The 138,329-nt window shown below is 54.2% G+C and overlaps 3 protein-coding genes and 1 non-coding gene across 14 annotated transcripts; 3 read left to right on the forward strand and 1 right to left on the reverse strand.

Moving 5' to 3' along the window:
* The first annotated feature begins 2,675 nt into the window (after positions 1–2,675).
* On the forward strand, positions 2,676–22,043 carry MKRN1 (makorin ring finger protein 1). Its single transcript, XM_051835104.2, has 8 exons — positions 2,676–3,010; positions 10,572–10,700; positions 17,725–17,951; positions 18,192–18,418; positions 19,730–19,944; positions 20,561–20,671; positions 21,168–21,306; positions 21,642–22,043. The coding sequence occupies exons 1-8, from the start codon at positions 2,841–2,843 to the stop codon at positions 21,849–21,851; spliced, it is 1,428 nt and encodes a 475-aa protein (XP_051691064.2). The 5' UTR covers positions 2,676–2,840; the 3' UTR covers positions 21,852–22,043.
* A 12,246-nt stretch (positions 22,044–34,289) lies between these two features.
* RAB19 (RAB19, member RAS oncogene family) lies at positions 34,290–48,106 on the reverse strand. 4 transcript variants are annotated; one of them, XM_017338804.3, is made up of 4 exons: positions 47,801–48,106; positions 47,098–47,320; positions 44,841–45,018; positions 34,290–36,173 (listed from the first exon to the last, which is right to left on the reverse strand). In XM_017338804.3, the coding sequence occupies exons 2-4, from the start codon at positions 47,296–47,298 to the stop codon at positions 35,905–35,907; spliced, it is 648 nt and encodes a 215-aa protein (XP_017194293.2). In that variant the 5' UTR covers positions 47,299–47,320; positions 47,801–48,106; the 3' UTR covers positions 34,290–35,904. The 4 variants fall into 4 exon arrangements, with proteins under 4 accessions (XP_017194293.2, XP_017194291.2, XP_069927514.1 ...); XM_017338802.3 differs by having other exon boundaries at positions 44,841–45,024; positions 47,801–48,061; XM_070071413.1 differs by having other exon boundaries at positions 47,829–47,954.
* Positions 48,107–50,888: 2,782 nt separating this feature from the next.
* SLC37A3 (solute carrier family 37 member 3) lies at positions 50,889–108,162 on the forward strand. 8 transcript variants are annotated; one of them, XM_051835096.2, is made up of 15 exons: positions 50,889–51,040; positions 61,275–61,431; positions 62,144–62,252; positions 70,374–70,466; positions 76,156–76,239; positions 78,181–78,326; positions 85,348–85,444; positions 89,602–89,686; positions 91,031–91,209; positions 93,640–93,781; positions 95,666–95,767; positions 96,333–96,380; positions 97,973–98,124; positions 104,422–104,487; positions 107,018–108,162. In XM_051835096.2, the coding sequence occupies exons 2-15, from the start codon at positions 61,343–61,345 to the stop codon at positions 107,108–107,110; spliced, it is 1,485 nt and encodes a 494-aa protein (XP_051691056.1). In that variant the 5' UTR covers positions 50,889–51,040; positions 61,275–61,342; the 3' UTR covers positions 107,111–108,162. The 8 variants fall into 8 exon arrangements, with proteins under 8 accessions (XP_051691056.1, XP_051691061.1, XP_069927512.1 ...); XM_051835097.2 differs by having other exon boundaries at positions 50,926–51,119; XM_051835099.2 differs by having other exon boundaries at positions 50,928–50,951.
* Positions 58,178–58,316, forward strand: LOC127487961 (small nucleolar RNA SNORA2/SNORA34 family). The gene has a single exon (XR_007915290.2). It is a non-coding gene; the product is annotated as a small nucleolar RNA SNORA2/SNORA34 family (small nucleolar RNA).
* Positions 108,163–138,329: the final 30,167 nt, after the last annotated feature.

Raw genomic sequence — 138,329 nt, forward strand, 5'->3', positions numbered from 1 at the left:
ATGGGAGGAGGCTTGGAGTAACTTTGCAGTTCAGGCCAGGGCCGCTCTCTGGCCTTTTTCAAGGACTCCTTGACCAGACACCTAACGGGCTGTTGGGCTGAAAACTCCTGTGATTCCGTGGAGTCGGCGAGACGGGGCCCAGCGTGGAGCGAGGCTCTGGGCTCCGAGCTCCACACCCTGGTGAGTTCTTCCTTTCACCCCCGACCCTGACAAGACCACCATCTCTCTAAATGCTTTACGAACCTCGGCGGGTCTTCCTCACCCACCCCCGCTTCCTGGCCGCTCCAGCAGGAGCTCTCCAGCTTGAATAAATCCTGCTTCCTCTCTGCCTCGTCCACACGATAATTCTTTTGTGTGAGACAGAGCCAATGTCGTCTCTTCACCCATAACGCTGGTACCGCAGGGTCCCTAAGAAATATTTACCAAGTGAAAAAAATGCATGAATTGTCCTTTTGCGGAATTTTTACCCCAGCAAACCAAAAAATGGAGATGTCTTTTTGTTTAGTTTATTTTTTCCTTATACTGCAAACACTGACTGCGGTTTGGCATGGATGGGAAGCCAAAGCTCGGTAACTGTAACAGCAGGGAACTCTCATTCATGACTCACTATTGAGCACCTGCTATATGGCAGGCGGAAACAGAAAGCAGGTGTACCAAGAGGTAAGATAACTCGCTGAAAAATAGATTGCCAGAAGTGGCAGATAACCAAGGCAAACAGGATGAGCTAACTAACGCTTACAGGCCTTGGTTAGGTGAGTGCTACTCTCTTGGGTTTAGAGGTTAAATACTGGGGCAGAGTCACCTCCCTGGTAGGAGGAAGAGAAGAGAACGTTTGTTAAGTGTTTACAGTGTACCAGGCACCTCACTCAGTCCTCACAGCAACCTGGTAACTTAAAACAGACAGACTCTCCATTTATTTGGGAATGGGATGGACCACGTGTTACGGGTGAAACAGTGGCAGAGAAAGACTACCTCAGTTCTTTGTCTCACATGAAAATTTCCATGTGGACAAGGCAGAGAGAAAAGCAAGATTTAAGTAAGAATCCCGCCGAAGCACCCGGGGGAGAGGAGGACTCCAAGAGAGGCTGGTGAAGTGGAGTTTTTAAGCACAATTTTGAGAAAAAGAACAGCAACAATCAGTAGGAAGTCGGGGATGAAATGCTTCAAGAGTCAGGGACTTGTAATCTTATCTGCCCATCTTGGTTGCTCAAGATAAGACAAAAAGCTGGAGACTCCGCGCTCTTGCTATTCTCATGGTAAAATTGGAAGCCCCCGAGTGCACTTTTGTCTTGCTAAGGGCAGCTTTTGAGGGAGAAACTTGCATTTTGCATCATCTCTGAGACTTCCCCCTTCCTCTCTATAACACCGGGACCAACACCGGGACCCACCCGTCGGGTTCCTCACCGGGAACGTTCACCGTTCTCCATGCTAGGTGCACATTCAAGGGGGTTGAGGCAAGGTGGTTTTAGAAACAAAGATGAGGATTACGCGGGCTCTTTTGAAGTCATCCTTAGCTACCCTGACCTGGTGCCGGTCAAGGCTGCGGGATTGCTGGCCCGGGCTCCTCCCAGAAGTGCTTTCAGCGTGGTGGCTCTGTGACAGGGCATCCGGTGCTACTGTTACGGGTGTGGAGATGGTGCCTCTGTGAGCAAATGGGTAATAGGCAGTCAGGGTGTCCCTGGGAGAAAGCTGGAATAGCGAGGTGCCTGCTCTCCCCGGAAGGTTATCTTCAGTAGATCAGAGTGTCCCGCTTCCTTAGGAATCTCCAAATTCACAAATTGACCATGAGAATAGCAGCGGAGTGGGGATTTCTCTCCTGCCCTTTGGATGATTTTTTTTTTATCCTTTTTTAATTTTCTTTTTTAAGCCAGGCAGGATGGAGAGTTAGTTGTACACCAGGTCTTTGAGTTTATCTCCACCTCGTTGATTGACAGTTTGGTCTCCAAGATTGTACTTGAAAACCGGAATGCTATGGGGCCTTTTGGGTTTTTGAATCTCTTGGAGTCCCCCCCCCCCCCCCCCCGTGCCGCTCTGGCTGTGGGTCTTCGACTCTGGTCTATGTAAACCTCTGCTGTCCACTTGGAAATTCCGTTTGAGACAACCGAGGTGACAATTTCTCCACTTGGTCACGTGGAAGAATTTCCAAGCAGACAGGGCAGAGAGAAGACCAAGATTTAAGACAAGCCTCCGCCAGGGTGGCCTGGAGGGGCCTCTGAGAGGCACAAGCCGAAGGGGCTGGTGGTCGTGAATTTCCCGTGCAGACTTCGGAACACAGTGCACTGCCCGCCCACGCTGCTCTCCCTTGCTGGAAGCTCCCGAGGAGCAGGGCAGGCATTTCTGACCCTGCTAAAGGTAACTGGGGGAGGCGAGCGCTTTGCGCCCTCAGTTTCCACGGGGGCCAGCGTGACAGCCTCTTAACCCATCTGAGTCCTCACACAGGCATTCATGACATCCGCCTCTCCACGCAGTAGCGGCTCCCTTTCGGCTGTCACCGGCCCGAGGTGCGTGGCGGCCGCTCCCGTCATCACTTGGGGGGGGACGAGCCCGCAAGCCCTGGCCGGTGTCCACCCGCGCCCCGCGCCCCCGCCCCGCCGCGCCCCGGCGCACCTGGCCGGCCCCGCCCCTCCGCCCGCCCGCCAATCAGCGGCGCGGGGGCGGGCCGCGCGCGCGCGCTCCGGCCCGCGGCGAGAGCGCTCGGAGACGCGACGCGGGGCCGGCGGCGGCGCCTCAGCCTCCGTCCCCTCCCGGCGCCGCGCCTCGCCGCCTCGGCCTCCCGCAGCCGGACCGGAACTATGTGATCCCGGAAGTTCCGGGGCCACTGCTGTGTGGGATAAACAGTAATGGCGGAGGCTGCGGCTCCCGGAACAACAGCCACACCAGCGGGAGCAGGAGCGGCAGCGGCCTCCCCCGCCCCTCTCCTCACGGGCGCCGCCCCGGGCCCGGGGGCGGGAGGAGGGGGCGGCGGCAGCGACGGCGGCGGCGGCGGCTGGACCAAGCAGGTCACCTGCAGGTGAGGGGGACGTTGCGGGGCCGGGCGACCCCCGGCGGCCCGCTCGCGGCTGCGTCAACCCCCGGCGGGCCGGGCCGCGCGCCCTGGCCGGAGCCGGCGGCCAGCGCCATTCGGGGAGGCGGGGGACTCGGGCCGGGCGCGGCCCTCCGCTCGTGGAACGTCTCCCGGCCGCCGCCGCCGCCCCTCCCGGCTTTTGTGTCCCTGCTTTGGTGCGTGCGTGCGGAGGTTGGCGGTTCCGAGCTTTGTCTTGGGGCGGGGGGCTGGGCGCCGGGGTCGTCCCCTCCGCCCTGGGGCCCTGGGGGTTGGTGGGCTGCCATTGTGACCCTGATCCCGGCGCGGGGTGGGGGTGGGGTCCTGAAATTCACGCGCCCCGCCCCCGCCGGGGACCCCGGGGGACTGGTCGGGTTTGGGGTTCGGACGGAGATAATAGCGAGGTTGGGGGCGAGTGGCTGGCGGTTACGCATGTGCGCTGGGGAGGGCTGCGGGTCGGGTGTTTCGGGGTGCTCGGCAGGGCCTGCCAGCCTTTCTCTGCCTGTGGGAAGGCCGGATTCCACCTGGACGCTGTGCAGAAGTCGCTGCCGTGGTAGGGACGGCGAGGTGGTGATAACGTTTGGACCCTCTGTCTCAGCGTGGTGACGTGAGAGGCGGGCAGACGGGCTCGCTTCTTCCTATAAGGGGATGCTGAGCCATCCCAGGTGTCGCCCTGTACATCCTCCTGGGAGCAGGAGCTGTCGCCCGGGGAGGGAGGGAGGGAGGGAGGGAGGTTCCTGCTCCGTCTTTGTGTGTGTGCTCTGCAGTGCCGCGTCCCGGGGTGGCCGGTCCGGTCGGCCCGTGACGACGGGAGCTCTCCGCTTTTCTGCCCACCGTACGTTGGCAGCCCCGCACACAGTGCATTGTTACTTTGCTCTCTGCCTGCAGGTGCTGCTCCTTGTTGGTCCCCTTCCCTAGCTCGCACCACTGTCATGAGAAACCTTAGCCCCGTGTACAGACCCAGCGCTCCTCTTCGCTTCCTTTGGGAACTTGGGGTGGGCCAGTGGGGGTTCTTTGGCCAAGACCCAGTGCGATTGCCTGTGATTTTACCTAGGGGCACGATGGGTTCAGCAGCAGCCCGTATGCAGCCTTCCCGCTGTAAAATACTGAATTGATAAGGTCTTACCTAAAATGACTTCAGAATGAACTTGCAAGGTTCCTCTGATCTCCTTCAAAAAGTGGGGTCATGGGGTGGGCATGGTGTGGTGATGGGATGTCTGGAATCAACTCTGCCTCCAGCACCCTGGGAGGCCTCAGGTTCGGAGTCCTAGTCACTCTCCTTGGAGACCTGAGTGGAGTTCTTAGCCCTCGCTTTGGCCTGGCCCTGCCCTGGCTGTTGTGGGCATCTGGGGACTAAAGCAGCAAATGAAAGATAATGTGTCCCTCTTTAGCTGTGCCTTTTCAGGTAAACAAAAATGAATAAAGCATTTAAAAAAACAGTAGCAAAAGCAAGACTGGTCCCCCAAAAAATCCCCCAAACTTACAGATTTGCAGACAAAGGACTGAATTGTGTACCTTTGAGTAAATCACCCTTGAGCACCAGTTATGGGGGAGACAGTCCTACATGTGAGTACATATGAGTACATATTTCCAGCATGTTTGGTAGCCAGAGAGAATTCAAGGTCGCATGTTTGTGTTAAATTGTTGGGAAGCATCTACTTCCTGTTGGTTTCTGTTTTCTCAATGTTACTCTGGCAATGTGTTTTAGTTTGCAGCCCCGGAGAAACCTGACTGCCTTTCCTAGCAACTGTATCATGCTGCCACCAGCAGGCTGCTTGCTTTCATATTTTTTATTAGGAGGATGCTGTGGCAAACTTGTTTGCTTGAGTATGTAGGATTGGAAACAGTTAATAATTTAGGTACAGTTATAATCTGCAAATTGTAAATTTCAGTTTAGGCAATGCTTTATTAGAGCTTTTGTAGTGACAGAAGAGTTCTGGCACTTGAAGTAATACACAGTCAAGCATTTTTTTAAAAAATTTGAAGTGTTTAACATAGCTTAAAAATAAAGAATCTTTCTAGGAATTTTTTTTTTTTTTTGACAGAGTGGACAGTGAGAGAGAGACAGAGAAAGGTCTTCCTTTTCCATTGGTTCACCCCCTCAATGGTTGCTGCGGCCAGCATATGGCGCTGATCAGAAGCCAGGAGCCAGGTGCTTCCTCCTGGTCTCCCATGTGGGTGCAGGGCCCAAGGACCTGGGCCATCTTCCACTGCACTCCTGGGCCACAGCAGAGAGCTGGACTAGAAGAGGTGCAGCCGGGACAGAATCTGGTGCCCTGACTGGGACTGGAACCTGGTGTGCCGGCGCCGCAGGTGGAGGATTAGCCTGTTGAGCTGCGGCGCTGGCCAGGAATTCTTTATTTAAGATTTATTTTATTTATTTGAAAGACAGTTACAGAGAGAGGTAGAGACAGAGAGAGAGGTCTTCCATCCGCTGGTTCACTCCCCGGATAGCTGCAACAGCCGGAGCTGCGTCGATCTGAAGCCAGGAGCCAGGAGCTTCTTCCTGGTCTCCCATGCGGGTGCAGGGCCCAAGCTGGGCCATCTTCTGCTGCTTTCCCAGGCCACAGCAGAGAGCTGGATTGGAAGAGGAGCAGCTGGGACTAGAACCGGTGCCCATATGGGATGCCAGCGTTAACCCGCTGCACCACAGCGCCGGCCCCTCTGGGGGTTCTTTACAAGTGCTGTGGTGTCTAGTGAAATGTATTTGCATGGGAAATGGAGCCATGTACATTGAGGGGGCCTGAGAAGCGTACAGTTGAGAGAGTTGACTCTGCAGGTGCTGTGTTACGATTCACCGTCACCTGGCTGTTTCCTCTCATTTGTGTTACAAGTACCCCAGTACCGCGGGAGCTCAGCACCACAGGAGGAAGGCGTTCTGGTGCAGTGGGCTGGGCACTGTTGATGCTGCATCCCACATCCGAAAGCTGGGTTACCCCAGTCGCTTCCCACTTGTGGTCCAGCTTCCTGCTCTAATAAGCCTGGGAGGCAGCAGATGGTGGCTCAAGTGCTTGGCTCTGCCACCCACAGGAGACCCAGATAGATCTCCTGACGCCTAGTTGGGCCTGGCCTGACACCAGCCGCTGAGCACATCTGGGGAATGAACCAGCAGGTGGAAGAGTCTGTCTCCCCTCTGTCACTCTGCTTCCAAATAAAATAAATCCTTCTCAAAGGTAAACCGTGTTTTTTTAATCCACCAGGAATATATAATCTTTGAGAAACAGGATATACACACTTATCAAATTAAACAGCAAAGAAATGTCACAGCAGAGGAAGACATTGAGTCCCACAACAGAGGTAGAGTTTGGCCTGGGGTGAAGGTGCCTGCCTCCCCTATCCGACAGAGCACCTGAGTTCAGTACCTGCTGCGTTCCTGACTGGTTTCCTGCTAATGTGGTGACAGCTCGGGGAGGTGAGCCTGAGCTCCTGGCCCCTGTGGGCGTTTGGGTAGTGAACCAGCGGGTGGAAGCTCACCTTTGTTCACTCTGCCACTCAAATACGATTAAAAACATCGTTTTAATGCCACATTAGTCGATAAGCTATAATTCTTAGCAATCCCCAGAGAGTGTTATGCTGCCTTGAGGTACTGTGGGGTGGCGTGTGCTTCTCCTGCCCTCACAGCCCACTCCCTGGGGGTTCTTATTCTGACTGCATGGCCATGTTCAGGTTTCTGGAGGTCCGGCAGCTGAGGGGTCTGGGGCCGTATTTGTCTTTACTGCTGGACGGTGTCTGCATGGGGTCAGAACCTCACACTGGAAGGAACTCTACGGTTCAGCCTTTCATCCAAGGCAAGCTCCTCGGGCCGGGACCCTGAGCTGAGTTGGGGTGGATTTTTTGGTAGTAGCACTTAAAAGACAAAAGTACTTGCTTCTGTTGGTATTGTTTTGGGAAGGAATTCTTAGAAATTGGTCGCCATTTTTCCTCTTATCTGTTGCACAGTCCTCCTAATCTCTGAGACCTGTACTGATGGTTCAGAAGGAGGCCTTTGGGAAGATCTGCTAACTCTGGGCATCCTCAGTGTGTCACTGAAGGCACAAGGCAGAGACCAGACGACCCCGTGAAACAGCTCGGGCGCGTGCAGGGCGCCACGTGGGGCTGGTCATCTACTGCAGCGGTGTTGCTGGTTCCGTACCTCAGGAGGGTATAGGATGGCGTGGAAGCTGACTGATTGCTCAGTGCTTGCTACTGAGCCGGATCTTCATGCCGCATCCCACACATTCATTCCCTTCGCAAAGGTTATTCCTTTGTTTTCTGGCTGCTTAGCGTCTTGACATGATATCTAGGCTCCTGCCCACTTGGTTGCCTGAGTTTTTCCCTTTAAAGATGTACTTACTGATTTGAAAGGCAGAGTTACAGACAGGCAGAGAGAGAGGTCTTCCATCTGCTGGTTCACTCCTGAAATGTCCATAACAGCTGGAGCCGGGACTAACAGGAGCCAGGAGCTTCCTTAGGTGCATTGTCAAAAACATGTTCAAGAAATGGTCTGAGAGGACAGAGAGCTGTGCAAGGAAGGTGGGGACAGTGAAGACATGCAAGTTGGGTCACACACGCACGGCTAGTGAGTGACAAAGCTGTCCGAAGCAGCAGCTTCTGATTTGAACTGTGCTTCTCGCCGCCGCTCAGCCGTGAGTGCTCTCTGCTGATTCAGCCTGCTGCAGTGCTGTGGTAGGCTTGCGTGGAAGCGGTCCAGACAGGTCTCCAGGAAGGTGGCTGAATGTGATGGTGTTGGGAAAGTTAAACCCGGCTCCAGTGCACCCTGCTGTGGATCCTTCAGTGGTGTTTACTGTGCGCAGTGTCACCCCACACACCCCATGTTCATTCTTAACTCTTCCTGTCATCACTCCAGGACCTTTGCACATGCTGACCCTCTGCCTGGAATGTTCTTTCCCTTGTTGTAGGTTAGCAGGGGTTTATTTCACCACCCAGTCTCCAGGCAAACTTCAGTTTGTGGGGCTGGCACTGTGGCGCAGTAGGTTAAAGCCCTGGCCTGAAGTGCCAGCATCCCATGTGGGCGCTGGTTCTGGTCCCAGCTGCTCCTCTCTCCCCATCCAGCTCTCTGCTGTGGCCTGGGAAAGCAGTAGAAGATGGCTCAGGTCCTTGGGCCCTGCACTCACGTGGGAGACCCAGAAGAAGCACCTGGCTCCTGGCTTCAGACTGGCGCAGCTCCGGCCTTTGCGGCCATCTGGGGAGTGGACCAAAGTTTCCTTTGTAGCCCCTGTTACAGTTGCAGTTGCACACTTGTTGGTAGGATGATTTTGGCTGCTGTCCTGCCTCCTACTAGACACTCCGGCTCTTTGCAATCAGGAACCATGTCTGGTTCACTCCCTGTCATGTCCTTATTGCCTGCTGCACAGTGTTGGATGGATAGTGAGGGCTCATTTTGCTGAATGATGGATTAGGATGACTTGGGTTGTAAAATTGATTGACATCTCTTGAGGTTCGGCCTCCACTTTCCTTTTTTGTAAGATGGGAGTGTAGGCTTTGTTTAGCGTTGTTTTGTATGGGATTAACTCAATCCATAATTTCTCACAGATATTTTTATATGAAAATATGCGAAAAGTAGAGCACTGGTCTGTGGTTTGAGCCAGCAAGAACAAACCTGTCCTAGACCAGCTGGTCTGTGTTGGCTCCTTGTCACTTACCATTTTGATGATAAAGAACAGTTTTCCTCCATGCTGGATGTCAGAAGTAGTGTAGGTGCTGCAAACATGAAGGAAGGGTCACGCTCTGGCTGTTCTGCCGTAAAGGGGGTTGAGTATTTGAAGAAAACAAGGATAGAGATCAGCAACTGTGGGATGGTGATTAGTGGGAGACTTTGACATAATTGAGCACCCTAGAACCTTAAGTGCAGTGAATGAATGAATGGAGAGCCTGGCATGGCAAACCAGGGTTTGAGTACAAATCTGAAGTTTCTGCTCTCTGGGTAGATACTTCATCGAGTCTTAAAACTGTGTCTCTCCGTATCCCTGATCCCTGATCCCTGATCTCACACTGACAGCCCAAACCACCCTGACCATTAAGTGGGTGGGCATCTTTGTGGAATGTGAGAGGTGTGGCTTCGGCTGAGTAACCTGTCTGCAGCTGTAGATACATTCGCGGATACTTTGAAGCGGGATTACAATGTGACCATCCATCACAATGTAGTTATTTTTTTTTTAAGAATGATTTATTTGAAAGTCAGAGTTACACAGAGAGAGAAGGAGAGGCAGAGAGAGTCTTCCATCAGCTGGTTCTCTCCCCAGTTGGCCACAACTGGCCAGAGCTGTGCTGATCCGAAGCCAGGAGCCAGGAACTTCCGGGTCTTCCCATGCGGGTGCAGGGGCCCAAGGACTTGGGCCATCTTCTCCTGCTTTCCCAGGTCATAGCAGAGAGCTGGATTGGAAGTAGAGCAGCCAGGTGTTGAACTAGTGCCCATATGGGATGCCGGCACTGTAGGCGGTGGCTTTACTCACTACGCCACAGCGTTAGCCCCCACAATGTAGTTATTGACTTGTTTAGTTTTTTTTTTTTTTTTAAGCCTTTTAATCCCTTCATTTATGCAGTTAAGAATTATCTGGTACAAGTTTAACACAAATTTTATTCTTTCCCAAGCCAAACTATCTAACTTTATTAAACGCTTTTCTTAATATAGAGCTCAGACCCTTCGAAAGGGTGCAGGAAGTAGCACTGAGTTAGTTCAGATCTGGTGAGGTTAAGTTCAGCTGAGGGAAGGTGAGTAGGCTCACCATCTGAGGGTGTGACTGTACTGTGTTTCTTGTTAGACTGCCACCCTAGGGAACTTATGTCCTTGACCATTATAAATGCTCCCATCAAATTGTTCACATTTTTCACGTCATCTGCTGTTGCACAGAGCATCTCCAAATAGAACCTTTCACATTCAGATGCTTCAAGAGCCCTTAGCTAGCTGCGCCTCAGTTTTCTGGAGTGTTCTGTTCGTGGGCAAGTGGAACATGTGATCCACTGCTCTTTGTACATCCCCAGACAGCTGCCACATTTCCACCTCGTTGCTTTGCCTTACTCCGTGCCACCAAGACCTCATCATTCCCTGAGTCCACATGGTTACGCGGAGACATGCAGGTGGTTGGGCCCCAGGTTGGGTCTCAGGATTGGCCTTTCTGTCAGATTCCCCCAGTGGTGCTGATGGTGGGAGCCCACTGACTGTATTCTCATGCTTGGTTTCTGGAAACTGCCAATTGTGCATACACAATCCTTTAAGGCAGCTGGCAAGAGTGATTCCCTTTTTCTTTTACTTTGGCAGCTGGTTTTCCTTATATTTTCCTTGTGGGTTTTCAGGAATTACAATGATTTCTAAGAAACAGGAAGGCACCTTCCTCCTAGGACTGTTAAATGAGGGCCGAGCTCAGTGTTGAGCTGAAGGGGCGTGCCAGTCCATGGGCTGCTCACTTGCAGTCCTGGTGCGTCGTTTGCTGGAGAAGCAGTCTAGTTCTACCTAATCTTGTGTTCATTTCATGTTTGAATCCTGGGGATTGTTTTTGCTCTAAGTCCAGTTTTGTGGTCCTTTGTCTCGCAGGTATTTTCTGCATGGGGTTTGTAAGGAAGGAGATAACTGTCGCTACTCGCATGACCTCTCTGACAGTCCGTATGGTGTAGTGTGCAAGTATTTTCAGCGAGGGTACTGTATTTACGGAGACCGCTGCAGGTAAGAATTTACTTATTTTTTTCAGGGGTGGAGGTTGGGGGGAAAAAATCCTTGGAAGAAAATATGCATTGGAAATGTTGATACACTGGTAGAAACCTCTTGGAGGGAGCATATTACATTGTTGAAAAAATGAGTTTGTAGGGCCAGCACCTGCGCAGCAGGTAAAGCCACTGCCTGCTGTGTCTGTGTCCCATATGGGCCTGGGTTCAAGTCCCAGTTGCTCCACTTCTGATCCAGCTCCCTGCCTGGGAAGGCAGCCGAGGATAACCCAATTTCTTGGATCCCTGCACCCTCGTGAGAAACCCAGAAGGAAGCTCTTAGCTCCTGCTTCAGATAGGCCTAGCTCTGGCCATTGAGGCCGTTTGGGGAGTGAGCCAGCAGATGAAGGACCTCTGTTTCTTTTTATACTGCCTTTCAAATAAAAAAATTAAGAAACCCCAGATCTTTAAAAGAAAGAGCTTGTAATATAGTCTTGAATTTAATTCATGCCCAAAGAGCAACTTTTTTTTTTTTTTTTTTTTTTGACAGGCAGAGTGGACAGTGTGAGAGAGAGAGACAGAGAGAAAGGTCTTCCTTTGCCGTTGGTTCACCCTCCAATGGCCGCTGTGGCCGGCGCACCGCGCTGATCCGATGGCAGGAGCCAGGAGCCAGGTGCTTTTCCTGGTCTCCCATGGGGTGCAGGGCCCAAGCACCTGGGCCATCCTCCACTGCACTCCCTGGCCACAGCAGAGAGCTGGCCTGGAAGAGGGGCAACCGGGACAGAATCCGGCGCCCTGACCGGGCGGAGGATTAGCCTAGTGAGCCATGACGCCGGCCCCAAAGAGCAACTTTTTTAAACTGAGGCCTAGAACAAGGTTAAACTATGTTTGATTAGAGCGTTGACTTTTCGAGGCCAAGGATTAGGTGCATCTTTGACCAAACTGGACAACTGTGAATTAGAGCGAGCTGGATCGTAGACGTTTGGATTGCTAGTTAAGAGGGTTGTCAGGCTGTCTACACTGGGCTCAGGGAACCAGTTGTGAGGTTCAGGGCAGCTTCAGGCATCCCCCTGTGAACCTCAGAGGTAGAGCCAAGAGGGGTTAGTTACTAGGTAATCTCTGCCGTGATTGATTGAATTTGTGCCAGGTAGTGCATTCTGTCTAGAAACTGAATAGAACCGTTCTGTCTTACCAGTTCAGAAAATGTCCAGGTGTGTTGGTTATCTGTTGGTGTTAATAAATGGCTCCCAGATTTAGGAGGCTAAACCAGGGAGCACTGATTACCTCACATGGTTTCTGGGAGTCTTGGGTCTGAGTGGCTTGACCAGGTGGCCGAGGGCTCACGGGGGCTGGAGGGTCACTTTAGGGTGATTCACTCTGGCTGTTGACTGGAGACCTTAGTTACTTGCCACAGGCAAACATCCTGTGAGGGTTCTTTAGCTTTACCCGGAGCCAGCAACTCCAGCAAGGAGCAAGGAGAAGCCATAATGCCTTCTATGACCTAGTCACGGAAGGCACTGTCACTTCTGCTGAATTCCAGACTAAGTCACGAAGTCCAGCCTACATTCGAGAGAGATTAATGGGCTCCACCTTTTAAAGGGAGACGTGTCAAAGAATACACTCCGCACTGGTAAGACTTCGGCAGTGTCAACCAATTTTAGTGAAATTGTCGTAACTCTTGACTTCAAAAGAATATGAAACTATTGATTGGTGCGATGTTAATGATAAGTCATTCTAAGTATGTTTGAAACTTTAGTAAGGATGGAGAGGAAAACCTTTCATGTAAGCTCGGAAATGGGCCCCGATACCTGAGTTTAGTAGTGTTTTGTTCTCTGCTAATTCTTTGTTCAATATTACTGTAAAGGGAAGAAAATGACACTCCAAAAAAAAGACCAGCTGTGGGGGCCGGTATTGGCCCCGCTCAGTACGTTAAGCCACCGCCTGAGGTTCCACATGAGCACCCACTTCGGTGCCAGCTGCTCTGCTTCCTGTCTGGGGCCAGCTCCCTGCTGATGCGCCTGGGAAAGCCGCAGCAGATGGCCCACGTGCTTGGGCCCTGCCACCCAGTGAGGGAGACCCAGGTGGAGTTCTGTGCTCCATGCTTCAGCCTGACTCTTGATTGGTGGGCCATTTGGGGAGTGAGTCATAGTATATAAAGTTTTTTAAAATACTAGACATGTCTTCTGTAGTCAATAGTAAAGGGAGAAAAAGCTGTCAGAACTCCATCCCACATTAAATACCCTGGGTTCCAGAGGGTGATCCTACTTTGAGCTGATAGGCTAAAGTGAAAGGGATTAGGGAGAACTGTCTGACTACCTGAAAGCCTGAGAATTGTTTAGGACTGGGAGATAATAGGCGATTATTAAAAAGCTTGATTTAGACTAGCTAAATTAAGTATTCTATTTCTTTTGAAAGGCAGAGTTACAAAGGTAGACAGACAAATGAATAGAGAGATCCATCCTCTGGTTCACTCCCCAAATTGTTTCAATGGCTGGAGCTGGGACAGGCTGAAGCCAGGAGCCAGGAGCTTCTTCCAGGTCTCCCATGTGGGTGCAGGGGCCCAAGCGCTTGAGCCACCCTCCACTGCTTTCCCAGGCACATTAACAGGGAGTTGGATGGGAACCTGAGCACCCAAGGGATTCCAGCACTGCAGGTGACGGTTACAGTGCCAGCCCCAGGAGGAATCTTTCAGAGGGGCTTGCTCCAGGACTGCTTGTTTGGCCTAGCAAGTAACAGGCATCCTCTGTCAGGGCTGAGTCCTGGCTCTGCTCCCCGTTCCAGCTTCCTGCTGATGTGCACCCTAGGAGTAGTTGGGTCCCTGCCACCCACATGGGAGACCTGGAGTAAGCTCCCAGCCCAGGAATTGGAGAGTAAACCAGCTGATGAGAGCCCTCTTTGTATATCTCTCTCAAAAAAAAAATACAACCATAGACTTTGGGCTTAAGCCTACTTCTCTTACTTTGTAAGGATCCTTTTATGCAACTTGTCCAATGTCCAGGGAATAATTTAACAGCTCATAGAGGGAGGAGATAGTTAATAATGAAAGGTGACATCATAGTTGCACTGTTCAGAAGTGCTACTGCATCAGTATTTGGTCATGGTGGTGCTGTTATCTTGTGAGACCAGCCCTTTGCCCCACCTCTAGGAGTTCTGGCCAGTGGAACTCCCAGTCTTTGTTTCTGGACACCTCAGGGTAAAGGGGTGATACTGCCATGGTTGACTTGTTTGCTTTGGAGATTTGACCGAGATCTACAGAAGGACTCCAGAAATAAAAATGATTGAAGGCAAGTATTGGCCCATTGACGCAATGGCGCTAGTGCATTGTGAGCAAGCCAGAGGGAAATCTTTTTTCTTCTTTTTTTTTTTTTAAGATTTTATTTATTTGAAAGGCAGAGTTACAGAGAGGCAGAGGCAGAGATTTTCCATCTACTGGTTCACTACCCCAATGGCCGTGATTGGTGGAGCTGGGCTGATCTGAAGCCAGGAGCTTATTCCAGGTCTCCCATGCAGGTCATCTTCTGCCTTCCCAGGCCACAGCAGAGAGCTGAATAGGAAGTGGAGCAGCTGGGTCTCGAACCGGCACCATGTGGTTTTACCTGCTATGCCGCATCATTGGCCTCATCTCCTGTTTCTTAGATAGCAGTTTATACTATCAAGTTATTTTTTTTGAAGCTTTATTTATTTATTTGAAAGGTAGTGTGAAAGAGACAGATCTTCCATTTGCCAATTCACCTCTCAAATTTCTGCATCAGCTGGATCTGGGCCAGGCTGAAGCCAGGTTCCCAGGAGCCAGGAACTCGGTCCAGATCTCCCTCGTGGTGGGGTCCTAGCACCTCACCTTCTGCCTCCATCCAGGGTGCCCATTAGCAGGCAGCTGCAGCTGGGAGCAGAGGCAGGGATTCCAATCAAGGCAGTCCCGGGGGGACCCAGGCATTACAAGCAGCCACTGCTGTACCAAATGCCTGCCCTTATTATTTTATTTGAAAGGCAGTTAGAGATCCTCAATCCGCTGGCTCACTCCCCAGATGGCCTCAACAGCCAGGGCTGGGCCAGGCTGAAGCCAGAGCCAGGAGGTTCTCCGGGTCTCCCACATGGGTGCAGGGGCCCGAGAGTGGGGACGTTCTCCGCTGCTTTCCCGAATCAGCAGCAGGGTGCGGAGTCAGAAGTGAGGCAGCTGGGGCTCAGGTTAGCGCCCTTGTAGGGTGCTGGCGCTGCAGGTGGGCTTAGCAGCTTGTACCACAGCACTGACTCGTGTGTACAGAAATATATTGCATGTTTATTCATTTATTTGAAAGGTAGAATTAGAGAGACGTTTCCCTCTGCTGGTTTACTCCTCACATGGCTGCAGTAGCTGGAGCCTGGAACTCCATCCAGGCCTCCCACATGGGTGTAGAGGCCCAGGCACTTGGTCCATCTTGTGCTGCCTTCCCAGGTGCATTAGCAGGGTGCTGGATTGGAAGTGAGCAGCCGGGACTCTCAAAAGGCATTAATAGGGGTTGCTGGTGTCAGCAGCTGTGGCTTACCCTGTTTTGCCACAATGCCAGCCCCTGGTAGGTGTTGATTCCTTGATTTTACTGTAGAGCCAAAATGGACTCCTTCAAAACTTTGCAGTATTTTCAGTTTAATAATTAGAGAACCTGGAACATTCGAGTCCTGTCTGGTAAGTAATGTTTTGAATCATTAACCCTGCAGTTGGTTAAGTGGATAAGCAAAGGAAAAGAGAAAGGGCACTAAAATGGGTGTTATCTATGGGTTAGACACCTTATGAATCCTATCATTTAAGCTGTGTTAAGGTGGCGCTGGCATTTTTAGATCAATTCTGTCTTCATTCTAAAGCCCAGGTTTTCCTAATTTAAAGGCTGTGAAAATAACATTTTCTGGAATTCTTGTTCAAACCAGGGGCTGGGTTATCTGAAAAGTGAGGCTCTTGGGGTCCTTGCAGCTCTAACTTCTAGGGTGGTGCCATACAGCAGAACTTTATGAAATAATGGAAATACTCTTTTGTCTTAAGGTCAAGGTTAAGTACACGTCGTAGGCATCTGGTATAGAGATGTGGCTTCCTGCTGGTGCAGACCCTGGAAGGCAGAGATGACCCAAGTGATTGGGTGCCTGGGAGGGACCTGGGTGGTGGTCCTGGCCCTGGGCTTTGGTCCAGCCAGATTTGGGGGAGTGAACAAGGAAGATGGGAGCTCTCTGGCTGGCTGTCCTTTTTTTATTTTTATTTTTAAAGATTTATTTATTTGGAAGTCAGAGTTACACAGAGAGAGGAGAGGCAGAGAAAGAGAGGTCTTCCATCCGCTGGTGCACTCCCAAATTGGCCACAACGGCCAAAGCTGTGCCGGTACGGAGTCGGGAGCTTCTTACTGGTCTGTCATGTGGGTGCAGGGGCCCAGGACTTGGGCCATCTTCTGCTTTCCTAGGCCATAGCAGAGAGCTGGATTGGCAGTGGAGCAGCTGGGACTCAAACCTGCACCCATATAGGATGCCAGCACTTCAGGCCAGGGCATTAACCTGGTGCGCCACAGTGCCAGGTCACTGGCTGTCTGTCTTTATATAATTACACACCCATGGCTAAGAGAACAGAATTTTAAATTTTAAGTAAGTATAAAATAGCCAGGTGTGGCCAGTTGTTGCAGCATCGGGCAGAGTAGCTTTAGTCACACTATGGGAACTTCAGTCCACATCTCTCTCGCGCACTCAACATTTATTTAATCAAGAGGCAGAGAGTCTTCCATCTGCTGATTCACTCCCCTAATGGCCACAACAGCTGGAACTGGACCAGATCTGGAGCTGGGAGCCTTGGAGCCTCTTCCAGGTCTCTCATGCAGGCACAGTTGCTTTCCTAGGCCCTAATGGTGAGCTGGATCGGAAGTGGAGCAGCTGGGACTCAAACTAGCGCCCATATGGGATGCAGACACTGAAGGGAGCGGCTTTACCGGCTGCATCACAGCGCCTGCTGGCCCCCACATCTTCTCTGGAAAGGTTACGCTCTTCGGTTCTGTGATGACAGGAACAGTAGGTTCCTGGTAGTTTCTTCCCCTTCAGCTCTTCTGATTTCACTGTGCAAAGCAGAATTGCCTTGGTTTTGCGGCTGATAGCATGACCCTTGGGATCTTACTGTGGGGCCAGGTAGGTTATTTGTGTAAGAGAAGCAAAAAGGATGTTTAAGATTTATAGTCATACTAAAGGTCAGCTCTGCAGCAGGCTGAAGGACCGACGTCGTTGCCTTTACTACTTTTCCCTATAAAACACAGGCACCTGGGACAGAGGACCCGTGAGTTGCTTGCTTCCTTGTAAGATCAGCTAGGTGCGTACTAGTACTCCCAGTTAACGCACAGTTGACGGTTACTGTGTGCGTGAGTGACTGTGCCTGAGCGAAGCAGCATGACCTGCTGAGAGAGTTGTGAGGTTTTCTCAGGCAGCAAGTTTCTTCTGGAGGAAGCAGAAGGCTTTTTTCTGTATTTGGAGATGCAGTTAATGATTTACAGAGGAGAAGGAGGGGAGTTAATGTAAGTTCTCATGGAAGGAGCCAGAGAGGGAGACAGCAGACAGACATCCCATCCACTGGGTCACTACCCCAGCTTCCCAAGTGGGGCCGCGGGATGCGGCTTCCGAGTGGTGGCCTAGGCAGTGCCGAGCCCCTCCCGTTTGTTGAATCAGTTTGGCTGCACAGCCTTTCTAGCGGTGTTACTTCAGGAATTCCCGGGTGCCCGGGGCTCTTGGTAGGTAGAGTAGAATTTGAAGAGTAGTACGTTCACAGCAGGGGTGCTGGCCACGGGCTGTTTTGTCAGGGAGCATTTATTGTAACCTGCGGGTGTACATGCCTTTAAGCCAGTGGTAGAGTTGTCGCTGTGACATTTCTGTATTTAACTCTGATTCCTAGTTCAAGGCTGTGCTACTCAGGTGTAGTCTCTGGACCCAGTAGTATCAGCATCACATGGGGTCCTGCAGATAGGCAGGGCTGTAGGCTGCACTCTGCGTTTGCAGGTTTAGATTTCTGCCAGGGACTGTCCCCATGGTGACTGCCTCCTTCTCCTGTTTCCGAGGTATGAGCACAGCAAGCCATTGGAACCGGAAGACACTACCGCTGCAGAGCTAACCGCCAAAGCTTCCCTTGCGGCTTCGTCCAGTCTCCCTTCAGCAGCTGCACCACGTGCTGCAATGAACGCAGGCGAAGCGGAGTCAAGTGGACACTTGGCAGCGCTGGGAGCAGGTTCAGAGGACTGGGCCAATGCCATCGAGTTTGTTCCTGGGCAGCCCTACTGTGGCCGTAGTAAGTATTCTGAGAATAAATAAACTTCAGTTACACAGGAAATACATAAAGAAGCTGATTTTGGAAAAATCAGCCTTAGAGGATTCGTTTCTTTCAAGAATGAAGAGATCAGTTCGCTGGGCTGTTTGGAGTTGGGTTGAAGCTCTGTGTGTTTCTCTGCAGTTAGGTTCCCGGTTCCCTTGTAGTTGGTATCTGGTGTCCTTATCCACCTGGGCCTCCTCGCCTCTTGCACATTTGCAGCTTCCTCCTCCTGCACTGAAGCACCCCCGCAGGGCTCAGGGACCCCGGCCGAACCCGAGAAGGAGCAGACCGCCGCGGAAACCAAGAAGCAGCTCTGCCCCTACGCTGCGGTGGGCGAGTGCCGCTACGGGGAGAACTGTGTGTATCTCCACGGGGATTCCTGCGACATGTGTGGGCTGCAGGTCCTGCACCCGGTGGACACCGCACAGCGCTCTCAGCACATAAAAGTAAGTGCCTGTGTCATTCCAGAAGTGAGCGCTTCCTGGGTTTGCAGAGTCCCAGACTCTTAGTGCCGCTCTAGTTTCAGGTTCAGGAAAGAAGCCCCATGCCCGTTAGCAGCCGCCGCCCCCCCCACCCCCCAAGCTCCAGGCAGCAACTGGTCTGTGTGGACCGGGAGCAGCAGGCTTTTGGGACTGTTGATTTTGCACACTGTTTCCAGTCCAAGCTTCTCCATGGGCATGCCTGTTGTTCCACGTACCTTCCGGCTGTTGCGGATGAGAGTGCTGTGAACGTTCGTGTGTGAGTTCGTTTCTGTTGAGCCTGCAGCTGGGAGTTGAATTGCAGGCGTATGTGGCTGCCGTGCTCCCGACAGGAGCTGCCTTTCAGGTTCCTAACTGCACTGCACCAGGCTTCACTGAGCACATGCAGGGGGTTGTTGAGTTTAATCATCTCCGTCTCCGCTTACTGAGTGAGGCATCGAGAAGGCACGGGGTGAGCACCCCTCACCACAGCTAGTTGTGGGTGGAGGCAGACGGGTGAGGCCCTGCAACCCAGCTGTGTTGGCAGCAGTGGTGCCTGCCTCTGCGGCCCTAGTAGCAGGTGGTGATGTGGGTTCTGGGTGGCTTCTGCTGCTTTTCTATACTACTGTTTCTTGCAGAGTAAAGAAGTGTGATAGCCACAGGAACACTTGTACGTGAGTGTCCTTGTGGGTGTTACTTAGACACGTCCCAAGTGTCAGCAGCTCTGACGCAGGCCATCTGATGAGTGGGTACAGAGACTGGCGTTCACATGACGGAGTCCTAGCAGTAAAGAAACAGTACTGATACTGCATCCCCACAGCACGCTGTAAACAGAGCTGTGTCTTTCTGGCAAGTTGGGTTGCCCAAGTCTGGGTTTCTGAGGTGACCAGAATATCGATAGGGACGTTAGTGATGCACGACTGCACGCTCTGAAAACTGACCGTATGTTTTAAATGGGTGAGTTGTGTCGTGTGCGGATTGTCTCAGTAAAGCTGTCATTGGACACAGCCGTGTAATTGTCACTGATGACGTGGGAGTCTGCACCTGGACTTGCTGACAGGCCGTAACCCCAAGTACGTTCTCTGGCGTGAAAAGCCGTCTGCCGCGGGTGTGGCAGGGGTGTGGGCTTGGGGAAGAGAAGGCTCTGAGGCCGCGTCCTCGTGGCTTGATTTTCTGCTCTTGTAAAGCCCCGTGACGTCCTGCACCCGGCCTCGGCTGTGAGCAAGGCTCACCTTGCGTGTGACCGTGCAGCGGCAGTGCCAGTGCCTGACGCCGCTCTGGTCTCTCTGCTCCCTGCAGTCCTGCATCGAGGCCCATGAGAAGGACATGGAGCTGTCATTCGCGGTGCAGCGCAGCAAGGACATGGTGTGTGGCATCTGCATGGAGGTGGTCTACGAGAAAGCCAACCCCAGCGAGCGCCGCTTTGGGATCCTCTCCAACTGCAGCCACACCTACTGTCTCAAGTGCATTCGCAAGTGGAGGAGTGCTAAGCAGTTTGAGAGCAAGATCATAAAGTGAGACTCCTCCCCAGTCTTTCTGTTGTGGGGAAGAATTTAGTATCTTGTGCCAACTCCAACCAGACGGACCGCATTTAAGTGCATGCATTTTATCTTGAGACTGGGGCAGTCAAGTAATTGGGATTTCTTCTTTGTATTTCAGCTGGCTTCTAGCTTAGTTGGTCTTCGTTAATTTGAATGAGGAAACCCTGTGTGTCAGTCAGTAGAATCTTCGTGCTTTTCCTGAGGAGATTGTGTCTAGTGGATTAGCCAGCGTAGGCTCAGTGAAAACACCTGGCTCTGAATGTATGCTTCTTGACGTTTTACATCTCCACTTTGCTATTCCATCCATTAAGCTAGCCGACACTCCTCCATCCTTTAAAGATTGTTCTCATAACTGAACAAAAACGACATAATCCAAACAGAGCAAAGTTACAAGAAATAAATCTATTCAAACGAAAGAAAAAGGAGTCTGTGTGAAATGTCTTTCTGTCTTCACTGGCTAGCCGTGGAGGTGCATTTATGAAAGAGTTGTGCCAGTGGGGACCCCCTGCAGGGAGCCCAGTGCCTCTCAGGCCACACCAGGGTGTGGGCCCTGAGGGGTTTGCACTGCAGCCTGTTCATTGTTCCCCAGGTCCTGCCCAGAATGCCGCATCACATCTAACTTTGTCATTCCAAGTGAGTACTGGGTGGAGGAGAAAGAAGAGAAGCAGAAACTCATTCAGAAATACAAGGAGGCCATGAGGTATGAGCGCCGCAGCCGAGAGCTGGGCGGCGCCCGGCTACGCTGGAAGGAACGGTGCTGCGTTCCTACTCCTACCTCCTTCTTGCCCTTGCTTTCCCTTCCCAGTACGGTTTGTTTTGTTACCCTGATAACACCCAGTGTGCACCTTGGTGTGGCGCGTGCCGAGGAACCGTGTGTGCCGATAGCTGAAGCCCCGAGAGTGGGGTGCTGCCTCACCCTCAGTCCATGCCATCGTTGTTCTGTTAATTCTCCTGTGTTGGCTTTCTAGAAGAGTTTGTCTCTGCTGGATCTGCGGTACTAGAGCTGGTAACAGCCTAGACTGGGAACCGAGCGCCTGTCTCTAGTTAGCGCTTCGTGCATTAGCGCACACGGCTGTGGGGAGGGCTGTGAGCAGGCCTACGGTTCTATCCCTAGCTGTTTAAAGAAGCCCCGGATGATAGTCACATGCAGACCTGAAGTCCACCGTGAATAAGGGTTGCGATATTTTCCTTTCCAGCAACAAGGCGTGCAGGTATTTTGATGAAGGACGTGGGAGCTGCCCATTTGGAGGGAACTGTTTTTACAAGCATGCGTACCCTGATGGCCGTAGAGAGGAGCCACAGAGGCAGAAAGTGGGAACATCAAGCAGATACCGGGTAACTGTCACTGTTTTTCTAGAGGGGAAATACCACGATGTCCGTTGAGTCCCGCACGTGTTGGGGTCGGGGCAGGAGAAGATGGACGCTCAGGTCTGGGAGTGAGACCAGAGCACTAAAGGAGGAGACGGACCCCAGAGAACCGGGAGGGTTAGGAGCGGAGGCAAGCGGTGCGGAAGCTCTAGCCTAAACCCGAGGGGAGGAGTTGGTAAAGTGGAAACCCCAAGTCAGAAGTCTGATGCGCCGTGCCCTCTGGTGTGCTGGACGTGTTTGCCTTTAACAGCACAATAGAAGACTGGACAGTGCCATCCCTATCACGGCCTTGTTTCTTACAGGCCCAACGAAGGAACCACTTCTGGGAGCTCATTGAGGAAAGAGAGAACAGCAGCCCCTTTGACAACGACGAGGAGGTTGTCACCTTTGAGCTGGGCGAGATGTTGCTTATGCTTTTGGCCGCAGGCGGGGACGACGAGCTGACAGACTCTGAAGATGAGTGGGACTTGTTTCATGATGAGCTGGAAGATTTTTACGACTTGGATCTATAGCGGCTCTGTGTGGCGTGGGAACTGTGCCCCAGCTGGTGTGGCAGTGTGTGTTGCTCTCCTAGGCAGGCCTTTCAACTCCAGGTGCTGTCGTGATCATTCTTCCCAGGGCCTGTCTTCCTCCACCCCTTACCTTTCCCCAAGGAGTGTGTTGTTTTCTGTTTCAAAAAGTTACAAAAATAAATCTTAAAGTTAGTTTTTTTTTTTTTTTTTTTTGGTAACATGAATTTATCAAACAGGTAGCATAGGTTTGTTGCGTCATCTGTTCTCAACCAGATTGTGTTTATGGTCTTTCTGCACTCTTTGAGGACTCCCAGGTTCAAACAAAAGCACTGGCTCTTCTTTGGGGGTGACGGGTGAAGGGACCTGAGCTGGCGGGGCGCAGGAGGCGGACCCGGGTCCTGGTGAAATCTGCACATGTTTTTATCTGTTCTTTTCCCTGCCGTCTCCACCACGTGCACTTGGTCTGTGGTTTGTCTCCTGTTGAATTGCACACAAGTAATACTACTGAGTAACCCGGACCAGGCGCGAGTGTGCTGGAGGCGTTTGTGATTCCACTGTTCAGCGTGATAGGAAGGTTGTTGAAGAACCGCGTCTGAGAGTGGGAGTGACTCCAGGGGCTGATAGACTTGGGGAGGGAGTGAGTGTGTATGTGTGTGAGTGTGAGTGTGTGTGTGTGTGTGTGTGAGAGAGAGAAGCTTGTCGTCCCTGCATAGGTGCAGTATTCTTAGCCTTGGTTTAGTGGTTTCAGGTAGACCCTGCAGGACGCAGCGGTTCTGTGGGTAGTGGTTAATTAGTGTAGCAGTGCTAGCTCCCTCTGTCTGCGTAACTAGAAATGGGGTTAGCCATAGAGGTGAGAACCACCTGGGGATCCTGTATGTTAACACAAACTGGGTCTTGGAAACACAGTTGTATTTAATGTTTAATGACCTAGCCTTTTCAGTCCAGGCACTTTTTGGAAAAATCTTTGTCCTCATTTGAGGAGTTTTATTGTTGGGTTTCGTGTTTGTTTTTGTGGGTATTTGCCTCATTCCACCCCTGAGCTTTGCAAGTAGACAGATGTGATTCAAATCTATGTCCTGAGGTGTTTCTTGTAGTGGAGTAACTGGTTTGCAGTCAGAAGTCCTACTTTTCCACTGGGGCGGGGTGGGTGGTCATCCACGAGACAAACTCAAGTTCATTTGCTAGAATTCCCCATGGGCCATTTTACCTTTGCATTTTGTTGCTCTGTTTCCTGAATCCTGAAAATACTTGGAGATGTTCCTGCCTTGTCCATCCACTGCTTTGATTCCTTGGATCCCACCCATTCTTTCACTTTAAGAAAAAAACAGTAATTGTTGCAGAGGTCTCTGTATTTTGCAGCTGCCCTTTTGTAAGAAGCACTTTTCCCAAATAAAACAATAAAAAAATGAGCTGGCTTTCTGTTTTGTGTACTGGATAAGGTTCATTTTGTGGACTCTGATCCGGCAGCCCAAGTGGTCCAGCTTGGGGCGGAGGGTATAGTTTCACTGAGGAGGCAGCCAACCTGCTGAGGAAAGTTGAAAAGGGGACTCTAACTGGTGGGATCCTCAAAGCCATCACAGAATTTGCAGGAGGCTCAGGCTGCCACCACCCTTTTCACACCTTCCTGACAATCAGGTGGGTAACATACTTGGGTTTTGATGGTATTTTTCTTGATAATTGTTTTGTAAATGAAACAGGAACCCTCTGCCACTCCCATGGTGACCTTTTTGTGGCACTTTGCTTCCCGTATTTATTTCCTGAAGTTCCCACGTCCAGAAATGGTATGTTGATATGCTTATTATGGTCACTGAGTAGTCCGTGAGCTTCTAGAAGGGTCTGCTGGAGGCAGTGCTGGGGAGCTCCACAGGGATGCTGAGCACCTGGGGAGACAGGTGGGAGAGGGGCAGGGAGGTTGGAGTAGAAGCAGATGAGTGAGGGGAGAGGGGAGTGGGCGAGTCCAGGCGCTGGAGCGGAGGTTCTGTTGGGAGCAGCAGAAGCTTCCGTGGTGCCTGCCTGTCCTTGCAGGAAAGGTTGCGGGCAGACTTTGATAGGCAAGACTTCCCACTTGTGCAATACAGCAGTTGCAGCCTCTTTCCTGCCACTGTGCACAGTAAGTGGTGTTCACATCGCTGAGTGTGGACACGTTCTTACAAAGCAGCTTAGATGAACGTGCGTGCTGCCGGCATCGGGCAGTGTTCACGGCAGTATTTGGCTGTCATTGGTGCTGTTGTGCTGTCTTTGCTGTTAGACTGGGTTGAGAAAGGGGGCTGTCCCATCAGATGCTGCACTGGGAGAACACAGCTGACCATGATGGGCGTGGAGCTGCAGGGAGGAACAGGATGGGGGCAAAAAGCCTCAGACGGCAGACCCTTCTGTTGCCACGATATAAAGGCCTGGTCTGCCTGAACTGAACTGTCAGGTTAAGAGAAAAATTGAAATGACTTGCAATATTCAAAAAACCAGTTAATTAAATCATTTTGGGTGCCCAGATTAAAGAGATCAACTGAATAACGATGAACACCCATAACTAACCTTCAAGCACTTGGAGACGACGCCCCAGGGCATGTGTTTAAAAAGCCCCCACTGCTCACCAGCACTAAACTGGTTTACTCCACCGGGTCTAGCCACAGAGGACCTGGACAAGTGCAAGTGGTTCTGGTTCAAGCCCAGCGCTTTTAAATGAAAGCCTGTTGCCCTCTGCAGTGGCTCCCGGGTTTGCACCTGCTCCACCCTTCGCCCGACAGTGAGCAGGATCTGAAGTGTCAGCTTTCCCTAAAGAGGGCTTCTTGGCTTCTGCTTAGGCAGACGCAGATGCACCGCTCTTGCTTGTGTTGAAGCTGAGACGGTGGATAAGGTGTTCAATGAAATGCCCACAGATGTGGAGTCCCTGCTGCGTGTAGGCGCCGTACAGGCCTGGGGGTGCTGCAGGTGTGCTGGGCGGCAGAAACTGGCCACTGCCAAGACCTCTCTGGTGTAGCTGGCTGTGATTGCTTGCCACATGCCTTCTCTACCCCTCTTCTCAGGTTCCCAGAGCTGGTGGGAGCCAAGGGTCAAATCGGCAGAGCAACAGCATTGGGGGGACCCCCAGCCCCAAATCAGATCTTAGCTGCACAAGAAGTAAATCAAGAAGTTTTCTGTTTTGCTTTCAGTGTAGGCCCAGCATGGACTATCCTCAGCTAACTTTTTCATGAAATTAAAGATATTTGTGATTAATTGTAATCAGTATAATCTGATTCAGGGGAGGTCTGGCCTAGTTTCTGTGGTCAAAGAAAGCTAATTTAAAAAAAGGTTTTGGTTTTTTTTTTTTTTTTTTGGACAGGCAGAGTGGACAGTGAGAGAGAGAGACAGAGAGAGAAAGGTCTTCCTTTTGCCGTTGGATCACCCTCCAATGGCCGCCGCTGCAGCCGGCGCACCGCGCTGATCCGATGGCAGGAGCCAGGATCCAGGTGCTTTTTTTCCTGGTCTCCCATGGGGTGCAGGGCCCAAGCACCTGGGCCATCCTCCACTGCACTCCCTGGCCACAGCAGAGAGCTGGCCTGGAAGAGGGGCAACCGGGACAGAATCCGGCGCCCCAACCGGGACTAGAACCCGGTGTGCCGGCGCCGCAAGGTGGAGGATTAGCCTATTGAGCCACGGCGCCGGCTGGTTTTGGTTTTTTAAAATTTTGTTAAAAAGATTAGTGACTGAGGGAGACAGGTCTCTCCTGGTTCACTCCCCATATGGCTGCAATGGCTGGAGGGTGGGGGGCCAGGCGGAAGCTAGGAGCCTGGAACTTGATCCAGAGTGATAAGGGCCCGAGCACTGGGGTCGCCCTCTGCTGCTCCCACACGTGCTTTAGCAGGGAGCTGGATCAGAGGCGGGGCAGCCGGGACTTGAACCAGACCTCCAGTATCCCACGTGGTGCTTTAACCCACTGTACCACAACGCTGGCTCTCAGCTCATGTGGGCTGAGATCCGATGGGCCCAAAGGCTCTCTCTGAGGCCAGCAAGGCAGATAGCACAGCTGCCCTGGGCACCACCATCCGTGATGCCTGCTGGAGCCGTCTTCCCAAGTCTGGTGTAACTTTATTCCTATTAGAAAAGCACACTCAGGCCGGCGCCGCGGCTCACTAGGCCGGGTTCTAGTCCCAGTCGGGGCGCCGGATTCTGTCCCGGTTCCCCTCTTCCAGGCCAGCTCTCTGCTGTGGCCCGGGAGTGCAGTGGAGGATGGCCCAGGTGCTTGGGCCCTGCACCGCATGGGAGACCAGGAGAAGCACCTGGCTCCTGGCTTTGGATCAGCGCGGTGTACCGGCCTCAGCGCGCCGGCCGCAGCGGGGGCCATTGGGGGGTGAACCAACGGCAAAAGGAAGACCTTTCTCTCTGTCTCTCTCTCACTGTCCACTCTGCCTGTCAAAAGAAAAAGAAAATAAAAGCACATTCGTGCAAGCCAGGAACATTCTAGCGGTGTCCTGGATTGCCCAAATGTGTCGGACATTCTCAGACTGTCCCTAAGTAAACTGGGACACACCCAGCTGCCAGGACCTGTGGCCTCTGGCTTGAGGCTTCTCAGAATGTCGTGCAGGTGAGCAGCTGGCTGCCAGGCCCGAGCCACGGGGACTGGGGTGGAGGCTCGTGCGGCCAAGGTTGCCGCCGGTGTCCCTGCACCACGGGGAAAGCACCCACAGGGCGTGTGTGCATTATGGCTCTTTGGTTGCTTGGTTGGTGGTTTTGTAAATTTCCTTTTAAAACTTGGTTTCCTAAGCCAAAATCTGTAAGAGCAAATCCCACAGGGCAAACACATGTAAGTTGAGGTTTGATTCAAGTTTTGAAATTTCCAACTAAAATGAGTATATGGAAGTACAAACTTTTTTTTTTTCCTCTAAAGATTTATTTATATATTTGAAAGAGTTGGAGAGTGAGCTTTGATCTGCTGGTTCACTCTCCAGGTGGCCACAACATCTGGAGCTGGGCTGATCCGAAGCCAGGGGCCAGGAGCTTCCTTGGGGCCCCACACAGCTGCAGGGGCCCAAGCACTTCGGCCATTTTCACTGCGTTCCCAGGCGTATCAGCAGGGAGTTAGATCAAAGTGGAGCAGTTGGGACTCGAACTGGTTGCCAGATGGGATGCTGGTGCTGCAGGTGGCAGCTTCACCCGCTACACCACAGCGCCGGCTCCTGAAGTGCGGACTGTTCAGGAGTAAGGGGGTACATCAAGGATAACAGAAGCACAGTAGTTTTAGTTTGATAGTGCCCACTAATCAGTAGTCAGGCAAGTTAGTGGCAGTTATCCATCAGGCATGCAACTTGAAAGTCCAGACCTTCTGTAAATTAGATTCTTGAAAAATTGTAGTATTAAAAACTATTCCAACACCCATACTTGTTAGCATGGGCGTGGTTTAATACCAGCATCAAACAGCTCGTCCTAAGGTGTACGTATACACACTCAGCCTATTGTTCCCCTTCTATTTTTTTTTTTTTTTTTAAGATTTATTTACTTGAAAGGCTGCATGGCTGGAGCTGTGCCAATCTGAAGCCAGGAACCAGCCAGGAGTTTCTTCTGGGTCTCCCATGTGGGTGCAGGGGCCCAAGGACTTGAGCCATCTTCTGCCATAGCAGAGAGCTCTGCATAAAGTCCCAGATAGTCAGGAAGTGGAGCAGACAGGACTGGAACTGGAGTCCCATAAGGGACTTCAGTCGGCAGCTTTACCCGCTATGCCACAGCACCAGCCCCTCCCCTTCTTTTTTTACTTTTATTTTTTTAACAGATTGGACAGTGAGAGAGAGAGACAGAAAGGTCTTCCTTTTCCGTTGGTTCACCCCTCAGTGGCCACTGCAGCCAGTGTGCTGCAGCCGGTGCACCGCACTGATCCCGAAGCCAGGAGCCAGGTGCTTCTCCTGGTCTCCCATGCAGGTGCAGGGCCCAAGGACTTGGGCCATCCTCCACTGCACTCTCAGGCCAGAGGGCTGGACTGGAAGAGGAGCAACCAGGACAGAACCGGCGCCCTGAGGGGGACTAGAACCCCAGGGTGCCGGCGCCACAGGTGGAGGATTAGCCTATTGAGCCACGGTGCTGGCCCCTCCCTTCTATTTTAAAAAGTTTCTGACTTACAGAAAGTTTGCAAGAATAATATATTAGGGGGCCAGCACTGTGGCACAGCCCATTAAAGCCCCTGCCTGCCGCGCCTGCATCCCCTATGGGGCACTGATTCGAGTCCTGGCTGCTCCACTTCCCATCCAGCTCCCTGCTAATGTGCCTGGGAAAGCAGCGGAAGATGGTCCAAATCTTTGGGCCCCAGCACCCACATGGGGTACCAGGAAGAAGCCTCTGGCTTCAGATCGGCTCAGCTCCAGCTGTTGTGGCCATGTGGGGAGTGAACCAACAGATGGAAGACCTTTCTCTGTATCTCTCGCTCTTTCTGTAACTCTTTAAAATAAATAAAAATAAATATAAAATAATACACTTCTGGAAGCATCATTTGTTTCATTTTACAACATTTTGCTCTTTGATTTGTACCTTTGTCTCCTCATCATCTATTTGAGAGTAGTGGTGGACATGACAGTTTATGCCCACATATTTCAGGTGAAACATTTTCTCCTATGTAGCCACGATGCAGCTATCGGAATTTAACATTGACAAGTTGGTATTTATCTAGAGATCTAAAGTACAGCAACATGAGGTAGCAGAATTGTGCATGTTTGAGTTTTGTGCTAAAAGAGTAGATTTTAGCTGCTTTTGCCGTAAAAACAATGAGTAGTCTGGGGTGGGCATTGTGGTGTAGTGGATTAAGCTACACAAGGACCTGGGCCTCTGCTACCCACATGTGAGTCTCGGGATGCCAGCGTGCCAAGTGGTGGCTAATCCCGCCATGCCACAGTGATGGCCCATCCCGGAGGCAGTTTGTCCATTTTAACCATTTCTAAGAGGATACTGCAGTTGTTAATGGAGGCGGGTGGGATAGAGGTTCTTGTCTTCACACAAGAAAGAATTCAGGCATGGACAGAGTAGTGGTCAGCAAGGCTTACTGGGGTAGGGCCTCCGTCAGCCACTCCGACTGGGGTAAGCAAGGCCACAGTTTCCTGGAGACAAGGCAGGCAGTCGCCTCGGGAGAGACTCGCAGTCTGTGTTCACGCTGTGGCCTATGGGGGAATGGGGTCCAGGTCTTCCTGCCGCTTCCCCTTCCTGTCCTCCTCCTGGACAAAGGGTTTGCTGGGTGTGAAATAGGGGAGGGCTCCTCCCGAGGTTTTATTGCCCAATGTTAATCAGACTGGGTACCCCCCTGGCGCAGCAGAGAGGGTTTGTGTAAAGTTCTGGGCAGCTTCCTAGGTGTGCTTCCGAAGTGTTTCAAGCAAGGACCCTGTCACAGGGCACAGGCTGGTTTCTAACCTTCCTAACGCGGTGCTGGACCACTGTCACCATGGTACGGTTCTTAACTGTAGAATTCCAGAGAGATCTTCCACTGCTGTGCACTTCCCAGATGGCCACAGTAGCCAGGGCTGGGCTGGCATCCTGGGACTCCTTCCAGGTCTCCCACTTGGGCAGCCCAAGTGTTTGGGCATCTTCCACTGCTTTCTCAGGTGCATTAGCAGGGAACTGGATTGGAAGTGGAGCAGCCAGGACTCGAACTGGTGCCCATATGGAATGCTGGAGTCACAGGCAGCAGCCTTACCTGCTATGCCAGAACGTGGGCCCCATATTTAATTTATGTTAAAATCGTGCTTTAATTTAAAAATAACCCATATTTGGAATTAGAAAGAATCCTGTCTCAGCAGGCAATTATTACACAAAACTTGGCTGGAAACTGTGGATGTCTAGTTTCTGTGCTTCAGAAAACATCGGGTTTGGGATTTCTTCAAATATTATACATTTTATTTATTTTTTACAAGACTTATTTATTTGATAGAGTTAGAGGGAGAGACAGAAAGAGAGCTCCCACCCACCCGTTCACTCCCCACGTGGCTACAAAGGCCAGGGCTGGGCCAGGCTGGAGCCAGGAGCCGGGAGCTCCATCGGGTCTCGCATGGGTGGCAGGGGCTGAAGCGCTTGCCCATCCCCTGCTGCCTCCCTTGGTGCACGTTAGAGGGAGCTTTACTGAGAGTGGAACAGAGCTGAAACGCCGGCACTCCGGCGTGGGACGCGGGTCTCAGGTGGTGTCCTGACCCATGCCCATGCCTGTAAGGAGTTCTGTTTCTACACTGGGTGACGGGGCCAGCGTTGCAGCACAGTAGCTCGAGCCTCCGCCTGCAGTGGCGGCATCGCAGGTGGGTGCCGGTGTGAGACCCTGCTGCTTGACTGCCAACGTGCCTGGGAATGCGGTGGAAGATGGCCCATCCATGTGGGAGACCCGGATGGAGTTCCTGGCTCCCGGCTTTGGCATGGCCCAGTCCTGGGCCATTGTGGCCATCTGGGGAATGACCCAGTGGATGGAAGACCTCTCTTTCTCTCTAACTCTGCCTTTCAAATAAATAAATAAATAAACCTTTGAAATGAGTAAATAGACAAATTATAAATAACACCTACCTCAAAAGAAACTTGCCAGGATTCACGGAGTGAGTATGAAGTGCGTGTTTGCCAGCACTGTCACCCTCGCAATGCTGTCGCAATTGCCACTAGGGAACCTTATCAGTGGCAGAGTGGGGACAAGACCCAGGAACAATGCGACAGTAACTAAGAGTTTTCTCCCACACAAGAGTGCATCTGACACCCGAAGACCAATTAAAGTGAGTTGTTTTATAGTTGTTTTAGCCTCCCAAATTTTGGAACTTAGTTCATGCAGCTCACTTGGGACAAATGCTCCAATGTCAGTGGTGTGAGAAAAGTGCCAGAATTTACTGAACACAGCTCACCCGGTCAGAGTCTGTCAGTGGTGGTTTGGCCCCCGGCCAGGAGACATGGAGGCCAGTTCCAGAAACGCCTGCCATCTCCGCGCGGTGGGCCGGCCGTCAGCACGCTCCAGCCCACGGCAGCCGCTGCCATCGGGCGGGGGCTTCGTGGCTCTTCCAGGGACGTGGGAGGCTTTCTGCTGTGGCACCAGAATTCCAGCAGAAGCCCAGGCTGTGTTCAGGTGACCTGGTTCTCACACGTTGGCAGGACAATTTCAATTGCAGATAATCCCCCTCCTCCCAGTACATAATCCTCGAAACTGTTGAGGTCTTCAGGATCATGGTTGAGACTGAGAGGCAGAGAAATAAAGATTGGTGTGAGTCTTCAGTATTTTTTTTTAAAGATTTATTTATTTGAAAGAGTTACAGAGAGAGGTCTTCCATCCGATGGTTCACTCCCCAGATGGATGCAACGGCTGGAGCTGCGCCGATCCAAAGCCAGGAGCCAGGACCTTCTTCCAGGTCTCCCACATGGGTGCAGGGGCCCAAGGACTTGGGCCATCTTCCACTGCTATCCCAGGCCACAGCAGAGAGCTGGATTGGAAGTGGAGCAGCCGGGTCTCCAACTGGCGCCTGTATGGGATGCCGGCGCTTCAAGCCAGGGAGTTAACCCGCTGCACCACAGCGCCAGCCTCTTCTGTATTCTTTTCTCAAGTTTTTGTGTTCCTTATTTTAAGTTGTGTATTTTATTTTTAAAAAATTAAAAATGTATTTGAGAAAGAGAGAGGTCTTCCGTTCACCGGTTCATTCTGAAGTTGGCAGCAAGGAGTTCCAGCTGGGTCCCCACGGGGGTTGGCAGCAGCCCAAACACTTGAGCTGCTGCCTCCCAGGGTGTAGCAGCAAGGAGCCGGAGTGAGCAGAGGAGCCGGGACTTGAACCAAGCACGCGGTGGAGATGTGGCGTCTCCAACGGCACCTTCACTGCCACCAGGTGCCCCCCTTGAGTATTCTACTTTTTAAAGATTTATTTATTGAGGCGAGTATTGTGTTTATTTGAAAGGTAGAGGTACAGAGATCTTCCATCTGCTGGTTCACCCCCTAAATGGCTGCCACATGGGAATTGCATCCAGGTCTCCCAAGCACTCAGGCCATTCATTCGCAGGCGGCTGATCGGAAGTGGAGCGGCCAGGGCTTGAAGCATTGCTCGTATGGATCTGCTTAACCTGCCGCACCACAGCGCAGGCCGCCTGCCTGTGATTCTTTAAACAGGCGAGTCGCTGGGGCTGGGGTGGGAGAGGGGCCTGTGGGTTTCAACTGTCCGCTCTCAGAGGCCAAGGGCCTTGCTCTCCTGTCCCCTTGGGGGCGACAGGCTTTCCTGCAGGAGCAAATAACCTGGATGCTCCCAGCCCCAAGACAGCCAGCGCAGCACCTAACCTTCGGAGTTTTAGTCACGGTTTCATTTGTAGCCCCTACAGATTGCTTTTTGCTTTCTTCTCTATGGAATCACAACCATTTACAGATATCTCGTCCTGTGTTTTCAGATATTTAAAGTAAGAGGATTTCAGGTTACCCGATCTGCAGAATTACCCCTGAAGTCTTGTCACTTGGGGGGCACGCTAACTTGGGCCATCTGTTTAACTTCACTCCTTCCTCTGTGGCTTTCTCCTGTGATGGCCTCGAAGAAGAAGAGGAGGTGCTTAGCTCAGTAGGTGCTCCGAGACGAAACATCGGCACCTCTGGAGTTGGCTGCCAGGATTCGCCGAGGCGCGTCGGCTAATAAATGCGGAAGAGCCTGGGACCAGGGCAGCGGCAGCTCATTGGCCCTGAAGAGACGGATGCGGACAGATGCCAGCAGTGGCTGCGGAGCCGGGGGGTGGGGGGTGGGTGGGGTGGGCGGAAGCACCTTCAGCCCGAGACTGCGTCTCATTGCCAAGCACGGATGTCCTTTGTCCTTGTTCTTTTTTTGAAGTATTAATTGTGTCTTCTACCTGCGTGCGTTGCCCGAGGGATGCTCAGTGGTCAGCAGTGCTGCCGTCACCACGTACCCCAGGGCTGGAGCTGCCAGGACCTGTGCTGCTCACTGGGTACGGGGTGGGCCCATGCAGGCACACCTCAGGCCTCTGGGCTGGTGACACGCTAGGGCGGTTGCTGTCCCAGGTGGAGAGAGTTTGGTGGAGAGAGGCCCCGTGGGCGAGGCTGAAGGAACGCACAGCACTGCAGTGCGGATCTAACTTGTCTCAGAAGCCAGCTCTGGAGCTGGCCTCGAAGAGCTTTCTCTGCCTGTGTGAGTGAGCAGGAGGCGAGGTCCCTGCCCACCGGGGCGGAACCTGCAGGAAATGAGGTCAGCAGCAGGTGTCCGGGTGTTCGGCCTGGTGCTTAAGGTGCCTGTGACGAGGGGCCGGCGCTGGGGCTCGGTGCGCTAAGCTCTGCCTGGGGTGCTGGCATCCCGTGAGTGCTGGCTTGAGTCCCGGTGGCTCCACTTCCCACCTAGCTCCCTGCTGATGTGTCCAGGGATGCAGCAGAGGATGGCCCGAGTGCTTGGGCCTCTACCACCCACATGGGAGACCCATTTGGAGTTCGAGGCTTCTGGCTTGGACCTGGCCATTGAGGCCATCTGGGGAGTGAATGGAGGTGCTCTGTCTCCCTCTGTTTCCCTCTCTCTAACTCTGCCTTTCGGATAAATAAACCTTTTTAAAAAGATGCCTGTGCCCCACACTGGGGTTCCTAGGTCTGATGCCTGGCCCTGGCTCCCGATTCCGGCTTCTCGCCGTGGTGGTCCCTGGGAGGCAGCCCTGATGGCACTAGTGATTGGGTTCCTGGTTTCACGGGAGACCTAGATTGCATTCCTGCTCCTGGCTCCCCCTCCAGCTCTCAAGGGCATTTTGGGAGTGAACCAGTGGATTGGAGCTGTCTCTCTCTCTCGCTCTCATTTCGTCAAATGGAACTGCTGCTTGCCTAGAGGACCTGCTGAGGTGGTTAGTGTCAGGTGCGGGGCTCTGCCATCCCAAAGCCAGTCCTAGAACTGTCTGTTCTACCCTGTGCCATTCGACACCCGTCCCCTATTACCCGTCTCCAGGACCCAGTGTGAGGGACACCGGGGCAATGTCCTGCCCGCAGCGGACAGCTGTCCGAGTGGGCGACCTCAGAGGCCCGTCCGACGCCTTTCTCTCCAGTGCGCCGAGTCCTGTGGAATCCCAGCGTCAGTGCTACAAGTCTGCAGGTGCTGGTGTTGGTTCCCACCAGATACAAATGCCACAGGATCAGATCTGGGGAGGGAACCAGCGGATGCGAGACCTCTCTCTCCCTCTGCTTCTGCCTCTTTGTCTTTAAAATAAAAATAAATAAATAAATGTTAAAGAGGTTTGTCCACTGAAAACTATAAACTGTGACTGAAAAACACCTAAAGAAGACATAAATCAATGGAAAGACATCCCATAGCCGTGGACTGGAAGATGTAATACTGTTAAGATGTCAAGAATACCCAGTGAGCTACAGATTTAATGCAGTCATAATCAAGATTTTTTTTTTTTCAGAAATAGAAAAACCCTAAAAATCATTGTTGCTGGAAGATCAAAGAAACCTGACCAGCAGGAGCAGTCACAGAGGGAGAGCATGAAGCTGATGGACTCACACATACTTACTTCCTTTTTTTAAACATTTATTTATTTACTTGAAGAGTTACAGAGAAGCAGAGAGAGAGAGAGAGAGAGGGGGGAGAGAGAGAGGATCTTCCATCTGCTGGCTTGCTCCCCAAATGGCCACAATGGCTGGGGCTGGGCCAGGCCAAAGCCAGGAGTCAGGAGCCACTTCTGGGTCTCCCGTGTGGGTGCAGGGCCCAAACACTAAGGCCATCTTCTGCTGCTTCCCCAGGTGCATAGCAGGGAGCCGGATCGGAAGTGGAGCAGCCGGGTCTCGGGTCTCGATCAGTGCCCATATGGGACGCCGGTGTTGCAGGAAGTGGGGAATGGGGGTGTGTGGGGGTGGGGGGACTATTATTGGCTGTGCCACGATGCAGGCTCCTGGCCTGGGATCTCCCATTGCTGGGGGTGGAGAGGCAGGAAAGCAGCTCACTGATCCCAGAGGCTGGGGTCCCAGCTGCTTCCCCTAACCACAGAGGGGAACCTGGCAGGCCATTCACTAGGCTGGGGCCTGGTCCTGACCATGTGTCCTGGGATTGGCTGCTCTGGTTTTTGGGAACAGAGCTAGCTGACAAGCACCGGAGACTCAGCTGCACGGCAAGGAGTCCCTAAAAGGGACCTTGAATCAGAAAGTGAAAGCGCTCCCCTGCAGGTGTTGTAGCTCGGGATGGACCCTCGGGGCCCGGGGGCTCCCGAGGCACCAGGACTTGTGTACGGAGCACAGAGGGGAGACTGGAGAGTGGATTCCTCTCTGACCCGCAGGAGGGCTGGGGTGGTGGCGCCTGGTGCCCCCTCACTGTCGTGGTCTGGGCCTTGAGACGCCCGCCCAAGCAGCAGGGCGGCAGCAGGGGAGAGTAGGGACTGAGCGCCCCCTGTTGCGGGACAGGACCCCTGGGAGGGCTCGCCCACCCCCAGGAGGCCTGGCGTGACCGCTGACGGACAGAGAGCTCAGTGGCTGACTGGTGCCACGCTCCCAGGAGTCCCCGCTGCCAGTGAGCATCGTCCACCCCCGCGAGCCGCCCGGGGCAGTAGTCTGGGGTCACCCCGGCCCCAGGGCCACATCGGGGAAGCCCAGTAAGGGCCTCATAATCGTTCATGAGGCAGCCATGTACTTCAAGTGAGTAATGTTCCAGAAGGCGTCTGCAGGGCCCCCACATCCCAGCCCAGCCAGGACCGGGGGCATCCAAGTCCACCCCTCAGAGGTCCCTGGTGTTCGCGTCAGCAGGCTTTGCTCCCGCCGCTGAAGCCCTGAGGTGGGGACATCGGGCCCGCGGTGACGGCATTGGGGTTCCCACTGCCAGCGTCCCCAGCCCTCCTGCCCAGGCTTCGTCAAACTGCTCCAGACACCCCCCAGCGCGGCTGCTCTGCAAGTGAGAAGCAGAATCCAGCTGAGAGCAGTGGAGGAGCCAGGAGACAGAGCAGGGAGAGGGGAGGGCCAGCCCCACCCTCCCGCCCCTGCCCGGCGCCCGGGTTCCAGCAGTGTCCCCTTTGGTTAGACTTGGCGCCTGTGGCCTGGGCTGGCAGTTCAGGCAAAAGTGCTGCTCGTCCAGGAAGGAGCGATCAGGAGACAAGAAGGAGGCTCTGGGCTCCTGGGCTCCAGAGACGGCCTGGCATGGGTTCAGCAGGTGCAGTGGGTCTTTTCACTGGGCCTCTGTGCCACGAGAACCGGGCTGGAGTCCAGGGGCAGGCTGTTCAGGGCGCTCTCCCCATACAGGTGCAGGCTGTTGCGGGCAATCAGCTCCTTGGCCATCAGCACGAAGACCTCGTCTATGTTCCTGGACTCCTTGGCAGACGTCTCCAGCACGGCGAGGAGGCCGTGTTTCTCGGCCAGCGTGCAGGCCTCCTCAAACAGCACGTGCCGCTCTTCCCACCTGTCCGACTTGTTTCCTGCAGGGGACAGACAAGCATGCGCCACTGAGCACCTGCACTCGTTCTCCTGGAAATCGACTTTGAAGAGAACCTTCCTCGTTCATCGGTTAGCCCGCACGCAGGCACTCAAGTGGTAACCGAGGGTGGAAATGCCAACACGGATGCTCGGAATGGGTCTCTGCGGCCTGTCCTGCAGGGACTTAAAGAACAGCTAGGACTAGGCCAGAGGACGGTGTGTACCGGGGGACATGTGGAGCCCTGTCTCTCCCGCCGTGCCTCTCGAAGTCTTCCCTCATCCTTGCAGCCTAGCTCTTTCCACACCACAAAGTGCTGGGTGCTGTGAGCCGAGCCTGGGCTCCCCGAGCGGGAGATCAGGATTTGCTGGACTGACGGTACGCAATGAAAGTGTTTCCTTTTAGTTTTTTGTTTATTAAAGATTTATTTATTTATTTGGGACTAGAGTTACAGAGGCAGAGGAAGAGAGAGATCTCCTATCCACTGGTTCACTCCCCAAGTGGCCACAAGGGTCGGAGCTTGGCACATCCGGAGCCAGGAGCCAAGAGCTTCTTCCCGGTCTCCCATGCTGGTACAAGGGCCCAAGGACTTGGGCCATCTTCTACTGCTTTCCCAGGCCATAGCAGAGAGCTGGATCAGAAGTGGAGCAGCCAGGTCTCGAACCGGTGCCCATATGGGATGCCAGCACTGCAGGCAGCAGCTTTTACCACTATGCCACAGCACTGGTCCCTTCTTTTAGATTTTAAAAAGTATTGACTTTCATTTTCTTTGAAGGAGAGAGAGATCGACCCTCCATCTGATGATTCACTCCCCAGATGGCCACAATAGCCAGGGCAGGGCCAGGCTGAAGCCAGGAGCCTGGAACTCAATCTGGGTGTCCCAAATTCTTGAGCCGTCACTGCTGCCTCACAGGGTTCTCATTAGCACCAAGCTGGAGCCAGCGGCAGAGCCAGGACACTGACCCAGGCAGCGTGCCCATCAGCGTCTTCACCCAGGAGCTGCCTCAGCTCATGCGCGTCCTGATGTAGCAGGTGCTGGCTGAAGCAGCTGGGTTCCTGCCACCCCTGTGAGGGACCCACATGGAGCTCCGGCTCCTGGCTTCTCTCTCGCCCAACCCTGGCTGCTGCAGGCCACTGGGGGAGGAACCAGCAGGTGGAAGTTTGGAAGAGCTCTCTTCACATGTCTCTATCTCTGTTTCTTTGCCTTTCAAATAATAAATAAACAAAGAAATGCTAACTGGAGCCTAAAATTGTGGTGCAGCAGCATAAGCTGCACTCGGGAGCCCTGCGCTGGAGTGCCTGGGATTGAGTCCTGCCTCTGCTTCTGAAGCAGCTTCCTGCTAACGCACCTGGGAGACAGCAGATAATGGCCCAGGCACTTGGGTTCCTGCCACCCACGTGGGAGACCCAGATGGAGTTCCTGGCTCCTGCTTGGTTCCCGCACTAGCTCTTGTGGGTGTCCGGGGGAGTGAATCAGTGGATGAAAAATCTCTCTCTGTTTCTTTAAATAAAACTTTAAAATAAAAAACTTTAAAAAGCCCATCACTAACACAAGGGAGGCATACCTTGTAGTGTGTTCTTGCAAAGGAACATTGCACAAATCATGTAAAAGAATAAGGGGTGGGGCCGGCGCCGCGGCTCACTAGGCTAATCCTCCGCCTAGCGGCGCCGGCACACCAGGTTCTAGTCCCGGTCGGGGCGCCGGATTCTGTCCCGGTTGCCCCTCTTCCAGGCCAGCCCTCTGCTGTGGCCAGGGAGTGCAGTGGAGGATGGCCCAGGTGCTTGGGCCCTGCACCCCATGGGAGACCAGGATAAGCACCTGGCTCCTGGCTCCTGCCATCGGATCAGCGCGGTGCGCCGGCCGCAGCGCGCCGGCCGCGGCGGCCATTGGAGGGTGAACCAACGGCAAAGGAAGACCTTTCTCTCTGTCTCTCTCTCTCACTGTCCACTCTGCCTATAAAAAAAAAAAAAAAAAAAAAAAAAAAAAAAAAAAAAAAAAGAATAAGGGGTGGTAGGCCGGCGCCGTGGCTCAACAGGCTAATCCTCCGCCTAGCGGCGCTGGCACACCAGGTTCTAGTCCCGGTCGGGGCACCGGATTCTGTCCCGGTTGCCCCTCTTCCAGGCCAGCTCTCTGCTGTGGCCCGGGAGTGCAGTGGAGGATGGCCCAAGTGCTTGGGCCCTGCACCCCATGAGAGACCAGGAGAAGTACCTGGCTCCTGCCTTCAGATCAGCGCAACGGCAAAGGAAGACCTTTCTCTTTCTCTCTGTCTCTCTCTCACTGTCCACTCTGCCTGTCAAAAAAAAAAAAAAAAAAAAAAAGAATAAGGGTGGCACTGCTTGGGACAGCTGCGTCCTACAACAGAGTGCCTGGGTTGAGTCCTGCCTCTGCTTCTAGTCCAGCTTCCTGATACTGTGCCTGGAAGGCAGCAGATGTTGGCTTTAGTACTTGGGAGACCTGGATGGAGTTCCTGGATCTGGGATTTGGCCCAGCCCAGCACTGGCTACTGCAGGCATTTGGGAGAATGACCCACCAGGTGGAAGCTGGCTCGCTCACTCTCTCTGTCTCTCTCTCACTGTGCACATCACTCTACCTTGCAAATGGATTTTTAAAAAGGTAAGAATTATAGCTACCTGCAACAATATGGAAAAAACTCCGAAACTTAACACTGAGGGAAAGCAGCTTAGACAGAAGACATTTTCTGATTCCATTTATAGAAAGTTCAGCAGCAACAGCAAAACAGAACTTCACCGTCTGGGGACGGGGGTTAGGAGGTGAAAGGGTCAAGAAAAGTAGGGCTGTGGTAACCACGAAGGTCATGCTGTGCTGGCCTGCAGGGGAGGGAGGCTGGGGAGCGGGGCTGGCGCCAACACTGTTCTCATTCCTGACCCAGATGCTGTTGGCTTAGGTGTTTCTCCTTAGGATACATCACCATGCACGTTTCTGTGTGTTCATCTGTCCCAGTGAAAGTAGAAGATTGAAAAGTACTTCCCCAGTCACCGTCAGCAGCCTGCCCAGAGACAAAGCTGGGCTTGGGTCATAATCATTCTCTAAGAAGTGTAAGTCCAAGAGTGTTTTCAGCGGGCATTACCACGCTGAACCCCTGGAAACTGTAATCGCTAAGGGGTCTTTGCAGATGTGACGGAGCTAAGGATCCCGACGTGCGGAGATTGCCCTGGATTAGCTGGGTGGGTGCCACAGTCTCACGCCTCCTTCCAAGAGGGAGGAGGAGGGAGTGTCACTCCCCACCCCCAGGAGGCAGAGGCTGCATGGTGCAGCCACAGCAGTGAGAAGGGCAAGGGACAGAGTCTCTCCAAGAGCCTGCCGGTGCTGCTGCGTCCGGGGCCCCACAGGAGTCCGGGCACAGCCTGCTGGTGCTGCGTCCGGGGCCCCACAGGAGTCCGGGCGCAGCCTGCCAGTGCTGTGTCCGTCCGGGGCCCCACAGGAGTCCGGGCGCAGCCTTCCGATGGTGAGAGCACACTCCTGGTATCCTAAGTCCCCTGGCTTGCGACAGCAGCCTCAGGACATGCGCCCCTTCAACAGGACTCTGCAAGTCCACAGGCAGTGAGGCCCAAGCTCAGGGCCAAGCTCAGCTTCTAGAAGGGAGGTAGGAGGACTGCTTGGTGGAGGAGATGTGTGCGGGGAGCAGGCACCTGCGGAGCCAGGAGTCGGACCTGTTGTCTGCATCCCTCGCTGACTGCACATTCCCATTTTTATGCCGTGCTCCTGGTGCCTGTCCCGTCTGCCACACCCGGATCGGACCGGCAGTGCTGACCGTCCATTGCTCCACCCCTCACCAGCCGGTGCCTGCACCCTGCAGCATGAGCCCGGCACTTGGAGGGAGGGAAAGAAACAGAAGGTCTGCTCAGTGCCCTTTGCTGGCTCCCACATCCAGATACGCAGAAGGCTGTTACCAGTTCTCATTACAACACTGAGGATCGGGTGAGTGGCACACGCAGAGCTGTATGATACCTCCTGGCAATCCCAACTCCATAAAACTCCGAAATCCCTAAGTTCTTTGGTCATTCATTTGACAGGAACATCTGTCCTAAACTGACCGTTTAAAGTTTTTAATTCAGGGGCCAGTGCTGTGGTGTAGCAGGCTAAGCTTCTGCCTGTGGCACTGGCATCCTATACAGGTGCTGGTTCAAGTCCCTGCTGCTCCACTTTCAATCCGGCTCTTTGCTATGGTCTGGAAAAGCAGTAGAAGATGGCCCAAGTCCTTGGGCTCCTGCACCCATGTGGGAGACCTGGAAGAAGCACCTGGCCCCTGGCTTTGGATCAGTGCAGCTCTGGCTGTTGGGTCATTTGGGGAGTGAGTGAATCAGTCGATGGAAGATCTCTTTCTCTCTCTCTCTAACTCTGCCTTTCAAACAAATAAATCTTTTATTTTTTTAAAGATTTATCTTATTTATTTGAAAGACAGAGAGGTAGAGACAGAGCAAGAGAGAGGGAGAGAGGTCTTCATCTGCTGGTTCACTCCCCAAATGGCTGAAGCTGATCTGGTCCAAAGCCCGGAGTTAGGAGCTTCTTCCAGGTCTCCCAGGTGGATACAGGAGCCCAAGGACTTGAGCCATCTTCCACTGCTTTCCCAGGCCATTAGCAGGGAGCTGGATCAGAAGTGCAGCATCCGGGACTCGAACCGGTGCCTTATGGGATGCTGGTGTTGCAGGCCAGGGCTTTAACCCCCTGCTCCACAGCACTGCCCACAAATAAGTCTTTTTTTTTTTTTTTTTTTAAAGCTATTTGGGGGCCAATGCTGTGGCATAGTGGTGAAGCTGCTGCCTATAGTGCTGGCATTCCATGTGGGCGCTGGTTCGAGTCCCGGCTGCTCCACTTTTAGTCCAGCTCTCTGCTTTGGCCTGGGTGGTGGTGGGGGGAAGCAGTGGAAGATGGCCCAAGTCCTTGGGCCCCTGCACCCACATGGGAGACCTGGAAGAAGCTCCTGGCTTTAGATTGCCACAGCTCCAGCCATTGCAGCCAATTGGGGAGTGAACCAGCAGATGGAAGACCTTTCTGTGTCTTTCTGCCTCTGCCTCTCTGTAGCTCTGCCTTTCAAATAAATGGGTAGATCTTTAGAAGAAAAACAAAAGCTATTTGGCTATAGAGTGTTGGCTCAAACCCTGCTGTACCTTCATAGAATGCATCTTTCTGAAATCTGACAAATCCTGAACACTGAATATTTGGCCCTGGGGGTGCTGTTGCGAGATCACAGACCTGTAATATAAAGGGAATTGAAGTGGAAGGTTCAGTTGAAATCCTAAGGGGATAAACATTGGATGCCAAAGAGAGTTAGGAGACAGAACTCCCAGCACAAGCTACAAAAGGGAGTTGGCTCCTAAACCCCTCACTCTGATGCAGGGTGTGAGTTAGGAGGTCAGAACAGAACGGGTGAGGGAAGGATAAGCCGGCCCTCCTGGGAAGACCCTGCCAGCAGTGACCGGGAGTCTGTGCATTCTCCCGGGGGGGGGGGGTGGCACGGGGGCCCCAGGGGACCACCAAGGACTCTGCACAGGAGCTGGGCTTCCTGCCGATGGCTGGACAACAGCAGCACCAGGCAAGGCTCTCTGAGCTCTGTGCCGACTGGAGTCAGCCGTGTGGTGAGGGCGTGGTGCTGCAGGTGCACGCCTGAGACAGAAAGAGCCACGAGTGTGAAGAGCTGTGGAGACAGCACCAGGAAACGGGACTGCAGGAACAGGACTTTAACCTTCCTGGGTTCCGGGCAGCAGGCCCCCACGCAGAGAGAACTGCCGTGACGGCCCCCAGGACCCACGCGGGGAACGGCTCCAGATCGCCTCCGAGCCGAAAGCTGCAGCCCAAGGAGAGCCCTGGTGATCCCGCCCCATCTGTTTCCCCACAGTAGGTGTCCCGCGGAGCTGGCTGGGGAGAGGCTCTGGGGAGGAGCCACCTCCTGTGTCCCCTGGGGACACATGTGACCTGGATGGGAGGGGAGAGCCATGCTTCATTCCTGTCTGCAAGCCTCCTCTGCCCGTCTCCTTCTGACCCCAGAGGCCCCGGATGCCCCTGCCTGTCCACCTGGGCCCCGCTGTGTACCCTGCAGAGTGCACTCAGCTTCAGAGGAAGCATCATGTTCACTTTATTGAGTTTTTTTTAATCTACATATTTATTTGAAAGGCAGAGTGACAGAGAGAGAGAGAGATCCTCCAGGCACTGGTTTACTCCCCAAATCACAATGGCCAGGCCTCGGCCGGGAGCCTGGAACTCCACCCAGGTCTCCCACCTGGGTGCGGGACCCTCTCCTGCCAGCAGGGAGGTGGTTTGGAAGTGGAGCAGCCGGGATGCCGGCTTCACAGCGGTGGTTTCCTCCACTGCATCAGTCCCTCCCCAAGGACCTAACCGGGGTCGGTAGTCATTCACGGGTGTAACCAGGCACCGCCCTCTGAATGGCTCCCTGGGGACTTGGGGCCACCACAGACTCCAGCCATGCTCTCTGCGGTCTACACACGTGGTCGGCTGGGGTGTTCTTCACCCAGCCGTGTGAGTGTATCCTCTCTCCCCCACTGAGAATTTCTACTTGAAATCCATACTGCTGACACGTTGATGTCACCCCATTCTCACCCTCGGGGGGGGCCCAGTGTGAATTTCTGGGCAAGGTGCTTTCTGGGGTCTCATCTAGCATCCACTGCCTTGGAAATGCAAGCCACGCTGGGCACCAGCAGAGGTGACCTGTGACCGGCCCTCTACATTTCCCACATTTCCCTCTGATGCTCCAAACTCTTGTCTGTTTCCCCATCTTTTCCTGCAAGTCCCCCACCTTATGCCTTAACAATGGAGCTACTTGGAGCTCAGCCCTGATGCAGTGTTTTGAAGGCAGTGTATCAGGTCCTAGTCTCCCAGCCTCCCTGCCCTTAGCTTATGTTTCCTTGCCCTGTGGCTAATCCTCTGCCTGCGGTGCCGGCACCCCTGGTTCTAGTCCTGGTCGGGGCACCGGATTCTGTCCCGGTCACTCCTCTTCCTATCCAGCTCTCTGCTGTGGCCCGGAAGTGCAGTGGAGGATGGCCCAGGTCCTTGGGCCCTGCACCCGCATGGGAGACCAGGAAGAGGCACCTGGCTCCTGGCTTCGGATCAGTGTGTTGCGATGGCCGCAGTGCGCCAGCCGCAGCAGCCATTGAGGGGTAAACCAATGGAAAAGGAAGACCTTTCTCTCTGTCTCTCTCTCTCACTGTCCACTCTGCCTGTCCAAAAAAAAAAAAAAAAAAAAAAATCCTTTCTAAAATCAACTCACCGAATGAATGAAGGGAGTAGTGCGGCTGGCACTACAAGGTCATTTATCCCTATAGATAATCTCTTGATGTTTAGCCTTTTTTTTTTTTTTTTTTTTTTGACAGGCAGAGTGGACAGTGAGAGAGAGAGACAGAGAGAAAGGTCTTCCTTTGCCGTTGGTTCACCCTCCAATGGCCGCTGCGGCCGGCGTGCTGCGGCCGGCGCACCGCGCTGATCCGATGGCAGGAGCCAGGAGCCAGGTGCTTTTCCTGGTCTCTCAGGGGGTGCAGGGCCCAAGCACCTGGGCCATCCTCCACTGCACTCCCTGGCCACAGCAGAGAGCTGGCCTGGAAGAGGGGCAACCGGGACAGAATCCGGCGCCCCGACCGGGACTAGAACCCGGTGTGCCGGCGCCGCAAGGCAGAGGATTAGCCTAGTGAGCCGCGGCGCCAGCCCTTTTTTTTTTTTTTTTTTTAATTTAAGATTAATTCACCAGGTAGGGAGATAGAGAGGAGAGAGAGTGGAGGTGGGGCGAGACCTCTCAGCCACAGATGCACTCCCCAAATGGGCGCAGTGACCAGGGCGGGGCCAGGCTGAAGCCAGGAGCCTGGAGCTCCAGCTGGGGCTCCCTCGTGGGCTGTCCTCTGCTGCCTTCCCAGGCACAGCAGCCCGCATGCAGACTGGTGCTCTGATCTGGGACGCTGGATGCAGGAGGCAGCGTGGCTCACCGCCACAGCACTGGCGCCTAGTGCTGTCTTGAGGAGTTTCTTTTCTCGGAACCCCAGTCCCTGCGCGAGAAGTACCTATCACCTGAGGAATTGCAATCAACTCCGCCATCGTAAACATCTCCAAATGAACCCGATTGCTGACCAATCAGAGTAGGGCCATGGGCACAGCAGACCAACCAGGGACCTGCACAGGAGCTGAACACACACCTCTCAGCCCCAACTTCTGTCTGCAGGAACCATCACCCCAACCCCCAGAGGAGCCCGAGAATCAAGCAGTAGCCGCCCAGCTCCTGTCTCTGCGCTTTGCAGCAAACCTCATCTCTTGCATCACCCTACGTCAGCGACTGGCTTCTCGTGCCTCAGGCAGGTGGACTCAGGTTTTGGGAGCGCTACAACATAATTCTATATATTTTTAGGTTCCTGCTTCCTTAAGACAGCCACTTAACTGTGGTAGCCCCATGCTGGCCTGACTCCCACTGCCTTCCATGGGAATTGGCTGTGCCGGCATTTCTGCAGACCAGCCAACTGCTCCTACGCCATACAGCTTTCTGGAGGGCCTGGGGGGCAGGCAGATGGGAATCACATTCCCGCGGCCTCCTTGCTGGACGGCAGGAAAGCCCTTCTCTTCCCGGGAGACTGGCAGCTCAGAGCGTGATGAGGAGCCGCCACAGTGCACCTGCTTCCTGGCCAAGGGAAATGAAATGCTTCGGAAACGCCCTACCGATCAGCATGATGACCAGGTTAGCCGCTCCGTACTTTTCTATCTCGTGGATCCAGTGAGGGACCGACTCGAAGGTGGCCCGCCGCGTGAGGTCGTAGGCGATGATGGCCGCGTGCGCGCTGCGGTAGTAGCTCTGTGTGATGGTGCGGAAGCGCTCCTGGCCGGCCGTGTCCCACACCTGCATCTGAGAGGGACAGGGGGTACCGCGTCAGGAGTTCCCATGCCGGTGGAGTCTTAAAGCTATAGTTCTCTGGGACTCCCTTCCACGCGGCCAGATTCAGGAGGTCTGGGGCGGGGGGCTCCCTGGATGTGCTTTTAGGTTTGTGACCTGCCACCTAAGGGACACTTCCCTCAGAGACAGGGACCCATTTTTTCCCTGGAGTCTTGTGTTCTTTTGACCTGTGAGCTCAATGAAAGGCCCGTGGGGCTGCTCACGCCTGAGGGCGTCCTCACAGTAGCATCTGCCAAATGAGTGCCCCAGCAGGGCGCCAGTTTACATGTCCGCTAACGCTGCCGAGGCACCAATACCCTCCTCCTCTCACGCTGTCTATTCCTTTTCATTGTGCATTTATTTTATTTGCTCAGAGGCAGAGAGAGAGAGAGATCTGTCGTTTGGTTCACTTCCCAGGTACCTGCGGGAGGCAGACACCAGGCACCCTGAAACACCCGTGAGTCTGTGGGTGTTAGGAACCCAGGCTCTTCAGTCGGCAGGGCGCCTCCCAGGACCAGAGCTGCGGCTCCAACCCGGGCTGTCTGACGTGGGACCAACAGCTTGCCCTGAGATGTATTTTTAGGGGAAAGATTGCAAACGTACACAAAACGAGAGAGGTCAGAGAAATGAATCCTCATATACCTGGATTCAATACTCGGCAAGACTTCCCAACTTCTGGCTCGACCAGCCCATTCGGTTGATTTCTTTGAGGTATTATTTTAAAGCAAATTCCAACCTTCAGGCCATTTCATTTGACTTACATCAACACACATCCCTATGAAAATGGACGTTTTCTTATGTAACCATAATGCCACTGTCACTGCTGATGAACTTTTCAGAGCTCCTTGGCATCGTCTAGTAACCAGACCATATTTGAAATCTCCCATCTATCCCCAAAGTGCCGTTGTACATTTGTATTGCATCTGAATTGCAAACTAGACCCACTTGTTACATTTTCTTTCTTTTTTTTTTTTGACAGGCAGAGTGGACAGTGAGAGAGAGAGACAGAGAGAAAGGTCTTCCTTTGCCGTTGGTTCACCCTCCAATGGCCGCCGCGGCCGGCGCGCTGCGGCCGGCGCACCGCGCTGATCCGATGGCAGGAGCCAGGAGCCAGGTGCTTTTCCTGGTCTCTCAGGGGGTGCAGGGCCCAAGCACCTGGGCCATCCTCCACTGCACTCCCTGGCCACAGCAGAGAGCTGGCCTGGAAGAGGGGCAACCGGGACAGAATCCGGCGCCCCGACCGGGACTAGAACCCGGTGTGCCGGCGCCGCTAGGTGGAGGATTAGCCTAGTGAGCCGCGGCGCCGGCTTAATTTAAACTTTTAAAATTGAGAGCAAGAATGGGTATTTACAGAAACCTGTGGGCTGGTTCTTAGAAACTCTGTGACATCACAGCTTTTCCAGTATATAACTGGCCTGCTTTTTGTATTTGGTTGTTGATCGCCTGCTGGGTTGTCACCAGGGATCTTGTCACATTAGGTCAGTGCCATATTTGCAAATACAGGCGCCCTCCCGTGTCTGTGGGAGCTTGGCTCCAAGACCTCCGTGGAAACCAGTCTGAGGCGTTTGCTTACATAAATGCTCAAGGCCCTCATGGAAAATGGTGCAGTAGTTGCATGGAATCTACACATCCTCCCACATTCTTCACATCATCTCTAGCTTACGTATAATACCTAACAGCATAAATACTACCCGACACATCGACTCTGCTGCTTCAGGAAAAATGGCAGGAAAACAAAACCTGCCCATACTCAGTACAGGTGCAATTTTTCCCTGAATATCTTCTATTTTTGATAGAAAATAGAGCGGGGAACCCACAGATAGGGCCGGCCAACCGGGTCTATGTGCGGTTTGCCATTCTTCTCTGGCTTTATTGTTAGTAGTTATTTTTTGAGACATTTTGACCTTTAGATGGATTTAGTAATGTTTCCCTTTGGGGGTGTGTGTCTCACTGAAAACACTGACTCCCCGGCTCCCCAGTGGTGAGCGTGGGTTCGGTGCTGGGCACTCTGGCCAGCCGAGGGGTGCCCGGCCCGCGCCTGCTGACCTTCACTCTCTTGCCGTCCACCTCAAGGGAGCGCACGGTGAAGTCCACCCCGATGGTGTTCTGCCGCGACTCCGTGTAGACCCCGGATTTGAAGTGCTGCACCACGCACGTCTTCCCCACGTTCGAGTCCCCGATGAGAATGATCTTGAACAAGTAGTCGAAGTCCTCCTCAGCTGTCCTGGCTGAGCCGGAGAGCTGCATGGCGCTCGCACCTGGAATAGACCTGGAGCCGAAGAAGGGCGTCAGCACCCACCAGGCGCGGGAGACGCGGGAGGGTCAGGGCTAACACAGGGGGTGGTCTCCAGGGGTGGGGAAGCACTGGAGGGGTTCCCTCAGAACAGGTGGCACTGCCAGTCTCGGGTGGGTCCAGGAGGCAGCCAGCAGTGGGCGGCCAGGCCCGTGTGGATGCCCCACCCCTTCATCGGCCCCTGTTTCATTTGCTTTTCTAAAGTCGCAGAGCAGGGCATCGAACACAGGGAAATCCACACCGAGACGCAATCTGCAGGTGGGAAAGGGGCGAGGTGGGACCCCGGGCCTCTGCGGCAGACCAGGGTCACGGTCAGACCACATGCAGACTTTTGCAGGGGCTGGAGCTGAAACCCGAGGTCCGTGGCCCTCTCCCTCCCCTAAGTCCCCAGGGTGTCCACTCAGCCTGCAGGCGGCCCGTCGGGACCGAGCCCCCGCATCCTGCCTCCGGGGTCACCTGCTGCGGGCCGGTCCGGCTCCCTCACCTCCGCGGGCGAGCAGGCGGCGACCCTTTCTCTCCCGGTTTTCCTCCTCAGCCCTCGGCGCCCCTTCTTCCTCTTGCCTCGCGGCGCGGTGGGAACTGTAGTTCGGGCCCGGCGGCAGGAGAAAGTGAAAGGAAAGGCAGCTCGATCCCTCCCACCTGCCCGGAGCGGAGGCGCGGGGGACGCCGCCCCAGGCGAGGCGCACCAGGCGGGCGCAGCGGAGGCCCGCGGGGAGACGGGCAGCCCCCGGAGCCGCCTCTGCGCGCTCGGCTGCCCGCGTGGCCCTCGTGTGCCTGAGCTGTCCCGACATCACCTTAGAGGAGGTTGCACACCCGGATCTTCAGCAATGGCTTGGGGCTGTGGGTTCCTCTTTTTGAGGAGTGGCCAGGAGACAGGTGATCCCAGGAGCGGGCACCACAATCCTAAAGGAACTTTGAAGTCTTCGGGGGAGAAAAGGTCGAAAAAAACTCTCTCCCTCCCGCTTAGGGTTTCGCTGAAGACTAACCTCACTCGAGGAACACCCAGGGTTCCGCGGTCCCTGGTGCCGGCCGTGGGCGCATGGCCGCGGTGACTTCTGCCCGGGGCGCCCCGAGCGTGGACCACCTCTCCGTGTGCATCAGGGGGACTGGGACTGGATTTTCTCCACGAGGGGACCTGCAGCGTGGAAGCAGCGAGGCAGCGAGGCGGCACTGCCGGCGGCTTGCCTGATAAAGTATTTCAGTGTATAGTGCTTTCCCACTGCGGGCTGGGACCTAGGCACCAGTCACAGAACCGGTGTCAGTGGGTGGCAACCAGTGTTCTGTTTTTTATAGAAGAGGTCAGGGAAAAGTTCAGAATGTGCCTGTGTAGTCGGAGTGAGTATTGTTTTGGAAAAGGTTCGAGTGGTTTGTAAGAGGCGTGTGTGCGGGGGTGACGTAAAATGGGTTTACCACTTGGGTTGGGGTCCAAAAGTGTGAAACGCAGGACAACTGTCCACGAAGATTGTTCCTGTGACTCCTTCAGGTTGCATTTAAAATGTGGCTTATTGTGCCCCAAGTTCCATTTACATATCAGTGTTCTAACTCAGCGCTGGCGGATGGAACTAGAAAACAAGGCATTGACAACAGCTGCTGCTACAGTCGGTGCCTTGGAATAGAATGTAGGTCACGTGCCGCCGCAAACGGCAGGGTATCAGCCTGTTAGGTGTGATTGTCAGTGAAGCTGCTTGTCCAAATGTTTTCTTTCTTGCAATGGATACTGTAACAACAACAACAAAAAAATCAGCTGACTCGGGTCTAGCTCTTGGAGAGCAAACAGAGGTAGAAATAGATGCTAAAATGTACAGATGGCTTCGAGAACCAAGGAGACAGGGTCTGCCTCTCTCCACTCCACCCTTTCCGCCCAGGTGCAAAGAGCACCCTTGGGCTGTGGGAAGAAGACATTCTTTAGCTGGGTGGTAGTGACACAGGTTATATACTTGCTATAAATACACACACACACACACACACAGAATCACAGATATACACACACATCCATGCGTGCACACACACATATTTCACTATATATTCTTGCCATTTTAAGGTATAAAATTCAGTGGCATGAAATACGTTGTTCTGCAACTAATGTTATCAACTATCTCCAGAACTGTTTCGTCTTCCCAAGTAAAATATTTGCCCGTTAAACAATAATTCTGCATCTTCCCTCCCCTCAGCCCCTGGAAATTCCATCCTACTTTCCGTTTCTATGAATTCGGCTATTGCAAGTATCTCCTATAAACGGAATCATGCAGTATTTGTCCCCTTGTGTCTGGCTCACTTCTCAGCATAATGTTCTCCAAGTCCATCCATGTTGTAGCATGTATCTGACTTGCAGTCCCTTTCAAGGCTGGGTAATGTCCCACACCGTACTGCAAAACCTAACAGTGACGTGTCCGGCTGCTTTATTTTTGCCCACCCTGACATCACGTTTCTCCAGCCGCACCCTTGGAGGGCTGCAGACAGAACCGTGCTGTGCTGTGTAGGAGCAGGCGCTCAGCTCATGAAAAACCAAACCTGAATTCTCCCGCTGAGAGTAAGGGAAGACTGGTTTCCTGCCCATCCCCCTTTCTTTCAAAATTTCCTTTTCAAATGTGTGCGGCCACTTACAAGGGCTGACCAAGCTTCTCCGTGGAGCCACCACCCAGAAACGTGCAAGGACCTGGGGGGCAAGTCTTCCTGAAGCGCCCCCACCTCTCACTTCCTGCGGGAGCCTGACAGTCTTGCTTGGTGGACACCTTGCCCCCCCTGAAAGAAAGGACCTCTCGCGGCAAAGACAGGAGAAGCTTTTTCTCCTCTGGACAAAGTCAATTCAGGCGGTGGCCCCAGTGATCGCGGTAAGTTAGGAGGAACTACGTGGCAAGAAGTGTCGTCCAGCCTCCTTCAAGGACACCCAGGTGAGGTGGCTTCCGCGCGGCTCTGTGATCAGGAGAGGTTCCTTTCCATCTCGCGATCTCCAGGGTGCTTGTCGTGTGTGTCCCATGCCAGTCTAACCTTATTCAGTAGTTAACCTGTTTCCTTCCTCTACTACCTGTGTAGAGAGCTTTTCTGCATTAGGAGATTTTTCTAAAACTTGTATTTCCTCAGCGGCTGAGAGCGAGCCCAGAGGGCAGAGCAACCTTGTTCAGACACACGTTTAAGGTCTTTAATTATGGCTTGGGCTGCCAGGATCTTGCCTTTCATTGACTCATCTGGGTGGGCAGGTAGGGCGGGGTGCAGAACCGTGGATACCAGCAGACCACTAGCCCTGCCGGCACGGGCAGCTGTGTTTAATTAATTTAAACAAAAACCAAGCACAGCCAGGTCAGTCGCGCTCTGCAGGTAGCACTTGTAACATTCCATAAAAACAAAGAACGGAACAAAAAAACAACGATGTATATGCACCAGGTCTCTCCAAAGCACATCGCTTCCCTCCCTCGCTGCGTGTCTCAGCTAACATTCCCGGCTGGTGTCTCCCGTGGCATCGCGGTCACTGGGGCCTGGGCCGCGGGAAGCGCCCCGCCTCCACGGCGCAGCCCGCAGGTGTAGCCGCACCGGCGGACTACAACTCCCAGCATGCGCCGCGCCGGCCGGGTCACGTGGGCGCCCGGAAACCCTGGCCGCCTCGGCGCGGGTGAGGTGGCGGCCTGGGCGGCGGGGCAGCGGAGCGGAGGGAGTGCAGCCGAGCGGCCGGGCGGAGCGCGGCGAGTACTGCGGCTCGCGGTGCGCTGGGGGCCGGGGCCTGGCGGGGGCGAGGAGGGCCCGAGGGGCTGCGATGCGCGGCTGGAGGCGGAGGCAGCCGGTGGGTGTGGCGCCGCGAGCGGGGCCGGGCAGCCGCTCGCCCCCTGCCGCCCCCCGGCCCGGGCCTGGCCTCGTCCCCGCAGCCGCCCCTGCGGCGGGGGCCCGGGGGCCCGGCGGGGGCCGCGGCGGGGCGCGGGAGGAGCGGGGAGGGCTCCGGCCGAGCCCGCCGACGGCGGCCTTTGTGCCCCTCTCCCGCCCAGCCCCGGGCCCGGGACGTTGGCCGGGCAGGCGGGAGCCCTTGGGAGGGGTGGCCGGGTCTCCGCGCGGGAGCGGGTTTAGGCGATGCGGGGCCGGGAGTTTTATCGAATGCCTCCTCCGTCATCCCCGCCCTGGCGCTCGCCGAGCGTGCCGGTGCGTGCGCTTTTGGCCCGGCGTCTGACCGTGTGTCCGCGGGGCGTCTGTGTCCCCTGGAGTGCAGCCCTGGCGCTTCCACTGCGGGGTCTCCCGGGAGAGCGGCTCCCGCGCTGGGCGCCCCGCTCGGCTGCTGGCGTCTTTGTTCGCCGCCGCGCTTCGCCCTGGCGCAGGTGGCTGCCAGCCGGCTGTTGAAGGCGGGTCTGCGGCGTGGTGCTCCGGCGGCTCCTCTCCCGCTGGTCGGATGGCTGCTCTGGGCCAGGCTGCGTGGAGGACGAGTCACCTCGGGGCGTCCCAGCAGGGAGCTGAGGCTTCCCACCTGAGCTCTGATGCCTCTTAGGCGTCTACACCTGGCTTTGTCTTGAACGACACCATTCTTTGTTAATGTTTGACTTCCAGCCTCTACCCGAGAAAAAGACCCCGAAACAGTGCTTTGCTGGACGTCCAGTCGGTGCCTTGGCCCGTGCCGGGGTCAAGGGCGTTTGTGTCGCCGCGGTGACCGTCAGCTTCATCGCAGAGCCTTTGTCTAGAGGAAGGAGAGATTTTTTTTTAAAAATCTGGATAGCTAGTTGTCTTTGGAACATGCACAAAAATGCTAGGAGGAATGGGGCTTGGGGCACTGAGGAGTAAGCTCTTTGCAGATAAGTGATAGGGATTCCACGTCTGTGGTAAGGAGACAATTTAAGGGAGAGGAATTTCAGGCAGATCTGAGTTGTGTATGGAAGGGTGCAGGCGAACGGCTTCAGATTGCATAATACGGGGCAGAAAGATACTGTGTGAGTGCTCAGCACTGGGATGCTCACCTCAGAACTGTAAACGAGGGCACGCAGCCGTCCACTTAGTACTTTCCCACCAGTCTCGCCATGCTTTGAGCATATGTAGTCTTTTAACTTCGCCAGTGTGAAACCTGTATTTGAGGAGTGAGGCAGTTTACCGTCTAAAGCCCTCTTGCTGGAGTGTGTGGGAGAAACACCATTACTAATAGTGGATACACACCTGTGAGTTTCGGGAGTCCTAGTTCTAGTCCCTGTGTAACCCACTTGCGATATTTTCTGGTTCAGCCTTATCTTGCACAGCAGAACACGGGATCTAGAGTCAGGTGTGGGTTTGAATGCACACCCGTATCTTTGAGAGATTACTTCCTAATCTGTGTTCCTTACCTGTAAAACATTGGGAGAACTAAATGTGATAAGCCTTCGGTGCTCCTTAAGTCTTTACTGATAGCTCCTAACGCTGGACTAAGTCCTGAGGATAGAGCTGCAGACGTAGGACTGAGAAAGCGATTGCTTTCCTGGAGGTTATAGCTGCTCAGTGAACATGTGAACAGCTGAACCACGAGTTTGTATTGGGAGAAATGCTATGAAGGAAAGGCAGACAGAATGAGAAAAGTAGTGACCTACGGAGACCCATTCAGAGAGAGTGACTGGGTCAGGCGGCGACATTGAGTGATGAGCCAAGAAAAGGACGGAGCAAGCCATTTGCAAAGAACCAGGAGGCGAGCATTTCTGGCAGTGCGACAGCCAACACGAAGACCCAGAGTGTGAGAGAGTGCTTTAGTGTGGGGAGGCGGTAGGAGGGTGCAGGAGCCTTGGTGGTGAGGTTGGAGAGGCAGGTGGGCAGAGTAAAGAGGAGGTGTGCTAGTTCCCTGCTGTGTGCTCTGGCAGGGGAAGGGGACCCGTCTGCCTGCGAGGGGCAGGTGGAAGAGGCGCAGATGGGCTCATGTGGAGGAATGCACACTCAGGAACAGGGCGCCTCCAGGGGCTGGTGGGGTGGACCCCAACATCTGCTGCTTGAGGAGAAGATGCAGAGCAGGGTGTGCTGTGTGCGCACATGGAAGTGTGTGTGTAGATGCGGGCTCTGCCTGGCGTGTGTGCAGAGGTCCCGAGTCTGAGCAGGGGAAAGACGCTGATAGAACAGGGGAGTGACAGTCCCCCGTCCACTTCCTTGTGGGTTTTGAATTTTCTGCCTTATGCAAAAACGAGGGGCTTCCGGCAGTTTGTAGAGGAGTGGAATGAAAGGATACTGTGAATTTTCCGTGAATCTTTGAAGCCCTCTTGTATTACCACTGGAAATTAATAGAAGAATTAAGATAGAACCCAGACTCTCCAACGTGGTCGTCTGCTCAGGCAGCGCCTCCATCTTCTGGAGCCTTCTCCCAGCCTGGCTGTCATGCTTGTCCCTAACCCTCCACCGCCATCCTCCCTGCAGGGTTCCAGGTGAGACCAGCTTTGGAGGCCATGGTAAAGGGTTCTTTTTATCTGTGTCTGGGAAGCCCTCAAGAGTCCTGAGCAGAGGCTGGGGTGTGCTCTGAGCTGTATTCCGGCTGGTGTGGGGAAGGACTTGGGCTGGGTGGAGATTGCCTGCTGCGGGAGGCAGGAGGGAGATTCGGGGGTTACCTGTGAGGTTCAAGTGGACGGATGCAGTAACGGCTTGGGCGTGGAGGCAGCCAGGCAGCAGAAACAAGGCTGGGTCCCAGTTACCTTGGTGGGCTGGGAGGGATGCTGAGGTGGGGCGCACCAGGGAGAGGGCTAGTCTGAGAGGGAGGCATGAAGAAATCTGTTTCCGATTCAGAGAGTGTCTGAGCGGGCAGCGGGGCCCCTGGACCATCTGGCGTAGAGCCCAGGCTGGAGTCGCAGGCCCCCAGGGCTTGTCCGAGGGGCGGAGGAGAGGAAGCTGTGGAAGTTGAACTCGGAAGTGTGAAATTGCTGGGTGGCTTGAGAAAGCCCGGTGATTAGGGAAGTGTGGTAGGCTTGCAGGGCAGTGTTGTATATCCTTTGAGGTCTGTGGTTTTGAATCTGAAAAGTGAAATCATCCTGCTTGTGGGATTTTTTTTCCCCCTCTGGCAAAACTGAGTGCTGGGCAGGGAGGAGGACAGAGGCAAGGAAGCCGAAAAGGCTCTTTGGGGAGGTGGATGAGGCCGAGGGGCGCGCCCACGAGGTGAAGTGACTGTTGGCCCGTGGAGTTCAAAGTGAGCGACCGGAAGGAAGGGAAGTAGGTTGTTTGAAGCCCAGCTGTGGGCCTGGTGTCGACTCTGGAATGGGTTTTGTGGGTGATCGAGGAGGAACAGGTGGGTGGTGAAGAGAAGCAGGATTGAAAGGGACAGACTGGGAGTCCGGTTCCTGGACTGAGCCCGAGGCGGGGTGGAGAGGGAGGTGAATGAGGCCACGCGTGGTGGAAGCTGGTGCCGAGGAGGTCTTGGCATTTGTGAGGGAGCAGCAGGCAGTAGAGCCCCGTGGCATGAGTTTCAAAGAAGCTGGAGTCTTCCGGGGGGAAGATGGTTGGACGTAGCGGTGGGGGACAAGGAGACGCTGCCTCCTGCATACTTGAGGCGTACCGGTTGTGAGAAGAAGGGTTGCTTCTGCTTGAGAGGCCCAGCAGAAGGCGAGTGTTAGGGTACAGCCAGGTATGTGGTTAGGGTATGGATTCATGAACCATTTCTCTAGTTTTCCACAGGGTGGGGTTGGTGGGAAGACTTGGGCAGCTTGGATGTACCGTACAGAAAGGGCATCCAATTTTCCCATGGGCAGCATTTCCCCCCCAAATTTTATTTATCTATTTTCACAGAGTCAGAGAAAGATCTTTCATTGCTGGCTTACTCCTCAGATGCACATAACAACCAGAGCTGGGCCAGGCTGAGGTCCGGAGCCTGGAACCCAATCTGGGTCTCTGATGTGAGTGGCCAAGGACTTGAACTGTCCTCTGCCTGCTGCCTCCCAGGGTGCTCATTTGCAGGAAGCAGGAATTGGAAGCAGACCTGGGACATCAGTGTAGGTGGTCCCGTGTGGGTGTGAGCATCCAGGTGGCGTTTTGTCCCAGATGCCCTGTGCTCGAGGCTTTACGTGTGACACTCTGCTCCCGGTCACCTCTTGCCTTCCCACTGCAGCGGGCTCTCAAAGCGTTCCCAGTGCAATACAGGGTTAAAATCTCCCTGTGTTTGGGTTGAGATGGACTCCAGATTTCTCGGTAGAAAATGCTATTTTAGGATTCACAGGTTAGAGAAATGTTATGTTCCAAATGTATCGTCTAGGGCAGGATGGTTTTCCACTTGGACATATTGCAACGTGCAGTCATCTTTATGTCAGTTGCATGGTATTGTGTTCTGGGAAAAACCATTTTTAACTATTCGTCTTCAAAAACTGAAAACAGCTTCAGTACAAGATCGCACCAAGTTGATGATTGTGAACTTGCTTTGAAAAGTAGAACTGTTGGCCGGCGCCGCGGCTCACTTGGCTAATCCTCTGCCTGCGGCACCGGCACCCCAGGTTCTAGTCCTGGTTGGGGTGCCAGATTCTGTCCTGGTTGCTCCTCTTCCAGTCCAGCTCTCTGCTGTGGCCCGGGAAGGCAGTGGAGGATGGCCCAGGTCCTTGGGCCCTGCACCCACATGGGAGACCAGGAGAAGCACCTGGCTCCTGGCTTCAGATCGGCACAGCTTGCTGGCTGTAGCGGCCATTTGTGGGGTGAACCAATGGAAAGGAAAACTTCTCTTTCTGTCTCTCTCTCTCACTGTCTATAACTCTACCTGTCAAAATAAATAAATAAATAAATAAAGTAGAACTGTGGTACAGCGGGTTAAAGCCCTAGCCTCAAGTGCCAGTATCCCATATGGGCGCCAGTTCTAGTCCCGGCTGCTCCTTTTCTGATCCAGCTCCCTGCTATGGCCTGGGAAAGCAGTAGAAGGTGGCCCAAGTCCTTGGGCCCCTGCACCTGCATGGGAGACTTAGAAGAAGCTCCTGGCTCCTGGCTTTGGACCTACTCCGCTCCAGCCGTTGTGGCCATTTGGGAAGTGAACCAGTGGATGGAAGATATCTCCGTGTGTCTCTACCTCTCTCTGTAATTCTTTGAAATAAATAAAAAATAAATTAATAAAAATAATAAAAAGGATAGTAGAATATGGTTCAGTGGTCCTGATCTTATTTGATGACAATGGGATGCCGGCGTCATAGGCAGCAGCTTCACCTACTACACCACAAAGCCGGCTCCTGGACTAGCTGTTTTCTAAACTGGCATTTCTAAGCACGTAAAGCAGTTTTAGCTTTTCTTGAAATTTCCTCTTACTTGATGTTTTCCCTGGACTCTTGCTGTCTCCTGCCTCCAAGGGGTGGGCAGTTGGCATAACAGTTAAGAGGTCATTTGGAGTGTCCACATTCCACATTTATTTATTTATTTGGAAGAGTCACAGAGAGAGAAGGAGAGAAAGATCTTCCGTTCCCTGCTTCACCTCCCAAATGGCCGGGGCTGGGCCAGGCGGAAGCCAGGAGCCAGGCGCTTCATCCCGGTCTCCCATGTGGGTGGCTGCTGCTGTCCTCAGCTGCTTTCCCAGGCACATTAGCAGGGAGCTGGATCGGAAGTGGAGCAGCTGGGACTTGAACTGGTGCCCATATGGGATGCTGGCACTGCAGGTGGCAGCTTAACCTGCTGCGCCATAGCATCATCCTTTTTAACAAGGATTTTTCTTTTCTTTTCAAGTAGTTCTTGTGGGAGATTGGAGAGGTATCGGTTAAAGGATACAGAATTTCTCTTGGATAATCAGAATAAGTTCAGTGTGGTGACTAGTTAATAACAATGTGTTACATTTAAAATCATTTAAAAATGTTTGACAGGCAGACACACGCACACAGACACACTTGCACACATGGGAAGCTCTCCCATCCATGAGTTCATTGCCCAAATGGCTGCAACGGCGAGGACTGAGCCAGGCTGAAGCCAGGAACCAGGAACTCAATTTAGGTGTCCCACGTGGGTAGCAGGAACCCACTTATCCGCGCCGTCACTGCTGCCTCTCAGGGTGTGCAATAACTGAAAGCTGGAATTGGGAGTGAAGCTGGATTTTATTTGTAAAGACACAGTTATGGGGTTGGCGCTGTGGTATAGTCGGTAAAGCTGCTGCCTGTAATACCGGCATCCCATATTGCGCCGGTTCAAGTCCCAGTGGCTCCATTTCCAAACTAGCTCTCTGCTATGACCTGGGAAAGCAGTAGAAAATGGCTCAAGTCCTTGGGCCCCTGCACCCGTGTGGGATACCCAGAGGAAGCGCCTGGCTTCAGATTGGTACAGTTTTAGCTGTTGCAGCCAACTGGGGAGTGAACCAGCAGATGGAAGAATCTCCTCTCTCTTTCTCTGCCTCTCCTTCTCTGTGTAACTCTGACTTTCAAATAAATTAATAAATATTAAAAAAAAAAGTTGTGGGGGTGGGGAGTGGGAAGAGGGGAGAGAGAGAAAGAAAGATATCAATGTTCCATCCCCTGGTTCACTCCCCAGATGACTACAACTACTGTGATTGGGCCAAGCCAGGAGCCAGGAACTGCGTCCTGGTCTCCCATATGGGTGGCAGGGGCCCAAGCATTTGGGCCATCTTTCACTGCCTTCCCAGGCTCATTAGCAAGGGAGTTGGATTGGAAGCAGAACAGCCGAGTCTCGAACCTGTGCTCCAGTGTGGGATGTGAGTGTCTCAGGTGGCAACCTATCCCACTGCACCTCAGTGCCAGCCCTGTGGAATTGGATATGGAATCTAGGCACTCTGATGTGAGACATGGGCGTCCCAACCCGCAGCTTAACTACTGTGCTAAATGCACACCACTGTCTTGCATTTGAAAATGCTGAGTAGATTTTCAGTGCTTTCGCCACGGAAAATAGTATGTGAGATAATGTGTATGTTAGTTAGCTGTTGGGGCATTTTACAGTGTGTTTGTGTTTCAAAATATGTACATGTTGGCCCCGAGTCAAGAGCAGCAGTTGGCTGAAGCTGTTGGTTTCAAGCAGGAGCCTGAAGAAATGTTTTTTTCTGTGGTCTGTTGACCATTTCAGAACTTTGGAAATGTAATGGGCAATTCATTAGGAAGAAACATCAACATAAAAAAACACCAAACTGTACATTTTTTTGTGAAAAAAATCTCATAATTAAAAAAGCTAGTTGTGGCTATTAACTATTAATGACTGTGTATTCAGTAGTCATTGATTGTGAAGATGCTAAATGACAAGCTACTGTGAATTCAGAAACACTGACATTTGATTGGATTATAACAACATTTACATACACTTGAGAAATGTTAGGCATTTGTTCAGTATTTATTCCTTTTAAGATTTATTTTATTTGCAAGGCAGGGATAGACCTTCCATCCACTGGTTCACTTCCCAAATTGCAGTGGCCAGGGCTGAAACCAGGAACCTGGAAAGAGAATGAGAAAGTACTGTTAAGAGTAGAAGGAGGGGCCGGCACTGTGGTGTAGTGGGTAAAACTGCAGTGCCGGCATCTCATATGGGCACCGGTTCGAGTCCCGGCTGCTGCACTTCTGATCCAGCTCTCTGCTGTGGCCCGGGAAGGCAGTGGAGGATGGCCCAGGTCCTTGGACCCCTGCACCCCATGGGAGACCTAGAAGAAGCTCCTGGCTCCTGGCTTCGGATCGGCACAGCTCCGGCCATTGCAGCCATCTGGGGAGTGAACCAGCGGATGAAGACCTCTCTCTGCCTCTCCTTCTCTCTGTGTAACTGTGACTTTCAAATAAATAAATAAATCTTTTTTTTTTTTTTTTTTTTTTTTTAAAGTAGAAGGAAAAAGTCTGACTCAAGGACAAGAAGCAAACAAGATAAGGAGCTGAGTGTGTACAACCCTGGGTGAACACGGAGGCTGTTCGGGGAGTAGTGGGCGGCCTCTCTTCCAGTGCTGTAATCAGATTGAGTGGGAACGTGGCCCTGGCCAGGCCAGGTCACAGACAGCTGTAAGAACATCTGCCCCTGGCCGACTGGCAAGCACTGCTAAGGTTGAGGTCAGGTAAGGGATCCCATAAGGAAAGGATATGCAAGTAAGAAGGAAAACAAATGGAGGGAACTGACTGCTTCCCGGATGCTACATGTGTGCCCAGGGTGCTTTATTCCGGGGCTGCTGTTGTGAGTCTTTACCATATGGAGTCTTTGTAAATAAATCTTATCTTTCTACTTTCATGGATACGTAGATGTTTATTCATGAATCGAGCCTCTAATATTGAAGTCTGTGCACAGCTCTTGGCCATACCACCATCTGGTCAAAACAGAGCCTCATGCGCATCTCCCATGTCGGACTGTCCTCTGCTTCTGTCGCAGGCGTGTTAGCAGAGAGTTGGATTGGAGAGGGGCAGCCAGGACTCGAATCAGTGTTCATTTGGGATATGGGCATCGCAGGTCGCAGCTTAACCCAGTGTGCTTAGCGCTGACCCCATGTTCAGTGTGTTTGCAGAGGAGAGGAAGTGGGCTGCAGAAAGTAGGATGTGTCTGATAACTCAGAGGTGGCAGAGACTCCTGGGCCCTCAGGGTCCTGGAGCTCACAGCACTGGAAATCACTTCCGTGATGTTTAGGATATAGGTGCAAGGTATTACTATTCGTTTAATTCTGTAGGACCAAGTGTCACTGCAGTACTAATTTTGAATGGCTTTCTGACATCGTCGGTGAATGTTTGAAACTGGCTTCCTGGTGTACTTACTACTGAGCCTTTTCTCCCTATTCTGGTAGTTCAGGGAAACATGGTTGGTTTAGAAATGACCTAGGTGGTCTCAGACGTCTGCCAGCTACTTAGAACTGTCAGCCCTGAATCACACACCTGTTATTGCCAACCACGTCATCTCATCTCCCACGTCTGCCGGAGCATATAATTTTGGAATTATTATTTCGGCTGATAAATTACTGCATTTTATGCCCATTCCCTTTCCTGAAATACGTAGTCCAGTGTTTTGAGCTATGAATGCATTCATTTAGAAAATGTATAACTTATAAATAATAGTTGTTCTGTTCGGGTTTCATGTTTAATTTTGGGGAGAGAAATTTAGTAGTGATGCTAATAGCTCTTGCTTTCGTACCTTCCTGGGACTGCAGACAGAAAGGTGTATTGTGAGTGGAATCCTGCAGTCTTACTCTGCTCATAATTTTGTGAGTGCTTTCGGGATGATCTCTAAGTGAACATTCCGCTAATTCGGGATTAATCCTGGGAGCTAAGGGCAGTTCTCTTAATGCTCACATGCAGCCTCTCTTTCAGCCCCCAGCTCTCAGAGGAGGCAGGCCGGGCCGTTTTACGGTTCCCGGCTGGTAATGCAGCAGCTGCGGGGTCTCTATCATGTTACCCACGTGACTGTTCCTGTTACCCGGGAGTTGCAAGGACGGCCTTTCTGCTGGGTCCCCCAGCCTTTACGACTGGGGAGCTAAGCTGTGACGGTGAAAACAAGTCGTGTGCAGTCACTTGGGAGCAGGGCCCCGTGATCTCTGTAGTATTAGGAGCACCTGAGTGTGTTTCTACCCTGATTGCTGTAGTGTATTTGTCCTGCAAGACATGCAGATAAATTTGAGGACTTTTCTAATGATGTTGGTACTTCCTCATTGATGATAAAAATAATGTACATGTTGGGGCCGGCGCTGTGGCATAGTGGGTAAAAACTGAGTGCCGGGGCCCAAAGACTTGGGCCCTCCTCAGCTGCTTTCCCAGGCACATTAGCAGGGAGCAGGATAGGAAGAGGAGCAGCCAGGACTCGAACTGGCACCTTTGCCCACTACGCCACAGCACCGGCCCCTAGCAACTTTGTCTGAGTTGTCTGTTCATCTCTTTGCACCTTTTCTATGAGACTTAGTCATGTTCTTACCAGTTTGTATGAGAATTCGTTTTATTAACGTTAGTTTCCTGTTGAGGATTCTTGTTTAGGATTAGCTAATAGCTGTAAAACCTAATTACCAATCCAGTGTTCTGCTGTCAGCTAGCCTGGTTATATACTGACTGGTCATCTAATTACTTTGGTTTTGGAATAATCTGTCTGTTTTGAATAATGTTAACAATTTGTGTCTTTTCAGAAAGAGGAAACTATGTAAATCCTTCACACTCAGGCGCGAGGCTGGGGTGAGGGCTGGTCGGGAGGACCATGGCCTGGCCGGACGTGCTTCGGAGGGGAGCTGTGTTCTCACGGTTCAGCCACCACCATGTTGCTGTGTTCCTGCTCACCTTCTTCAGGCACGCTGGTTACTGACGCTCCGCCCTTGTCTGTTTGCTTTTTCTCCTGGGACGCTGTAGGACAGGTGTCTGGTGCCCTGAGTGGCGCAGGCGTGCTAGCCTCCAATGCAGGGCTGTCCCACTCTCCGCGGGCTGGGGTGGGCTGGGGCTGGCACTGTGGCGCAGCGGCCCTGGCTTCTCAAGCCGCAGTGCTGGTCTGAGTGCTGGCTGCTCTGCTTCCAGTCAGCGTCCTGCTGGTACCCCTGGGCAAGCGGCAGATGACAGCCGAAGCACTTGGGCCCCTGCTGCCCACGCAGGAGACTTGGATAGCATTCCTGCCCCGACTTGAGCCTGGCCCAACCCTGGCTGTTGTGGGGTTTGCGGGGTGAACCAGGGATGGATGATCTCTCTCCCTCTGTTTCTGTCACTCTGTGTGGCAAATAAGTGAACCTTAAAAAAATGTAAAGTGGGCTGGGGGCAGCCACGTACCATTTTCTTGTTCCAGGTAAGTTTTGAGTGAATATGGACTCAAAATGGAGGTGACTGATTATTTTTTCCTTTGCTTAGCAGAGATGTCTCAATTGATGATTCTGATGATGCGGTACCTTTCCCCCTCCTTTTTTTTCTGAAGAGAATTCTAAAATTGAGTCAAACGAATGGGCATCTGTGTGCTTCTTCTGAACGCTGTTTTCTTTGCTATTCACCCTGCTGCATTCTCTCTCCTTATTTGCAGTTATTCGTTGCTCCACGCTTCAAGAAAGACGTTCAGCAATGTCAAAGTCAGCATCTCTAAGCAGTGGACTCCAAGTGCTTTCAACACGTCGGCTGCACTGCCCGTGGAGGTGAGCAGAGCGGGGTCACGCCTGCTCGGCACTCTGCCGTGCCATTGCCAGTCATGTGACTGTGTCGGGGCCGCCCTGACTCAGCGCTCACCTGTCCAGCAGTGGAGGTGAGCAGAGCGGGGTCACGCCTGCTCGGCACTCTGCCGTGTCATTGCCAGTCATGTGACTGTGTCGGGGCCGCCCTGACTCAGCGCTCACCTGTCCAGCAGTGGAGGTGAGCAGAGCGGGGTCACACCTGCTCGGCACTCTGCCGTGTCATTCCCAGTCATGTGAGCGTGTCGGGGCCGCCCTGTCCAGCAGTGGAGGTGAGCAGAGCGGGGTCACACCTGCTCGGCACCAGCACACCGGCTGTTCACCACTTTGAAGTCACGTGGTCCGAGCGAGGCCGTTGCTTGCTGTCATTAATATGCTCTCTCACCTTTCTCTGTCGAGACTTCCCCTTCCCTTTGTGTCAGGGTAAACGCCACATTTTCAACCAAGTTTTTTCCGGCTTGTACTCATTTTTCCTTTCCCTGAGCTTGCACGTGGTGCATTATAGCAGTTAGAGTCTTGATGTTTAAATATTTCCACATGTCCCATTTATTTGCATATTGCCTAAGTGCTTTGAAGTCAGGGGTGTACGCTGAGTTCCTCTGTTCATCGCGGACCGAGCAGGTGCTCTGGCGGCTGTGTGGGGCAGAGATGCTGACTTTGCACAGCCTGTACTCAGTGCACACCTCCACCACACGCAGTCTCCATCGCTTTTCTTGGTTTCTGCTCATGAAGACTTTCAGATATCCTGTTAATATTCTTCGCTTGTTGTGTTTCTTTCTTTTTTCTTTTCTCTTTCTTTCTTTTTCTTTTTTTTTTTTGACAGGCAGAGTGGACAGTGAGAGAGAGAGACAGAGCGAAAGGTCTTCCTTTGCCGTTGGTTTACCCTCCAACGGCCGGCGCGGCCGGTGCACCGCGCTGATCCGAAGCCAGGAGCCAGGTACTTATCCTGGTCTCCCATGGGGTGCAGGGCCCAAGCACTTGGGCCATCCTCCACTGCACTCCCGGGCCACAGCAGAGAGCTGGCCTGGAAGAGGGGCAACCGGGACAGAATCCGGCGCCCCGACCGGGACTAGAACCCGGTGTGCTGGCGCCGCAAGGCAGAGGATTAGCCTAGTGAGCCGCAGTGCCGGCCTGTTGGGTTTCTTAAAAATTGGGGTGGACATTGTGGAAAAGCAGGTTAAGCCACCACTTGGGATACCCACATCCCATGCCGGAGTGCTGGTTCAAATCCTGCCATACTCCTTCCAGTCCAGCTTCTTGTCAGTGCATACCCTGGAAAGACAGCAGGCCATAGGTCAAATACTTGAGTGCCTGCCACCTTGTGGGAGATCCAGATGGAGTTCCCGGCTCCAGGCTTTGGATCTGGCCCAGCCGAGGCCGTTGTGGACATTTAGGGAGTGAGCAGCAGATGGAAGATCTCTTTCTCTTTCCCTCTGTCTCTTTCATCCTGCTTTTCAAATAAATAAATCTTAAAAATTATTTCTCCTATTTGAACCAATTCAAAGTTGACAAAGGTTTGAAGGTTAAATGAATATCTCCCCAGAATGTAAATATTATTCTGGCAATTACTTACTAAAAATTCTTTATATGAAAGATGTGGGATGGTTAGGGAGAGAGGTCTCCCATCTGCCAGTTCACTCCCTAAATTTTGTGCTCACAGGAGCTGAGCCTGGGCCAAGCTGAAGCCAGGAGCTGGGAATTCTGTCTGAGTCTCCCACCCACTTGAGCCATCACCCTCTGGCCCGCAGGGTGCGCTTCAGCAGAAGGCTGGGTCTTGAATGCAGGTGCACTCTGACTGACACAGGATGCAGGCGCCCCAGTTAGCATCTTAACTGCTGCGCTGAATGCCTGTCCCTTGGTTACTTAAAGACTTATTTTATTTATTTAAAAGGTAGAATGATAGAGGGAGAGACGGGAGAAAGAGATCTTCCGTCCCCTGGTTCACTCCTCCAGTGATTGCCGCAGCCGGGGCTGAGCCACCCTGGAGCCAGGTTGAAGCCAGGAATCGAGAACTCCATCTGGCTTTCCCTCGTGGGTGGCAGGGGCCCACGTACACGGACCATCTTCTGTTGCTTTCCTAGGCTCAGGAGCAGGGGCTGGATTGAACTGGAGCTCTGATACGGGATGCTGGTGTCACAAGAGGGCTTCATCTGCCACACCACAGCCCAGCCCCCTCCGTCACTTCTCCGTGTCTGTCTTACTAAACATTGTTAGGAACTGGGGGTGAACGAAAGCCTAGAACTGAAGAAGGAACCTTTCTCCATGGACCTCGCTGTCGTTTTTATGGAATTTATGTCACCAGGGTCTCTCCAGGGGAAGGGTATGCAGAGTGGGGGCTAGACCTCAGCCTGAGTCTGGATCTGGGTGACTGTTACCCTAGACCTCAGCCTGGGTTTGGGTGGCTGTTACCCTAGACCTCAGCCTGGGTCTGGATCTGGGTGACTGTTACCCTAGACCTCAGCCTGGGTCTGGATCTGGGTGACTGTTACCCTAGACCTCAGCCTGGGTCTGGATCTGGGTGACTGTTACCCTAGACCTCAGCCTGGGTCTGGATCTGGGTGACTGTTACCCTAGACCTCAGCCTGGGTCTGGATCTGGGTGACTATTACCCTAGACCTCAGCCTGGGTCTGAGTCTGGGTGGTTGTTACCCTAGACCTCAGCCTGGGTCTGGATCTGGGTGACTGTTACCCTAGACCTCAGCCTGGATGAGTGACTGTTACCCTAGACCTCAGTCTGGGTCTGGGTGACTGTTACCAAGGTTGGAGGTACAGGCTCCCAGGTGAGGTGTGCAGGTGCAGGCTCCCAGGTGAGGTGTGGAGGTGCAGGCTCCCAGGTGAGGTGTGGAGGTTCAGGTGCAGGCTCCCAGGTGAGGGTTGGAGGTGCAGGCTCCCAGGTGAGGTGTGGAGGTGCAGGTGCAGGCTCCCAGGAGAGGTGTGGAGGTGCAGGCTCCCAGGTGAGGTGTGGAGGTGCAGGTGCAGGCTCCCAGGTGAGGTGTGGAGGTGCAGGCTCCCAGGTGAGGTGTGGAGGTTCAGGTGCAGGCTCCCAGGTGAGGTGTGGAGGTGCAGGTGCAGGCTCCCAGGTGAGGTGTGGAGGTGCAGGTGCAGGCTCCCAGGTGAGGGTTGGAGGTGCAGGCTCCCAGGTGAGGTGTGGAGGTGCAGGTGCAGGCTCCCAGGTGAGGTGTGGAGGTGCAGGTGCAGGCTCCCAGGTGAGGGTTGGAGGTGCAGGCTCCCAGGAGAGGTGTGGAGGTGCAGGTGCAGGCTCCCAGGTGAGGTGTGGAGGTGCAGGCTCCCAGGTGAGGTGTGGAGGTGCAGGTGCAGGCTCCCAGGTGAGGTGTGGAGGTGCAGGCTCCCAGGTGAGGTGTGGAGGTGCAGGTGCAGGCTCCCAGGTGAGGGTTGGAGGTGCAGGCTCCTAGGTGAGGTGTGGAGGTGCAGGCTCCCAGGTGAGGTGTGGAGGTGCAGGTGCAGGCTCCCAGGTGAGGTGTGGAGGTGGAGGTGCAGGCTCCCAGGTGAGGTGTGGAGGTGCAGGTGCAGGCTCCCAGGTGAGGTGTGGAGGTGCAGGCTCCCAGGTGAGGTGTGGAGGTGCAGGTGCAGGCTCCCAGGTGAGGTGTGGAGGTTCAGGTGCAGGCTCCCAGGTGAGGTGTGGAGGTGCAGGCTCCCAGGTGAGGTGTGGAGGTGCAGGTGCAGGCTCCCAGGTGAGGTGTGGAGGTGCAGGCTCCCAGGTGAGGTGTGGAGGTGCAGGCTCCTAGGTGAGGTGTGGAGGTGCAGGTGCAGGCTCCCAGGTGAGGTGTGGAGGTGCAGGTGCAGGCTCCCAGGTGAGGTGTGGAGGTGGAGGTGCAGGCTCCCAGGTGAGGTGTGGAGGTGCAGGTGCAGGCTCCCAGGTGAGGTGTGGAGGTGCAGGTGCAGGCTCCCAGGTGAGGTGTGGAGGTGCAGGTGCAGGCTCCCAGGTGAGGTGTGGAGGTGCAGGTGCAGGCTCCCAGGTGAGGTGTGGAGGTGCAGGCTCCCAGGTGAGGGTTGGAGGTGCAGGTGCAGGCTCCCAGGTGAGGTGTGGAGGTGCAGGTGCAGGCTCCCAGGTGAGGTGTGGAGGTGCAGGTGCAGGCTCCCAGGTGAGGTGTGGAGGTGCAGGCTCCTAGGTGAGGTGTGGAGGTGCAGGTGCAGGCTCCCAGGTGAGGTGTGGAGGTGCAGGCTCCCAGGTGAGGTGTGGAGGTGCAGGTGCAGGCTTCCAGGTGAGGGTTGGAGGTGCAGGCTCCCAGGTGAGGTGTGGAGGTGCAGGCTCCCAGGTGAGGGTTGGAGGTGCAGGTGCAGGCTCCCAGGTGAGGTGTGGAGGTGCAGGTGCAGGCTCCCAGGGTGCGCTTTGCTCTCCTGGTAGCAAGTGGTGAGAACACGCTTGGGAGGTCGTATCCAGGAAGCTGTTCTGTGATCAGTTTTCCGGTGGCTGAGGCTGGTCACGTGGGCAGAGCTGGCGCGCCCCGAGGTTCCAGGCTCCCAGTGGAAAGTAGGGCGCAGCCTCAGCCACACTGTGTTTGTGAGCAGCTTCAGCACCGGGAGGTACTCTGATCAGGCACTGAGTCCAGAAGCCAGCCAGGGGCCAGCCTTGCAACAGGCCCCAGTAATGCAGGCTGTCTGAGCCTGCTAGGTTTAACTCTTTCATGACAGTAGCTCAGCCCTGTGATTAGCACCTATGGAATGTGCGTGGACTTGTCTGCTTAGGGATGCACTTATTTATGAACCTTGGGTGCTGTTGAAGTGGGTTTCATCCTTCTGGCTTCGCAGACTGCTGAGTGAGGGGTTTGGTGCAGTGGCCCTGTGGATTCGAGCTCTGACCTCCTGTGAGGGTCTGTATTTCCTGGTACTCTGACCCCGGTGCAGAGCTGAGCTGACTTCCCGTTCCTTACCCACTTTGAGTTCAGGTGTTTCGTTCCTTCCTGAGGCCTGCTGCTGGGGAGCGAGTAGTTGGGGGTGTGTGCACCTCCCACGAAACCTGTGCTGTGGGATCTGAAACTTACCTCTAGCTTACTTTAGAGAGCTTCTTTATTGTCCAAAGTGGCAAGGACACATGGAACCGGAAGTACATGTAAAATTAGTGCAGGGTGGGCGTCGTGGTGCAGCAGGTTAAGCAGCCGCCGGGATGCCTGGATCCCGCATCGCCCTGCCGGTTCTGGTCCCAGCTGCTCTGCTTCCGATCCAGCTTCCTGCTCACGCATCCTGAGAGGAGGTCGTGGATTGTGGTCTGAGTGCCTGGGCCTCTGTCGCTCCTGGCTCCTGGCTCCAGCCTGGCTATTGTGGACATTTGAGAAGCCAACCAGCAGATAGAAGATCTCTGTGTTGCTCTGCCTTTCAAGTGGATGAAAATAATAAATAAGCATTTAAAAAATAATAAGATTAATCTGAACTAAGAAGATCGTCCTTTTTATATGTGTTATTAAACTTTAAAAATATATTTGTTTATGGCCGGCGCCACGGTTCACTAGGCTAATCCTCCGCCTGCGGCACCGGCACACCAGGTTCTAGTCCCTGTTGGGGCGCCGGATTCTGTGCTGGTTGCTCCTCTTCCTGTCCAGCTCTCTGCTGTGGCCAGGGAGTGCAGTGGAGGATGGCCCAAGTGCTTGGGTCCTGTACCCCATGGGAGACTGGGAGGAAGCACCTGGCTCCTGGCTTTGGATCAGCGCAGTGCGCAGGCCGCAATGCGCCGGCTGTAGTGGCCTCTTGGGGTGAACCAACAGAAAAAGGAAGACCTTTCTCTCAGTCTCTCTCTCTCTCAGTCTAACTCTGCCTGTCTATATATATATATATATATATATATATATATATATATATAACATATATATATATATTACATATATATATATATATTACATATATTTGTTTATTTGACAGAGTGACAGAGAGTGAGAGACAGATCTTTTACCCACTGGTTCACTCCCCAGATAGCTACAACCACCAGGACTGGGCCAGGCTGAAGCCCGGGGCCGGGAGCTCCGTCCTGTTCTCCCATTTGGATGGCAGGGGCCTGAGCACTTGGGCCATCTTCCGTTGCCTTCCCAGGTGCATTAACAGGGAGCTGGATCAGAAGAGGAGTGGCCAGGACACCAACTGGTGCCCACAGGGGACGCCGGAGCTGCAGGCAGTGGCTTAACCTGCTGAGCCGCAGTGCCAGCTGCACTTGGAGCCTTTCTGACCCCAGAGCCTGCTGATCGGAGCTGTGTTATCGGAGTGGACTTTGCTCTCCGGGCTTTACTCTGTTTTCTGATTCTTTCTGTTAGTCCCTACTTGGTCTTCTTAGTGTTCGGTTTTCCACCTGTTAAGTAAGAGTCAAACTGTTTTAGCTAAATCCTGGCAGTGACACCAAACAGCTGTTGGAAATATGTCACTTCTTGGGAAAGCCTTATCCGTGGACAGTATATTTAAAAAAACCTTAACTTTGAGTCACTGCTCAGAGTGCCTGTCTCTGGCTCACCTTGGCATATGTGCCCACAGGTGCACTTCATCATGGGTCCTGTGAGCTTGGAGAGGGCACAGGTTAAAGGTGTGGTCAGAGGCAGAGGGCTGGATGGGAAGCAGCGGTGGCCTGTGCTGCTGTCTTGTCTGGCGGCAGCAGTGTGCGGTGAGAACTGCAGGGTCAACGCCCCAAGCCACTGGGAGTGAGACCCAGTGCTTCAGGGCCACGCCCTCTGCGGGCCTCAGAATCCGGGGACTTATTTTCTGCTGAAGTTAACTTGTTGCTGGTTGCGATTTTTCTCTTTAATATTCTAAAATCATAATTTGTCCCTCTTGCCATCATCAGGGAGCATAATGTCCCCCCCCCCCCCCCCCGTGCCCCTTTGCAGTCACCATTCCTGCTGCCCCAGCTCCGGCAGCCACTGATCCGTGGGAAAGAAAACCCGCTTTCCTTTAGGTAGAGATACACACAGTCTCTACCCTACTGGGTCCTGGGTTGTGCCGAAGAAAGAGGACGGTCACAGTTTGTTTCCTCTGAATGTGCTTTCTTACTGCCCATTTCCACTTAATTAGTCACTAGCATTTGGGTGTTTTGACGTAAAAGCAATAAATTCACTGGTTAAGGAGTTTTCTAAATGCACTTGAAGTAAAAACTGGACTTTAGCATCGTGGGTCTTTTGGAAGTGTGCAGCTTTTCACACACTGAGCTGTGTGATCCCGACCACAGAGCTGTCTGTGGTTTCTTACCCACGTCTCCAGTTTGCACCCTGCAAGGCCGCGGGGCTCTGTGAGGCTGGGCGGAGGCGGTGGGGCGGGGCTCTGTGAGGCTGGGCAGAGGAGCTTGGGGCCGGGCTCTGTGAGGCTGGGGCTCTGAGGCTGGGCGGGGCTCTGTGAGGCTGGGCGGGTCTTTGTGAGGCTGGGCGGAGGTGGTGGGGCGGGTCTCTGTGAGGCTGGGCGGGGCTCTGTGAGGCTGGGTGGAGGCGGTGGGGCGGGGCTCTGTGAGGCTGGGCGGAGGAGGTTGGGGTGGGGCTCTGTGAGGCTGGGCGGGGCTCTGTGAGGCTGGGTGGGGCTCTGAGACTGGGCGGAGGTGGTGGGGCGGGGCTCTGTGATTCTGGGGGCGGGGCTCTGTGAGGCTGGGCGGGGCTCTGTGAGGCTGGGTGGAGGCGGTGGGCGGGGCTCTGTGGCTGGGCGGGGCTCTGTGGCTGGGCAGAGGCGGTGGGTGGGGCTCTGTGAGGCTGGGCGGGGCTCTGTGAGGCTGGGTGGAGGCGGTGGGGCGGGGCTCTGTGAGGCTGGGCGGAGGCGGTGGGGCGGGGCTCTGTGAGGCTGGGCGGAGGAGGTTGGGGTGGGGCTCTGTGAGGCTGGGCGGGGCTCTGAGGCTGGGTGGAGACGGTGGGGTGGGGCTCTGTGAGGCTGGGCGGGGCTCTGTGAGGCTGGGTGGAGGCGGTGGGCGGGGCTCTGTGGCTGGGCGGGGCTCTGTGGCTGGGCGGAGGCGGTGGGCGGGGCTCTGTGAGGCTGGGAGCGGGGCTCTGTGAGGCTGGGGGCGGGACTCTGTGAGGCTGGCGGAGGCAGTGGGCGGAGCTCTGAGGCTGGGCGGAGGAGGTTGGGGCGCTGTACTGGCCGAGACTGACCTGCTGTCCCCTGGTGTTGCTGCAGGTCTGGGACAGCAACCGTTTGTTTCCTAGCGCAGAGGAAGCCACGCTTTTCCTGGGAACCCTGGACACGATCTTCCTCTTCTCTTACGCTGTGGTAGGTCGTAGGGGTATTCCAGCGGTTCTCGCGGGGCACGTGTGAAAGGAAGTGACTGTAGAGCTGGAAGGGGGTGAGGGGTTTTGGATTTGTGGCTGGGAGGGGCAGTGTTTCTGAGGCTGCTCTTCGTGTTCTTCCCATCCGTTCATGTGTCAGTGGAGCCTTTACAGGGATGGGAAATCATCCCTGCCTCCGCAGGGCTGGGAGTGAGGGGAGACACGGTGACAAGGTGCCTTACAGGGTGGCTTTGCTGTGTGCCAAGGCGGGGAGGGGAAGTCCCAGCTGTCGCTGTTAGCGGTGGGCTGCAAGGACCTCTGGAGGAGGAGGTATTTGGGGGACGTGGCTGCAGCAGAGCAGCAGGATGAGGTCAGCGAGGCCCAGGACGCAGGCCTGCAGAGCCTTGGCGCCTCCCGAGCACTGGCAGCGGGCAGCCGCAGGACTGGCTTGTGTCTGGACGGCACACCTGCCGCCCGGGGCAGAGGCGCAGACAGCAGAACCCGGAGATGAGCTGGATGGCACACCTGCTGCCCGGGGCAGAGGCGCAGGACAGCAGAACCCGGAGATGAGCTGGATGGCACACCTGCTGCCCGGGGCAGAGGCGCAGGACAGCAGAACCGGAGATGAGCTGGGCGGCAGGTTGGGGTGGGGCTCAGGACAGAGGCGCAGGACAGCAGAACTGGAGATGAGCTGCACTCTCTGAAGTTTTTGTTGTAGGTCCTCATTAGAACATTTAAAATGACGTAGAATTGTATTTATGGGGAACAGTGTGCTATTTTGATCTATGTATACATTATAGAAAGATGAGTCAAGCCAGTTAACGTATCTACTGCCTTGCCAGTTCACCAGTTTTTCTGGGAGGAGAGTTAAACAGAGGTGAAGGTGATTGGATCCGAGGAAGCAGTACCGGGGTGCGGGGTGGTGGCTCTGAGCGGTGTGGGAGGTGGCTATGAGCCGTGTGGGAGGTGGCTCTGAGCCGTGTGGGAGGTGGCTCTGAGCCGTGTGGGAGGTGGCTCTGAGCCATGTGGGAGGTGGCTCTGAGCCATGCGGGGAGGTGGCTCTGAGCCGTGTGGGAGGTGGCTCTGAGCCATGTGGGAGGTGGCTCTGAGCCATGCGGGGAGGTGGCTATGAGCCGTGTGGGAGGTGGCTCTGAGCGGTGTGGGAGGTGGCTATGAGCCGTGTGGGAGGTGGCTCTGAGCGGTGCGGGGAGGTGGCTCTGAGCGGTGTGGGAGGTGGCTCTGAGCCGTGTGGGAGGTGGCTCTGAGCCGTGTGGGAGGTGGCTCTGAGCGGTGCGGGGAGGTAGAGCCTGCAGTATTTGTTTCCTGTCAGACGTGCGGTAGAAGAGACAGGGATGCGTGAAGGGCACCCCCAGGTGCAGCCGTCGCAGCAGAGTGGGAGGCTCTGACACAAGTTTTGAGGGACTCACCTTTGGTTACATTTGAGGGACCTGTTATGGCCCAAATGAGGAAGAACAGACACCTGGTTCTTTTTTTTTTTTTTTTAATTAATTTATTTATTTGAGAGGCAGAGTTACATCAAATGGCTGCAACGGCCAAGCTTCCTCCTGGTCTCCCATGTGGTCAGGCACCAGGCACGTGGGCCATCTTCCACTGCTTTCCCAGGTGCGCTAGCAGGGAGCTGGATCCTAAGAGAAGCAGCTGGGACAGGAACCAGCGCCCGTACGGGATGTTGGTGTCACAGGTTGAGGCTTAGCCTACGTGGCCGCAGCACCAGCCACTGTTGCCTGTCTTTAAAATGTGTCCACTTTGGGGCTGGCACTGTGGCTTCATGAGTTGAGCTGCCACCTGTGACACCGGCATCCCATGTGGGTGCCAGTTTGTGTCTGGGCTGCTCCTTCTCAGCTCCCTGTTAACAGCCTGGGAAAAGCAGTGGAGGATAGCCCAAGTGCTTGGGTCACTGCCACCCACGTGGGAGACCTGGATGAAGCTCCTGGCTCCTGGCTTCAGTCTGGCTCCACTTGGGGAGTGAACCAGTGGATAGAAGTTCTCTCTCTCTCTCTGTTTTTCCTTCTCTCTCTGCAACTCTGACTTTCAAATAAATAAATAAATCTTTAAAAATAGTGTCTTCTTATTAAAAGCATTTTAATTATCAGTGTCCTGGCAGTGTGCAATACTGTGTGGAAGTTCCAAAGTCATCTCTGAATATTTATTTATTATTGGACTATCTTCTCTTCGAAGAGGGGACCTGTGGGAGCAGTCGGAGCAGATCTTACTTATGTAGCCGAGCCTCACCATGAGCTGAGCATTTCCTGGACAAAACCCTGTGGTACAGTTTGGAGCACGCCACGCTGGTGACGGGGCGCCTCCTTCTCTTTGTTCCTTTCATGGAGTTCGTTCGTTCTTTCGTTCTTTCTTTCTTTCTTTCTTTCTTTCTTTCTTTCTTTCTTTTTTTTTGAGTTTCTATATGTTTCGTACAGATGCAATTATAATTTTAAAAAAGGTTTTTAGTTATTTGAAAAGCAGTGATACTCCCTTTTGCTGGCTCACTTCCCAAGTGCCAGCCGCAGTGTCGGCCAGGCCAGGCTACCGCCGGGAGCGTGGGACTCAGCCTGCGTGTCCGCGTGGGTGGCGGAAGCCCAGCTGCCTGCACCATCACCTGCTGCCTCCCGTGGTGTGCGTGAGCCGGAACGCTGCTCCTGGGCGTGCAGCCAGGACTCAAACTCAGGCACCCAGATACAGGATGTGGCTTTCCCAAGTGGCGTCTCAACTGCTGTGCCAAACGCCCAACCCTCATAGTTGTTTTTTTTTTTTTTTTAAAGACTTATTTATTCAAATGAGTTCTGATAGAGACAGATCTTCCACTGGCTGGTTTACTCCCCAGATGGCTACAGTGGCGGGGCCTGTGCCAAGCTGAAGCCAGGAGCTTTGTCGTCTCCCACGTGGGTGCAGGGGCCCAAGCACTTGGCCCGTCCTCTGCTGCTTTCCCAGGCCACAGCAGGGAGCTGGACCGGAAGTGGAGTAGCCGGGACTGGAACCATGCCCTGATGGATGCCGACGTCGCAGGCGGCAGCTTTACCCGCTACGCCACAGTGCCAGCCCCGCCTTGGCAGTTTTTTTGAAGAGGCAGTGTACACTGAAAAGACCAACTCTGCTTTCTGTCATGGTTGGCTAGCCGGGTTAGACTCTTTTGCCTTTTTAAATATTTATTTATTTACTTGAGAGCTAGACTTACAGAGGGAGAGACAGAGAGAGCGGTTCCTTCCATCCTTCAGTTCACTCCCCAATGGCAGCAACACCTAGAGCTGGCCAGGCTGAAGCCAGGAGCCAGGAGTTTCATTCAGATCTCCCACGTGGATGCAGGGGCCCAGCACTTGGGTTATCATCCCCTGCTTCCCCGGTGCACTAGCAGGGAGCTGGATCGGAAGTGGGCAGCCGGGACTTGACCTGTGCTGACGTGGGACGCAGGTTCTGCAGGCCGCAGCGAACCCGCTGTGTCACGGTGCTGGCACCTGAGAAGTCTGTTCCCTTTATTATTCATAGCAAAAGACTGTGTGTGTGAGTGACAGGAGGGGGCCATCGAGTCTGCTTGAATGCTTAGCTATACCTCTTTTGAGGAAGTGAGAGCTTAATGATGAGTGAGAAACATTTATTACCACCTCCATCGTCTGGACGTTCTACAATATTGAGACAGTTAATTTGGTAGAAATACTTGGTCCTGTCTGAACTTAGGGTTTACGTGAAGACCTTTATTTATTGTCTGTATTTATGGGAGAAACTTACAGTCTTGCTGTCTCTTTCCTGCCATGACCTCAGCATTTTAATTCCTGCCACACTGTGGGAGGAGAGCAAAAGGTAGGACGTTCTGTACCTGTTAGTGGCTCTGCCTCTCCTCCGGCCACTTGTGCTGTCATGAAGCCCAGGGTCAGAGTAAACGGGCAGCCAGTGTGCCCTGGAGGCTTCTGTCCCACCTGTTACAAGGTTGGAGCTGAAGCTGCAGGACACAGTTACACATCCTAACTGCTATGCAAACAGCTGAGAGACGTCCCTCTGGGAAGCTGATAAGTGGTGTGTATTCTTTTTTTTTAAGAGATGTATTTGAAAGTCAGAGTTACAGAGAGGCAGAGGCAGAGAGAGGTCTTCCATCTGCTGGTTCACTCCTCAGTTGGCCACAGTGGCCAGAGCTGTGCTGATCCGAAGCCAGGAGCCAGGAGCTTCTTCTGGGTCTCTCACGTGGGTGCAGGGACCCAAGTACTTGGGCCATCTTCTACTGCTATCCCAGGCCGTAGAGAGAGCTGAATTGGAAGTAGAGCATCTGGGACTTGAACAGGCGCCCATATGGGATGCTGGCACTGCAGGTGGTGGCTTTACCCACTATGCTACTGCGCTGGCCCCAGTGTGTTTATTCTTAGAAAGTGATTATATTTGGGGCCGGTGGTATAGCATAAAGGGTCAAGCTGCTGCTTGCAGTGCTGCTGGCATCCCATATGGGCACCGGTTCTAGTCCCAGCTGCTCCACTACCGATTCAGCTCCGTGCTATGGCCTGGGAAAGCAGTAGAAGATGGTCCAAGTGCTTGGGCTCCTGGACCCATTTGGAGACCTGGAGGAGGCTCCTGGCTTCAGATTGGCCCAGCTCTGGCTGTTGCAGCCTTTTGGGGAGTGAACCAGTGGATGGGAGACTTCTCTTTCCGCCTCTGCCTCTCTGCAACTCTGCCTTTCAAATAAATAAATCTTTAAAAAAAAAAAATTCCAACAGCAATTAAATAAAGTGATTATATTTGTGTGCTTGTTTTATTAGTTTTTTTTTTTTTAGTAATAACTGGCATTCCCTTTGACTTTTTTTTTAAAGATTTATTTATTTATTTGAAAGAGTTTACAGAGAGGCAGAGGCAGAAAGAGAGAGAGAGAGAGAGCCCAAGAGAGAAAGGTCTTCAATTCCCTGGTTCACTCCCAAATGGCCACAATGCCTGGAGCTTCTTCCGGGCCTCCTGCGTGGGTGCAGGGGCCCAAGAATTTGGGCCATCTTCTGCTGTTTTCTCAGGCCATAGCAGAGAGCTGAATCAGAAGTGGCGCAGCTGGGACTTGAACCGACGCCCATATGGGATGCTGGCACTGCAGGCGGTGGCTTTACCCTGCTTCACCACAGCGCGCCCCTGACTTTTTTTTTTTTTTTTTTTTTTAAAGAGATTTATTTATTTGAAAGGCAGAGAGAGAGGGAGAGAGCATCCATCCACTGGTTCACTCCTCAAATGGCCACAATGGCCAAGGCTGGGTCAGACCAAAGCCAGGAGCCAGGAGCTTCTTCTGGGTCTCTCACAGTGGTGCAGGGTCCTGAGCACTTGGGCCATCCTCTGCTGCTTTCCCAGGTGCGTAGGCTGGGAGCTGGATTGGAAAGTGGAGCAGCTGACTCTTGAACCTGCACCCTTATGGGATGCCGGTGCTGCAGGCACTGGCTTAACCTGCTGCACCACAGCGCTGACCCAGAGTTATTCTTGTTTTCTCCCTCGGGGAATCAGGTAAAACCAGAGTGCGCTCTGAATTACGGTGCTGAGTGCGGTCTAGGATGCAAAGCTCCTGGTCACTTCCTGAAACATCTGTGGAACCAGCCTGTCGAGGCAGGCGAGATTTAGTTCTAAGTCCTCAGCGTTTTGTTGGCGGCATGTGCTTTGCAGTGCTTGCAACTTTTCCAGACTGTGATGTGATTGAAACTGTAAGTCAAATGTTCTGTTTTTAGGGTCTTTTCATCAGTGGCATCGTTGGGGATCGGCTGAACTTGCGATGGGTTCTGTCTTTCGGCATGTGCTCTTCTGCCTTGGTGGTGAGTTGCGAAGGTCTTGCGGGTGTTGTTATTTTGGTTAGGTATTCTATAGTCCAAGTAACCCCCGTACTCTTCTCTGTAGGCCAGAGCAGTGATATTGGTGCTCAGTGTTCAGTTCCTGGCGTGAGTCTTTTAGAGACGACTCAGGCCCTTTCGTGGGCTCTCGGGCACCTGCAGGGTCTCGGAGAGTCTGCGGAGCAGCGTCAGGGCCCTTCCTGGGCGCAGCCTCCTCGCAGCCGGAGCTGCCCTCCGCCTCGCCTGCTGCTCAGACCTGACCGCCTTCCTCAGCCCACCCTGCTGCTCTCTGCCTTTCGCTTTTGCTCCGCTGGGAGTGGCCCCTTCAGCCTCTGTGTCCACATCAGGTCCTGGGCCAGCTGGCACCGCTTCCACAATGCCCGGCTCTGCCAGCCCCTCTCCTGGGAGCAATCACTGTTCCTCTTCTCTGCTCCCAAGCCGGGGTCCCCTCGCAGGCTGGGGTCCCTTACGTGGTCTGCTTGGAGCCTGGCCATTTCTCTTCCAGCCAGGCCCTCCCTAGGAGTGGGTGGCATGTGAGTCATGATCGCGGATTTTCTAGATGGTGCAGCCGCGGTTTCCTCCCACCTTCTGTGAATTCCCTGTGCCTCAGCCTCTGCCTTCGAGAAGGTGGATTCCATATCACCTTCTCCCAGGCTCGGCGTGGGGCCGCTAGGAGTGCCTGGACGTTGGCTTTTGGAACAGTGCCTAGAGCCTTAATTGCTGTGTGGGGCAAGATCCAGGCCTGCTTCACCTTGATTTGCTTACTGGCTCCTAGCGAGAGGTTTTTTGATTGACAGAGCACACGGGTTATCAGTGTCTCACTGTCTGCCGTGTGATGCAGGGAGGAGGTCTCCCCTTACCATTTTAGAGATGGAAGCACTTTGTTCACAGGCTGCTCACTTATTTCTAAGCGTCCATATACTTTTAAAATTTTTTCAAGTATTAAAAGTTGCAGTGTGTGCGTCAGCCCACCCTTCCTGTGAGCAGTTCTGTGTTGGAGCGAACAGTGTAGTTGTCGTCACCGCCCCTCCCCCTGCAGCCCTTGGCAGCCTCTCCCAGTTTTTCTGTCTTTAGACTTCCACTTGTAACTAGAATCAGACAGCCATATGTACTGCTTTGTTTTTTCCAAACCCACGGCAAGTATTTCTGAAATCGACTTCGACTGCACGTGAGGAACCGGCCGCTGGTGGGAGGTGCTGAACGAGCCGCGTGGGCCCCCTCACACGGAGGCTGCTGCAGTCCCGGCAGCTCCACTCGCTGGACTCTGACCCAGCTGAGCCTGGCACTGCCCTCTGGGGATTGCCATTCCCCTCGTAGGCGCGGCAGAGAGAGGTCCAGTCAAGAGAGGTAAAATGAAGTACAGTACGAGGCATTAGCTTTTTTTTTTTTTTTTTTAAGATTTATTTATTTATTTGAAAGGCAGTTACAGAGAGACGGAGGCAGAGAGAGAGAGAGAGAGAGAGAGAGAGAGGGGTCCTCCATCTGCCAGTTCACTCCCCAGGTGGCCACTATGGCTGGAGCTGTGCTGATGCGAAGCCAGGAGCCAGGAGCTTCTTCCGGGTCTCCCACGCGGGTGCAGGGGCCCAAGCACTGCTTTCCCAGGCCACAGCAGGGAGCTGGATCAGAAGAGGAGCAGCGGGGACTCAAACAGGCGCCCAGGTGGGATGCTGGCACTGCCGGCAGCAGCCGCACCCGCTATACCACAGCGCCGGCCCCAGAGGCGTTGGCTTCTGCAGACGAAGATGCAAGCAGAAGGGTGACGGTGCCGTGGCTTTCTGTCACCGGGTCTCCGCGTCTGGTCAGCGGTGACCTGGTGCTGCCTCTGAGCGGGAGCGTTGTCGAGTCGCTGCTGGCCCCGGGTGTGTGCTGAATTCATTTCCTGTTGCTGTGCGAGTCACATGTCCCTCTCTCCCCCTCTCCCTGAAGGTGTTTGTCTTCGGCACGGTCACCGAGTGGCTGCGTTTCTACAACAGATGGCTGTACTGCGGCCTGTGGATCGTGAACGGCCTGCTGCAGAGCACGGGGTGGCCCTGCGTGGTTGCTGTCATGGGCAACTGGTTTGGGAAAGCTGGGTACGCCACTCCTTCCCCTCCTGGACTGTGTTGATGTGCTTTTCACGTTGGATCATTCGGGCTTTCTGCAAAGCCAACTGATTTTGTGCTCTGGACGGTGCCCTCATCTTCCCTCTGGTTAGAAGGTCAGAGCAGTTCGGGGAGCCTAGGTTTCGTGTTGGAGCCCACTGGGATGGGGCTGACCTCAGGGGTGGTGTAGGCCAGCGAGATGCAGTGGCTCTGTGGGCCTGCGTGCAGTGCGGCTGAAGCGCCTCTCCCATCAGGACGCACAGGCCCCGTCCCACCCTGCCTGTGGCTCCCTCTGAGTTTGCTCTTTCTCCCAACCCCACCGCCCCTGTTTTTGGGACCCAGTGACCAACTTCAACCTTTGGCATTGGCGATAAGGAAACTGAAGCCAGGAGTCGCCTGTGAGGCGTGGCCTAGGTCACGTGACAGGGACTCAGATGAACTTAATGAGACTGAACGTTGCCCCCAAGCTTTCAAGTACCCGTTAGACGGTTTATGTTGGACTTTACCGGTGTGGTGTGACTTAACCTTCATTTTGTAGGGAGGAGGTGAGTTGAGGGAATGAAGACTGCGTTATTGTTTGCCATTGCTGTGGCGCTCGATGCAGGGATTTTATCATTTTTCCTGGGCTGATGGTTTTGTGTTGTCAGATGCATTTTTACCTCCGGGAAGGCTCAGCACTCTTTGTGTTCCGTTCTTTCGTTTGGGGACCAGTGCAGGCAGCAGGTGCTGGCCGCCCACTGCGGTGGGCACGTGCTCTGGCTGTAGCCTCCCCGCTTGCACAGTGCGAGGTCACGTGCTTGTCCGTGATCTGTAGCACTGTGACACTCCACTGTAAAGTGTCTGTGGCTAGGCTGGGCATCACTCTGATTCTGTTTCAGCCTGCTGGTGACTTCTGTGGCATTTTAACTCTCGCACCTGGTTTAACAGAATTGCTTTGTAAAAGGCATTTCTCTGTGACTTTTTTTTTTTTCTTAAAGATTTATTTTATTTATTTGAAAGGCAGAGTTACAGAGAGAGGTAAGAACAGAGAGAGAGATCTTCCATCCACTGGTTCACTCCCCAGATGGCTGCAACGGCTGGAGCTGCGCTGATCTGAAGCCTGGAGCCAGGAGCTTCTTCCAGGTCTCCCACATGGGCGCAGGGGCCCAAGCACTTGGGCCGTCTTCCACTGCTTTCCCAGGCCATAGCATAGAGCTGGATTGGAAGAGGAGCAGCCAGGAGTAGAACCGGCGCCCATATGGGATGCTGGCGCTTCAGGCCAGGGCTTTAACCCGCTGTGCCGCAGCGCTGGCCTCTCCCTGTGACATTTTAATGTTGTTTTGGAGTAGGTCGTGCTGCCTGCTCATGTACTGTTTTTTAAAATATTTTATTTATTTGAGAGTTAGAGTTATAGACAGAGAACGGGAAAGACAGAGAGAGAGGTCTTCCATCCGCTGGTTCACTCCCCAAATGGCTGCAACAGCCAGAGCTGTGCCGATCCGAAGTCAGGAGCTTCTTCTGGGTCTCCCACGTGGGTGCAGGGGCCTGAGGACTTGGGGCATCTTCTTCTGCTTTCCCAGGCCATAGCAGAGAGCTGGATCGGAAGAGGAGCAGCTGGGACTCAAACTAGCGCCCATATGGGATGCCAGCGCTGCAGGCGGTGGCTTTACCTGCTACGCCGCAGCGCTGGCACACATGTACTGTGGTTTTTTTTTTTTTTTTTTTACAGGCAGAGTGGACAGTGAGAGAGAGACAGAGAGAAAGGTCTTCCTTTACCGTTGGTTCACCCTCCAATGGCCGCCGCGGCCGGCGCGCTGCGGCCGGCGCACCGCGCTGATCCAATGGCAGGAGCCAGGTGCTTCTCCTGGTCTCCCATGGGGTGCAGGGCCCAAGCACTTGGGCCATCCTCCACTGCACTCCCGGGCCACAGCAGAGAGCTGGCCTGGAAGAGGGGCAACCGGGACAGAATCCGGCGCCTGACCAGGACTAGAACCCGGTGTGCCGGCGCCGCAAGGCAGAGGATTAGCCTAGTGAGTCGCGGTGCCGGCCAACATGTACTGTTTTTTATTAGAGATTTTTATTAGAGATTTTTATTTGAAGGTAACATTTTTCTATTCATGATTTTAAAAGTTATACTCAGGATACTTGTTTACTGTAAGCAAACCAGAAAATAGGAATGAATAAAGAGGAGCAACGTTTAGCCTGTCAAACGCCTGTATCTCATGGAGTGCCGGAGTTCGGTTCCCAGCTCCGGCTTCTGACTTGTGAGTCTGGCTTCCTTAGGAGAGGGTTGTCTTGGCTTCAATCATTGGGTTCCTGGCATCCGCATGGTATGCTTGGGTTGAGTTCCTGGTTCCCGGCTTTGGCCTGGCCAGCCCTTCCCACGTGGGGATTTGGTGAGTGAACCAGTGAATAGGGATATATAATTTATGAGACAAGTAGGTCTTTGGCAGTAGTGACTGAGCAGTGTGACCACTTATTACTGGACCAATCACAAAGAAAGCCACTGCAGTTTAATTTTGAAAGAAAAGCAGTTTTTTTTTAAACTTTATTGTACAGAACAAAAGTTACAATTTTATAGTTATTTTCACACTCAGAGCATGAGTAAAAACTAGTAACTTTTTTACAAAAATATTTAGGACTCTAACAGTTAGACAATGTGCATTTACGTCTTGTCTTGTAAAGATTCATTAGGGAGAGGTCTACCTGAGAAAAGTCCCCAGTAAACCCACAGTCTTTGGCTCAGCTGACGCATCAGGAAAGTCCAGACATCAGCTTTCTGCCAGTCTGGAGGTCTGTGTTCTTTGATCTGTTGTCATGTGTTCACAGGCTTGTACAGTGTTTGCTGAAATTGATGTCTGCTAAACGGTCTTTGCCTTAACCCATGTTGTTCCATTCAGTCCAAATACGATCTCCAGTGGATGGAGTTTTCCACTTCCAGTATGGTCTCACAGTCTTGAGCTAACAGCTCAAAGTCACTTTAAAAAGCAGCCCGTCTTCACCGGATTCTGTCCCGGTTGCTCCTCTTCCAGTCCAGCTCTCTGCTGTGGCCCAGGAGTGCAGTGCAGGATGACCCAAGTGCTTGGGCCCTGCACCCGCATGGGAGACCAGGAGAAGCACCTGGCTCCTGGCTTTGGATTGGCGCAGCGTGCCAACCGTAGCAGCCATCTGGGGAGTGAACCAACGGAAGGAAGACCTTTCTCTCTGTCTCTCTCTCTCACTGTCCACTCTGCCTGTCAAAAAAAAAAAAAAAAAAAACAACCAGCCCGTCTTGTCCAGTTACACTCATCCGTTGGCTTGTCCACAGCTGTCAGTGCAGACCGTCTTTGGAGGAAAGCAGTTTACAAACAGGTGACCCGGACGGTCCACCGGATCTCCCACAGCTAAAATCGCAGTTTCTGCCAGCTAGCTTCCTTCTGATGGGCCCGCCAGGACCCTCCTGATGGGCTAGCGTGTTTGGCAGTGTTGGGCATTGTAGAACTGGAGAGGACTTTGAGACTCAGGTCATTTGTCTTCCACACGGGGAAACGGAGTGATGTCCCGCGAACCTGGCCCGACATGGCTGTTACTTCCGTTCACTCGTGCTGCTGCTCCTGTATGTCAGGGTTGTGTTTTGTTTTGTTTGTAAATTTTGTTTATTTATTTGGGAAGCAGAAATAGAGCTTCTGTTCACTGGTTCACTCCCCAAATGCCTGTAATGACCAAGGCTGGGCCGGGGCCGAAGCCGGGAGTCGGGAGCCAGGAGCGCAGGTCTCCCGTGTGGGCAGCAGGGACTTGCTGCCTCGCGGAGTCTGCACTCCCAGGCAGCTGGAGTCAGGTGCTGAACCCAGGCCTACCTAACCAGTGTTCTCACGGCTGGGCTAAGCACCCGCCCCTGAGGCATGATTTTGCAACAGATGTTGACTCAGCGTCCAGCACTTGTTCTTTGCAGAGTATAGCTTCCTACAGGCGAGGACACCGAGTGTTACCTTGTGACCTGTGTGTGGTTACACAGCTGGGAGTGGCAGAGCCCCGGCTGTCACTGAACGTGTTGTTTCCTTATTCCGGTATAACATTCCTTACGTATCAGTGAGGTTAGAAAAGTGTTGAGGCCGGTGCCGCGGCTCACTAGGCTAATCCTCCGCCTTGGGGTGCCGGCACCCCGGGTTCTAGTCCCGGTCGGGGCGCCGGATTCTGTCCCGGTTGCCCCTCTTCCAGGCCAGCTCTCTGCTGTGGCCCGGGAGTGCAGTGGAGGATGGCCCAAGTACTTGGGCCCTGCACCCCATGGGAGACCAGGATAAGTACCTGGCTCCTGCCATCGGATTAGCGCGGTATGCCGGCCGTAGCGTGCCAGCCGCGGCGGCCATTGGAGGGTGAACCAACGGCAAAGGAAGACCTTTCTCTCTGTCTCTCTCTCTCACTGTCCACTCTGCCTGTCAAAAAAAAAAAAAAAAAAAAAAAAAAGTGTTGAAAGAGTAGGAATGTGGACTTAGCACAGTGTGTTATCGCATGCATCAAATAGAATAAAACATGAATGTGACCTTTAAAAAAGTTAACCTTTGAAAACCGTTTTCCTTTGAGCAACCCTACTGCTGTTCCCAAGGTCAAGCTAGCCATTTCCCTGAGACGATTGTAACAGATTCTCTCCCCTAGACTCCTCCTCTGCCCAGCCATTTAAAAAAATTTTTTTTAAGATTATTTATTTGAGAGGCAGAGTTAGAGGAAGGGAGGGACAGAGAGAGCAGAGAGAGAGGTCTTCCATCGTCTGGTTCACCCCCCAGTGGCCACAACGGCTAGAGCTGGGCCCACCCAAAGCCAGGAGCCAGGAGCTTCTTTCAGGTCTCCCATGTGTGTGCAGGGGCCCGAGGACTTGGGGCATCTTCCATTGCTTTCCCAGGGCATAGCAGAAAGTGGATCAGAAGAGGGGCAGCTGGGACTCGAACTGGTGCCCACATGGGATGCTGGTGCTGCAGGTGGAGGCTTAACATACCATGCCACAGCGCTGGACCTTATCCATTTTTTTTAAAAAAATGACTTTACTAAGGTACACAATAAGCTGCACACGTTTGAAATGTGCTTTTTGGTTAGTCTTGGTTGTGTACACCTGGAAACCACCATCTCAGTGAAGGTGATGAACACATCCGACACACCCAAGAGTTCCTTCATGCCCCTGGGTGATGGACTCTTCCACTGACTGCTCTCTGTCACTTAATTTGAATTAAAAAAGTTATTTAAATGGAACCATACAGTGTGTATTCTTTGTCCTTTTTTTGTCTTTTTTTTTTTTTTTTTTTGAAAAGATCTAGTTTACTGGCAGAGTTAGAGAGAGAGAGAGGTGGAGGGAGGAGGAGGAGAGCTCTTCCAGCTGGATCTCCCATGTGGGTACGGGCCATCGGCCACTGCTTTCCCAGGCTCATTTTTAGCAGGGAGCTGGATTGCAAGTGGAGCAGCTGGACTAGAACTGGTGCTCCCATGGGATGCCGGCGTTACAGGCAGCAGCTAACCTGCTGGCCACTATGCCAGCCTCTGTCTGCCAGTTATTACTCAGCATAATTGAAGACTCATGCACATTGTATGTGTTGCTAGGTCATTCCTTTTGGTGACTGTGTGTGTGCCCAAGCACAGTGTATTGTTTATCTCTTCACCTCTTGGCGAACATTTGGGTTGTTTTCAGTTTCTGGCTACCACAAGTGAGGCTGCTGTGAGCATGTGTGTTCAAGTTCTTGTACAGACATATGCTTTCCCTTCGCCTGGATTCATAGCCAGGAGTAGAGTGGCAGGTCGTGTGGTGGGTGTTTACCTTTTTAAGAAACCAGCAATTTCTCCCGAAGTGGTCGCTCCGTTTCACGTTCCTCGCGGTGGTGTGGAAGAGTTCTGGTTGCTCTGCATCCGTGCTGACACTGGAATCAGAGGCAGAGCCGAGACCCGCGCCCAGCACCATGTGTGATAAGGGGTGTGTGTGTCCCAAGGGGCATCTTAGTCTGTGCAGAATGCCTGCTGCGTCGTGTATGTGTGTGTGTGTCTAGTGATTTGTTTATTTACTTGAAAGTCAAGGTTACAGAAATAGAGGGAAGGACAGAGTTCTTCATCTGTTGGCTCACTCCCCAGATGGTTGCGATGACCAGGGCTGAGCCAGGCCGAAGCCAGGAGCTTCATCCAGCTCCCCCATGTAGGTGCAGGGGCCCAAACACTTGGACCATCCTCTTCTGCTTTCCCAGGCCATTAGCAGGGAGCTAGATCAGAAGTGGAGCAGCCAGGACTCCAACTGTTATCCAGATGGGACGCTGATTTCACAGCCTAACCTGTGCCACAACACCTGCCCCTTTTGTGATCTTTTTTTTTTTCATGTTTTTTTTTTTTTTAGTGTATGTAAAGTATCTTGAAATCTTGCTGCCTTTTCAAAAAATATTTATTTTGAGATGATTGTAGATTCTTGCTCTTAAGCATTCTGTCACTTGTTTTTGTTTCATTTTAATGTTTGTTTTCACCTATTTGAAAGAGCAATAGTGAGAGAGAGAGTGTGTGTGTGAGAGCTTCCATCTGCCATTCACTCTTCAGATGCCCACAGCAGCCAGGGACGGGAACCCCAGCTGGTCTCCCACAAGCATGTGGGCGGCTTCTGTCTTTCCAGGCACATTAGCAGGAAGCAGAATCAGAAGCAGAGTAGCTGGGACTCAGGTATGATACGGGTATTCTAAACTGTAGTTTAACTGTGCCACAGTGCCTCTCCTGTTTTCTTATCCTTGAGTTCTGAGAGTTCCTTAGACACCAGAGACGAGTCTCTGATCACATGGATGACACGCAGATATTTTCTCCGAGTTTTTGGCTTATCTTTAAGTTTTCTTAACTGTCTGTTGATGAACTCTTAAGTTGAACTTTAATAAAATCTTAGACCTGATGTTGTGTCTTTTTGATGTATTTAGAAAAGCTTTAAAATGGAATGTTGATTCTTTTTAACGTGAGCCTTCACTGTTTTAGCCATGTTCTGTTTTTGAACTGTGCGAACCTTCCTTCTGATTTGTCTCCTCTTGTCTTCCACCTCTCTCCACTTTAGACGAGGGGTTGTGTTTGGTCTGTGGAGTGCCTGTGCGTCAGTGGGCAATATTTTGGGAGCGTGCCTAGCTTCTTCTGTTCTGCAGTATGGTTATGAGGTAGGTATTTTTTTTTCTCAGCTTTTCTGTGTGTGTTAACTAAATAAAACGGTGGCTATTTAAAACCAACTGTAGTTCTGTCTCGGACAAATCTTGTCTTAAAAGTGAACAAACTCATGATAAATTCAAATGCATAAGAAATCATTTATATCTGAAGACTTTTTTTTTAAAGATTTATTTATTTATTTTAAAGAGTTACACGCAGAGAGAAGGAAGAGACAGAGAGAGAGAGAGAGAGAGAGAGAGAGGTCAGTCTTCCATCCGCTGGTTCACTCCCCAATTGGCTGCAACAGCTGGAGCTGTGCCGATCTGAAGCCAGGAGCCAGGAGCTTCTTCAGGGTCTCCCATGTGGTGCAGGGGCCCAAAGACTTGGGCCATCTTCTACTGCTTTCCCAGGCCACAGCAGAGAGCTGGATCAGAAGAGGAGCAGCCAGGACTCCAACTAGTGCCCATATGGGATGCTGGCACTGCAGGCAGCAGCTTTACCTGCTGTGCCACAGCACCAACCCCGCCAAACACTGTTAAGAGAGCCTGAAGACATATAGCAGTTGAGAGAAAATATTGGCAACTCATGTTACAGATAAAGGGTTAATGATTAAAGGGCCCCTGCAAATTGTTAAGAAAGAGACCAACAACACACACAAAGAAAAGTGAAGAATTTGAGTGCTTCACGGAAAAGCTTGTGAACATATGAAAACATACTCTGCTCCACTCAGTAGCTTATTCAGTGACGTCCTCTGTGTGGCCCCAGCTACTAGAGAATACAGCACCGGCCAAGAGAGACAAACATCTCTGTCCTTTCGGAGTGGTAGAGAAATGCAAAGTAAAGCTCCCCCGGAAAGATCCCAAAGTTTGCCGGCATGCTGTGTGTCTGAGGCTGTGGAGAAAGACCCAGAACCCTCAGAGCTCTCTCCCTGTGGTGATGTCTGCCAAACGGCCACTGCTCTGGCTGAGCGCGTCCAGCTGCTGGGACTTAGCCACGCAGGGGGTTGTGCTGGGAGCCTGCACAGAGCGATGTGTCTGCAGGGTTTTTCATTTCAGCGTTGTTAGTAACAGCCAAAGACTGAAAACCATTGTCTGCCGATAGCGACCTGGTTAAACCCCAGTACAAAGGAGCACTCTGCAGCTGCAAAATAGAATTAGGACCTTCCTTGGGTACCGAGTAGAGATCTGTGCCCTGGGCGGATCTCGAAGTGTGTTAATGAAGAAAGCAAGGATGCAGACTAGTGTGTATTGAATAACGCCATTTGTGTGAGAAGGAAGAAGGAATTAGTGTTTTTCTTGCACGTTTCTAAGGCAGTCTCTGACAGTAAAAGTTAAATGGCAGCCATGGTTACCTGTTGGGGCACTTGGGTGTGGGGTGGTGAGAGGGAGAGTTTTTGCTGTATGTCTACTGCTTTTTGTTCCTTGAATCATGTGACTCTATTGCTTATTCAAAAGCCTAAATAGTTGTTAGTTTTTTAAAAAGTAGATGCATGTTAAAGTAGCCCGCCAAGGGCGTTGGTCTACTTAGGGTCAAGAAGCCCTCATGGTCACTTTCAGCCCAGCCCTCTTAGCTTTATGCTGGGATTGGTTAGATAAGAATTTGGTTAGATATTTGGTTAGATAGGAATTTCAGTTCACCCTTCATGCTGCTTCCAGATTTGACTTCTGAAAATATCACTTTAATTTTGGCTGCTTATTTGTTTAAAAATTCAGACAGCCTGTTCCAGACTCCATTCTTAAATAAAATCCATCTGTGTAGCTTGAGAATTCAGCTGTGTAGAATGGTGGTTAAGAGTCTTTAATTTTTTTTTAAAGATTTATTTATTTGAAAGGCAGAGCTACAGAGAGAGAGGTCTTCCATTTGCAGGTTCACTCCTGAGGGCTGCAATGGCTGGAGCTGGGCTGGTCTGAAACCAGGAACTTCATTTGGGTCTCCCATGTGGGTGCAGGAGACCAAGCACTTGGGCCATCTTCCACTGCTTTCCCAGGCACATTAACGGGGGGCTGGATTGGAAGTGGAGCAGCCAAGACTCAAACTGGCATTCGTAATGGATGCTGGCATTGCGGTGGCAGCTTTATCCACTATGCCACAGTGCTGGCTCTGAGAGTCTGTAATCTTTTATTGGGTTTATTCCTTAGCATCCCCTAAGCCTTCTACCTCAGTCACTCAACAAGCTTTTTGTCTCAATGCCCACTGTGCTCCTTGGCTTGGGTTACACCTGGGAAGATGGGCAATTGCTATGATTTCTTAACTCCTCTCTAAATCATTATCTAGCTATGCCAGCCTCTAGGTGTTCTGAATTCCTATATGAGTGGTCTTCAAAAACTTCTTGGAAAATATGTATCATGAAACATCTGTGCATGGATTTAAAAAATTTTTTTTAAAAAAGATTTACTTATTTTGAAAGCGTTACAAAGAGAGGGAGAGACAGAGACAGAGGGAGATATCTTCCGTCTGCAGTTTTACTCCCCAGATGGCCACAATGGCCAGGGCTGGGCTGGGCCAAAGCCAGGAGCCTCATCCACATCCCCCACGTCAGAACAGGGGCCCAAGTACTTGGCCTATCTTCTGCTGCTTGTCCCAGGCCATTAGCAGGGAGCTGGGTCAGAAGTGGAGCAGCTGGGGCCGCCGCCACGGCTCACTAGGTTAATCCTCCGCCTTGCGGCACCAGCACACCGGGTTCTAGTCCCGGTCGGGGCGCCGGATTCTGTCCCAGTTGCCCCTCTTCCAGGCCAACTCTCTGCTGTGGCCAGGGAGTGCAGTGGAGGATGGCCCAAGTGCTTAGGCCCTGCACCCACATAGGAGACCAGGATAAGTACCTGGCTCCTGCCATTGGATTAGTGCGGTGCGCCAGCCGCGGTGGCCATTGGAGGGCGAAACAACGACAAAGGAGGACCTTTCTCTCTGTCTCTCTCACTATCCACTCTGCCTGTAAAAAAAAAAAAAAAAAAAGAGCAGCTGGGACGTGAACTCTGGTGCCCATATGGGATGCTAACATTGTAGGCAGTGGCTTTACCCATTTTGCCACAACGCCAACCCCCAAAAAGATTTTGCACCAAAATACACTCCTCCTGTAATCCCAGTTTCCACAGATTGGATGAAGTGCCCTGTACGTGCTTCTCAATGGGGCTGGGCCTGCTCATTTACCCCGCTACACTGTTGCCTTTTGATACCATTCTGTACATTGTTCATAACTTCAGCTGGATATAGTATTTTGCAGGGCAGATAATGTGTCTTTTGTGGGAGGCTGCATGATACAAAGACTGAGATTTAGGGAGCCAGTCCTGATCTCGCAATTGTAATACATGCTACTTTTTTTAAAAAAAGGAAAAATATATTTTTAGTTTTGTTTGAAAGGCAGAAAGAGAGACAAAGATCTTCCATTTACTTTGTTCACGCTTCAAATGTGTGCAACAGCTGGGGCTGGTCCAGACTGAAGCCAGTGGCTTGTAACTCCATCCAGGTTTGCCCTGTGGGTGCCAGGGACCCAAGTCTTTGAGCCATCATCTGTTATAGGAAACTGGGGTCGAAGAGGAGACAGGGTGCTCCAAGGTGGCATGCGGGCGTCCCAAGCAGCGTCTTGACCTCTGTGCCACAGGCTTGTGCTGGTAGTGCCACTTACCCAGTGGCCTTAATGATCCTCTCCAGCCTCAGAGAGGCTCCAGGAAAAATGAAGTGAGAAATGTTTGCTTCCAGTCTCCTCTCCTTCCTGCTCACCTCTCTGGCACCTCCACACACGCACTTCTAATAAATATGTCCAAGGGGCTGGCGCTGTGGTGGCCTGCAGTGCCGGCATCCCATATGGGCACCAGTTGTTGTCCTGGCTGCTCCACTTCTGAGCCAGCTCCCTGCTTATGTGCCTGGGAAAGCAGTGGAGGATGGCCCAAGTCCTTGGGCCCCTGCACCCACGTGGGAGACCCAGAAGAAGCTCCAGGCTCCCGGCTTCAGATCAGCGCAGCTCCGGCCATTGCAGCCATTTGAGAGGTGAACCAGTGATGGAAGACCTCTCTCTCTCTCCCTCTGACTCTGCCTTTCAGATAAATAATAAATCTTTCAGAAAGTTAATAGAAAATGGAATTCAATGGCGAATCTTAGAATAAATAAATAAATAAATAAACAAGCCTATGATGACTACCCCAGCTGTGACTCCCTCGCCTCTGCTCTCCTCCAGTATGCCTTCCTGGTGACGGCGTCTGTGCAGTTTGCTGGTGGGGTGGTCATCTTCTTTGGACTCTTGGTGTCGCCAGAAGAAATCGGTGAGGAGAAACTGTCTCTCTTACTCCCTATGTGCCACTGTTAGGGGTGAAGGGCGATCTGAGGCCGGAAACCCGAATCTCTCTCCTGGGAAAACCGTGGGCTCCTCTCAGTGAACTCAAGGAGCGCTGTTCCTGCTGTGTGTCCTGTCGGTGTCGTAGGCGGCCCCGGTACAGCTGCGTGTGTCTCTGGGGTGTCTTGTCCTCCTTCTACTGAGATAGGAGACACTTAGCATTTGCAGTTTTTTTAAAAAAGATTTATATATTTGAAAGAGTTAGAGAGAAGGAGAAACAGAGAGATCTTCCTTCTGCTGGTTCATTCCCCAAATGGCCACAGTGGCCAGGGGCTGGGTTGGTCTGAGGTCAGGAGCCAGGAGCTTCCTCTGGGTCTCCCATGTGGGTGCAAGGACCCAAGGTCCTGGGTCATCCTCCACTGCTTTCTCAGGTGCATTAGCAGAGAGCTGAATCAGAAGTGGAGCATCTGGGACTTGAAGTGGTACCCATATGAGATGCCAGCTCTGTAGACGGCTGCTTAACCACTGTGCCAGCCCCTGCAAGTGTTTTTTTTTTTTTTTTTTTTCATTTCAAGTGTACAGATTTCATGTATGTCATATATGTAGATTCAGGAGCATAGTGATCCTTTCTACCTTACCCTTCCTCCTGCTGCGGGTGGTTTTTCTAGAACTGAGGCGTTTGCTAGGAATTATCACGGATGTATCTCCAATTTCACTTCTTCAGACAGATTTCTTCTCTTCATAAAAATGATTAGTTGATGTTTTTGCCTGTGGTTAAATAAAGAATGTGTACAAGTGAAACTGTAGAAGCAAAGAAGAGTCCAGTTCCTCTGTCTTTGAATGTAGCCAGCCCTCTGTTTTCTGCAGGTAGCACACCTGCAGATCCTGCCTCTGCATTTCCACCCCTGTGGGCCTTGCCTCTGCAGTTAACCAGCTGCAGTTGGAAAAGCCTAGAACAATAAATCGGAGTAGTGCTGAACATATCAGACTTACTATTCCCGAACAAGACAGTGTAGCGACTTCGCACAGAATCGGTGAGGTATTAGGTTTTGTAAGTGACCTGGAGACGACTTTCAGATGCCTGAGCTAGATGCCGGTACTGCAGCATTTTACAGAAGGGACCTGAGCACCATGAACTTTGGTATCCCGTGGGCATCGAGGGGCAGCTGTGCTGTTACGCAGGCTGTGTGACCTTGACTGACCCTGGCTGGACCTGACTCCTGAGCCGCGGTTGCCTCCCCTGTAAAACAGAACCGTCATGGTGGGTGGGAGCCCTTGGCACAGGGCCAGGCAGTGGAGTGTTTGCGCTAGTGGTTGCTGTCTCTTGTTCTAGGTCTCCCAGGGATTGAGGCAGAAAAGAGTTTTGAAGAAGACTCACATAGGCCATTAATTAACGGTGCTGAGAATGAAGACGAATACGATCCTAATTACTCAATCCAAGAAGACGCTGCTGTCCCCCACGTCAGGGCGATAAGCTTTTGTCAGGCGTGTCGCCTTCCTGGGGTGATACCGGTAAGGCTTGGTCACATCTGCTTACTGCACCAGCGAGAGGCCTCAGTCCGGTGTTCCTCGGCCTGGGATAGGCTCCTTCGAGCACTCAGCCTCTCTGATACTTTGCTTTAGGAGTATTTGCTCAGAGGAGAGTGGGTCCTGGCTCCCAGCGGATCTGTCTGATGCGGAGCTGCAGACTGTTCATGAAGAGCCAGAGAAGGAATGTTTTTGGCTCCGGGGGATCTGTGCAGACTTTCACTCAGCTCTTCAGAGCACAGGAAGCCACAGACGATGCGTGACGGATGGCCTTGGCTGGTTTTGACCCATGAGCCCTGCTTTGGTCTAGCATGGGCTAGGAAGGCAAAACCAACTTTTTAATTTAAGAGAGGGAGATAGAGACATACAGAGAAAACCCGATCTTATCTACTGGTTCACTTCTGGGCTAGGCCAAGCTAGGCCAGACTGAAGCTAGTAGCCAGGAACTGAATCCCACGTGAGTTTCAGAAACCCAGTAACTGGGGCTGTCACCTGCTGCCTTCTAGGCTGTGCCTTAGCAGGAGGCTGGAATTGGGACAGAGCTGGGTCTTGAATGCAGGCAGGCCCGTGAGGATGTCCAGGCAGCGTGTTAACCGCTGTGCCAAATGCCCGCCCCTCGTGTTTTTAAGCATATGTATTTTTTGGCCTTTTGTGTTATTACAGAACTGAATAAGGACCAAGAACGGGTTTGAATGGTTCATTAAATGTCTTAATAGCCGACATTCTGGTTGTTCCAGGAAAAACTTTTTTTTCCCCACTCTTAAAAGGGGTCTAGAGCAGAGCACTGCGGTGTCCTTGGTCGTGCGTGCCAGACTCCACCTTTGCAGCCCGAAAGACTTTCTAACGTCTGAGCTGAGTCCTGTGTCCTGCAGCTTTGTGGTCTCTGTTTCGGGCGCTCAGCACTGCAGTGGCAGTGGAGGCCTAGGCTGCTCCCAGCTGACTTTCTGTGCGACCCGGGTAGGGCACCCGGCCCATCTGTGCTGTTTCCTGTGGGACGGAGGTGACCCCAGCCCCCATGGGGTTCACAAGGCTGGGTTATGGTGTTGAGAACAAGCACCTGTCTTGTTTTTTCACTTTTTAGTGGTGCACTTTGGATTAAAAGCCTGCAGGCCACCTTATTTCTCACTTACCAGTGCCCTCCCTCCTGTGTCCCCAAGCTAAGAGAACTAACATTTGAACAGATACTTGAGTGTGAATTACAATGTATGCGCTTCTAAAAATTATTGGAAAAATGAAAAATTTTGAAATTTTTTTGCACCAAAGTCAACATCTTTTCATTCCGCTTCCCATGAAGTTTTTGAAGTGCCTTGTAAGTGCACCTCCCACAGTTCTTACGTTCGGTGCTGTAATGGAGGGGAATGCAGCTCCCGAAGGCCTCTCCTTGTGCGAGGATCGTCAGTGCTGGCAGTGGGTCCTTTCTGAGAGGGCGCAGGTTTGTTGTGACTAGCTGTGGAACTCTTGCTGTCCCTTTGTACTTCACGAGCAGCTGCTCTCCGCCAAGGCACTGGTGTAAAGGAAATCTACTCCGCTCCATCCCTTTGTCTTTGCAGCGGCCTGTCTGGAACATCCACTCACCATTGGGATTTGACTCTCTGGGGGGTGGAAGCAGTTTTAGAACAAGTGATACCTAGGGAATAAGTGGCAGCTCCGGGGAAAAGAATGTACTAGCCAGACAGCCTTTGAAGTCAGCCCCTCGTCCCTCCTCCTCTTCCCTTTGATGCTAAATGTCAGGACTTCCTGGTCATAACGGGTTGAATATAGGAGTCTTCGCCTCCCAACCATCCGCAGGCAGCTGCAGCTTTTCCCTCCCTCAAAGGAGAGCCAGCCGCAGGTCGAAGACCGCGTGTTCCTTTACGTTCGGCTCATCAGAGATGTTTGTTTTCTTCTTTTCCGCTGGGGGTGGGACTGGATTGGGCTTTGGGTTAACTCCAGTGTGAAAGCAGTTTTAACATTGAGGCTTTTTTTAGACCCTGAAACTATGGTTGAGTCACCTTGTTCTCCAACTTTCTCAGTGTTAATTTGCAGGAAGTAGGATAACCTTTAACCGCTGCAGTAAGCACTGTATGTTTGCCTATGGTTAGCGCCAGTTAGTTGCATGGGTATCGTTTATCTTCTAGTCAAGAAATATGAGCCTGTGCCCTGCCTTTAGGTCCCAAACACTGGTTTGCTTCTGCTGGGAGGATAGACTAGGGGTGGTTATGAAACAGTCGTGGGCAGGTGTTAGTTCAAAGCCTGCTGCACCTGAGAAGCCACTGGGGATAAAGGGAAGGGGGGAGTAGGTGCCGTGGGCAGATGGGGATTTGTAAAGGTGTTTACCGGGGAGCCAGGGGCCGCTCATCCCCAGCTCCTGTACCGAAGTTTGTTAAAAGCTGAGGCCGTGCTGTGCTCACTGACGATCGAGTGCTTTCCTTCTAGTATTCCCTGGCCTACGCCTGCCTCAAGTTAGTGAATTACTCCTTCTTCTTCTGGTTGCCCTTTTATCTGAGTAACAACTTTGGCTGGAAGGAGGCCGAAGCTGACCAGCTGTCCATTTGGTACGACGTTGGAGGAATCATAGGTATGCGTCTCTTTCTGTAGGAGAGTTAGTTCACTAGAAGTCTTTCACCAGGCTGTGAAGCCTGGCTTCAGTTAACAACCATTTTCCCTAAAGTGCCCTACCAGTAAACAGCCAAACTCTGGAAAAAAAAAAAGAAAAAAAAAAAAAAATGAAAAGAGGTCCCTGGGAAGGAAGACGCAGCCAGGGCAGCGCTGCGGCGGCAGGGGTCTTCTCGGTCCTTTGTCTCAGGACACACACGGAACCTCCCCTGGACGCTCACTGCCTCTCTAAAGCTGACTGTGTCAGAGGTGGGAGTTACGAGGCCTGTGTGTTCCTGTGTCTGCCTCCCGCCTCCCCGTCTCCCCAGCCAAATAAGGAAAAGAACACCCAGGGTGTCGCTAGCAGTAACAGCTGGGGTTAATTTTTGTGTTATGCAACTGCTTCCTTATAAACAACAGATTTTAATAGTGACTTTGTGCTATGAGCAAGGCACTAAGAAACTTTAAAGACAGACGGGCACACACAGTGCCTGCTGCCCTTCTGCTGACACGTGGGATTGTGGTGAGCGCATCAAAGCTCCTGACGCATTCCTTGGTGATGTCCGGTTGCTGTGTCTGTGCGCTTGGCTGCCCTGGTTCTTAGACCCAGAGTCTAGAGCGCGATGGCCTCCTTCGGACCTGTCCTTGCCTCTGTGTCCCCTGAGATTGGAACTTCGTAGGTGTCTGATGGAGATGGGCCACATGTCCCCCAGCCCTAGAGCTCAGAGTGGCCCTGTGTCCAGTGTGACAGTCACATCACCTCTCTTATTTTTAAATATGTATTTATTTATTTGAAAGGCAGAGTGACAGAGAGAAGAAACACACATACATACCTGTCTGCTGGTTCACTCCTCAAATGGCTGCAACTCCCAGGTTGGGCCAGGCCAAAGCCAGGAGCCCAGCACTCCGTCAGGTCTCCCACGTGGGTGGAAGGGGCCCCACTACGTGAGCTGTCCTCTGCTGCCTCCCCAGAGGCATTAGAGGGAGCTGGACGGGAAGCGGGGCAGCTGGGACTGGAAGGAGCCTTCCGATACGGGATGCCAGCGTCACAGGCAGCTGCTTGCCGGTGCCACAACGCAGGCCCCACATCACCTGTTTTCACATTCTGGCCTGCCTGTCAGTTCTTACCGAACCACAACTGCTGATTTATTCTCAGTGAACATTTATCAGCCACTGTTAGCAGCCTGTGAGGCACAGTCCTTACTCATCATTTAAGTTCAAAAGCAGAAACATCGGAAAAAGCATTCACAACTTATTTTTGTAGGGGAAACAGGGATAATAGATGGTTTTGATTTTTCCTTGTTTCTTATTTTGATGTCTGATTAGTGGTGTTCTGTCCCTGTCATCCATCATGGCGATTTAACAGTTCATCAGGGGTGACACTTTGGCACAGTGTGTTAAGCCATGGCCTGCAGTGCCAACATCCCATATGGGTTCAAGCCCCGGATGCTCCAGTTCTGATCCAGCTCCCTGCTAATGCCCTGGGAAAAGCAGCAGAGGATGGCCCAAGTGCCTGGGCCTCTGCGCCCATGTGAAAAGCCTGGAAGAAACTCCTGGCTCCTGGCTTCAGCCTGGCTCAGCCTTGGCTATTGCAGCCATTTGGGGAGTGAGCCAGTGGATGGAAGATCTCTCTCTCTTTCTCTCCTCTCTCTGTAACTCTGCCTTTCAAGTAAATAATTAAATCTGTAAACAAACAAAACAAAACAGTTCATCTTTGTAAAATAAATGATGGTAGAAGCGTCCGGAGAGTCGGCCATTTTTGGGCTAGACCTAAGGGTAGAAGGGAGGGTGTGGGGCCCTGCTCAGGTGACCGGGCCGAGTTTGAAAGGCAGTGACGTTGATGGTGCCATGATGCTTGTGCTCCAAGGTGGGACTCTGCAAGGCTTCGTCTCTGACATGCTGCAGAAGAGAGCCCCCGTGTTAGCCCTGAGCCTGCTTCTGGCCATCGGGTCCCTCGTGGGGTACAGTCGTGAGTATGCCTTCGCAAGCACTGTGTTCCTGAGCTCCCGGGAGCAAGCATTCGTCTGGAGTCAGCAGGCGGGGAGCCCCGAGTGCAGCTTCAGGCTGCTGTGCCACCCTGGCGCTGGCCTGGGAACGCCTGGGAAAGCCGGCGTCACATGGTTTTATTTGTGTGGGGAGGCAGGAAATTGGCATCTCTCGTGCTTTGCTGGCTTGTTTAAAAGCTTGCTTGGGAGTGTACGTGCTTTGTTTGAGGGGTGGCCCCGAGGGACAGCATTGGAGCCAATAAAACAATAAACGGGGAGGCGAGTTCAGGAGCGGGAAGATGCTCATTAGCTTGGTGTGTGTCCCTTAAGATGCGGCGGCCACGGGGCGGGGGTTCTGCAGCTTGCAGATGTCTTCATTAGCCTGAGCCTGAGCGCCAGCGAGAGGCAGACTGCTGGTGGGAGCTGGAAGGCCCGCGTCTGCTTGTAGTCCCTGGGGCGGCATGTGCCGTCGCGGAGGCTCTGCTCCTCGTGTTTGGCGGGGACCTGTGAAGCCATCTGCAGTCACCTCGTCTGTCTGTTTCCTCACAGGTTCTCCAAACAATAAGTCCGTCAACGCGCTTCTCATGACCGTCACAGGTGCGGCCGGGGCTCTGCTGCTCCTGCTCTCTCTGGAAAGTCAAAGGAAAAGGGGACTTTCCCCCTCGGTTTGAGGAGTGCTAGGACCTTAGTGACAGAGAGCCCCCACGGTGAGGGCGAGGTGCCTCTTTTTCCAGACCGTCACCCCGTCTGCGACCACCCCGGTCCTGCGGCGGCAGGAGCGTCCTCGTTGTCAGATTTGTAAACTTTCCCGTGGCTGCCCCAGCTGCTGGTGTAGCTTAGGGATGTGAGTTAGGAGGGTACCGCCTGAGGAACCCATTTACCTGCCCCTTTTTTTTTTTTTTAAGTTTTTTTTTATTTGAGAGGTAGAGTTATAGACAGAGAGAGGGAGAGACAGAGAGAGAGGTCTTCCATCCTCTGGTTCACTCCCCAGATGGTCGCAACGGCCAGAGCTGGGCCGATCTGAACAGGAGCTTCTTCCAGTTCTTACGGGTCTCCCACGTGAGTACAGGGGCCCAATGCCATCTTCCACTACTTTGCCAACCCAGAGCAGAGAGCCGATCGCAAGAGGAGCAGCTGGGCCCCGGACCGGTGCCCATATGGGGTGCTGGCGCCGCAGGCGGAGGCTTGGACTGCGACGCCACGCGTGGGCCCCTTCCCCGCTTTCAGAATGCCTGGTGTGGCTGCTTTCCCTCCGCGCCGGCGCTGCTCTGCGTTTCCTCACTTGAGCGCTTGGGCAGCAGGTGGCAGGATTACTTTTCAAAAGATGTATTTTTAAGTTTTCTTGCATTTTACTTTTTTTTTTTGAGATTTATTTATTTGAAAGACAGAGTGACAGAACGAGGGAAAGACAAAGAACAAGGCCTTCCATCTGCTGGTTCACTGCCTAAGTGCTCACAATGTCTGGGGCTGGACCAGGCCGAAGCCAGGAGCCTGCACTGTGTCTGGTCTCCCGTGTGGGTGGCACAGACCCCCAAGTGCTTGACTCACTGTCCCCTGCCTTCCTGTGCACATTAGCAGGAGTTTGGGTTGGAAGCAGAGCAGCCCGACCTTGGACTTGGCCCGCCCTGCGTTGTGGGCTTCCCACGCGGAAGCCTCGCCTGCAGGCCGTGAGACAACAGCTGCCCTGAATCACTGAGTGTCGAGCTTCAGCTCACGCTCTGGAGAGCGAGTCACCCGTGCTGCCTGAGGCCCTGGAGTGATGGCGACAGGGTGCCCAGGGTGCTGGGGGCCAGCCCGTGCTGAGAGCAATGGCGCAGCACTGCGGCCCTGAGCTGTACAGCTCTGTCCTCTCTGTTTCAGTGTGGTCGGGTGCTTGTCTAGTGCAGCCCCACTGTGGTAGAATTTGATGAGCTAGTGCAGTTATTATTAATGAATGCAAACACACATGATGAAAAAGGCTGTGTGTTTAAGCTTTAGATCTCTGGGTTTGATGAAGTGTGCTGAGCGTCACATAAGTAAGGGAGGGGCTTCAGAGCGGTGGGCGCTGCTGGACTGAGATGAAGCACCTGGAGTTTCTGTCCCCTCCCTCCCCGTTTCTCTCCAGCGCATTAATTAAAATATTGGGGTGCTATTTTCACTTGCCCAGCAGAGTGTCATGTTAATTAGAGTCTGTTCTGTTCTGACTCCAGGGTTTTTTATTGGCGGCCCCTCTAACATGATCAGCTCGGCCATTTCGGCGGATCTGGGCCGCCAGGAGCTGATCCAAGGCAGCAGCGAGGCCTTGGCGACCGTCACGGGGATTGTCGACGGCACTGGGAGCGTGGGAGCGGCCGTGGGCCAGGTGAGACGCCGGGGAGGGGCCGGGCTTTGAGCACTGTCTTCCTTCAAAGGTCGAAGGATCCACGCGTGCCTGCTCAGCCGCAGTAGGTGGCACTCTGACGCTGTGGAATGTGTTCTGAGAGCCGGCTGGGTTTCGTCTCCTCTGAGGCTCAGCTGCTGTGACCTAATATGGAAGGGCCCTCTACCTTTCTTAGTTCCGTCTTTGCACTTAGGATTCTTCCTGTTTGCAAACGAGCCAAGACCTCGTACGACACATCCTTGTGTGGTGCCCGGCTGAACGTGGCCCTCCGAGGGCGGTGTGAGACACCTTATCCCCACCTGCGTGCACACCCACCTTCTCTGCTCGGCCAGACACATGTATGTACACACGCCTTTGACGTGTGTCGCCCCCAGACGTGGCCGCGGGCTCCGCAGCTGCCCAGAGTCACTGTCTCGTCTTCCTGCGTGTCCAGAAATCCGTTTCAGGTGGCGTTCATGTGAGTCTGGCATCATAGAGCATCCGGGGTACTCGCTAAAGTATGGCGCCCCGAGCTTCTTAGCGGCGCTTGCTGAGTGGAGCCTGGAAGCCTCTGTCCGCGGCGGGCCTTTCTGGTGTCTTCTTCCGCACTCCAGCTTGACCTTTGAGATCCTCTGACCCAGGGCTGGCCTGGTCTGTGTACTCGGAACTTTTCACATTGACCTTTGTCGCTTAAACTCGAGCCTCTCTCAGCCGGCGTCTCTCCTGGGGCGGTCGTGAGTCACGCTTCTCCTGGGAGGTGCTGCTCAGATCGTGGGGCTTTGCAGAACTGTGGATCTGAGCCGCACCTGCGTGGCCGAGACGGCTGAGCGTCTGGCGGTAGAAGTTTACTGGGAAGGAGAATTCAGGCAGGACCCCGGGAATGCCCCTTGGGTGGGCGGGTGGGGGCGCATGGGGTGGCGTCTGGAAGGCGTTGGTAAGTTCACTGGCACAGAGGTCAGGAGAAGGGGCTCCAAGTTCTGCCATCAGGGAGGCCGGTGCCCTTGAAGGCTGCTGTTTGACTTGCTCCGTGTGGGCGGGCTGCTGAGGCTAATGAGAGGGTAAAGTGAGCGGTCCTGGTGCCTGTCACCACCTTGTCACACGGTGTGTACTTCCTTGTTGATGCCCGTCGTTGCCGTGGTGATCTCAGCTGTGTGAGAACGGCGTTTTGTGTTCTGTTGCCCTAGCGCCTACAGCGGCACCTGGCACATTTGTTCAATGATAGTAGAATGAGTGATTGCTGTGCCTGATATGCTTGGCATATTTGGTTATATGACTAAAGCGTAAAAATTCAAAAAATACTTCAATACTTTTTAAATTTGATTTTATTTATTTTTGACAGGCAGAGTTAGAGAGAGAGACAGAGAAAGGTCTTCCTTTTCCATTGGTTCACCCCTAAATGGCTGCCATGGGCCTCGCACTGCGCTGATCCGATGGCAGGAGCCAGGTGCTTCTCCTGGTCTCCCATGGGGTGCAGGGCCCAAGCACTTGGGCCATCCTCCACTGCACTCCCTGGCCACAGCAGAGAGCTGGCCTGGAAGAGGGGCAACCGGGACAGAACCCGGTGTGCCGGCGCCGCAGGTGGAGGATTAGCCTATGGAGCCGCGGCGCCGGCCTTAAATACTTAAAGTAGGACAATTTCATACTTGATCTGCTCTCGAGGGGAACTGAAAAAATTCTCTTGGTCACTGGATCAGATGTCTTCATACCTGGGGAAAGGGTGCTTGTATTGAGCATCCCTCCTCCCTCCCTCCCTCCTCCCTCCCTTCCCTCCTACCTCCCTCCCTCCTTCCTCCTCCCTCCCTCCTCCCTCCCTTCCCTCCTACCTCCCTCCCTCCTTCCTTCCTCCTTCTCCCTCCTCCCTCCCTTCCCTCCTACCTCCCTCCCTCCTACCTCCCTCCCTCCTTCCTTCCTCCTCCCTCCCTCCTCCCTCCCTTCCTTCCTCCCTTCCTCCCTTCCTCCCTCCCTCCCTCCTTCCTCCCTCCTTCCTCCTCCCTCCCTCCTTCCTCCCTTTCTCCCTCCCTCCTCCTCCTCCTCCTCCCTCCCTCCTCCCTCCCTTCCCTCCTACCTCCCTCCCTCCTTCCTTCCTCCTCCCTCCTCCCTCCCTCCTCCCTCCCTTCCTTCCTCCCTTCCTCCCTCCTTCCTCCCTCCCTCCTTCCTCCCTCCTTCCTCCTCCCTCCCTCCTTCCTCCCTTTCTCCCTCCCTCCCTCCCTCCTCCTCCTCCTCCCTCCCTTCCCTCCTCCCTCCCTTCCCTCCTACCTCCCTCCCTCCTTCCTTCCTCCTCCTCCCTCCTCCCTCCTTCCCTCCCTCCCTCCTTGCTCCTCCCTCCCTCCCTCCCTCCCTTCCTTCCTTCCTGATTTACTTATTTATTTGAAAGGCAGAGTTACAGGGAGGCAGAGGCAGAGAGAGAGAGAGAGACAGAGAGGTCTTCCATCTGTTGGTTCACTCCCCAGATGGCTGCAGTGGCCAAAGCTGGCCTGATCCGAAGCCAAGAGCCAGGAGCTTCTTCCGGGTCTCCCACATGGGTGCAGGGGACCAAGTACTTGGGCCATCTTCCACTGCTTTCCCAGGCCACAGCAGAGAGCTGGATCGGAAGTGGAGTGGCTGGGACTCAAACCGGTGCCCATATGGGATGCCGGCCCTGCAGGCAGTGGCTTTACCTGCTTTGCCACAGCACTGGCCTTTGAGCATCCTTTTCTTACATAAACCATGTATTTTAACTTATCCTTCCCTTCTGGTATTTTCTTTTTTAATTAACTGGACAAATTATAATTGGCATTTTAGGGAATTTAGTTTTATTTAAAATGTCTCACCTGCCAATATTCAGATCCCTGTGAACTTGGCTCAGCATTAGACTGACCTTCGTGGTTGGGTAGCATATCGAGAGTAAAGCATTTTCAGCTTTCCTCATTCCTCTTCCATGTTGTGTTTGGAAGATTTCACCTTGCCCTGGGGAGGAAATCCCAAACTCCGTGACTTCAGATCAAAGCTCTTAACAGCTTTGTCCTCAGCCGCTCCCCTAACTCAGTACCAACTGTGTTCCCCTCCTCCACTTACTTCCCAGGAGAGAAGTCGTGTTCCTTCCTGTGGTTGCCGCAGCGGCTGGTGTACACAGCCGGTACAGCGCTTGCCACGCGTGTCACCTCTGTGGCCTTCCCCGTCTGTCCTTGGTTCCAGCCTGTGTTCCCTGAGAACGAGGTCTCTGCTTCCTTCATCCTGTGCTCAGTGATGGTGTGTTTTTTATTTAACTCCTGCCAGTGGCTCAGTGAGATTAAATGGCAGTATCTACCCAGGAAAAATGAGGACAAATATTCACATTTAAACCTGAACATGAATATTCATAGATGTATTTTTTAAGAAGATTTATTTATTTGAAAGGCAGAGATACATGGAGAGAAGGAGAGAGATCTTCCATCTGCTGGTTCACTCCTCAAATGGCTGCAACAGTTGGGGCTGGGCCATGCTGAAGCCAGGAGCCAGGAGCTGCATCTGGGTCTCCTACATGGGTGCAGGGGCCCAAGTACCTGGGCCAACTCCCGTTGCTTTCCCATAGGGGATTCCGGCAGAGGCTTAACCTTCTGTGCCACAGCACCATTTTAAAAAAATGTCTTATTTACTTGAAAGGCAGAGTGATATATATAGAGAGGAAGAGATCTTCCATCCCACTGGCTGATTTTCCAAAGGTCCGTAACAGCTGGGGCTGGGCCAGGTCGCAGCCTGGAGCCTGGGCTTCCATCTGAGAGTCCTGTATGGACAGAAGGAACCCAAGTGTCTGGGCCAACTTCCACTGCTCTCCCAAGGCCACATGAGCGGGGAGCTGGAAGTGGAACAGCTGGGACTCCAGCCGATGCTTTGATATGGGATGCTGGCATGGCAGACAGCGGCTTAACCAGCTGGGCCACAAATGCTGTCCACGGTGCGTTTTTCAAAACAGCTAAAAAATAGGCACCACCGGCATCCATCAACGAATGGCTGAGTAAATGTTGCATAGCCGTACAGTGGACTGTTACTGAACAATTAAGAAGGAATGAAGCATCGATGGATGCTACGTCATGGATGAAGCTCAAAGCACGCGGAATGAAAGAAGCCGGTCACAGCAGAGCGGATTGTTTGTGATCTCATTCCTAGGAGATGTGTGGACGAGGCAAACCTGTGAGGAAGGAAACTGGGTTCGTAGCTGCCTAGGGCTCGGTGGAGCTAACGGCTGCAGAGTTTCTTCTGGGGGTGATGCTGATGTGAGATTAGCTTACGGGAGTGTCTGCGCAGCCTTCAAGGTGCACACTTGCAATGGGTGGATTTTATTTTATGCATGTTATTACCAATAAAGCCGCTTAAGGAAACACTGAGTGGCAGGCAGAGTTGGGAGGGCCACTGGGCTTCTGTTAACAGGAGATGAGACCTCTGGTTTTTGTTTTGCATGATGCAATCTAAATTAAGTCGCTCGATTGTTCTTTATTTTTTCCAGCTTTTGAATTTCAGTAGTAAAGTGATCAAGAACTTGGGTTATCCTTTCATATCTAAGGCCAATTGATTCTATTGACAAGGGTGCCAAGACCATTCCCTGGGGGAAAGTCTGTTCAACAGACAGGTCTGGGAGACTGTGTATCCGTATACAAAGCTGGAACCTTACCTTCTGTCACACAGCATTGACTCACAGTAGGCCCGAGGCCTAACTTTAAGAGCTAAAACTGGCCGGTGCCGCGGCTCACTGGGCTAATCCTCCGCCTTGCGGTGCCGGCACACCAGGTTCTAGTCCCGGTCGGGGCGCCAGATTCTGTCCCGGTTGCCCCTTTTCCAGGCCAGCTCTCTGCTGTGGCCAGGGAGTGCAGTGGAGGATGGCCCAAGTGCTCGGGCCCTGCACCCCATGGGAGACCAGGATAAGTACCTGGCTCCTGCCATTGGATCAGCGCGGTGCGCCGGCCGCGGTGCGCCGGCCACGGTGCACCGGCCGCGATGGCCATTGGAGCGTGAACCAACGGCAAAAGGAAGACCTTTCTCTCTGTCTCTCTCTCTCACTGTCCACTCTGCCTGTCAAAAAAAAAAAAAAAAAAAAAAAAAAAAGAGCTAAAACTATGAACCTCAGAAGAAAGCGTAGGAACATGCTTCCACGACACTTGCACACAGATGGCCAGCAGACACCTGAGAAGATTCTCAGTGCTGGCAGTCATTAGGAAAATGAAAACCCAGAACACTGGAGGTAGGACTTCACTCCTTCTGGGATGGCTGGAGTTCAACGACAGAAACAAAGAGGGGGTGACGAGTACGCTGAGGGTGTGAGGACCGGGAGCCTGCGTTGCTGGTGGCACTGGAAGATCGGTGCTTCCTCCAAAAAGGCTACCCCGCCATGTCCCCGGCAGCGCCTCGCCAGGTGCATCCCCACCTCCAGCAGATCCGAATGCTCGTGTCATTGCGGCGTTGTCAGCAGACGGGTGGACACAGCCTGTGGTGTGCGACTCTGTGCCGTGACGCGCATCACAGTTGTGATCCGCGCTGTGACGTGGGTGGCTGGATGCACTGTGACGTCACTGTCAAGGGAAGCAAGCCAGTCACAGCAGGACAAACACTGTGTGAGTCCACCTACATGGACTGTCTAGAATGGGTGGATTAGTAGAGACAGAAAGCATGTTGGAGGTTGCCAGGGTCTAGGGAGAGGGGTGGGAGGGGGGACTGCTTGGCAGCTACAGCGTTTCTATTTGGGGGATGAAGTGTTTTTGAAATGGAGAGTGGAGATGAGTGTGCAGCACTGTGAGTGCCGTTGACGCGACTGACTTGAACTCTTTACAGTGGCAGCTTTTATATTGGACATATTTTTCCGTAATGACGGAAAATGGGCTAAATGCTGTTAGGTCCTTTTCAGTAACTGAAAGTAAAGTGAGAGGATGTGCTGTAGGATTTCTAGCGCAGTAGCCCTGTGTGCAGGAGCAGGATGGCGGGGCGAGTGGCACACTTAGGAGACACGCCAGCTTAGAGGGCATCAGTACCCTAACTGTGCCTTTCCCTGGAGGAAGGATGCGTGAGGATGGCCTGGGAACATCCGTGTCTGTAAATATAAAAATGAGTAAAAATAGGCCTTCTGACCTCGGAGCTTCTGTCTGCATGCACTTTTGTATTTGGACTCTGCAGCTTATAAAACGAGGCCGTTGACGGGGTTTAAATGGGAGCAGCCACGGGGCAGAGCTTTGACCTGCGAGACGCAGTGCAGGCCCAGCTCGGTTCTGAAGCAGCCACATTCAGTCTGCCTGGTAGCTGCGTCATTCCGAGATTTATAGAGCATTCCACTGTAACGCCTTTTTCTCCTTTTAGTATTTAGTGTCTTTGATCCAGGACAACCTGGGATGGATGTGGGTTTTCTACTTTTTCATTCTTATGGTAAGTTTGTGCGTTTCATTTTTTCAAACTAGTCCTTTTTCTTACTGATTTAGTTGAGTGCATTTACTTAAGTCACTTCTTAAAATGAGCAGAATTGCCGATTGCTTTTAGAAGCCTTTTGTGAGAAGACAGACTTCATTAGTGGACAAGCCGCGCTGCTTTCTCAGGGAGGTGAAGGGCCCCCCGTTTGCCCTTGGCCTGTTCTGATGCACGTTGCTGTTCATAATGCCAGAGAAGCCGCAGCTTGCCTAGAGGGCTGCCAGCCGCTGCTTGTGCTCTTCAGGTGCTGTCATACTGGGGATTCCTAAGGAAGTTACCGCGGAGGCCCACCAACGTGCAGTTCATAAAAGAAGCACCGCAGGGGCGTGTGGGTAAAGCCCCGGCCTGCCGCGCCGGCATCCCTTGTGGGCGCTGGTTCTAGCCCCAGCTGCTCCACTTCCAGCCCAGCTCCCTGCTGTGGCCTGGGAAAGCAGTAGAAGATGGCCCAAGTGCTTGGGCCCCTGCACCCACGTAGGAGACCCAGAGGAAGCTCCTGGCTCCTGACTTCGGACTGGTGCAGCTCCAGCCGTTTTGGCCATCTGGGGAGTGAACCAGCGGATGGAAGATTCTCTGTCTCTCCCTCTCTCTGTAATTCTGCCTTTCAAAGAAATCTTTTATTCAAAGAAATATTTTATTTATTTATTTACTTTTAAATGTGCTGAGTCCAATTCCCAAAGTAACATTTTTTAGACATATTTGTAATGCACTGTAATTTTTTTTTTAAGATTTATTTATTTTATTTGAAAGAGTTACACAGAGAGAGGAGAGGCAGAGAGAGAGAGAGGTCTTCCATCTGGTGGTCACTCTCCAGTTGGCTGCAATGGCCGGAGCTGCGCCCATCCGAAGCCAGGAGCCAGAAGCTTCTTTTGGGTCTCCCATGCAGGTGCAGGGGCCCAAGGACTTGGGCCATCTTCCACTGCTTTCCCAGGCCACAGCTGAGAGCTGGATTGGAAGTGGAGCAGCCGGGTCTTGAGTCGGCACCCATATGGGATGCCAGCACTTCAGGCCAGGGTGTTAACCCACTGTGCCACAGCACTAGCCCCTCAAATAAGTCTTTTAAAAAGAAGACATTGCTGGGGCCAGCACTGTGGTGTAGTGGTAAAGCCACTGTCTGCAGCGCCGGCATCCCACGTGGGCGCTGGTTTGAGACCCGGCTGCTCCACTTCCCATCCAGCTCTCTGCTGTGGCCTGGGAAGGCAGTAGAAGACGGCCTGGGTACTTGGGCCCCTCTGCCCGTGTGGGAGACCTAGAGGAAGCTCCCGGCTTCAGATTGGCCCAGCTCTGGCTGTTGTGGCCATTCGGGGAGTGAACTGGCGGATGGAAGATACTTCCACCCCCTTTCTCTCTGTCTCTCTCTAACTCTGCCTTTCAAATGAATGAATAAATCTTAAATTGTTTTAAAGAAGCACTGCTGAGCTGGACCCTGCAGCGTGTAGCCCCTCAAGGGTGATATATTCCTGAGGAAATGCCCGTTCCACCTTAGATGTTCTCGGCTGGGGTTGTGTGCTTCCCGGGACGTAGTCAGCACAGAACCAGGGCCTTGTGTTTTGAAAGAGTTGCTTTAAAATGTTTTATCCTTGTCACCTTATTGGTGGGTGGTAGTCAAGGCAGGTGTCCTGGAGGGAGTCCGGTGAGGCCCGCTCCCCAGGGCTGCGTGCAGTGTGCTGGCCACAGCCTCTGCATTGGAGGCAGCCCCGATCGCTGCACGTCCGGCCGGTTGTCCAGGGAGCCCTGGGATGGTCAGCTCCAGGCACGCTCTGGGCCTCTCTGCTACGTGCCTTCTGACTTCTAAAGTCGGGCCGTGTCACTGTTCATGTTGGACACCCGTGCAGAGAAGAGGGGAATATCTTCGAGTGGTTGCTGGTGTGATGTGATGGCAGTACTAATTCTAGTAGAAGACTGGATCTGTTGTAAAAAACACTGTTTTCAATCTGACCTTTAGGATCAGTTTCCTGTGAACCTGTGTCAAATCATTAAACTGTTTACTTCAGGTTTTTTTTTTTTTTTTTAGGATTTATTTATTTGAGAGGCAGAGTTAGAGAGAGAGAGAGGGAGCGAGAGAGAGGTCTTCCATCTGCCGGGTCACTCCTGAAATAGCCACAGTGGCTGGGGCTGGGCCAGGCTGAAGCCAGGAGTGCATCGAGGCCGCCCATGTGCGTGGCAGGGGCGCAGGTGCTTGGGCCATCTTCAGCTGCTTTCCCAGGCCGTTGGGATTGGAAGTGGAGCAGCCGGAACTCGGACCAGTGCTCATAGGGATGCCAGTGCCGCAGGTGGCCGCTTCACCGGCTGCGCCAGCCCCCAGCCCCTAGGTCTTCCTTTGTGACATGCATGTGATGTGACGTGACATCAGCTGTAACTTTCAGGATCATTTTTGTTGGTTGAGGATCAAGTTATCCTTGTGTGAAGTCAGGGTGGGTGCGATTGTTGAAGCCCTGGTGCTGTTGCGGGAGTGCGTGCGCGGCTGCACACTCAGTGCCTTCTCTCTCCACAGACGAGCTGCACCGTTGTATTCATCTCCCCGCTGATAGTGAGGGAAGTAGCCTCTCTTGTGCAGAGGAGACAAGCGCACGTGTTGAGTGAGTGACTGGGGCCCGCCAGGGCCAAGGAACAGCGGAGACACTGAGGACCGCGGGGCTGGCTGGGCGCTCCGCAGTGGCCCGGCCCTGCCCCGCCAGCACTGCCGGCCCAAGGAATCGGACCCTCCTGCAGGCGGGCTGCTTGGCTGCAGGAGTCCTTGTGACGACTCTCGATGTTCCTGAATGCACTCAGTGGCCTGTGAACCTGCCAGTGTCTTCGCCAGGACCGTGTGGATTGCCCCTGTAGCCTCCGCTGCGGGTCACGGACTTGGGCCCGAGTTCTCCAGCCCCGAGCCTCGAGGGAACGGGAGGCAGAGCCGTGCGTGGTCGTCCTGATGGGGAGAAAGGATCGCGCGTGCGCAGAGCGGCCACTCCTGTGACGTGCGCCAGCCGCGGCCCGCGGTGAGCCTGCCCTGGACGAGAGCCCCTTGTCAGCTGGGATGGGGACGTCCGCACTGCCCGTGGCAGCTCTCAGCGCAGGACTGGCGCCACATGCCCTCAGCTCCCCTCTTCTGCCTCCGTTCAGCACGAGCTCTGGGTCCTGGAAGCGCGGAGCACGGGCGGCAGTTCCTGTGCGCGTGCACGTCCCAGGGCGGGCTCCCCTGCAAGCGCCGGGCCCTGGGGAAGCTCGTGTGCGCCGTCCTGTCTGCAGAGCGCGGAGCCGGGTCACAGCCTGGGTGCTGAGGGAACCTCAGAGAAGCAGCGGCGAGGAAGCGCAGGCGTTGGCCCGGGAGGCGCCGGCTGTGGCGCTGTGCGCGGGCCGTCTGCGCCGTCTGCGCCCCGGGGGGCTGCAGAGGCCGGGTCTTCGGGGCTGTGGGTCCTGTATGTGTGTTTTCAATTATGAAAGTGAACCAGAAGGAAAACGTGCAATTTCAAGGGGTGTCTCAGTCTGCATTGGTCATTGGTCCGGGAATGTTTTTCAGCCTCTTTATACTCTGACAGGTGGTGCGATGGCCTGGATGCCATTTAATCATGCAGACTTCCAGTCACTTTATTGATTATTTACTGACGAAAAGGGAAGATACGAAACACAGAGGGAAATAAACCGACTTTTGTAACAGGTCTCTGTCCGCTTGGTTCTTTAAGTCCGTGCCTTGGGTCTGCTGACGCTGGCGTGGGGCCCACCGCCTACCAGGCTGGGTAGCCCCCCGACCCTTGGTGCCAGGCACGCATTTCTGTCGAGGTCTGTGCATCCAGCCTTTTCCTCGGCGGACACACTCGGTTTGGATGAGTTGTCTGGACGTGATTTAAGGACGCTGGGTGAACTCCGTGTTTTATCGAACCTCTTGCTGACATTTGGCTCGGAGAGTTTCCTGTGGCCACACCATCAGTCGCGTCCAGGGCCACATCTTTGGGTCCTGACGCCCACCAGTGGCTGTTTTTGTTTAAGGATTTATTTATTTTTATTTGAGAGGTAGAATGACAGGAGAGAGGTCCTCCATCTGCTGGTTCACTCCCCAATGCCTGCAGTGCCGGGCCCGGGCCAGGCTGAAGCCAGGATGCAATTCCATCTGCTCCTCTCAGGCTCATCAGCAGAGAGCCAGATCAGAAGCAGAGCGACCGGGACTTGAACCAGCGCTCCGATATGGCACGCCAGTGTTGTAAGTGCTGGCTTAACCCGCCACGCCACAACACCCACCCCTGCTTAACCTTGGGTGAATGAGAGACCCCCTGAACTCTCCAGGGGCTAAGGGCCCCCAAGCAGTATCTGAAAGGAAATTAGAAATACTATAAATGTGCAGCATTGCACACAAGGCTATGTTCCCCTGAGGATACAGTTCCTTCTTCTAGTTCTGCAATCACAAAAATTGAACACCTGAGAGTTAACTTCTTTTTTTTTCCTTGTAGAAAAGAGCAGAATAAAGGTCAATTTGAAAATGTATCCTCTGTCAATTTAAAAGAAACTTTAAAAAAATTATTTATCTGAAAGGAAGAGAGAGGGAGAGACAGAGAAAGAGGTCTTCCGTCCACTAGTTCAATCCTCAGATGGCCACAACAGCCAGGGCTGGGCCAGGCTGAAGCCAGGAGCCAGGCGCTTCTTTCTCACGTGGGTGCAAGGGCCCAAGGACTTGGGCCATCCTCCACTGCTTTCCCAGGTGACTAGTGGGGAGCTGGACCGGAAGTGGTGCAGCGAGGATGAGAACGGGCGCCCCGAGGGGATGCCGGCATCACGGTGGGGGGGCTCACCTGCTGGACCGGAAGTGGCGCAGCGAGGATGAGAACGGGCGCCCCGAGGGGATGCCGGCATCACGGGGCGGGAGGGGGGCTCACCTGCTGGACCGGAAGTGGCAGAGCGAGGATGAGAACGGGCGCCCTGAGGGGATGCCGGCATCACGGGGCGGGAGGGGGGCTCACCTGCTGGACCGGAAGTGGTGTAGCGAGGATGAGAACGGGCGCCCCGAGGGGATGCTGGCATCACAGGTGGGGGCTCACCTGCTGGACCGGAAGTGGCGCAGCGAGGATGAGAACGGGCGCCCTGAGGGGATGCCGGCATCACGGTGGGGGGGCTCACCTGCTGGACCGGAAGTGGCGCAGCGAGGATGAGAACGGGCGCCCTGAGGGGATGCCGGCATCACGGTGGGGGGGCTCACCTGCTGGACCGGAAGTGGCGCAGCGAGGATGAGAACGGGTGCCCCGAGGGGATGCTGGCATCACAGGTGGGGGCTCACCTGCTGGACCGGAAGTGGTGCAGTGAGGATGAGAACGGGCGCCCCGAGGGGATGCCGGCATCACAGGTGGGGGCTCACCTGCTGGACCGGAAGTGGTGCAGTGAGGATGAGAACGGGCGCCCCGAGGGGATGCCGGCATCACGGTGGGGGGGCTCACCTGCTGGACCGGAAGTGGTGCAGTGAGGATGAGAACGGGCGCCCCGAGGGGATGTCGGCATCACAGATGGGGGCTCACCTGCTGGACCGGAAGTGGTGCAGCGAGGATGAGAACGGGCGCCCCGAGGGGATGCCGGCATCCCAGGTGGGGGCTCACCGGCTGTGCCCTGGGCTCAGTCTTAACCTCTGATCACCTAGGGAAGGGGTGCCGTAGGATTGAGAGCCGGTTTGAGTCCTGGCTGCTGTGCTTCCAGTCTGCCCCCTGCTAATGTGCCTGGGAAGAGCAGAAGATGGCCTAAGTATTTGGGCCCCTGCCACTGGTGTGGGAGACCAGGATGAAGCTCCTGGCTCAGCCTGGCCATTGCAGCCATTTGGGGAGTGAACCAATGGATGGAAGATCTCCATTACTCTCTGTCTCTCCCTCTCTCTCAGTCACTCTGCCTTTGGAATAATTAAACCTTTAAAAAAAATGCAGCCCCGTTCGCTGCTCTGTACTCTGTCCACTGCAGTGTCTGGCGTCAGCAGGTAGTTGCAGTTGCACTCACGGCAGGTGTGTCGCCCAGGCCCACGTAGCCTAGTGCGGGACAGACCCAGGCAGCAGCAGCACCCAGGTCTCCTGACTGAACTCCAGGGTTTCTCCCGTGATGCCAGTGGCTGCCTCCTCTTTCTGACTTCTCCCAGGTTCACGTCAAGGCACACGAAGCTCAAGGGCCAAGGCCTGGAGGCTAAGCAGAAGCGTCGGGCTCGGGGAGTGTGTGTGAAACCTCCCCGCGGCTCCTGCACCTGCTGCTGTGCCCGGCCCTGCAGAGCTGGCTGGGCCACACTGGCGGCGGCCTGGCCCCAGGATCTGCCTGTCGGCACCACACTTGTGCTCCCTGTGTGCCGCTCTGAGGAGCAGCTGTGAGGAGACCCCCAGCACCCCGTAAGCTCTTGCCTTGTCGTTTGGTGTGACGGTTCACTCTGCCATGTTCGCCGGGCCTGGCTCTCCTCTGCAGGGGCCCCTGCTCGGCGACCCTGCTTCTGGTCAGCGTTCTGTTAGCTTCGAGTGAGCGTCTCGCTTCTAAAACGCCGGCAGCTCTTCCTCCTCGCCTGTCCCTCTGTTGGACAAAAAGCAGAATCATTTGAAGCTGTCTTCAATCCTGTTTATCCCTGTGATTTAGAGAAAAGCAGATTAGAGGGCCCCTGGCTCGGCAGGGATGTTGTGGACTTCGTGGGCTACTTGTGTCTGGGTGGGGACCGCAAGGGCCTTCGCCCGTGTCGCGGCGGCTGCGGGGCGGGACGGGCTCATGCGCATGTGTGCGTTGTTGGTTTCCTCGGCGCACCCTAGACCTTGAGCGCCTGACAGCGTCAATGTTGAGTTCTGCCGGAGAACGGCACCTAACACAGCATGGGCAGTGTTTTGCAGAGCAGAACAGAGCAGAGTGAGTGGCCGGCCGGGAGGCCTGGGCTGGGAGCGCCTGCCCCCGGCCCCTGCAGCGTGACGCGGCTATGATGGCCGTGGCTGCTGCCGGTTGGGTCCACACAAGAACAGGTCTGTGCCGGCGCCGCGGCTCACTAGGCTAATCCTCTGCCTAGCGGCGCCGGCACACCGGGTTCTAGTCCCGGTTGGGGCGCCGGATTCTGTCCCGGTTGCCCCTCTTCCAGGCCAGCCCTCTGCTGTGGCCAGGGAGTGCAGTGGAGGATGGCCCAGGTGCTTGGGCCCTGCACCCCATGGGAGACCAGGAAAAGCACCTGGCTCCTGGCTCCTGCCATCGGATCAGCGCGGTGCGCCGGCCGCGGTGCGCCGGCCGCGGCGGCCATTGGAGGGTGAACCAACGGCAAAGGAAGACCTTTCTCTCTGTCTCTCTCTCACTGTCCACTCTGCCTGTCAAAAAACAAAACAAAACAAAACAAAACAAAACAAAACAAAACAAAACAAAACGGGTCTGTGAGCAGCCCGTGGAGAGAGCGGCAGTGCTGCTGATCCCTGGGCCTGTGGTTCATTGGCTTTGGAGGAGCAAGCCTGCGCCCGACTGCAGACGCATCCCTGTGAAGTTGGAACAAGATCCCACGCGTGCCCCTCCCGCCTCCCCAGCACCAGCCCCTGCAGGTCCTGGGAACAGCCTGGAGATAGAGGGGCCCTCGGGGGGCAGAGGCCTGCAGGGGAGGCCCTTACGAGTGACCTGTGGATGTCTGGTTGCTGCCGTTGGCTCAGCACCAGCTCGGTGCCTCAGGACGGTGGTGGTCCTGTATCAGTGTGAGGTTGAAGGAGGGGCTCGCCCCGGACAGCGCCCGTGGGCACCCGGGCTGTCCCTGCCTCCTGACTCAGCAGGGGGAGACAAAGCTCCAGAGACCAGCGCCCGCTTCGTCAGGACAGAAGCCGGCTCCTTGTTCTCTCTCCTTTCCGGAGTCTCTGGTTCCCACCCTCTGTGGCGCCTGTTGTCCTAAGAGGCTGAGGTTACCTGGGGTCCTGCACCTGCGTGTTGTCGGTCTCGGAATCTCCTCCTCGGCCCCGACTCCCGGCTCATCAGACTCGGCTGCCTCCCCCAGGGGAGCCACCATCAGGCCCCTGCTGTCTCCACGCCTGTAGGCTTCTACAGGGGGGGTGGGGAAGGAGAGACCCGGCGTCCCCTGCCCTCCGAGTAGTGAGCAAGCCCCCCAGATGGTTGGTCCCCTGCGCAAACCTTGCTTTTATTTTCACCAAGGATTCCTTGCAAAACCTGGCATCCAGCATTGAATGCTGCAGTTTAGGGCTGAAAGGGAGTCTGCTTCCCCCCGTGTGTGAATTCCTGCCTGACCCGTACTTGGGAATTGTCCTCCCAGCGGCACAGCGGGACGGAGGCCTTGGAGGCCAGCCCGTTGTCGGCCGGCTCTGATTGTTAGAAAGTTGGTCATCCTGTTGAGTGACGATCTCATCGTTTCTTCATTGTCCCGGTTCCCCCTACCGAAGCAGCATGGATGTCTGAGCATTTTCTCTTGACGTTTGGGACAACTTCACTGCCTGGCCCAGTGCAGTAGCAGGGAGCTGGACCAGAAGCGGAGCGGCTGGGACTCCAGGGCGTGCCTGTGTGGGATGCCAGCGTTGCAGGTGATGGCTTAGCCCGCTGTGTCGCGGTGCCGGCCCCGCACTTTGATTTCTAAGCCACCTTCCTCTACTTGAGTCACAACAGCGTTGCTGTCAGTGATCTCCAGCTTTGCCCTGCTCGGTCTGTCCCATTTCAAGAGTCACTATTTGAAAGGCAGAGTGGCAGAGAGGGAGGGAGAGACAGAGGTCTTCCATCCGCACGTTCACTCCCCCAGTGACCGCAATGGCCGGGGCCGGGCCAAGCTGAAGCCAGAAGCCAGGAGCTTCTTTCGAGTCTCCCATGTGGGCGCAGAGGCCCAGGGACTTGGGCCATCCTCCGCTGCTTTCCCAGGCAGATGAGCAGGGAGCTGGATTGGAAGTGGAGCAGCAGGAGTTGAACTGGCACCCACAGGGGATGCTGGCTATGCCACAGCTCCGGCCCCCCATGTTCAACTCTTGGAGCAATCTGGTTAAACCACCCTTTGGGAGGCAGTCCCCTCTGCAGACACGGGAAAGGACGCTGTGTTTTCTGAGTTGACTGAGACCTTGAGTCTGCGCCTGTGCTGGAAGGTTTCCGAGACGGAGATCTGGGGACCAACGGCTGCACCTCTCCCCGCGGTGCGCCAGCGCGGGGCGTTGAACCGTCTCCCTTTCCTCTCTCCGTCTGTAACTTGACTGAGGTAGAGTTCACGTCTGCCGTGCAAGCACTCCCCGAGTTGTGCGAGCGCAGCCACCGTCGGTGTCTGAACATCTTCCCCGGACGCCCACTGGTAGTCACTTCTCACCCCTCCCGGCTCCGACCCGGCCACCCACTGCCCTACCTTCTGCACTGTAGCTCCCTGTTCTGGACAGTGCGCGTGGACGGAGTCGTGCAGTGTGTGGCCTTGTGGCCGTGTCTTTCACTCAGGGCGGTGTTCTGGAGGCTCATCCGTGTGGAGGGCTCACCAGTGCACAAACACACTGCACCGCCTTTCTCTACGCGCTCGTCAGTGGGAGTCATTTGCCTCATTTGCCTTTATTTTATAAAATTCGTGGACTCTGAAAGCCACCCTTTGCAGTAGACAGCTCACTGGTTTCTTAGTTTATCCACAGAGTTATAGAACCATCAGCGCCGTCTAATTCTGGGACATTTTGAGACTGGCAGATGCTACCTATTCCCCGCTCTCCCCACCCAAGTCCTGACGCACATCCTGTCTCTCGGGGTTTGCCCATTCCGGACGTGCCGTGTACATGGAACACACATACGTGGTCATGGGATACACATACGTGGTCTTCCGTGGCTGGCCTCGTCCCTTTACGTGATGTTTCCAGGCTGTCCGAGTGAGGGGATTCGTACCTGTCCATTTGGGATCCATTCATCACGGGGCCAGCTGTATTAACTGCAGTCCTTATTTTCTGTATTCTTTCTTTTTAAATTTATTTTCATTTTATTTAAAAGGCAGAGAGAGAGAGAGAGAGAGGCATTTTCCACCCGCTGGGTTGGGCCAGGCCAGGCCAAAGCCAGGAGCTCAGAACCCTTCCCGGGTCTCCCACGTGGGTGGCAGAGACTCAGGTACTTGAACCACCACCTGCTGCCTCTCAGGCTGTGCACTGGTGCGAAGCTGGGTGGGGAGCGGAAGAGGTGAGCCGTGAACCAGGTGGCTGGTGTGGGACGTGGCCGTCCCCAGCAGCAGCCTGAGTGCTGTGCCAAAAGCCTGCCCCTCTGTCTTCATTCTGGACGCTGTCATCTGTGTGCCTTGGTGACTGGGGAGAGACTACGGCTCCCAGCGTGAGCTGCTGCTTAGCGGTAGCAGTGACTGGCCTAGGAGAACACCTTTCCTGCGTCAACTGGCCAGTTCCGAGACCATCCCCAGCCAGCTCCCTCTCAAACTCACACACCTCACGCCATTCCCTGCTCGGCATCCCAGGCACAAGTGCGGGACACCCAGGGACGGCCCCTCGGGCCCACACCTGCTGGAACTGTTCAACCCTGGCAGCCCTAGGCTGTTCACCTGGGCTTGCCTTGGCTTTCCTGCAGGAAACACCACCGAGGGCCCTGGCCCTGGCCCTGGCCCGGACCTCCTAGGATTGGTGTTTCACCGCGTGGCCTACATGGTTAGGCAGGTCGTCTCCTCTCAGCAGCTGCAGGGCATAAAGTCAGTGGCACTGATCTCTCTGTGTTGTCACTCAGTCACTGCCACAGATTTAACATCCTGAGAGTAAAACAAAGGCTCATTTATATTGTGACGTATAGAGGCCAGTGCTGTGGTGTAGTTGGTAAAGCCCCCGCCTGCAGTGCCAGCATCCAATTTAGGCGCTGGTTCAAGTCCTGGCATCCTATATGGGTGCCGGTTCGAGTCCTGGTTGCTCGACTTCTGATCCAGCTCTCTGCTATGGCCTGGGAAAGCAGGAGAAGGTGACTCACGTCCTTGGGCCCTGCACCCGCGTGGGAGACCCGGAAGAAGCTCCTGGCTCCTGGCTTCGGATCAGCACAGCTCTGGCTGTTGCAGCCATTTGGGGAGTGAACCAGCAGATGGAAGATTCTTTCTCTCTCTCTCTCTGCCTGCCTCTGCTTCTCTGTAACTCTGCCTTTCAAATAAATAAATAAAACTTTAAAAATATATATTGTAACATACATTAGTTTCAGATCATTTTCATGTCCAAATAACATTCCATCACACGAGGCCACGCAGAGAGCTGGATGGGAAGAGGAGCAGCTGGGACTTGAACCAGGGCCCGTATGGGATGCAGGTGCTGCAGGTGGTGGTTTAACCCACTGTACCACAGCACTGGCCCCTGTTTCATAGTTTTAGGTACATAAATTTGTTATTTCTTTTGTTGAATTAACTCTTAAATTTGTTTTCTCTTGTACTTTACTGTAAATAGGGTTATTTTCTTAGTTTCATTTTGGATTGTTCAACGCTGGTGTATATAAATTGAGTTTTGTATTTTAATTTTGTATCCTGCAACCCTATTGAACTTGTTTGTTTTAGTAATTCTTTTGTGGGTTCCCTGGGATTTGCACACAGAGCGTTCCTGTGGGAACAGAGCTGGTTTTCCTTGTTCCTCTCCTGTCTGGTGCCCTTCACTTCGTTGTCTTAGCTCATCTCCCTGCCTGGGATCCTGCAGCTCCGTGTCGTCTGGAAGCTGTGACAGCGGACACCCCAGTCTTGCTCCTGATCCGAGGGGGGAGCATCTAGTGTTTCCCTGTGAAGTGTGATGGCAGCTGTGAGCTTTTTGTGGGTAGCCTCTTGCCATGTTGTCCTGTGCCATCCCGTTTCTCTTTCTGCTGTGTACAGGGGAAGGTGCGAGGGCCTCAGAGTCAGACTGGAGGTGCTGGTGTTGTGGCGCCCTGGGTTAAGCTGCCTGCCGCGCCGGCATCCCATGTGAACGCCAGCTCGAGTCCCGGCTGCTCCACTTCCAATGCAGCTCCCTGCTGATGCACCTGGGAAAGCAGCAGAAGATGGCCCAGTGCTTGGGGCCCTGCACCCACGTGGGAGACCCCGATGGAGTTCCAGGCTCCTGGCCCAGCCCCAGCCTTTGGGGCCGGTTAGGGAGTGAACCAGTGGGTGGAAGATCTCTTCCTCAGTGTCTCTCCCCCTCTCTCTCTAACTCTGCCTTTCAAATAAACAAATCCTAAAAAACAAAAGCAGAGGCCGGCGCCATGGCTCACTTGCTTAATCTTCTGCCTGCGGCGCCGGCATCCCATATGGGCGCCAGATTCTGTCCCGGTTGCCCCTCTTCCAGTCCAGTTCTCTGCTGTGGCCCGGGAAGGCAGTGGAGGATGGCTCACGTGCTTGGGCCCTGCACCTGCATGGGAGACCAGGAGAAGCACCTGACTCCTGGCTTCGGATTGGTGCAGCGCCGGCTGTGGCGGCCATTTGTGGGGTGAACCAATGGAAGGAAGACCTTTCTCTCTGTCTCTCTCTCTCGCTGTTAACTCTGCCTGTGAAATAAAAACAAACAAAAAAACAAAAGCAAACAGTAGGGTCTGAATGGTGTAGCTCATTAATTCTACCAGAAAATATTGTGTGTTGGACACTAGTGTGTCAAAGGAGGTCCCTGCCCCTAAACTGCTGGTGATACAGCGAGACACGCTCCCACGGGGTACGCACTGTGTACTCAGGTGCTCTCTTGGGGGTGTGGCCAGGGCAGCAGAATAACTGGAGACACCTGCATCGGTCTTATCCACAGCAGGAGGTCATCTTAGACGAGGGGCGGGTGGGCAGAGATGCGAGGCAGCGCTCGTGGGACCACAGGTGGGTCTGTGGGGCTGCAGTGCTGGGCGCTTGCATGTGAGAGGCCTGAGCAAGGCAGGGGGCAGAGGAGTGTTCCACCGCGGGCGCTGTCGGGGAGCTGAGGGGTGTTTAGTGGGTGCGAACGTGAAGGGGAGACCTGCAGACAGGAAGCTGTGTTTAAGCAGGGAAGATGGAGGACCTGGGCGGGAGGCGAGCGTCCCCACAGGGCCTGCGAGATCATGTGGTCTGGCCCTGCCAAGGCAGCCACAGACGGGACTCGAAATTCAGTAAATCTCTAGCAGGTTGATTTTTTAAGAATTTATTGGAAAGGGTTACAGACAGGGAGAGGGAGAGACAAAGAGCTTCCATCCGCTGGTTCACTCCCCAAATGGCCACAACAGCCCAAGTTGGGCTGATCCAAAGCCAGGAGCCAGGAGGTTTTTTCGGGTCTCCCACGTGGGTGCAGGGGCCCAAGCGCTTGGGCCGTCTCCCACCACTTTCCCAGGCGCATTAGTAAGATACTAGATGGGAAATGGAGCAGCCGGGACTTGAACCAGCATGCATACTGGATGTCGGCACCGCAGGCGGTGGCTTTACCTGCCATGCCACAGCTCCAGCCCCGCAGCCGAATGTTTAAGCTGGTGTTTTGTAAGGCCTGCACGTGATGCTGTAAGTACCCAAGTGGTACTTACAGAAGCTTCCAGCCCTGAGAGGCCCTGGTGCAGAGCAGTGGTGGGAGAAGGGCAGGGAGGGAGGGAGCTTAGAAGGCGGAGTGGACCGGTGCGGCAGGGCCACTGGGAGCTGAGGAGCCGCATGTGTGGGCGCCCTGGCGTCCTGCAGTGCAGACCTGGGCTGTTTGCTGGACTGACCCAGACTCATGCTCCTTGAGAAAGGAAAAACGCTTTGCAGAGGGCACGCAAGCCTCTCGACCCCGGCACTCCCGTCCTCTGTTTCTTGCACGCTCTCCGTGTTGGCCTGCAGGGGCTGGTTCTCCCTCGCCTGGTTCTCTGCTGTGCCCCACGGTGCCCGCTGGGTCCTGCGCGGGCTCCTCCCACTCTCCAGCCCTGGTGGCCCCTGGGAGCGTGTTTGACGCTGTTCTGGCCTCTCAGCCTTCACCAGGGAGAAGCACTGGGGTCTCTCCTCCCTCGACGTCCCCGTGCCTAGCGGTGGCGCAGTCAGCCCGCCCATGTAGGGGTTCCAGGCCTTTCTCTCCCCGCCATTGCTCCGGCCAGTCACCTCCACTGCACTGCACACCCTCTCCTGCCTGCTCCGCCCTTCCCAGAAGCTCTGATTGGATCACCGATCCCAGATCCCAGATCACCCCGTGTCACTCTGCCCAGAGGCCCTGGGGCTTCCCCTCCTGCACCAGACCTCCCCAGCTCCTCAGCTTGTCCTTAAGGCACTGCCTGTCCAACCCCCCTCCCCATGCTTTCCGCTTTAATCTCTGCCCCTCCTCTTGGTGTCACCTGTGTCTTCCCTGGGGAAATTGGGCTGGTTCTCCAGGGCACAGTGTGCGAATCCTGCCTGGCCTCAGTGCTTGTTCAAGATGACCTGTGTAGGCATGTGCTCGCTCCTGGAATTAGCCCCTCGCCTCACGTGCCTTAGCCACGTGCAGTCAGGACTTGCTGGTCCTGCTCCCTGTGGCAGAGCGGCCAGCCCTCTGCTCTTCCAAAGCCCCAGCCCCGAGTGGCCAGGACACGGCCAGCGAGAAGGAGGAGGCCGGCTCTGGACCCTGGGGAGGTCGCGTGGCGGGTTCTTGTTTACATTGCTGCTGACTGAGCCTGGGGGTCTTCCCTGGCTTCGGACCCTTCTTGCGGCTCCCGGGGGTGTAGGTCACGGTCAGACACAAGCCCGGTGCTGTGCAGGCAGCGGCGCCATGCACTCGGCTCTGGAGTTCACTTAGAGCAGGGCTGGGGAGCCTTTTTTCGGCCAAAGGCTGTTTGCATTTTTTCTGACCTCATTTGCAGGCCACACAAAATTATCACCTTCACAATCAGCCTGCTGTGCGTCGTCCGTGAGCTCTAACGCCTGCCATCACCTAGGCAGGGCCAGGGCAGAGGACTTCTGGGGCCGGATGTTCTCCACCCCTGCCCCAGAGTCTGGGACCTAACTTGCACGCATCTTGGGCACTTGCAGGTGATTCACTTGGTGAATTCCACAAGCCCTGCCCTGCCCTGCCCTGCCCTGGAATGACCCCTCAGCGAGGCTGCTCGGGGAGGCCGTGCAGCAGGTGGCTCCCAGGCCCACTTCCCAAGAACGGAGAAGGAAGATGGACAGAGAGGCGTGGGGTGGTTTTTGTCTGGGGTTTGCAGCGCTCCAGCGGCAGCCAGACCAGAAAGCAGAGAAACTGCGGAGGGTGCCAGGGCGCCGAGCAGAGCATCCGGGTCCTTGGCAGAGCTCAGAATAGCCTTCGCAGCTCTCCGTGACTCATCGCTGCGAGCTGAGTGCGGAGGACGGGCGGGGTCAGGCCTGCCTGCAGCCTCCTCCCGGCAGGCTCAGCCTTCCAGCTGCGGCGGCCTGAGTGATGCAGGGCAGAGCCGGCAGGGCGAGCAGGCAGCTCTGGGCCTGCTCCAGCCCCAGCCCGCAGAGTCTGCGCGAGGCCCTGCTGCGCTCTGCGGGAGGGGTGCTGGTTTAGGGACTGATGTGAGGGGCCTGTGCTGGGCGGGGCTCTGGCACTGACCTCTGCACATGCCGCAGTGGCATAGTCTGCCCCCCACCACGTATTTTTTATTTGAGTGGCAGCATTACAGAGAGAGAGAGATCTTCCAGCTGCTGGTTCACTCCCCAGCTGGCCATGATGAGGCCAGTCCAGAGAGCCTGGAGCGTCTTCCGGGTCTCCCACGGGGGCGAGGGACCCAAGCACCTGGCCACCCTCTGCTGCTCTCCCAGGCACATTGGCAGGGAGCTGGATCGGAAGTGGAGCAGCCGGGACTTGAACTGGCGCCCATATGGGATGCTGGCGCTGCACGTGGTGGCTTTACCCGCCACGCCACAGCGCCGGCCTCAGTCTGCCTGCCTTGAATCCACGTTCTGTTCCCTTGTTTGTCCCACTGTTTTCTTCATTCTCCTTCCCTTGCTCAGCAAGGGTTGTATCTGGGCTGTGCTGCTCGGGGTGCTTTCTCAGGTGAGCTCACACCCCTGGGCGTCTTCCCTCTCGCTGGCCATCACTGCAGAGGGCACCCCACTGCGCTCTGCGCTGATCCTCCATGTGGATGCAGACCCAGGGTCACCATGTTGGCCCTCCTTTAACCTGCAACACAGTCACTGCTTCAGAGCCCATCCTAGTACTGTGCTGTGCTTCAAAATGCATCACTTGTCATCTGGTCAACCCGAGACGCCCACAGGTCTCAGGTCTGTCAGCCCACGCTCCCATTCCCCTCGCGCTCTGATCAGCGCACACTCTTGCTGTGTGTCCCTCTTTACTTTTCTGTTTTTTTTTTTTTTAATATTTATTTATTTATTTGAAAGGGTTACACACAGAGAGAAGGAAAGGCAGAGAGAGAGAGAGAGAGAGAGAGAGAGGTCTTCCATCCTCTGGTTCACTCCTCAAATGGCCACAACAGCCAGGACTGTGCCAGGCTGGAGCCAGGAGCTTTGTCCAGGTCTCCTACATGGACTCAGGGACTCAAGCACTTGGGCCATCTTCTGCTGCTTTCCCGGGCCATCAGCAGGGAGCTGGATCGGAAGTGGAGTGGCTGGAACTTGAACCGGCGCCCGTATGGTTTGCCAGCTCGGCAGGCAGGGGCTTGGCCCACGGCTCCACAACACCGGCTCCACCCCACTCCACTTCTGTAGCAAGTCATTCTACCTCCTTCTCCTGCATCACAAAACTGATGTTCTTGGACCCACGGGAGTTAAGACTGAGGCGTGCCTCCTCCTGCCTCACAGAGGGAGCTTGTTCCTTCCTGCTCGGCTGTGTCTCTGTCACTCACCCCATCGCCCCAGGATCCTCCGTGGGAACCCAGGTTTGGGACATGTCTTGAGTGAGATGGCTGCATCTAGGGGGTGAGTAGTGGGGAGGAGTGAGGATGTACCTGAAGGTGAGGACATAGTACTTTGGGGGATGTTTCGCTTCGCTAGGGCTTCGTAATGCTGCAGGTTGGGGGGCTTTACCGGCCAGAAACGTGTTCTCATCCAGCTCTGGAGGCCACACGTCTGAACCCCAGGTTTCTGCAGGCCTGGGCCCTACGTGCAGTCTCCAGGGAGGGTCCTGCCTGACCCCCAGCCTCTGCAGCTGCTGGGCCCCGAGGCAGCCCCTGGCTCCTACCTACCACCCTACCTCCGCCGTCACAGGGCATCCTCCACGGGAACCTTCGCCCTGTGTGTCCTGGGTGTGGGTCTGGCTCCACTGTGCCTGTGAGGACGCTGTCCTGCGGGGTTCAGAGCCGCTCTACCCGAGCGTGACCTCGTTTTCACTTGGTCTCATCTGCCCAGAAGAGCAGTTCCAGGTAGTGGGGGTAGGACTCAGCATACCTTTTTGGGGACCACAGTTCAACCCCCAAAAGGAGGAAATCAGCAGACAATAAGACAGGTGCTCAGCAGTGTAGACCTGCGTAGCCGAGCCCTCGGCTCTGGCAGGCACGATGCTTGTGACGACTGCGCTCGGGCCGTGGTGCGTCATCCGCAGGCCAACTTTTCCAAACAGACACCGGCCTGTCCTGCAACCATTTCCCACTCAGCAGGCTTGATTGATGAGTGACACATCTAGACTTTTCCAGAAAGTTCTTGGGGGTACTCCTAACAAGAATTCACTTAGGGTATGTTTCGGGAAAGCGAAGTTTCTTCCCTTTCACGCCGACGTCACATTGCTTTTAGAGTTTATCTTTTGAAGTTATTTTAGACGCCACAGTTAAATTGACCCAGAAACAATTCCTTCTTTGAAACTTCCTCTGAAACGTTATTCATGCTGACTCTAACTCAAGAGTAGCGTGCACTGTGCTGGTTTTTGGCTCTTTAATCTTACTCTGGTCTTTGACCAAAAGCGATAAAGTATGACTTCTGTATTGAGTGGCATTCAAATATACAGACTGCTATTCTGGTAGGCAGATGTCCGATCCGTGCCATGTGTTTCCCTGGAGGGAGGACGCACTCCTGGGACTGCCCGGCTGTGGGGCCATGGGCTGTGGGTCACTTCCCTCAGGCCAGTGGAGGGGGCAGAAGGCGGAGAGGGGGTGGGGCTTTGGGCTTGGCAGTTGCCTCTCTTCTGCTGCTCTTTTCAACCCACATCTCCGCCCCCAGTCAGTGAGGGTCATTTTGAACCCACTTGTTTTTATCGCCTTGCTCTTGAGAGAAGGGGAAAGACAGGGCAGGAAGGAAATGAGGATTTGCACAGGGTAGGGAGAAAGTCGGCTTGACCCAGCGGAGGGAGTGGAGGGCGGCCAGAGAGAACTTCGGGCGCTGTGTACCATGTAGAGAAAGTCTGCTGCCAAGGGCTCCGGGAGGGAGCATCTTTGAAGCGTGGGTGCAGGAACAGCAGGAAGACAGGAGTCGGCCGCTGTCCACTCCCCACAGGCAACATGGGACGCAGTAGAATTAACTGTGCTCCCAGCAGAGACTGGGAGTGAGGTCCTAGGAGTGCCAGACCGAGTCTTGTGAAGCTGCCCCTTGAAAAAGCTTTCCCGAGGCAAGTTCAGGATGGCCCTGTTAGCTCGGATCAGGTGTGGCACCCTGGCAAATCTGAGTTGTTCTGTTGGCTCTTGTGCCGGCTGAGCTCTCAGTGGAGCTGGGACAAGGCGGCCCCTCCCCAGGTCAGCGCTCGCTCGCCCCGGGAATCCCGCCGTCTCCCCGCGGGCTCCAGCCTTGTGTCGCTTTCTGTCTTCTGTTGCAATTTGTGGGTTCTCTGTTCCTTTTCTTTCCTTATTAATTGTTTGGATTTATTTTATTTCTTTGAAAGGCAGAGTTACACACAGGGAGGGAAGGAGAGACAGACAGAGAGACAGAGACAGAGACAGAGAGAGAGAGAGAGAGAGAGAGAGAGCGAGCTTCTATACACTCGTCCATTCCCTCAATGGCTGCAGTGACCAGGGCTGGATCAGGTTCAAGCCCGGAACCAGGAGCTTCATCCGGGTCTCCCACGTGGATGGCAGGGCCCAAACACTGCAGCCGTTTTTGCTGCTTTCTTCCATGCATTAGGAGGGAGCTGATCAGAAGTGGAGCAGGCAGGACTTGAACTGCTGCATATATGGGATGCTGGCATCGCAGGTGGCAGCTTAACCTGCTACACCACAATGCTGGCCACTTCCATGTTTCTTTTAAGAAGTAGCATACTGTGGGCTGGCGCTGTGGAGTAGTGGGTAAAGCCACCATCTGCAGTGCCGGCATCCCATATGGGTGCCAGTTCAAGTCCTGGCTGCTCCGCTTCCAATCCAGTTCTCTGCTGTGGCCTGGGAAAGTGGTAGAAGATGGCCCAAGTCCTTGGGCCCCTGCACCCGCATGGGAGACCTGGAAGAAGCTCCTGTCTCCTGGCTTCTGGCTTCAAATCAGCCCAGCTTCGGCCATTGCAGCCATCTGGGGAGTGAACCAACAGATGGAAGACCTCTCTCTCTGCCTCTGCTTCTCTGTAACTCTGCCTTTCAAATAAGTAAATAAATCTTAAAAGAGGAGCACACTGGGGGCGCGTGTGCGGCACAGCGGTTAAGATATCCGAGTCCCCGGGTTTGAGTCCCCTGGCGCTTCCGAGACAGTTTCAGGATGGCGTACACCCTGGGCAGCAGGTGATGACTCAAGTGGTTGGCTCCCTGCCACTCGTGAGGGGGACCCAGATGGAGTTACAGGTCTGGCCTAGCCTGACTGTCGCAGACGTTTGTGGAGTAAACCAGCAGATGGTCGTTCTCTCTCTGCGTCTCTTTCTCTCTGCCTTTCACATAAGTAGATAGATAACACTTTAAAAAGTAGCGCCTCACGGTGGGTGTGTGGCAGAGCGGTGGGGTAGAACACGTGCGCCCCACACGGGAATGCCTGGGCTTGAGTTCCGGCTCCATCCCCAGCTCCACCTTCTTGCCCCTGTGTATCCTGGGAGGCAGCAAGCGATGGCTCAGTCACCCACATGGAGGGCTGGCTGGAGTTGGGGGAGGGAACCAGCAGGTGGAGGGGCTCGCCCTCTGTCTCTGCCTTCCCTTCAAATACAGTTAAAATAAGTGAATAAAATATTTGAAAGGTAGTATCTCAACATGCCCCAGCTGTAAAATCTTCAGCTTCTTTGTATGTCCTGTTTCTCCAAGGATGGGGGGAGGATGTTTGGGCGAATTGGGCAAGCTCGGGGGAGACCCACTGCTGAGTGAAGGGGCGTCACGTTGACCGCCCAGAGATCGAGGCCCAGGCCCCTTCCGGCCGAAAGGAGGGCTTCTTGCTCCTGCAGGTCCGTACGCTGTGCTCGGAGTCAGGCTTTTGCAGCGGCTCTGTGAGGGCTTTGGGAACCCCAGCCAGCTCTCTACCTTACCTGGAGTATCGAGTAAGCTTTGGCCTGGTACTCTGCAGTCTATCCCAAGGTCATTGTAGCGCCCTTGAGAATTAGGGTCTTGGTGAGTGACGTTCAAGGGGCTGCCTAGGCCTTCTGAGCAGCAGCTCCGGTCCCTCCCCCGTGGCCTGCACTGCAGCGTAGAAACGGGAGAAGACAGGACAGGCCCACGCGCTGTGTGTCAGCTCTCAGGGGACTTCCTGTGCCACTTGAGCCGTCATTCCCCTGGAGCCGGTGTCGCCAGATGGGGTGCAGCCACCGGGGAGCATCCGGAGGGGCTGGGGGCAATGGAGCCATGAATCTGTTTCAGTGTGTATCAGGAAAAGTACAAGAAGCACACAAAACCCACGCCGTGAACCTTTTATTCAGCGGTTGGATCGTGAGGGGCAGGGTCGTGGCTCCGTGGATTAAGCACCTGCTTGGGATTTCTGTGCCCCGTCTTGACGCTCCCAATCCTGCTTCCTGCTAACGCGCACCCTGAGAAGGCAGCCCCAGCCCTTGGGTCCCTGCCACCCTCGGGGGAGACCTGCGTGGAGTTTCAGCCTCCTGGCTCCGGCCTGGCCCGGCCCTGGCTGTTGCAGGCATTTGGGGAGTCGGGAGAAAAATCTCTGTTTCTGTCTTCCTGTCACCCTGCCTTTCAAATAGGTAAATAAGTAAGTAGGTGGCCATTTTTAGAAAGTACGGTCACACGTGCCTTAAAGACGGGAGCGTGTTCTAAGCAACGTGCGGCTAGGGCGTCTCCTGTGTGCACTTCCTAGGTGGCCCCGGTGAACCCACATGGTCTGGCCGGCACGCGCCCAGCCTGCTGGCGTGGCCAGTGCTCCTGGGCAGCTTGTCACTGTGCTGGAGACCGCGGGGCTGCGACTCAGCCGTAGCAATTTTTCAGCTCCATTGTAGCATCCTGCCACCACCATCGTGTTCGCGGCCATCGGCGTTGTCGTGCAGCTCGTTTCAACAAGGCTGAAAAGCAAGTCCCATTTTAGAGCCATGAAGTAGGCCTGGGTAGCAGGCAGCACGTGGTAACGCAGACAGCGTGGGACGTGGGAAGTCCCGTCCCCTGGAGACCTGACGGCCCCCCCCCCGTACACACACGCACACACACGCGTGCACACACACGCACACACATGCACACGCGCACACACACACACATGCACACACGTGCACACACACGCACGCGCACACACACATGCACACCCCTCTCCTGGGCTTGTTCCTCTCCCACCCTCCCTCTTAGCGTCCCCGGTGACCCCCAGGGTTGGGGAAGGAGGAGGCGGGGCCGCCTTCCCTGCCGTGAATCCTTTGCTATCTATGACAATGTGCCCGGCTCCGGCTGCCAGCCAGGCTTTGGGTGGCTTCTTAGGGGTGCGCTTCGAATTCGGATGTGCCTGCCGTTGGCGATCCCCGGGAGAGTGGGTCAGGCGCAGATCCTGACCCCGTCTGGAGTGCAGCTTCCCCGTGATGTGACTGCTGCGGACCCCTGGGCCACACTCGGGCCCACAGGGGTGGTCACGGAGCCTAGAAGTGTGCTTCCGGGGAGAGGGCGCGTTCAGACACCCCTGCCGCCCCTGCAGCGAAGCCGCCAGAACAGTCCAGCAGGCCTCGCTCTCGGTAAGGAGCACGGATGCCGCTCCGCACCGGCTGAAGTCACTGGTCATGAACACTGTGGCCCCGGTCGCGGCCAGGGTGCTGCCTGGGGAGCAGCCACACAGCGAGAAGTTACTGTGACCTGAACAGAACAGAGGCACAGAGAAAAGTTACTGTAACCTGAACAGCCACACGGAGAGGTTACTGTAACCTGAACAGCACACAGAGAGAAGTTACTATAACCTGATATCCCTACCCTGACCTGAAAAAGGTAGGCGGGTCTGCCTCACTGCGCCAGGCCAGCGCCCACGTCTGATTTGGCAAGCCTGCTGCGAGGGGCCACTCGGGCCGCTCAGAGCTGTTTCTCTGGCTGGAGCAGGCTGGATTGTTGGACTGTTCGGCGTGCATCGAAACACACCTGTCTGGTTAGGAGAACCACACCAACAAGCAGTGCTGAGGCTCACAATAGCTGCACTCAGGAAGCCACCAGGGGCTGGTGCCATGGCGCGGTAGGTTAATCCTCTGCCTGCGGCGCTGGCATCCCATGTGTGCACCAGTTCTAGTCCCGGCTGCTCTTCTTCCAGTCCAGCTCTCTGCTGTGGCCCGGGAAGGCAGTGGAGGATGGCCCAAGTGCTTGGGCCCTGCACCCACATGGGAGACCAGGAGAAGCACATGGCTCCTGGCTTCGGATTGGCGCAGCACTGGCCGTAGCGGCCATCTGGGGAGTGAACCAATGGAAGGAAGACCTCTCTCTCTGTCTCTCTCTCTCTCACTGTCTGTAACTCCACCTCTCAAATAAAATAAATAAATCTTAAAAAAGGAAGCCACTAGTCAAATATAATGGGACCCAGAGTGAGACCACATTAAGACCAAGGGACTTGATACAGTACCAGCCTATGTTTTTAAAGATCTGTTTATCTACTTATTATTTTCCTTTTTTAAAAAAAGTTTATTTATTTAAATGGCCAAGTTACAGAGAAAGAGGGAGGGGCAGAAACATAGAGTTGTTCCATCCACCAGTCCACTCTCCAAATGGCTGCAACAGCCAGAGCTGGGCCACCCAAAGCCAGAATCCAGGAGATTCATCCAGTCTCTGACATGGGGGCAGGGTCCCAAGTACTTGGGTCATCTTCTACTGCTTTCCCAGGTGCATTAGTTGGGAGCTGGATCTGAAGTGCAACATCTGGGACTTGAATTGGCAACCATATGGGATGCTGACGCTGCAGGTGGTGGCTTAACCCACTGAGCCACAGCGCTGGCCCCAGATTTGTTTGTTTTATTTATTTGAAAGACAGAGTAACACATACAGACACACACATACACACAAAGGGAGAGAGATCTTCCATCTGCTGGTTCACTCTCCAAATGACTGCACCAGAAGAGGCTAGGTCGGGGTTGGAGCCAGGAGGCAGGCACTCAATCCAGGTTTCCCCGCTACTGGAGCCATCCCTGCTGCCTCCTAGGGTCTGTGTTACCGGGAAGCTGGCGGCAGGAGAAAGAGCTGAGTACGAACCCAGGCTCTCCAAAGTGGAGTGTGAGCATCTTAACCACTAAGACAAACATTCTCCCCATCTTCTCTCTCTCTTTTTAAAAAGAGTTTCAAATTTATTTATTTGAGAGGCAGAACACCACCGAGAGGGAGAAGTGGAGAGAGAAAAAGAGAGAGAGAGAGAAAGATCTCCCGTTACGTGGTTCAATCCCCATATGGCCACAATGGCTCGAGATGGGCCAGGCTGGAGCCAGTAGCCAATGAACTCTATCCTGGTCTCCCACACGGGTTCAGGGGCCCACGTGCTTGAGCCATCTCCTGCTGCTTTCCCAGGCACATTAGCAGGGATCTGGACTGGAAGTGGAGCAGCAGGGACTAACAGGTGCTCCGATATGGGATGCCATTGATGTAAGTGGCAGCTCAACCTGCTGTGCCCCCACACTGGCCCCCAAGCTGGTGGAGGTGTCAGGGAATGAACTCAGGGCCTTATCTCTCTTCTATTAAGATTGAAGTGGAGCCAGGCATTTAGCAGAGGTCAGGCTCTCCCGTGGACATGTAAATGCAGAGTACCCCCGGGCTCATCGGTGTGATGGTGTTTAATTTTGGGGGAGGGGTCATGGTATCCAGACTCTCCCTCAAAAACACAAATACACAGACCTCCGTATAACCGCCAGGGATCATGTATGTGTTCCCTGCTGGGTCCCTGGATTCCACGGTGAAGACCTCTGATGAAGCACATTCTCTTTATCTTGGGGATGAGAAAATTGAGGCCTGGAAAGACGGGTGGTCACTGGTTCCACCGCGATGCTGAAGATGAGCCAAGTCCACAGGAGGGTCACTGGCCTCTGAAGTCCACGGTGCCTCCCAGCTGCATTAACAGGAAGCTGGATCAGAAACGGAGGTGGGACTTGATCCCGGCATTCTGATGTGTGAGGCAAGAGCCCAGTTGGCTGCAGCACCAGGCCGCCCCCAAGGGCACTTTCTTAAACATTATAGTTCCTGGAGAGAGAGGCAGAAAGCTGGGCTTCCTAGCGGGGCATTTCGACTCTCACAGGTGCGCGGTTGAGAGAAGCCAGTCACACAGTGCACCTGCGTGCCTGGGGCTGCGGGGAAGTTACAGACACAGACCCAGTGCACCTGTGCTGCTGGGAGCTGGAGCGGCGGTGACCTCTGGGGAGCCCAGAGGTTTCTCGCTGTCGGGAGCCCTGTTCTGGTTCTCACCGTGGGTGCTGGTCCCCCTTTGGGTCCACTTCGTGTAACTGATTGGAGGCTACTCTTGGGACAGCGTTTCTCTGTAAGCGTGTTATGCCTCAGTAAAAACGTCTAAACACACGCGTGTACTAGCGGCACAGGCGGGCTGCAGCCTGTGCGTCTCACGTGTGAGCGTGTATCCTCCCCTGGGGATCTTAGTAAAAGCCAAGTTCTGACCCATTGGGTCTCGGTGTGGCATGAGACTGTACATTTCTAGAAAGGCCCTAGGGACTGTATGTAGCTTCAGGATCACTTCCTGGGCCTCCGCTGGCCTGAGAGCACAGCTACACAGAGGGCTGTTAGTCTGCCAGCTTGTTAACCGACAGACCAGCACACACTCTCCTGCGGGTCTGCGAGGGCCAGCTGCTCACAGCCCCTTCAGAGCTGGTATTCCGACTGCGAGGAGCTGGTCAGAGCCTGGAGTCGGGCCACGCCAGTGCAGCGGTCAACCGAGGACCAGCCCTCGTGGCCCACGTGAAGGCCCCTGGGTGTCTGCCCAGCGGAAGGCACTGGAGACCTGGAGTTGTTGCCCATGGAGCATGAGGAGGACAGCAGGACCCTCACTCTCTGTGCGCCCACAAGCCTGGGGGGACCTGGCTCAGCGCCGGACATCCCAGCGCCGCTCGGTAGCACTCTGGAAGACGTAGGTCCCGGCACTGGTCTGGGAGTTGTGATGGTGTGAGGAGGCGAGGGCTCTGGGGGGCGTTGGGTCGCGAGGGTGGAGACCTCAGGGCTCACAGAGCTGCCTCACCACTTCTGCACGTGGGGGCTCGGCCAGGAAACCATCTACGACCCAGCCCACCAGCGCCGCCACCTCATTTGCAGCCTTCTGAGCTGTGAGAGACAAATGTCCCAGCCACCCAGGCGGGGGATTTTTGTTTTTGCAGCCCAATCAGACAAGGACAATCCCCAAACAGCAGACTTGTATCAAGGAAAGCATAATTTTAGTAAAAAAGTCATGCACGACACGATGTCTCTCAGCAATAGTACAGCATGCAGCACACGAAGAAGGGGCGGGAAGCGGTGGGCACGTTCTGCAGGCTGGCTGCTGCCTCTGGCACGGGAGCGGAAGCCAGGGAGCGTTGCTGGGTCATTATTTCTTTTTAAAAGATTTATTTTATTTACTTGAAAGACAGAGAGAGGTAGAAACACACACGCAGAGAGGTCTTCCATCTGCTGATTCACTCCCCAAATGACCACAGCAGCTGGAGCTGAGCTGATCCAAAGCCAGGAGCCAGGAGCTTCTTACGGGTCTCCCACGTGGGTGCAGGGGCCCAAGGATTTGAGCCATCTTCCACTGCTTTCCCAGGCCATAGCACAGAGCTGGATCGGAAGCAGTGCAGCTGGGACCCGAAACAGCACCCATATGGGATGCCAGCACTGCAGGCAGCGGCTTTACCCGCTACCCCACAGTGCTGGCTCCTTAAAAGACATTTTTTTTTTTAAAGATTTATTTATTTATTTGAAAGTCAGAGTTAGAGAGAGAGCATGAGATCTTCCAGCTGCTGGTTCATTCCCCAAATGGCTGCAACGGCCCTAGCTGGGCCAGGCTGTCTAGTAGCCAGGAACTTCCTCTGGGTCTCCCACATGGGTGCAGGGGCCCAAGCACTTGGGTCATCCTCGGCTACTTTTCCGGGCTCATTAATAGGGAGCTGAACTGGAAGTGGAGCAGCCAGGACTCGAACCGGCACCCATAGGAGATGCTTGTCGCTCCCCGTCTTCGTGGAGGAATGACACAGGACCCTGCGCTGTTCTTTTGTCTGCTCGGCCCTCCCCGGGTTTGCTGCTGGTTCTTCCTGGGTTGGCTACCGTCCCTTCCACCTCTGTGGAAGGGCGGTTCCCCCTGCCACTTTCCCCACTTCCGCGGGGGAGCGGCACACCGCCGGCCGGCTCTCTCGGGGGCTGCACAGGTGTTCCCCTTAGATGTTCCTGGTGCATGTTGTCTCTCTCCTCCTTTATAGTCCTCTTCCGCCAATCCCAACTCTGCTACCCACACGCCGAGTACGCTGCTCTCCTCCAATCAGGAGCAGCTCCTGCAGCTTGTCAAGTTGGTGAAAGGCAGCTGTGTAGAAGCTGTTTCCTCCTCTCCCAGCGCCATATTGTGGGAAAGCAGATGCATAGAATAAGTCTTAATTCCAGTAACTTAGTCTAGTCCGAGTTGCTCCCAGTTGCTCCCCACAGGTGCTGGCACTGCAGGTGGCAGCTTTACCTGCTATGCCACATTGCCGACCCCCAATGTGTACTTTTTAAAAGAAACATGGAAGTGGCTGGTGTTGTGGTGTAGCGGGTAAAGCCGCCCTCTGCAGTGCTGGCCTCCAGGATTCATAGTTTGAAACTGAAAATGTCCTAGAGTATCTTGTTCCACTCCCTTGTGTGCTGCATTAACAGATCACCACAGGCTGAGTAATCTTTCACCCACAGAGATCCATCTGGCTCATGGTTCTGGAGGATTGAAGTTCATGGCCACGGAGATTGTGCTGTGTTGTCCCAGGGTAGAAGGACAGAGACAGCCAGCGGAGCCCAGCTTTTACAAGAAATCTGGTCTCTAAGTAACTAACCACTGCCATGGTAATGACATTGATCTTTGACCTTATCGGCTCTGTTGGTCCTCAGCTCCTGACACTGTGGCACTGGGGGGTTATGTTTGCAACACGTGAGCTTTGGAGGATTCAAACCATAGTACATGAATTTGAAATTTATTTATTGGAAAGGCAGGCAGACACAACCCCACCCTTGTTCAGTCCCTACACAATAGCCGGGGCCAGAGCACACCAGAGCCGGGAGGCAGGAACGCCTGCACAGGTGGGATCTCCCACACAGGTGGCAGGAACCCAGGAAATGGGGCCTTCGTCACCTACTGCCTCCCGTGGTGTGCGTTCGCAGGAAGCTGGAACCCGGAGCTGAGCGGGTCCTGGAAGCCAGGCACCCTGGTAGGAGGTGACGGCATCCCAAGCAGTATCTTAGCAGCCATGCCAAACGCCCGCCCCCGGAGCGTATCTTAAGATAACATTTTATGTTGAGATTTCTTTGTGCTTGACATTTTTTTAGGACATCTTGTTATTTTCAAATTTTCTGACATGCCAGAGTAAGTTGCCAGTTATGATTTTTTTGGAAGGACACTTTATTCTGAGATTCTGCTCTTCTTGCTTTTTTGGTGTTAAGATGTCCTTTCACTCGATGGTATTTTAATAAAACGTTGGCGATAACAGCAGCAGTTTTGAGATTTAACACAGACAGCTCTCATGTCTTAAATAACCAGCTGGACTCCGAGTTACCCTGCCCGCTTCCTTTCGGCGAAGCTGAGCTGGTTTGTCGCAGTTCAGGGCTTGGGAGCTTCCAGTGTAGAGAATTTTTCTTTGGGAAAAGGAAGACTTTGCCTTAGCATCCACCTCTAAGAGTTTGCCAAGAAGGGGTGCAGGTGGCTGTGGGGGGCGGTGAGTGACACCTGCAGAAGGTGGAAGGGGTGGGTGGGATCCGGGAGTTTCTCCTGGGAGCTCTGAGCCTCTGACCCACCCGGTGCGGCTCGGTCATCTTTCTCCTCATCTTGGAAGAGGAAGCAGGAGGGAGGGGTGCAGAGACGATGGCCCCGGGCGTCAGATGTAGTCGGACACCAGCAGCCGTCTTCTTCCCCCAAACCAGAGCCGTCCGTCCTCCACCACCGAGCACCGCGCTCGCTCCCGGAGCCCGAGGTGTGGAAGGGGATCGGTGCTGCTGTTACAGCCTGCGGCTCCTGACGCACGCCGCTCGCTCATCCTCCACCCACTCAGGGGAAGTGCTGATTCCCCGTTCATTTCATTTTCCATTCTGGCTTATTATTTGGTGAGAGATGTATGCCAGGCTTTTAATTTGGGGATAATTTTAGATTCACAGATGACTTTCAAGGATGGTGCAAACAGCCCCCACAAATCCTTCACTCAGCTGCCCCCATGTTAACATCTTACATAACCACGTCAGAATGACGAGATGAGCATTTGCGCAACACTGTTAAATCAAAAGCAGACTTGATTAGGGTTTCATCAAGTCCCATCATGCCCTATGACTGGAATCCGTGGAAGACCACAACAGCCCAGCTCAGGCAAGATGGCTGATGACACGGACCCTTCCAGAATGAGGGTGGGGGTCTCCGCTCCGGGCAGGAACCGGGGCCTGCCGAGGCGCTTGCCAGGACGCAGGCTATGCAGTGGGTGGGAATCGGCTGGAGGCAGGCGCACGCCCAAGGCGGGAAGGGGGCTGCCTTGTCACTGCTTACAGAGGGGTGCCCTGCGGTGTCGACCAGATGAGGCTGAACTACCCTTCCCAGCACTCCCTTCTGTGCTGTTTCCAACAGGGTGGGCCGCCCGGGAGAACTGGGTGCCCAAGTGAAGCGCTGGCCATCTTGTAGCTCGGTCCGCGGCCGCTAGACTTGTCGCTGCCCTGCCGGGCTTGCACAGTGGCAGGGACAGCCAGGCCCTCCCTGGCCTGCCGCTGGCCCACCTTCCCCTGAGCCCCTGGCAGCTCTCCAATTCCCAGCAGGATGTGGATCGAGCGCCAAGACCAGGCGCTACCCGGGCCCTTGAAGTTAGGGGCAGTGAGAATTGGCACAGGTTCCGGTCCCGTCTAGTCCAGCGGGTTACAGCCTGTCCTTGTTTATCTCGGATGACACACGTGGAGACATCAAACGCTCACAGTGGCTAAGATTGAATCTGCAAGTTCACGCACGTCCCAGAGGCTCTGCTGCTCTGACTATACTCTGAGTGACAGACTCCCTCTCTGGTGTCATTCAGTGAGCTCACAATGCGGGACCGTGGTCGCAGCAGTGCAGGGCAGGCATGGGCTCAGCACCCAGGTCCTCCATTCTCCAGTGCTCCTCTGGCTACAGCCGCCGTGGTGCCCGTCCTGAGCTTCAGGGTTCCCGCCGCTGCCCGGAGGCAGGTGGAGCACGCTGGGTAGCATCCGGGAGGAAGGAGGGAGTGCTTTGCTCTCACTGGGACAGGCACTCTCTCTGGGGAGGGACTTTATTCCCTCCGCACAAGACTTCCGCCAGAACCACAGGATGTGGTCCCGCAGCATGCGTCCCCCTCCGTCAAGGTAGATGGCGTGGCATTCCTCTCCCCAGGGAAGTCACTTCACAGGAAATGCTGTGGAGGCGGCTCACGTCTTGCGTGTTCTGCCTGATCCTGGAGTGAGCTGCTGCAGATTCATCTCGGTGCACAGCACAGCAGGTCTGCGGGACGAACTCCACGCTCAGCACCAGCGACCGACATGACGCTGTCTCACCCCGAGACAGAATTCACGGCCAGGAGTCAAGCGGTGGCAAAGGGACGGTCTCTCTCGTTATTCCCTGTCACGATACACCTGTGAAATGTTTCTTTCCTGTTCCTACAACTTGGGGGTCCCGGAGTCTTTGTTTCCAAGAGAGGACTCCGTCAAGCAGCGTCCCGGTGGGTTGGATGCTGACTCCGGCCTGGGACTTGGGCTCTCCTGTCAGTCAACCAACAGGCCAAGAGGGCTGCTGTTTCGTTTGGGTACCGGATGCTGAGGAAATGGGCCGCGGTGAGGAGGCGTGTGTCTGGAATGCAGCACGTCCCCCGGGGCGTTCCGAGACAAATGTGAGTGGAAAACCACGGGCAGGCAAGTCAGGCGCGGTTGTTCATGCCAATGAGGGCAAAGGATACAGAGCAGGTGGAGGAGGAGGAGGCGACACCAGCTGCCGTCCTGGCGCCAGCCACATGAGCGGAGACTTCCCACCCAGTGGCTGTCAGTCCTCGTTCTTGCTTTAATGCGAATAATCTGCAGATGTATTATCCAATGTCTTCATTTCCCCTCTTCCTCTCTCTCATTCCCCTCCTATCTAAATGAGATAACGTGCTGGTAAGTTAACTTCGTATTTAGTATTCAAATTACAGAGTGTCGCTCCCCCTCTTTGTGGAGGAGCGACACTAAACCCTGCCTAGGCTTCCTATCCGAGTCACGGCACCATTATGTCGCTCCCCGTCTTCGTGGAGGAACGACACAGGACCCTGCGCTGTTCTTTTGTCTGCTCGGCCCTCCCCGGGTTTGCTGCTGGTTCTTCCCGGGTTGGCTACCATCCCTTTCACCTCCGTGGAAGGGCGGTTCCCCCTGCCACATTCCCCACTTCCGCGGGGGAGCGGCACACCGCTGGCCGGCTCTCTCGGGGACTGCACAGGTGTTCCTTCAGATAGATGTTCCCCTTAGATGTTCCTGGTGCATATTGTCTCTCTCCTCCTTTATAGTCCTCTTCCACCAATCCCAACTCTGCTACCCACACGCCGAGTACGCTGCTCTCCTCCAATGAGGAGCAGGTCCTACAGTTTGTTGGTTGAACTGGAGGCAGCTGTGTAGAAGCTGTTTCCTCCTCTCCCAGCGCCATATTGTGGGCGAGCAGATACATAGAATAAGTCTTAATTCCAGTAACAGTCTAGTCCGGGTTGCTCCCCACACAGAGCATCAGCGGGGGATGAGTGAGAGGAAGGAACCTCACCGGACACGGCATAGGAGGCCGCGTGGCTTTGTCTTCTCTTTCGCAAAGAGGCTGGTGCGTTGTCGGTTGTATGAAGCCTGGTTGCGTTGTGTTAGGTGGTTGCGTGCTTTTGCTGTGGGCTCTATTCAGGGGTGGAAAGGGATGAAAAGAGGTGTGTATGGAGGCCAGGTTGCCAAGGGCAGACTCCGGTGGTTTGCATTGGGTCAAGTAGGCTGAGCTGCACCTGTACCTTGCAGAATCTTCTGGGCAGAGCCGGCCAAGAGACGAGGCAGGGGAAGTGGGGGCGTTCCCTCCTGGAGGCGCCACGGCAGGTGCGGTGAGGCACACAGGCGCTGCCTGGTTCTCACCTCCGCTGCTCCTTTCTCAGCTCCCCTTCCCGCCTCGGATCCTGTTGGCCAGCACCAGGCACTGGGCAGCAGGCTCGAGGCGGCGGCTTCCCACGGGCCTGCCCTGCGCCGTCCGATTTTGTCGGCTGGAAGGGCCTTCGCTTCAGATTGGCCAGCTGGGGATTTGGTCTGTGATTTTTTGGCCTCCGTTTTCCCTCGAGTCAGGTCTAATGCCAATTTTAAATCCCTTCCGTCTTCGCTCAGGAGTTGGCAAACCATGGCTCCTGGTCACATCCAGCCTGCTGCCCCTTTTTGTAAATAAATAGTTGTCCTGGAACACAGCCATGCCCCATGTGTTTAGGTTTTGTGTATGGCTGCTTAAAGCTTGCATTGAGTAGATGCGACAGAGATTGGAGGAGCCTTGGAGCCTAAACTATTTATGGCCTGGCAATTGAAGGAAATTGCCTGTCCCCGCCGCTCCCTGTGGAGCCTGGCTGGTCACGGGGTGGGAGGGTGTTCTGCCTCTAGCAGGGGCAGCGGTGATGGTTTCAGGTGCGAGGCACGGACGCCGGCAGAGCCGCGGCGTTAGGAAAGCTCACGCCCTCCACCGCACACCCCAGTTGAAACCTAGCGTCTAATTTTATTCCAATTTAACAGAAGACAGTGAAACTGAAGACATCGCTGAACTTAGGGTGAATGTTTCCTCACCACATTTAGTTCCTAAAATATTCTTCTAAGGCTAAAAAGAAAGAGGGGGAAAAAAGGACTGTGAAAACTACTGGGGATTGAATTCATTCTACTTTTTGGGATCACATTCCAAATGTAGACCACATCGGCCTGCCCCACCCCGTAAGAGATGATCAGTGCTGTTACGCTGCCTGCCTTCCTCACTCTCCCAACTCCCGATTTTCCCTCACACGAGGGCCCTCAAAAAGTCACGGAAGCTACACATTATGAAAAAACCCTGCATTCAAAAGTTTTGCACCAAAATAGCATCTTTTTAAAAATGGATTTATTTTCCTTCTATTTGAAAGGCAGAGAGGAGACACACACAGAGACGGAGCGCCTCCCTCCGCAGGTTCAGTTCCAATAGCCAGGGCCGGGCCAGGCTGAGGCCCGGAGTCTGGAGCCCAATCCAGGGCTCCCCCGTGGGCCAAGGTGACACAGGGCTTGAGCCATCGTCTGTGGCCTCCCAGGGTGCGCACCCACAGGAGGCGGGATCAGAGGTGGAGGAGCCAGGATGTCACCCAGGCAGGCTTACCAAGCAGGGACTCTGCCGTCGCTCTGTCTTTAAGTCCCCAGTGCCAGTCTGCTCTCAAAACCAAAGAGGAGCCTCTTGCGAAAGAAAAGATTTATCTCAGCTTATGGTTTGGAGGTTACAGTTCAGGATCAGGTAGCCTCAGGGTCTGAAGGGTGTGGAGGGAAGACCACCTGGTGAGCCAGGAAGGAGAGAGAGAGCGAGAGCGAGCGAGCGAGAGGGAGAGCCAGCAGAACTTGAACTTGGATAATCAACCCTCTCATGAAAACCACCCTCTAAGGGCACCCCCTGTGACCTACACAGCTCCCCCCAGGCCCCTCTCAGTCTCCATTCACCCTTCGTCTGCCAACCGTGAGCACAAGGCGTGAGTTTCAAGGACACAGCGTCCCCCAAACTCACAAGGGGGCCGTGTACTCCTGCTTTTCCTCCCCCATCCAGTGTTCCGCCTCTGCTTCTAAGCCAGTGTCCGTCATGGAGTTCCCACCTTACAGGGAGGGGCCGAGTAGGGTGCCGAGTGCAGGAACAGAGACGGGGAGCCGTCGGCTGGGACTAAGGGTGTTGTTCCTGGAAGATCTATCTTTTAAAAATTAATTCAGCAAATCTATTCAGAGTCAGCAATTTATGTGCTGGACACTAGTCTTTCTTTTAAAGATTTATTCATGGCCGGCGCCGTGGCTCACTAGGCTAATCCTCTGCCTGCGGCGCCGGCACACCGGGTTCTAGTCCTGGTCGGGGCGCCGGATTCTGTCCCGGTTGCCCCTCTTCTAGGCCAGCTCTCTGCTATGGCCCGGGAGTGCAGTGGAGGATGGCCCAAGTGCTTGGGCCCTGCACCCCATGGGAGACCAGGAGAAGCACCTGGCTCCTGGCTTCGGATCAGCGCGATGTGCCGGCCGTGGCGGCCATTGGAGGGCGAACCAACGGCAAAAGGAAGACCTTTCTCTCTCTCTCTCTCTCTCTCTCACTGTCTACTCTGCCTGTCAAAAAAAAAAAAAAAAAAGATTTATTCATTTATTTGAAAAGACTGAGTTACAGAGAGAGAGGGAGAGACAGATCTTCTATCCTTCGGTTCACTCCCCAAATGGCTGCAACAGCCAGAGCTGGGCCAGGCTGAAGCCAGGAGCCAGGAGCTTCTTCCAGGTCTCCCACGCAGGTGCAGGGGCCCAAGGACTTGGGGCATCCTCTGCTGTGCTCCTAGGTGCATTAGCAGGGAGCTACATTGGAAATGGAGCAGCCAGGACTGGAACCTGTGCCTGTATGAGGTGCTGGCATTGCAAGTGGTGGCTTAATCCGCTACGTC

This window comes from Oryctolagus cuniculus, chromosome 3, assembly GCF_964237555.1.
Source record: "Oryctolagus cuniculus chromosome 3, mOryCun1.1, whole genome shotgun sequence".
In the NCBI taxonomy this organism is placed as follows: Eukaryota; Metazoa; Chordata; class Mammalia; order Lagomorpha; family Leporidae; genus Oryctolagus; species Oryctolagus cuniculus.

What these genes read in the sequence shown, in the direction of transcription:
- MKRN1 (XM_051835104.2), top strand. Translation starts at nt 2,841, where the DNA reads ATGGCGGAGGCTGCGGCTCCCGGAACAACAGCCACACCAGCGGGAGCA. An exon ending in GCAGCCCTACTGTGGCCGTA is followed by an intron (nt 17,952 to 18,191) that starts GTAAGTATTCTG and finishes GCACATTTGCAG; the next exon opens with CTTCCTCCTCCTGCACTGAA. An exon ending in AGCGCTCTCAGCACATAAAA is followed by an intron (nt 18,419 to 19,729) that starts GTAAGTGCCTGT and finishes TGCTCCCTGCAG; the next exon opens with TCCTGCATCGAGGCCCATGA.
- RAB19 (XM_017338802.3), bottom strand. Translation starts at nt 47,298, where the DNA reads ATGCAGCTCTCCGGCTCAGCCAGGACAGCTGAGGAGGACTTCGACTAC. An exon ending in TGGACGGCAAGAGAGTGAAG is followed by an intron (nt 45,025 to 47,097) that starts GTCAGCAGGCGC and finishes TGTCCCTCTCAG; the next exon opens with ATGCAGGTGTGGGACACGGC. An exon ending in CCTGGTCATCATGCTGATCG is followed by an intron (nt 36,174 to 44,840) that starts GTAGGGCGTTTC and finishes TGTCCCCTGCAG; the next exon opens with GAAACAAGTCGGACAGGTGG.
- SLC37A3 (XM_051835096.2), top strand. Translation starts at nt 61,343, where the DNA reads ATGGCCTGGCCGGACGTGCTTCGGAGGGGAGCTGTGTTCTCACGGTTC. An exon ending in TTCTGCAGTATGGTTATGAG is followed by an intron (nt 85,445 to 89,601) that starts GTAGGTATTTTT and finishes GCTCTCCTCCAG; the next exon opens with TATGCCTTCCTGGTGACGGC. An exon ending in TGGGAGCGGCCGTGGGCCAG is followed by an intron (nt 98,125 to 104,421) that starts GTGAGACGCCGG and finishes TTCTCCTTTTAG; the next exon opens with TATTTAGTGTCTTTGATCCA.